Genomic DNA, 144179 nt, shown 5'->3' with positions numbered 1-144179 from the left:
TGTGGCTCTATGGAAGAGACACTGATAATGTTTAGCAAGAAGTAAATAAAGATTGGTGAGAGTACACGGAGAAGGCATACAAAAGGAAGGACATGATTCGGTAGAAGGAACAAGAAAAAATCAGAGTTAACTACAGGTAAGAAGATGAAGAGCTCGTCCTTTTTCAAGGGGACGTAATTGTGCGCCGCTCTGCTTCTGCGAAAAGACGGCAAATGTTTGTTCTGCACCTTTCCTTTCTTTGCCTGCAGATTGCTAAAATTGCAGCTTAAGTAGTTGACAGTGTGTGTGTCATGCTTGGCAATTACAGAAGCTGCTGTGAGTGAGTGAGTGTGTGCAGTTGTTTGTGTGCGTGTGTACCACCCCCATCAGACCCTCCAGGTGGTTTCCAGTTATTTTCTGACAGGCTGACAGTTTGGCATTTAGGCTATTTAATGCAAGGTGTGTATTTTGTCCTTACGCCATTTGGTGCATACATATTCATATGTTTATGGTGATGTGAGAGCGTATGTTTGTGTGTGTGGCTCTGTTGTTAATTATGGATTAAGTTTATTCTTTGCTCTGCATTCTGCTCTTCACCTGACAGCTGCGTGTTGCTCAGGTTGCTTCCATAGGTCTAACCCCGATGACAGGAAGAAACAATGGAGGCAGAAGAGAAGAGCTGAGGATGAAAAAGGCCTTAGAAAAAAAATTCAAGCGGGAAGAAGCGCACCTACAAACAACTCGGACTCAATACGTTTCATTAAAGAAAAATGAATATTGACAATTTAACTTGTGGAAGCATATTTTACTTTTCACTGAGTAATGCCAAAAAGAAAATCCAATGATGTTGAATTTTATGATGGCTGTGTATTTTTAGATATAAATCCATGTAGTCTAAATGTGACTGCAACTTAAGTCCAATTTGGAGACTCAAATTATAAAAGGGTAATAATTTAACTGTCAACTCAAGTTTACATCAAGATAATATATGTACACCAGAGAACAGGATAAATTGCAGATAAGGTTGTGAAGTTTTTGCATTAATAGTTGCATTATATCACAAACAAATACTAATACAGAACACAATAAAATTACTAATAGAATACAAATTGTTCTAAGCCTAATTAGGTCCGTCTGTAAACTGTCTGTTTATCTAAGAGTTTTGATAATTTAAGAATTTCTTTTAAATATTTTAAATGCAGGTTTGCTCCAGTGCACTTCTGCCACATTACCTAAAACGGTAACAAAGATCCTTCAATAAAAACAAAAATTCACAAGAAAAGACAAAAATAAAATCTGAAATAAAATATCACAGGTGTTTGCCTCCCCTTTATAATTGTTGTATTGAGGATTTACATTCACTCCCATTGCCACAGCTGTACAAAATCAAGCACATAGGCATGACTACAGCTTCTGCAAACATTTTGTAATTGCTCTCAGGAGCTCAGTAAGGCCCCGCCCACACAGAGACAGGGCACGGTATGTCCCTGAACGCATTTTCGTCATTTAGGCTGTGCGTCTAGCAGGGACCAGAAAGACCATTTAGAAAACAGGTCCCGGAGTGGATGCATTTCAAAACAGCGGCTTCACGTTTCAATGTTTACTTGCAATCTATATCTTTTTCTGAAAACCGTGCAACAAACATAGCGCAGTTCAATGTTTAGTGTGTTTTTTGCATCATTCACTGCCAGTGTTGATGCGACATCAATTGGCCCAGCCTGCCTACTAATGCAGCGTTTTTTTGTGGTGCTACATCCTGTCATGTGGGTGCACATTTTTTCTTAATTGTTATCAAAAATGTACAGAGCCCATGTCCATGTGGGCAGGGTCTGTTTCCAGCTGGTCGGATACCGCTTGTGCAGTAACTCCACTCCTAAAAGTTTTGTCTGGAATGTCAAAGGGGCAGAAGGAAAAAAAAAAAAAAAGGGAACCTTTCCAAATAAGGTCACTGACATAACAGGGTGAGAAGGCTAGAATGAGAGTGTGAAGACGGCATCCCAAGAGAAAGGGCTGCCAATTGTCTTTCACCTGACAGAGAATTTTAATCATAGTGGCAATTTTACAACACCCCATAAACTGCAGCAGCCAGGCCTCATTGTTAACCTCCAATTTCTTTCAGGGCTGTAAATATGGCCGCCTCGCATCGCTGTGGCCTTGCTGATAGTTTATGGGAGGATGCGCTAAATGTGTTGATGGCAGCGGGAGACTTCCCCTGGAAATAATGAGGAGCATGGAGCATGAAGTGACTAGTAAACAGACATATGTTTGCTCGTCGAGCACACTAAATGGCAATGCATACGCTGCCGCGTGATGATTGAGAGCTTTCTGTGCTGTCAGACTATTAAACTTCCTCACTTAATCTGTAAATGGAGCCACTGATATTAGTGTCGCAGCATAATTGCTGGACTTCACATTTAGATCTGAGCTGTGGCGTATCACAAATGTTGCCAAGCAGCCATTACATTTTGCCTTTCAGATGTTTTCAGCAGCTGAAAATGATACTTGATGGCCAGTTAATGGTGACTCGGTGGCTTTAACTCTGACATTTGATCAAGCTTTGTCCTGCAAGCTGATTGGATCTGCAGCTAGTCGGGTAGAAATTGATCTCCTACGAGGTAAGATGGGACTGAGTGTCCTTCGCCTGAATTTTGGTGCACTTGTTTTTGGCTTGTTTTCCCAAGGGATGTGTCAGTTCCTCTTACAAAAAAAAAAAAAAGAAAGAAAAGAAAAAAAAATCCAAAAATAACTAGCAAAGAGCTTCCTTATTAGATGTTATTTAACATGCATTCTATGACTGGACAATGAGAGACGACTATTGCCGCATAACTGGCTAACGTAAAGGTTTACATTTTTTAAATCTGTAGGTAAATTTTTGCCAACAGCTTGGCACTTTAAATATAAAGCAACCATACAAAATGGTTCACATTTAAACATTGTGGACATGAAGAAATCCATTAACAATTAATGTGTAAGGAAAGCATGCGGCATGCAGTGGAACAACTATTTATTCAGAAATATTACATGTTTTGCACACAAACATTTCTATCCACAAGAGTATTAAGAGTAACTTCTCAAAATGCATCCTGCCATCCTTTATACATAACCTGCATAAAAGGAGATTCAAGGAGTTTCTCTCTTTTTTTTTTTTTTTGAAGGAGACTTGACAAAAGCATGCGAGTGAAGAAAAACCCAAATTGATTTACTAAAAGCACGATGAAACAAGCTTTCAAGGTTCTGCCAATGTGAAGGTGACAATTCTACATTGAAAAATGAAGTTCTTGATTATGCTTTTTCACATGCTGCCTCAGAATGTCTTTCTGAATCCAGCTGTAGGCAGTAATGGCTGGCAGCCATCAATCTTCTGTCCAGATGACAGAACGTAGTGTGATGAATGTCTGATTTAAGTCCTAATGCAGGGTAGCCATGCCCTTTCCTTTGATAAGGAAATGGACGTAATTTTACATCACTTGACTTTAAATACATTTTTTTTCAGCCCAAAGCAGTTTGTAAGTGGCTGCAGCTCGACCCACGGTGAATCCTTGCCTGTTGTTTTAAAACCTCGCGGGTGTTGACAGCTCGGTTATAATGGGCTATTTAAGGATTCGGTCCAGAGTTATATTTCCTCAGGGTGTTACAGGGCTTTCACTCTTTGTCACCATCACCTCTCAGGCATGTTTTCCAGCTTTGTGTTGGTCCTCACAGGCCGCAGAGCAAAGCCCCGAGCCTCCAAATAAACTCTAAGGCAGGCTTCCGGGGTTCCAGCTGCTGCGTACTGTGCTGTTCACAATGAGATACCAACAAAGTGGAAGGCTGTTACTTAAGATCAACAGCATTTTGTGCCTGCGCTGTAAAAACACACAGGCAGACATGCTTAGCTCAACTGGTTTCCCACAGACTGAAACCCTTCATCCCGGATTTGAAGTCTCGGCCAATATTTGAGTTTATGAAGATGGTTAATTTGAAAGATCTACTTTTAAGGGTCTTTTTCTTGTCTCCTCGTTTAAGTATAATTGAACTAAAATTGTCTGTGATTTATTAAAATAAATTGAAATTGAAATTTAGTTGAAATTTTTCAAGTTTGCCCAAAATGTCTGCATCTATTGTCAGGATGGTAGCATCTTCCTGTATCTGTCATGGCTGAATCCCTTCCTGTATCCTGGCAACTGTGTTAATTTTCTCCCCGTCTGTATCTGTTAGATCTACTTACAAGTCCTCCTGCTATTCTGAATTGCCACCATATAGTCTTCCTCTCTTCCTTAACTAATGAAGTTCTAAACACCACAGAGTCATGAGATGGTTAGTCTGAATGCGTTAGGTGTTGTGTGAATGAACTTTTAGAGGAAACTCTTTTTTTTTTTTTTCTTTTTTTTTTAGCTGTTTGATTTTCAGAGTATGTTTAGAGGGCAGCTTTTTTGGACAAAAATGTGGCATGATAAAGGTGTGTAATCCAACAATACGTTTGTGTTTGCCAGATGAAACGAGCAATGTCGCGCCTATTTCTGTTTGACAATGGGAAATGAAAATCATTCACACCTCCTTTTTTCTCCTGCTCCATTTATATACAATGGCCTGATTAACAACAGAGAAGAGGAGGGGATGCTGGAAATCACTTCACAGAAATACCGAAGCCTCCTCCGGCTCTCCTCGTTTTTCATGCCAAATCTCCTTCTGCTTAGGAACCTCGGTTGACGTGCGACAGATAAGGAAGCAGCACCTCGAATGGATAGATGGATGGATGGATTGATTGATGAGAGTAATTGAAATAAAAATCACAATGTGGGCATGTTGTGTCTCCACGGGTCTCGGGGAAAGTTGGAGGCGCTTCCTCTGCGTTCCTGCGGGAACATTGCTTGCTTTCTTTCCTGCCCTGTTTGCCAGAGTTTGTGCAAGTGCCATATCTCTGAAGAATTGGAGTCGTTTTTGTGTCTTGCTTAATTTTTCAGTGTTGTCTTACAGTTTGTCATGGGTGCCAGCTTTTAAGTATTTCTCCATTTTAGTTTAATGAGAATGGCCTCAAAAATTAAGTGTAAAGGGAGTTCACTTACTCACTTCATTCACGATGAGGCACAGAGGTACAGAAAACAAAGAACATTTGGTTTTATTAATATTGCTTACTTTTACTCGTAGAGTATGTGTTACATTGTCTTGTCTGTTCCTGTAAAGCGGCCTGTGGGTCTTGCTTCTCATCGATTCTTGTTGCTCTCACACTTATGAGACAGAAACCAAGCACTTGGCGCCAGTTGATTGATTTTCTTGGGATATTTGATTGATTCAGCAACACCAGTGATCTTTGTGACCTCTTCAACAGCAATGATTTTAAATCCACCGTCAGCACTGCTTTGTCATATCCCTTTCCTAACAACCAAGGGTTGCATATTTGGGTTAACACTCGTGTGCTAAGCCCGCAACCAAATCAGAGCTGAGTTAGGCCTATCCTGAGTCAAATGTTTAAAAATGAAAATCATTTGAACAATCATAATAGCTTCTTGAAATAAGTGGCATAACGTGATGTGGCTGATGCAGAAATTGTATGGCATTCACAGCATGATTAGACTTAATGGAGAGCTGAGAAAGCCATACTTTGATTTTTTCTGCAGTCGTGGCTGATAGTTAAAAATGTAGATTAATTTAAATAGGTCCTTGAACATTTTGTGTTACATGTGATGATATGAAAGTGGATTCTGCAGGGTTCCTACACTGTCTGGTGGAATGTGAAATTAGAAACTTAAGTATGCATTTTTCCACCCCTGGTTTCAGATATTTTTATATCATCCTAAAAATAATCTAAACTTCAGATGTGTATATATTTATAGTTTTGTTTTTATGAGACTACCAAATAAAAACATATCCCTTCAAAAAAAAAAAAAAAGTTTCTTTTCTTGCATTTTTTGCCAAACTAGACTTATTGTTCTTGAACTATTTTCAGTTCACCATCGCTATTGCAAGTTTTTGGGAATTCTGTGACTAAAAATACAATGGATCAAAAACTGTTTTATATGTAAAAATGTTATGTAAAAAAAAAAAAAAAAAAATCACCCAGAGACGATATAACTGCTTTCTGCCCAGACTACATGACCATGCAGGGAGCCACAGTCTCCTCATCAGGCTTGTTTCCAAATGTCCACTCTCTATATCCGCTTCCTCCTGTTTAGAAAGGCTGAGCATTTGGGACCAGTCCCAGCTGTCGTTTGCCAAGAAGCGGTCCGTGAAAAGGTCCTCATTTTGTCACACAGCTACAACAATAGAAGGAAAAGCATGTTCACATTTAAACTTCTAGCCAATTTAGGATTATTATCCGCTTAACACTGCATATTCTACACTCTATTTTCCAGGTTAGAGGCTATAAAAAAATGGTTCTAGTTATTCTTACAAGAAATTCTTGTTTTAATCATTAAAAAATGGAAATAATATTGAAAAAGAATTTGCAGCAGACCTTTTTGCAAATACTACAGTTAAAAAGATAATTATCCCTCTGTAACCCCAGAAGGCAAAAGTTTACATATTTATGTGACTCTGCAAATCATATATGCTAAAATAGTAGCATATATGCAACAGTTCGATCTCGGTTACATTAAAGTGCTGCATCTCTAAGTTTTCTCTTCTAACTATCCTTTTATCTGCATAATCTCTTCGTAAGCTGAAAGGTTTTGAATATCTCATTATATTGACCTGTCATAATTTTAAAAAGCCTATAAATTAAATCATAAGACTTTAATGTCTTTCTAATTATAACCAGTTCAGTTACAGATCACATAGCTCAGATTACCCAAAATCTCAGTCTGAGCTTGACCTTTACAAGTTATTGCAAGATACTTAATGATTACAACCCGTTTAAGAGCTTTTTCAGGCATGTCACACACTGGATAATGTATTGCACCTTTTGTGCTGCAATGATGTGCTACATTGCGATTAAATAAGGGCTGTGAAGAAGCTGAGATAAAGCAAAGAAGGTAATTATTCTTCTCGTCTTGGGTTAATGGCCTAAATTGGCCAACCAAGCAGTGTATAAATCTGCTGACTCTGGTGGACAGTTTTGCTCTGTTATTGTCAGGTTATCAGCTTCTCCGAATGTCCCTCTGGATTTATTCTGTCATTAAACAACCAACTGCTTGGATTTTTCTCACTTAGGCAAGTAGAGGTTTACAGGTATATTGACAAGCGAGTCGATGCTTCTGGCTGGGAGGCCTGGTTGCGGCCAAAAGGGCTATTTTAAACTTCTGCGAGATGGCACCGGGCAGCGGAAAACCAATTCTCATCGGCTTTTTAAATTTGCTCCCAACTCAAAGAGCAACAACACAGTGTTAATTGCAACTACTAAATCAGTTGTTTTGCTTCAGTACGTTTCAGCCCTGTCTCTGTTTTTCACTTGTTGATGCTGAAAAAGCTGATTCATTTCTCAGGTATTACAGATGAATTAAAGGTTTTGTGTCTTAAACTGAACTGTATTCTCGGAGAACTGTATTTCTCTGAAATTCAGTTCAGAATTTCTCTGAGAAATTCTCAGAAATTTTCTGAGAATTCAGGCTTTTTCAGAGAAATTCTGAATTAATCAATTGTAATAGGTTAAACCTGATTTTTACTCAACTTCAGCTGATTAAAAAAAATACTGTGTAAAAGTGCAATATTTCTTTTCAATCATCTCAGAAAGTGAAGCTCGTATATCATATAGATTCATCATACATAGACTGATATATTCCAAGCCTTCTTATAACTTTGATGATGAAAACTCAAAATTCAGGGTCTCAGAAAATTACTGTGAAAAACGTCATCAATGAAAACTCACGGTCTCACACACCACTCCGCTAATTAACTCAGAACACCTGCAAATATTTCCTGAGTGTTTAAACGCTCTCTCACTCTGGGTCGTAGGCTACACAATCATGAGGAAGACTGCTGACCTGACAGATGTCTAGGAGACGGTCATCAACACACTTTACAAGGAGGGTAAGCGATAAAACGTTGTTGCTGAAGAAGCTGGTTGTCCACCGAGTTCAGTAGCCAAGCATATTAACAGAAAACCGAGTGGCAGGAAGAAATGTCCTGCCACATCAGCAACAGCAAGAACCACAGTCTTGAGAGGATTGTTGAGCAGAATTAATTTCTGAAGAGCCACGACACACAGATAAATACTAGATATGGGCTATATGAACCCCATAGAGCAGTGGTCCCCAACCCCCGGTGCAATTGGTACCGGGCGAATTGCACCGGTACCAATATTTCAGTTTTATGTATTATTTGAGTCTGGAGGATCTTTTATTTTGAAAGTCTTTTAACCGGATTCTCTCGGTTACTTGCGCGCCAACGCTGAGCCCACAAGCATCACAATGAGTAAGAAGCAGATCAGATGTCTTTTGAAAGTTTCTTTGCAAAGGGGAAAAGGCCCAGAGAAGAGACAGGAGGATGGATTTATCCCGGACCGGTAGGTGAATCCCACATTACAAGCCACTCTGCGGAACATGCGGCGACCGGCTGCTAATGAGGCAATGAAGCTTCAAGCTGCTTCACCACGTAGAGACCAAGCAGGCTGTGGATATAAGCAACACTTCGGGTGTCATTGTCTCCCATCACTCCCTGATGGGACCGTCTCGTTGCAGAGAAACAAGCTCAGGGCTCCCATTAGTCATTATCGTGAGTTAAAATTTTCATGAAAGTAAAATGTTCGTTTTTGTGGCGCATCTGTATCTTATTTTGAAGGGATATGTAAACATTACCATAGCGACCAGAGTCAGAGAGCGTTTGGGCAGTGGTCGAGAGGAGATGAGTAGAGCTTGTGAGTCTTAAGTCTGGTTTAGACAAGGCAAGATTTATGAATTGTCGGCCGATTCTCCAAACCTCTGTGACCACAGAGCTGATAAAAGTACAACAGGTTCGATCGGTTCGTGTCTCCAAGGCAGAAGCAACACGAACCGATTCCAATCACAAACATCGTGATTCCAGAAGAAAATCCACAAAACCCCCAACATAGCAGGAATTTAGAATAACCAAACACGGATGACGATGTAGAAACAATAGTGATAGTTTGTGGAGTCATTTTAAGAGATAAAAAGACGTAACAAAAAGAAAAGGCGGTGGATAAAAGATGACGGGAGCAGCCGCTCTATTTGCTGCACTATGATTTGGAGGCGACTGTTTTTTCATAGTTAACATTTTTAACTGAATAAACATAAACATATATAATAATGACCTTTACATATAATAATAAACATTTCCACATATCATCTCCGATATCCACTGGACTCTCAGTTGCGCGATATGTCAGCTGTTTGGGATTCCCCTCTGTTCTTACGTCACTGCGCTTTCTGATTGGCTACCTGACACATTCAGCAGGTTGTATTCTCGTTCCCAGTCAGGGAAAACCCCACTGGCTGCGATAAAAGGGCCAAGAAAACCCAAATTGGGCATATTCAGGTTTTAGCGGGAACACCAACATGCAGAAGCCTTATCCGACGGTCCTGTGGCACATCTAAAAACTGCAGGACAGCGGTCCTTGAGGACTGGAGTTTGACACCCCTGCGCATAGATAGTCAGTTGTCGAGAGGAAGATGACCATTTGACAGCAATGAATTTAAGCGTCTCGATGCGATACAGACGAGTTAAAAATCTCTAAATATTCTAGGAGTTGTAATAAGTGGAACATTTTGTAGTAATAATGAGACAATAACAGATTCATTTTATGTTATTCTAGGCTGATGAAAATTATCTCACCTCAGACTACCAAATACTGATATGGTAACGGCCATATATACTGTTCATACAGCATTTACAGTTTCAATCAAAGATTTTCAGATGATCTTTTGTTTTGGAAAGAACAAACAAAATAAAGTCAATATGCATGGGAAAAGTAATTAACTCTGCCCATAAGCAGTAGCAAATTATTTATGTAAAGATGCATTAAACAACCTCATAGACATATTTTATACGCGAGAAGACTTTTCCACAAGTTGTCACAATTCAAACTGAGTTGCAGAACTTGCCCTAAAGGCATAACACAACATAAACTTCAAACTAATATGATTCAACCATGAGCCTTCATTTTCTTTTTAACAAGCTTAAAGTGAAAATGTGCATCTTATAAATAATGGTTCCCCCAGAAGATGTGTATCCAGCCTGTATGTAAAAAAGCTAACGCCTAGATCCCACCACGGAGGAGGGAAATGTTTCCCTTTACATTTTATTAATGTGGTAAACAATATTTTATGGCGATGTCTCCAGTCAATATTCTTTTTGAACATATAGTTAACATGTCAACCTGTGTCACTTTGCAATGCAAACATGCACTCTTAAATGATTGTGCAAACTTATCATGACAAAAGATCTAGAGAGATCTAGAGGATTACCTTTTTCTTCTTGAAACCCAGTTAAGTTTATCCACAGAGTCAATACCATTCATACATCAGATGGTTTTCTCCTGATGATCTCCCCTTTTTCCAATTTCTTTCATGTTTCCGCATAAACATATTCTCTCCGTTGCTTAATTAGGACAAGCCATTCGTATTTTAGATGTATGGACACACACGGGTGTCACACACACACCGCCATCAGACAGTTTTTCTTACTTCTCTATCTGCTAGTTCTTTTACCTCCCTGTGTCTTGGTGCCTAAGGCAGCGGTGTGGAAGGCCGCTCACAGAATCAATGATTCATCATAAAATTGCATATATTTGCAAGTAAAGTAACCATATAAGCTTAAGAGGTCAATCTGAATGTTACAGTTGCTCTGACAAAGACAAAATTAGGGCACTGAATAAAAAAACAACTGTCTTATAAAAAGTAACAAGCAAAATGTTAAAGATAAGGCGAAACAAGATCAAAGGTTAAAATTGTATCTGCTAACCTTAAGACTTACTTTGTCTCTGCAGCATCTCCAAAGATGTCCTGCTTTTCTCCAAATTGGAAAACAAAAAGTGACATCTTGTGTCATTTCTTAATTCAGCGTAATAGACATGCCTTACTTAGTGTAACTGTAATTAGACAGATTATGTCACTGTGCATATTAAAAGTATATACTGTATATATTGCTACTACACCAAGAATCTAACTCCAGCTTGAGAGAACTTGACTGACACAAAAAAGGATGAAAACGATGACCTTGATGGGTGTGAGATTAGACAGGAAGTTGATGTGACAGACACTCAGAGAGAGATTAAAAGAGCTGACCCAGAGCAATCACTTTGTCATAGCCAATTTTTGTTCTCAGAAATAGACAAGTCTGCAATAAATCAATAAAAGTTCAAGATGCAATGATTTTATTACCTCTTCAACCAAAAAAACAAAAAAAAAAAAACATCTTGAACACTGGAGGACTGACTGCTCCTTATGGGGCCTGTAGACCAGGCCCTATGAGGAGAGGTGCTGTTTTTGTGTTGGAGGTTAGGTTTTGGTCTAGGATTGAGTTTAGGTTAGGTGTCAGTGTTAGGCTATAGAAATGAATGAAAAATGAACTGAAGTCGATGGAAAGTCCCTGTCAAGATAGAAAAACATATTACGTATGTGTGTGTGTGCCTGTGTGCTAAGATGTGTAAGAGCAAAAATCCTATAGTGTCTGGGTTTCTCTGCACAGTATAATAGGTGTTGAATTCTGTTGGCAAAAAAACAAAATCTACATCCATGATCTGACAACATGCTTGCAGGTCGATGGAATTACAACCCACACACCTGGTTCACATCGACGGGAGCTCCAGAGCAACGTGGGCGCGCTGTAACAACAAAAAGAGGCAGATGCAGTGTCCTGGAATGAGCTATAAATTACCTTCTCGCCTCCCTGCAGGTGTCCATGATTTGGTCAGTTGGTCGGCGTGCGGATGGCTAGATAAATGGATGTAAGGCATAAAGGAGAAGGGAGAAAGCACCAAGCAAGCATGACATTTGAGACGTACAAACAAAAGCCCGAAGACAAATGAGCAGCTTGGGACCGTGGGTGTGTATGGTGAGAGAGAAGCAGTGGCGGCCAATGATTAAGATTCATTGCTTTTCTCTTGCTGCTATCCATCTCTACTAAAATGTGCAGACATCACTGAATACCTGTGCCACCGAGTTGGTTATGAGTTTTTTTTTTTTGTGTGGGTGCAGATGTCAAGGGAGATCAATGATGGAAAGCCAAACTGAAGCAGAAAAAAAAAAAAAAAAAGAAAACTGGTAATCCAAGAAAACATTTGTGATAATTGCCTGTGTAGCATTTTAGTCGTAGGTGGAAAATGCCCGGTTCACACAGTGCACGGTGTCTGTGAAAGCAAATGAATAAGACAGCAGCTGGATCATTTGTATAAGGGCTATCTGTACGCATGCTTGATCCAAATCCCTGCAGCTAATGGAGATGGTTATTCAGCCTGAACTATGCAAGGTCAGATAATAAACCTTTGTAATTTGGATACATTTCTACTTAAACTTTCTAAATAAATGTGGCTTCATTTGCAGCAGCTGACAGAGTGACTCGATGTGAAAGCGCTGCGGGGCCAAGCGGTGGCACCCGATTGTTATGGAGTGACTGTAGGGCTACCGGGAGCCGACAACGAGATTAAACATAACACAGTGGGGGCAATTTTAATTACCCCTTTTTTCTTTTTTTTTTTTCATTTTTGCCATCTTGGTGACAGTGTGGCATGGGGGATATTTGCAGATAAATTCACGAGAAAAGAAACCAGAGTCTCTGCTCTCTGCTTGTTTTTGTTTTCATCTGAAACATTGAGACCAGATCAACAGGTGGACCTTAGACCTCCAAACTTGTGTGCAGCGAAAGAACGGATTAAGTAGACATTGGTTTTGACATTGTTTAATAAAAGGGGCTCTTTCTCCATGTTGCCCTGGGCTGTTCTTCAGCAGAGGCAGAGCAGGCAGGACTAAAGGGAGAGACGGGGACATCAGGGGCAGGGAAAAGGGTACAAGCGTTCCAGGCTTGTACTCTTAAATGTTCAAGTTTATAATGCTGAAAGGTAACTGTTAAAGATAACTGTCCTCCAAACCAACACAGGTCTGGGAGATAATCAAACAATATGTTATACGGATGTGGTGCAGCCAAAATGGGTCCAGCCTTTTCTGAAAGTGAACCAATTAGTCTGAATATTTCTCTTGCTGGGAGCTGCAGAGCAGCGCTACCGTGGGTTATGCAGACACATTTAAGCTTTGGTGCATTAAAAAACGGAACGCTGTGTGACTCCTTTATTTGTCAGCATCTCCTGTTTCATCGTCCCCACTGGCAACTTGAAATTACTCGGATAACGTAGCGGCAAAAACATTCCCAGATTTTCTTAATCTTCGCCTATGAACATACTGCATTGTTTTATTTTTTTTCTTCAGTGATACAGAAAGGTGTGCTCGGCATTTGCATTACTAGTACCTGCGAGTTAATGCTTATTTGCATAGATGTGTTTAATTCAGGCTGCCGCACAGTCCAACAGTCACTTGAACTTTCTCTTTCTTGTCATTTTAATAATAAACTGCTTTTCATTATGTTTAAAGTAACTGAAAACTGTGGCACAGCTGATTATTGTACACACTTTTGACTGGTTTAAAACGGGTAGATCTACAACATTTTGAGAGGTTTTGAACTAAGGATTAATAAACTTTTACTCTTAGTTGAATATGATTGATGATGAGGTTATATGCTGAAAATTTAGCATTACCAATAATTAAAAAAAAATGCTTCAAGATAAGAACACCCAGCATTTTAGGTTCATGAGCACATCAACCAAACTCCATGTACATTGATGTGGTTTTCTTCAAACTTAAATAATGTAGAGGACGTGTCCGAACTCATGAAGTGATATACTATTGTAATTCCTTTATTTTCTGTTGGGTTTATAACTCCTTACTCATTTCAAAGAGCCATCATCTTCCTTTTATGTAGTAGAGTTCTGTAAAAACAAAACGACAAAAAACAACAATCTAAATTTGAGTCACCAGGTAAGACCTCAAAGTAATTTGAAAATCAGTATTCAGGGATATCCTGATCTTTGCTTTTCTTGTTGTTTTCAACAACACAGAGTTTTCTCAGACTTCACTTTTAAGGGGCCAGACTTTCTTTTTGTCTCGTCGTTTCCAGTTCTACAGGCTTTCTGAAGACCATTCAGGTATTTACTGAGCACTTTGAATGCTTTTTCTGCCAGAGAGTTGATTATGAACACTTAAAAAAAATCACAGGCCTGGGAAACAAAATACAGACAAATGTGGGATGACTGGAGCTGTGGTATTTGTACTCTATGTAGATTGCACCAATTTACTGAGACATTGTTTGATGTCCAGTGTGCATGCTCAGTTTTGGGCCTGTTTTTTGGGACATTTGCACACAGACTCTTAGCTGTTTTTACTTGTATTGGTCACATCTGTATTTGTGATGACAAAACACCCTCTATTAAAGTAGCTGGGTTCGACTTATTTGTCACACCCAGTTAGCTTTGCACAGGTGCGAAAGGTAAGTTGTTGTAGAGAAAAGAAATATCAGTTTATTAAACGTAATGTATTGATGTGTTTATTTTCACCACATTCACAATAAAGCTAAGATAAAGGCACCTTATGGTCTCCAGGATCTTCAAGAATTTACAAACATTGATGAATTGCAACAAATTTGGAAAATTCAATGTGGTGCCATGCCTCACTAAACTAATAGGTTTTACTTCCTGCTTCAATGGCCACCCTGCCATGGGTAGCTATGAGATCTGAACCAGAATGTTTTCTCCCAATCTCTGGAATCTGCCTTCCTACTTGGAGCTTCAGTTTTAGCTTTCTTGTGAAACCTTTAGCTGGTTTCATAGATGATCAGCACACAGACAACCTTTTCGGGCACAGGTCTTCACATTTCTTTAATCCCAAAGAGAACGCTGTGCTCCGTTGTGAGCAGTGCAACGAAGTCAGTTTTCCATTGAGATCTTGAAGGGACTGTGCTGTTTTTCTTTTGATGCAGTTTTATTCTGGCTTATGTGCCAATGAAACGTCCCCGTTTTCCCCCAAAAACGTTTATAAGAACACAGCAATTCCCACGTGACATGGTTACCTCTTTACTGTTTGATATATGTCAAAATCTGTTTCATTAGTTATGGGGTAAGGTGCTCATGAATACCTATTAATTTTTAATTGTTCCTGAGGTTATGAAGGGTATCATCCAGATCAGCGATTACTCATCTGCCTTTAATCTTCTCATGGCTTCCATTTTTCATAATTCATTAAAAGCATTATGATGTGCTTCGCTTTAACTAGCTGGCTCTCCTGGATTGAGCTCAGCGTTTAGTATGCATGGAGACTTACCACTTGTTACATCCCGGGTTTTAGGTCAGGAGAACGGCTCAGTGTGAAGTGGGATTAGGGAGTATTTTAGTATCTTTATTCTTTGATGTCCTGCTAGCACGAGGCTAAAAAAAATTCTTCAATTCTCAGCATGCACAGACATGGGGAGAGGAAGCAAAGGAAATGGGAATGTGAGCATGAGTTTAGTCAATATATTTTTGGATGCTAGGCTCTACAGGAAATTGCCCTGCTTAACGGCTGTCAGAGCAGCTCTATGCCTATCGCCCCTTGCTCCTCGTAATAAAAGCATGTCACTATGGACCTTACCTTGTCATGGGGGGGGCATTGCAGAATTTGTGGACATGCAGTCAGTATATTACTTCAGATAATGTACATGTGCAAAAAGTAGATCAATATCATTTATCGTCACAACTTGTTGAGATTAAAAACAGATTGTATTATTTCACCTAAACGTTTATTTTTCTAATTTTGTTTTCTGAATTCCACGTTTTCTTAATGTTTCTTAATGTTTTTTGTATGCATCATATGTATCTTCTCACATTGCCTACGTAGACCATTTGTTATGGTTTTATTGAAATGCCTCAACCCACATGAACGATCAATCTCAGAAGAAAGTCTTAAAAGCTTTATTACAGAACAATGACAATGAACGTAATAATGGCCGGAATCTGGGCTCCTGGTAGTATTGAATGGTGCTGGGGAAGAGAGAGGGATGTGGACGGAAATATTGGTGGTGGAGATTTGTAGGTAGAAATGAGGAGACTTACTGAGTAGAGTGGAGGGTGAACGCCGGGGGGGATGCGAGGAGAGGTTTGGAGATTAGACCTGGTGGAGAAGACACGCCAATCTCACACAGCGCAGACTGAAAACTGTTGGAAGATTAAAATTCTGTGCTTAGCTCGCTATAAAGGATCCGAATCAGCAGGAAGTCCCAGAAGAAAGAGAACTTAGAAGAATTCTTGTTTTCCAGGAAGTTACACAAAACATACTGTCTGCCCAACAACTGCACTCCCAAGACAGTAAAACACCAAATATCTTTATTTTCAAATCAGTCCATGACATGAAGTAATTCTGCTAATCAGTTGTGGATGCTTTCTTTTGAGCACAAATCATTCTAAGAACTGAAACGGAGAAGACAACGTTAAATTGGGTTCAGTAGATCCTACTTTATGTCTGCCTTGCCTTGTTTGGTTTTATGTATTTTGTGATGTTGTTTAGAGCAGTACAAAAGTATTAAATAACGTTGATTGAATAGTTCTTTGTTGACATGTCTGCAGCAGTAAAATCAAAAGATCACAATGAAGCGTTCTTCCTTTGGCTTCCCCTTGTCTGTGTTTTATTCTCTTTTTTTAACAAATGAATAATGACACATTTACTCACTCTAATAAATTTCTTTAAAATTTTGTATTCAGGCTTTTTTTTTAGATGCAAATGCAACAAAGACATAATTATACCCTTTTTGCTGCCTTTTACTATAATTTAGTTGAGGCTTTCATTGCAAATATAGGATTTAGACCATAAATGTTACTCTTTTCTGTCCACCTGCAGGCTAAACCTATTCATAACGTGGCAGCTGAATTCCTTTATACTGTGCTGCTCAGACAATTGACTTATTAGCACTCCTTACACTTTTCACCAACAGTCAGAAGAAGTTTGTCTTATATTCGCCTGAAATACGAGTCCATGTTTTCTGTATTGCCAACGTTATTCCTGAACTACCCGATGTATTAAACCATTTTGTGTGAAACTCCAGCTTGTGGAAGTACTCTTACTAAAAATATAAGCAACAGTTTATCAGTTTGAGGAAAAGTGCTTATTTTCAACAAATGCACTGAGAGCGTTGATATGTCCTTTTTGTCTGGAGGTGTCGAAGTCTGTGTCCATGCCTGGCTGACACTGCCTTGTTTTCTCTGCAGCTGTCTCTGCGGATGATTAGGTCAGACTGAGCACCGCCAGGTCAGGGATGATTGGCACTTCACTGTTTGCCTCTTCCATTTGCCAGCTGCCCCATGTCACACCTAATCAGCTGTAATCAGCCTAGGTGGGAAAAGTCAGGTCTATTGTGAATTTATTTCTTCACCAAACTTTTCACATGTGATGTGACATCTTGTGTGTAGAAACCAGCACATAAATTAAGAAGCTGCATCTGTTCAGTTCCAAATATTTCTTTTTTTTTTTTTTTTTACACGTTGACATTGATGTTTCAGTGACGAGTAAAATGTCACTGAACACCTAGCATTTGTGAGCTTGTAATTATTTAATGCACTTGTATGAAAGAAGGCACCAGACATGTCGCATATAAAATTTCAGAACTTGAAAACAGATTTAAAGGGGCAGTACTACATAAAATGAACTTTTTTTTAAGCTTTACATCATGTTATAATATTACTCCCTCCTCAAGAACATAGTTGGAGGGTTGCCGTGATTCTTTCCTGCATGTTTGAGAAATCCTTTCATCTCCAATGACAACCATTGAGCTGTGCAAAAAGATCCATGCTGTCCTATTTTCTTCGGTACTAGAAAACAGCATTCACACGTGAACAAACATATTCATCACTACCGCTTTTTAGACCAGCAGTCTATAAATGTCCCTTTTAGATAAAAAAAAAAAATACCGCAGTAAAAGTTGCAGGCAGTTTTTCTTCTTCCCATCTGTCCATCTCTTCCTTTGCCTCTCCTCCCGTTCCTCCTTTGTCCGTTATTGTCTCTGCTGTAGTCATTCCTGCACCAATAATCTTCCAACCAATGAATTGAAGCTCCTGACTCTATCACTCCTATTATCGACTGCAGCCGTCTCTTATTTATGTTCCATTTTGTTCCCTCTTCCTCTCTCAGCCTTTTCCCCGTTATTTCATTGACCAGCATGTTATTTCTTACATGAATAATGCAAACGGGGGAACAAAAATAGTTCCACCCCCTTCTTCCTCCTTCCTGAGATTTGTTCTGTGGTAACTCAGCTGAATACATTGGTGCTGATTTCTATTTAGTAGGCCCAATTATCTAGTTTAAGGGAATAAGAATTTGGTCGTGCTTACTGAAATGGGGCAGAGCAGCTGATGGTGAGATCAGGATGCCAGTTCATTCAACCTCTCGGTGTTCATGTTCAGGATCTCAAAGGTGGTTCCCAGGACAATCCGTTTCATTAGCTAACACCCAGAGCAGCCGCTCCAACATATGGCAGCAGTCTGCAGGCAACAATTAAACTTCAGTTTCCTGCAGTGTTTGCTGACGTGCATTTGCTAGACTTGCTGTAATTACATTGGCTAGGTTTTGTGCCACAATTTTATGTGAAAACAAAGAACTAAATGCAAATTTCACCCAATTGTTGGGGGGGGGGGGTAGTTTTTGTAAATGTTCCTTTCTCTCTCTTCAAAGGGATCCTTTGACTTTTTTCTGTCAAAATGTGGTTGAGAAGTTATCAGGTGTCAGCATATGAATTGTTTTTTTTTTATCAGAGTGAAATAGTGACATTCGTGAGCAAACCGAATCTGTTCAGTGGATATTTATAATGGCAAAATGACTAATGGAGATGCATGTTTCTGTCGAGCAGCTATTTTGTGGTTGTTTTTCACACAGGTGCACATATTAGGTTCTCCTTGACGGTTCTTCTGAGTGAGACAACAAACTCAAGAGTTAAAAAAAACAACAACAAAAAAAACAAAACAAATGACATGTGTAAGGCAAAGCTGACTTAGCAGTTTCTTGCCGATGACAAAAAAATTGTAAAGCAAAGTATAAATTTGCCGGAAAAAAAATCTCTGAATTTCAATTTAACACTTGGAGATAACAAATATAAGTCGCTGTTCTTTTCAATGAGTCTTTGAAAGGGACAGATCTACAAGATTCAGCTCCGTTCAAATAGGCTTGAATCCCATCTCACCACCAGAGTGTCGAGCTAATTGTTTATCAAAGTCAGATTCACGTTTTCCTCTTGCTAGCCTGAAAATGGCTGTAGCAAATATAGAGCAGACCAAATAAAACCTGCGAGCAAAGGCGACTGATGCAGATTTTATTTCATCTTTTTGGGTGACATTTTTACAGACAAATACAATCTTTAAAAAAATAAAAAATGAGCTGCAACACAAATAATTACTTATTCATTCACCAGGTTTCTGCATTCATCCTAATTTTGTGGTGAGTAGATCTACAAAAGTTCAGCAGCTTGTACTCAGAAGGTTTGGACAGCACTCCTTCAGATGGTTCAGAGTTCTGGGCCACCTTTCATGCCCTTTTGTCTTAATCTGATTCCAAATGTCTCCTGTGAGATTTAGGTCTAGAATCTGAGGTGGCAATCAGAGCAGAGGGATTTGGTGTCAGTCCCCATGTTTTGGCTCATTACCCTCTAAAATGACTTAACGACAACCCGCTTTCCAGGAGTATTTTGCTTGCAGACCAGACTGATGGTCGAGTGAAAGAACTTAATATATGAACCTTTTAACAACAAAAAAGCTATTTATGATTAACTCATCTCGAAAATGGGAAATCTATTATTCCTTGAGTTTGCGTCCGCTGATGTTCTTGAACAGCAGCACCAATCTGAGCTACTTTGAGATCCCTCACAAGAATAATGACTGGAGTGTAGTAAAGATGAGGTTATCAGAAAAACTGAAATATATTTATGGATATGTATATACATTTAAAAATATGGATGCATACCACATTTTTATTGTTACATTGTTTTTTAGTTTAATTATTTTCTCTTGTGCATATGCTGCAAATTCAAGACTTGAAAATTACTTATAAGATAAAACTAAACACATCAAATTAAGATCATCTTTATGATTATCAACATACTCACTGCTGTTGGTGTCTCTGTTACATTTGCTGTTTGAACTATTTTCTAATTTCTTGCCAGATGTTCTAATCTGAGTTTGTGTTTCTGTTAGATCTGTTTCCATTGATTCAACACAACCAACACAATATGTACTTCATAGAGGACTGAACTGACTTTTTCATAAACGATTTCATTAGTCGATTAGAAATTCCAACAAATCTGAGTATACCAATTAAAAGAAAAACAAAAAAAAAACTTTAACCCCAGAAAATAAACTTTTTGAATTAATCACTTGAGTATTAACACCAAAAATTAATGTGCTTGTTTTGTTTTTCTGTAAAAAGGTGGTCAAGCCCAGTTCTAGACATTTTGCCCTATGTAAAAATAGTGCATTTAACACTTAGAATGAAATGACTTATGAAATCTGTTTTTTTTTTTTTTTGCGACAGAGAAGGTGATGCAACACTGCAGTGAACGTTATCATGGTTAAACCTTTTAGATTTAGCCATGATAACGGTTGAATCTAAAACCGTCATCATGGTTTTAGAGGAAAATTGAAGCAGCTTCAATTATCCTGCATAACATTGAAGCTGCTTCACATGAAAAGTCTCCCAGGACAGTTTATTTCACCACAACATCTTTAAGAAATTTTCTGAACTGATGTCACATTTCACATGTCTGCCGTCACAAAGAAGGTATTCATCCAGTGGGGGAGAGAGGAGGGGAGCATGTTTGAAAAACTCCTTTGCTGTCTACATAAAACACAAGTGCAAAGTCAGACTATCCCTGCTAGCAAACAGGCAAAGACCTGAGGCATGTTCTTATTTCCTGAGCTCATTTGTTGCACGTCGTGTCATTTTATGCAAGCATTTCCTTATAATTTCCTTTTTTTTTTTTCAGTTTTTTTTTTTCACAGCTCAACAAATAGAATTGCTTTCAGTCAAGTGTATATATTTTAATCTCTTGATTTCAAACATTTTAAGAATTATACCACCGTTTCAGGTGTTCTGAATAAACATAAGTCGGCTGCTTTGAAATTACCTTTTATTATTATTTTATTATTCTTTGAGGCTACAGTTTGCCTAGTTTTAATTAAAGAACATACCATTCTTCTTACAATGTTAGTCTAAAGGCATGCGTACATAAATAGCTCTCTAGCTTTTGATTTTTATTTAAATATACCAGTTTTGTTTGTGCAGCTGCCATTCAGAGAAATGGTACATTTCAATGTTTAACAACATATCTTGAAAACTGTTAAGTTCATCTTAGCAGGTGGTTTCTCATCCCACCTGGTGGGCTGCAGGGCTGGTAACACTTCAGACAGCTTTGTGGTCTCTGACCTTCAGCAGACTACGTTGTGTGTGACTGAGAAGTTGTAAAGAGTCCGACTCTCCAGTCGTTTTAGCCAGCAGAATTTCTTGCACAACATTCTTTGTGCTGCTATAAAACATCGCTGTCACTCTTTATGTTTTACGCTACTGCACCACTGGGCATATTTGGGGTCTTTTAAATTTGTCACTGCTCATTTGTCCTGTGCTATACATCTTCTGTACTTACTTTTGTGCTCATTTTCTCCTTCACTTTCCATCTTATCTCATTATCTCACCCGTCTTGAGTTGCTACATAGATAGATTATAAATTGTTCTCTAAAAGTGCATAGCCTGTTCTACAGTATCACATAGACTGAAGATGGTTAGCGTTAATGTACTGCTAAATTTAGTTTTAAAATTGCCTGATGCAAATTATGACCTGTATGTTTAAGTGTCGCAGTGTGAACATAATATGAGGGTGTAAATGGCTTTACAATAAATCTAAGGTAATACATTTTACATTAAAGGAATATTATGCATTTTTTTTATTAAATTAATCTAATATTAATATTTGGACTGCTTTTGTGCTTAAAAAGCTGAGTGTCTTTTCTAAAGTAGGCATGTCTTGACATAAGTTTAAAGAATTAAGCACAAATTCTGATAAAGATGGCTAATACAGAGTTATTTTCTGCCTTGTAAAACCTCTTACCAGGTTCGAATAAATATTCTTTCATTTATTATTTTAGTCTTTGTTGAATTTGCATCATACTCAGAACTGTTTAAACGTTTTCCAAAGTAAGTCTTTAACCACGCTTCTCACTTCCAAACGAGCAAAACTGCAGGTGTCGAATTCTGATGTAGAAACTTAAGTTGTCGGGTCAAAACGCCAGCTAGTCCGTTCGCCTTGTGCACTGTACAACCTGCTGCTTTGGGGAAGGTTCCATTACATTTACAGCAACAAAATAAAAGTTGAGTAAGTCATCTGAAAGGACAGCATCTTATTCTCACCTGTCCCCTTTTGGCTGTGTTTCACACTAGGGTGAGTGAAGAAAGCGCATATTAATTAAACACTGCCTTCTTCCTTACCCTTTTTTTTCTCTGTCTGACACTCCCCGCTTGTAAAGTTGGCTGTCTGTGCTTAATAGAACAGATTAATTAGGCTCATTGGTATTCTAAGACGCAACTTCTAGTTGTTTCTCGGGGCAAGGATCAGCAGTGTCATAAATTTGAACTGTAAACATGAGGAGTGTGGAAAGTAACTAATGAGCAGCCAGCTCCTGCTACAGTGAGGTGGTTGGCTGCGTGGATTGATGGATTCCCGTGACACGACGTCGCGTATTGGACAGAAGATCCATCGCTCAGTTCTTTGCAGCTGAACAACGCTCCCTGTGAGTGCTCGCATCTGAAACGGCTTATTTTAGTTAATTGTTCCAGTCCTTCACTTTTTATGGCTATGATGCACTGCTCGCTTAACAAATAAATGTTTACCGTGCAGCAACTAATTTGTCATTCCGCTTGAGTAAAAGTCAAAAAGGTAAATGGGACTGTAAACGCGTGGTAAAATAAGCGGTCTTATCAGTATGACTGATATTCCCTCTTTGCCTCGGTGCAGGGTTTCATTTATTATTCAGTCTGACGGGCCCCAGTTAGCATCAACTTTCATTATCAGTGAAACATGATTGCAAAGTTCTAGGCCTCGCGCCAGATAAATTAAGATTTTCTTTTGAAGAAGAGGAGATTGTAGCTTCAAAGTGTAATGACTCCTTTAAAAAAAAAAAAAATCTATGTGAAGTGTGCAATGTCAACATGTAGTCGAAGTTTTAAGTCAATGCACATTACACCGGAGAAAGAGATGCAGCTGATAAGGGATGAAGTGCAACCTTGGGTCAGTAAGCGAACTGTACCTTTAGAATTGCATTGATAAACAGACTTGAGTTGGATCAGGCTGAGGCAGCACTTCGAGGCCGCTGGCCCTAATAAACGAGTACTTGTTCTCTCTGGGTAACCTATTATTTCTAAAAGATTTTCTCCCTAAGCTGAAGTCGGTTTGCATAGACTGAGAAATCTATGTGGATAATGTGTAGCCATCATTCAGGCTGTCACGAACGTGTTCTGATTGTTAAAGTCGAAAACCGGGCTCTGCTACCCGAAGGTTTGTACCTTCCGGTTTGCTCACATTAGATGCTCTAATATAAGTGACAGAAAGCATTGCAGGACCAAAGGTTGTTAATTTTATGACAGTGAAATCCCACGTGTGTAATATTTTCCAATATACTGAGTAATGAACACAGTTTGGCTCATAATTACAACTCCTTTTAATGAAAGAAATATATATGTACTGCGGCTTGAAATTAGAAATGTAGTTTTTATTTTTCGCAAATATTGGTCAGAATATAAGGTGAGGTAGTTGTAGTTCCTAATGTCAGTGTCAGCCTGTCTGGTGATGCTGTGGCAGAGCTTGGCTGCAGCAGTGGTTGCCTATTCTTGACATGTGATCCACGGGCATCAGAGTAGATTGATCATCAGATCATTTGAAGGAGGAGTGACGATAACAAGCTGGCAGAGAAAGACAAGTTTTGCACCTGCTGTACAGCCTTTTCAAGCCAATGAAATAAAAAAAAAAATTAAAGATCTCTGAACTGGAATAGGGATCCCAGCAGCGAACAGTTTCACACATTTCTAAAATTGTTTGTATATTCTGGTTGACTTAAGAAAGTAATTTTATTTTTAGGCTGTAGTTCAGATGCAGAGGAAGAGAAAGGAGGGAAAGTTGCACACAGGTTTGTAAAACAAATACACTGGTTGCACCAAAATTCACAACTTTAGACTTCAGAGTCTCGGTGTGATTAACTAACAGGGGTCAGGAAAAAAAGCTGGTATTGTATTATTATGCAGGATGGCACACTCTGTGTTGCACTGCACTCTGTAAACCCTTTTCAAATGCATCCTTTCTTTCTGCCATGAGGCTTATATAAATACTGACGGTGTTTGTTTCCGCACAGCAGGGTTTCTCCACCACCAAAACTGGTCGTAGTTGTACAGAAACCTTTGGCATTTATTAGGGAATTTGCCAAATTGAAGAGAAAATCCATTATCGTAGCGTTGTGGTTGTGTGATTAGGAACGACGAAGCAAAAAAATGTGGCAAGACGTAAGAGTGTAGAAGCACCGTTAAAACTGGAACTAGGTTTTCCAGTTTCTCCCTCATCCAGCAACATTTTATTGGTCAAGTGAAATAATAAATATAATGGAAACCATGAAGCAACCTAAAAATAAATAATATTTAAAGTTGAGAATTAAATCTCGTGTTTTACTCAAAAAGATAGACTAGAACATGGACTTTTTGTAGGTGGTTGTCCAATTTGTTCAAGATGCTGTAGAGAGAACTGATATGTAAGGATGTGAAACTGCAGAAATATTTAGTGCAACATCATGTTGGCTTTTCTGCAAAATGTGTCAAAAAATAGAATTTTGCTGCAGGCATCGAGAGGCAGTCTCCCACTGTTCAAACGCCTTGTGATTCATCTCATCTTTGTTTTTTGTTCTTTTTACTGACCACTAAGTCCTGTTTTCTTCCGTCTTTATTCTTTGCCTCTCTTGATGTCATACGAAACACCCACTGATGCAATATAAAGTTTTAGCCTTTATCGAGTGGATGCGTGTGCGTTTGTGTGCCTTTTGGTGCTCACAAACATCAGGCGCTTTGCGCTCCTCTGGTGGCAGACAGGAAGGGAGCCTCTTGTCACATTTTTTCATCATTACCTCCGTTGCCCTCCTTCATGTTTCTCCCTTGGAAGTTAAAAAAAAAAAGTAATCAAAGGCTCGGAATCCGACAGCTCCTTTGCTTCCTCTCTGTCAAAATTTCCTTTTCCTCTCCTGAATTTATTGCAAACACTGGCACCTTCTGTACAAAAGCCGCTCTTTTTTCAGGGGTGCTAAAAAGCTCAGTTGCTGGTCTCGGTGGAGGTGTTCGCTTGCTTCTGTTGACGTCTCTGCTAAATGGAGGATGCTCTGCCACTCACTTAACAGCTCTGTGACTTTGTTCCTTCCTCTGCGAACCAGGCAGCCTTTTATCTTCCTGCAGCTGCCTAAGAACTTGCCCTCCTCCACCCTTCAACCCGCCTGTCGCATCATCCCGGCATTAACATGGACATGCTGCTTCGCAGACCACAGAGAAGGGAGCCCGGCAGCTCTCTGGCTGGAAAGTCGGACCAAATCCCGGATCAGGGGGAGAGCGCAGGCTTCTTGGAGAGCGAGTTCTTGGCTGGATGGGTGAAGAATGTTGGACATTAGAGCTTTGGCAAATCAAGTGCCGGATTATGTGTAAATGATGAAAAAGAAAAACTGCAGGGTGTTAATAGTTGCCTTCTGGGGATATAATCCCATGTTTTTTTTTTTTTCTTTTTTGGCTTGCTTTTTTGCTGCGTGTCTGTCTATATATGAGCGTGTGTGTGTTCACACGCTTCCATCATCATCACCACTTTACGTTGCTTGAATTGATTCTGGCTTTTTACTTAATGATGTTATTATCCTTCATGTATGAGTTATGTAGCGTATGTTGAGGTCGTAGCGGCGGTCGGACAGATCCATGCCTGCTTGCGTGAATCTGTGTGATTCATGCAAGCAGGCATGGACTTGGACTGCCCTGAGTTTAGACCCCTCAGAACGATTCAGTTTGTACTTAGTCTTTGCATAATGTTTTAACACAAAGTATAATGTGTTGTTGTTTCTCTCCTTGTTTCCGTAAAGGACGACGAGCCAATCATTGGAGGGGCTGACAGCAGAGATCAAACCCACATCCGAAAGTTTCTCAGTCAGAAGCAAAAGAAGTTACTATGGAAACCAGAGGTAACACCAGACTTACCTTCTTATTTTGCTTTTGGTATATTTTGTAATATCGTTAAAAAAAATTAATATTACTTTTAATGCAAAGTTGCGTTAAAACTTGCAATAAAAGTTTATTAAAATTCTCAACTTTGCACTAAAAGTGTCATTATTTACCGAATGACACGTCACGACAACAGTCGTAAACATTCATGAAGACTCTTTCATCTTCATGACAAACGTGCCAAGTCATTTTTATGTCAGTGTCATGTCAGTCTTATGCACACTCCATCAAGTAAAGTGTTATACATTGATCTAATGTGGTACGGGGGATACTAAAATGTATCTTAACTAAATGTGGGAAAGTTCACAGAGTGAAAGCAATTTTTTAAGCAACACCTCATAATACATCAGTCTCATAGATAATAAGCCATTTATAACTACAAACACAAGGACGGCAATCTTTTCTCAATGATTAATAATCATCAGGCAAGTTCTGGTATTGTTTCACATTATCATCGCAACAATAATTTAGCAGTTTTTTTTTTCTTCTGCTTATGAATCAGTCGATGTACGAGTAGAGACCGCAATCTAAATTGAAGATATACTTGTTCTGTTTTAATTGATAAATGATTGCACGATCATGATAATATTTAATCTAAACCTTAGACAGGCTATTTTTAAAAGCAATAACTTCATTTCAAGTCTGATGTGATTGGTGCATATATTTTGTTTCAGCTCACTTGCTAATGTAGTCTGCACACCTGCTGCAACAAAGGGAACAGGAGACAGGCCAATTAAGCAGCAGATTAGTAAGAAGAAAACCAGATCTTGATTTGTCACATGCTCAGCCAAGGTTAATTAAAGGCGTGAGGCACGTACTCTGTGCGTCTCAAAACCAGGTCTGTAAAATCTGATTCATGAAGCTCTTTGTACCTTATGCGAAGCTCAACAATCTGTGCAAAACACGTCTGTGTGTGGTTCTTGTGGTTCAGGGAAAGCAGAGGTCACACTTCATATAATATTGCTTAACACATGATTTTTTTTGTTGCCTGTTCTCTTCTCAGTGCAGTATTATCTTTTAAGACATTGTGATTTTTTCTGAACCCCACCCACAGCCACATTTTTGTTTTTTTTTTACTTTATGAAACTTGTATTACAAGGATAGGCCCAAACAGCATGAACTCAATAACTTAACACTAACCCATTTTCTCAGATGAACTTCTCACTGTTTTCTGAGATTAACCATTATGCCGTTTACATTTCATGCAACACGCCGGACACAAAATTACTGTTCTGCTTCACATCGCTGAAGTACATTCAAAAGCCTCGTTCCTATTGCTTCTAGATTGCTGCACATTGTTTTATGTCCTGTCTTTACTTCCATCCTACATGCAAAAAGAGAATTCACTTTGAAATACAACATCCAGAGTAGGATGAAAGTCAAACGTCTCTCTAAGCGTCGAGCATATCGAGTATAAAAACAGAGCAAATTAAACTCGATTTTAACGCTGAATCACAGCTTGCCTCTCTCATTTCCCATCTCCTTCTTTGTTCTCCCATTTAGTTTGCTTTAACCTCAGGAGACGCTTGTAGACAAAGAGTTGCATATGCTTTCGCTGACCAACACTATTGTCTTATTTATCATGTGCATTGTAAAAGCAAGGCAGTCTTCTAAGGGAAATAAATGCTGCAGCATATAAACTATCACATTTTATATAATGCAGGGCAGCTTTCTTTGTTGGAGTCAGCAGCAGTGCAGTGTTCTGTATAGTTCCAAGTCTACGGTCATGGAAAAAATAGTATAATTGCTAGTATAAAGCTGTATCTATCAGGAACTCAAATGAACAATTACACATGCTGTGCAAAGGCAAATCACCTCTAAGGTCTATGAACTTTAAATGCAATGAGCCACACTTTCTATTAAGCTTTAAAAGAAATCTTGATTATCAGTTCTTTAGGCTTTTTTTTTTTTTTTTTACTTGGCTGCATAACCTTTGTGAAAGTTAAAAGTTTAATTATTTTCAGGGTTGCAGTATTGTGTGTTAACACAGTCACAAGGATGAATTAAGCCATTCGGTTCAGGGTGCAGTCGTTGCTGCCATTCAATCTGCGATGTTTATTTAGCTTTGGACTGCGGACTAAGACATGTTTACCCCTTCTATTCCTCCTGCCAGCATAAATGTGGCATCTGATTTAACAACTCCAGGTTACTTCTCATCTATTGATCTGTTACTTTTCAACTGTACATTGCCAGGATGTGTAGTATTTACAAAAAATCACACTTAAAAGTGGGTCCTGTAGCTTCAGTTGGGTAAGGGGAATTCAATCAAACAAATACAAAATGAATCAAGATGTATTCTGGTAATAATTTATTTTAATAAACTGCCCTTACAGCATCAAAACCATTACCATTGGCATGCCAATGTTCTGCAGCCGCAAACAATAACTTTTAACTTTTCTCACAACGTCTGCATTCTGAAACTGATTCAAAATGTTTCCAAATTCAAAGAAAATGTGTAAAATTAACAAATGTTTAATCAGTTAGGTTGCACCGAGCGCCTCATTTCTTTGACAAATGTTCTTTCTCTGCCTTTACAAGTAGCTAAGGGCAAAAATCTATGAATTAAAAATGTTCCACATATTTAACAGGAACACAAAATATTAAATGTAGCAGAGATTAAATTAAGATGGGTAAGAAAAACATTAATCTTGAGAAATGTTCTCCAGTCAGAAGTGTTTATCACGTTTTCTTCTTCAAAGCTTCACCCCAATTGTTTTGGCTCGATTGAAAAGTACCAACTCCCAACTAGAGCTGCTTCCTGGAATAAAATTATTTTTACTGTTGCATATTGTGGAAACAGATGGGTTGGTTAAGAATAACACGAGAAAACAATGACATTTGTTAATGATGGTTATTGAGACCATATTTAGACCATGCATATTTAGACCATAGGGTCTATTGAAAAGAAGATAGCAGAGTGTCGTTTTCCTTTGTTCCATCTAAACTAACCACAGAACTTCTAGCAAAGTCCAAACTTTCTTCTAGTTCACTCTGATACAAAGTTAAACCAAGGCCAAGTATCTGTCCTGCTTACCAGTAATCCACATGTTTTGGTCCACAGTTGGGATGGAGGAGGGCTGATGGATCACTAAGCTGGCACCGTCAAAGACAAACACTCAGCCTGGCTGCAGTAAAACAGAGCTGCATGCCAGCTGTCAACGCCTAGGAGAGGCTGCATTGACATCCGACATTCTCAGTGAAACTCCGTTATTGCAAAAGGAAAATAAAAGTCAAGATGCTATTTATTTCTAGCTTACTTGAAGTCGGAATGAAATTTTGTCTTTTCTTTCTTTGATGACTTCATTAGAATGTCATCATTCTAATGAACCAAGCAGTGGACTCACTCAGAGGGGACAAAGGATTAGCGCTGATACTCTGCTTCGTGTCGTCGATCAAGGACACCAACATATCATGAGGACTGAGATGAGATGAAGACTAGAGTGGAAGCTGCTGACTGGCTTTTTAAACGGGCAAACAGTAGACGCAGACAAAGGTGAAACGGTGGTTTTTCTGTCATTCCAGACAGGGGTTTGCCAAATTCAACCAATTCATTTAGCAAGAAGCAGAGAAAAAGTGATGATGCTAAAAGGAAACCATAGCTTTCATTATAAGAGTAATGGTACATATTGAATAAAACCAAAGGGAACACAAGGAGAGATCAATAAATACGTTGCCAGACATACCAGGGCAAACATTTCTGTCCCGTAAGACCTAAAGGATGCAACTTTATTCAATCATTTTTCCTGGTGATGATTTGAACAACCGGTTTTTTTTTCCCTGTTAGGAGGGAAGTGAGGAGGAGTTTGAAGCTCAACGCAGACACATGACTCATATGGAAGCAACAGTCACTTTTGTCTCCTCATTCATTCAACCTGTGACGAGACTGGAGGTGGAATCTGATGTTTTTGTCTCTGATTCCCTTCTCATGCTAACTTAATGCGAGGTGTGAGGAGGTCTGATATTTTTATATCTTCACTGTTCTGCCTGTCCAACCAAAAGACTACATGTCCACGAAATGTAATGATTCATTCCCCTTTTCCTTCTCCGGAAAACACAAGAATGTGTCTCGTATTTCCCAGTGAGAGGAATCTAGTGCAACCATCCTCACCTCCTTTATGCTACATCCTTGGCACTACAGAAACAAGACCTACTTTATTCCAGAAAACTCTTTAAACTTGTTAAAAACATTTTTTCCTCTTGTCCGTGAACTTTTCATTTTATTTTCTTACCGAGTATGAATGCTCTCTATTCAAATGCACAGTTTGGTGCAAACATTTTAACCAAGTCTAAATATTTCTTTTTTTCTTCTTTTTTTTTCCAAAGAAGCCTCGCTCTGTTAAAACATTTTGGTAGGGTACGGTCTTGATTTTTTTTCCCTTGGATTTTGGGTGCTTTCCTGCTCATTCTCGGTGTGATCCAGCCCTCGCTACCATGACAGCAAATGTCCAAAGAGGTAGAAGGCAGACAAGCTGATGGATTCAGGACAGCACCTGCAAGTCTTCTCTTTTGGAAAATAATATTTTGTCAGATGATTACCAGTTGTATCCCAATTACGTCAGAAACATTTTCTCTGCTGTGTGCAGGGAACATTGGTTTCTTTAGCTTCATCGCATGGCTTAGTCTGGTTGACATTTGCATCTTTAACTTGCTTGGTTTCAGTCAACACGACATAAAATCAATAAGTAAACAAAAATTGGTCAATTGGTGAATTGCAAATAAGTGAAAATTCAACCAAAACCTTAAAAGAACATTGTGAAAGCCAGGAGAAAATATTGATCTAACGTCATTTACAAGATTACATGACATTTTTGGTGAAGTATGTTGTCCTTTCAAGATTTTGCACGTTCCTTCATTTAAGAAATGAGACTTTCTTCATTTTTAATAATGAAAAGTTTGCTAAAATGTAAACATTTTGAGTCAGCTGTCCAATTTTTCTTTCTTAAAACAGCTAAAGATCCATCATACCCTTGTAGCTATTGCCTGGAATGTCATCTTTTATGTTTCCTTTCCTACTGGGACTAACGGTGTCAGCTGGTGTGATGGCTCATCTGTGGATGCAACGTGCCGCCATTTGTCTGCGCCTCAGAGCCAGCAGGAGTGCAGCAGTCTGTGCCAGATTTTGAGAAAGAGAAACAGACTCCTGGAGGAAAGAGAAGGAGAAAATAAGAAAAATAAATGTTCTGTTTGCGTGCTGGTTAACGGTGAGACCAGATGGAGAGAGAGAGCGCATACTAGAGAGCTGTGGAGACGATGTCCTGAGATGAGCTCACACAAATTTGGAAGTGAGAAGGAAGATCATAGACACAAGCAGTTTGTGAGGCAGGTCTTTTTTTTTTTTTTTTTGTTTCAAAAACTCTGTGGTTTCTTTTGTCTCCTACTTGTCCAATATATGGATTTTTATAGCTGTATTTGACCACAGTCATATACAAGACAAGAGATGCAGTATACCTACTTTTAGTGACTGCATTTCCAAAAGGAAACAGCAGAAATATCGGAGGGCTAAACTTTGGATGCAGATTTTAAAATCTACTTTGTGTCTTCCATATAGATTGGTGCCCTAACACTTCACCCACATTTTCAAATTCGTCATTTTCCACAGACAAGCTGAAAGCTCAGGAGAGTAAACCAGAGCAACCTTGTTGTTTGTCGTTTTAGTGGTCTGGTGAAAGTCTCGCTCTCTCTTACTCCTGCACAGCCTGACAGGAGCGTGAATGAATCTGGACATTTTACAGAAAATACATCTGTCTTTTTTATAGCTCCTTACATCTCCAGTCTTTCTCAGACTACGATTCTGCTTTTGGCTCTTCTTCTCTTGGTGATGATATCCACAGATCACAGTGTCGGCAGCAGAGTTTCTGGTAGTTTTACGATCAGAGTGAAGATGGCTGTGTTGCTAACCAATCATGTAAAAATCTACCTATTGGGACCACCATTCAATTTCTTAGTACATGTCTCACTCAGACACAATCTTGAAAGCTACTCAAAAAAATTCAGTCAAATGCAGACTTACTATTTGTTGCAAGAATATTCTTATGCCCCTGTCCCATAAAAGGAATTGGGAGAATAACTTTATAAAAGCAGATGTGGTACACTGACAGCTGAGCAAAGGAAAACTAAAGATAGAAGAAACTGACAGCATTTGGCAGCTTACAAATAGAGAGATTAAAACAGAAAAATACAAGACGGTACAATACAATATTGGGGCTAGTGAGACTAAAGGCCTTCAGAGAGAGAGAAAACAATAATGAGAGAAAAAAAATCAAATATTATTCTTGGGGCAAAGCAAGGACAATTAAACAGTCAAGGAAGATGGTTAAGTTGCTATCACAGTGGTTGAGGGAAAAAATATTTCAGTATAACTCTCACTGATTTAGTTCACAAACAGAGACATCACTCTTGCCCTGCTGTTCCTGTAAAAATGAGTCCATTATACACAAGTGCCCCCCAGCAGGAAGCTCAATTTACAGCCAGTAGCTCCAGGACTACACTGATGTATGTTTAAATGAATCTTGGAGACTTTCAAGCTCCTCGTCTATTACTGTTTGGCAACAGGAGCAGCAAGAAGGGGCCAGGACATAAGAAGGTTTGATTTTAAAACCCACAGGAGGTCTATTAAAACATTTACATAAGCCATGCTTACATAAGGATTGCAAGCCAAATCTTCTCACATGCACATACACAGATATATGTGTGTGTGTGTGTGTATATATATATATATATATATATATATATATATATATATATATAGCTCTGGAAAAAAAATTAAGAGACCCCTGCAAAATGATCAGTTTTCTGATTTTACTTTTTTGTAGGTTCATGTTATGAATTCCAAACAAAAAAATTGTATTTATTTGCAGAAATGAGAAATGGTAAAAAAAAAAATAAAAAAAAAAAAGATACAGCGCTTTCAGACCTCAAACAATGCAAAGAAAACATGTTTATATGCATTTAGAAACAACAATACTAATGTTTTAACTCGGGAAGATTTCAGAAATCAGAATACATGCATTCACATATTGGTCAAAGTTTAGTTCTTCAGTTCACAGGATTGTTTTTCTTTGGATTGCTTTTAGATTAATGCCTCTTCCTCTTTGAGTGATAAATTGTGTTAAAATGGTTTATGACCCATTGCTACTTTTTTTTTTTTTTTTACATTTGTTTTGCAGTTGAGGCATACATTTCAATCTAGACATGTTTATTTCTGGGCACAGAATCCTTTCTGAACAGTCAGGTGGCTGTTCAGTTCCATGTTGTTTGTAATGCCCCATAATAGTTTGAACAGATAAATGTGGTGCCCTCATGCATATTATGATGTCACACATGGAACTATGTATGTATGAAGTATGTATGTTTATTATCTTTTTTTCTTTGTGCTGGGTTGTCTTTTCCCTTCTCCAGACTGATTGATTTGACAGCCTCACACTTGTTGACTCTCCAGCCATCGGCACAAACAAAAAGACTACTTTCAGCAATTGAAATGGTGCCAAACTAGGGAAGCCAGCTTTAGCTTTGATCCGCCGGAGCACCTTTCTGTGCCGCTCTATTGTCGTTTCAGTGAGAGCCAGTTTTCTGTTCAGGCTCTGTGTGATGTTCTAAATGTCTGTGGCAGCATTATAGAGGCAGCCCACTGAGTCTGTTGTCCCACATTAACATGATGCCATATGTGCAGATGTGTGTTGTGATTGTCAAGTTAAAAAAAAAAAAAAAATGCAGTTTGTTAAATCACATCCGCCACGTCTTACAGCGTTACGTAAAACCGCACATTGGTTGAACTAAGCATGTTGCCTAAAGTGTAATAAGGCGTAAAAAGTACATTATTTCCAAATCTTTTCGTTTTTGAGCATGACCAGACGTTTGTGCGCGCCGGAGGAAACTGTACCCCAAAGCAGACTGTTTTCACCATCTGTCCTTGCCGTGTCTTCTGATTTCCCTCCATAATTCAGACAAATGTCAGACTGCAGGCTGGGGATGACCTTTGACAAACTGCTCCAGACTCTCTCAGATCACATTCCCTCCTGTTGTGCTTTATGGGCCCTTTTTGTTATTCAGGACAGCTTTAACACTGGAACTTAACACTGCAAAGATATATTAATTTCAAGTGTTTGAGTATTCATACTCCTTGAATTGTCTTTTTTTTTTCTCATAGCCACAAACCGCAGTGTGTTTTACCTCATATTTTATTTGAGAGAGCAGCACAGAATAGCCCATGATCGTAAAATTGACAGAAAATTATTAACAGTTTTTTTGTTTTCTTTTACAATCAATTCTGAAAACTGTGGCGTACATTAGTACTTGGCTCCAATCAGTCAATGCAGTGCAGAACCGCTTTCTACTGCAGTTACAGCTGCAAGTCTTTTGTAAACATCTTTCAGCCTTACGCATATAACTACCTTCATTTTTTGCAATTTCTTCTCATTTTTGGTCCTTCTTTCTCAAGCTCTGTCAGATTGGAAAGTGTCTTTGAACAACAGCTAACACATGCTGGCACAGATTCTTTACTGCATGAACAGATTTGTGACCGTTACTACAATGTTTTGGCTCTCGGTTTTTTAGTATTGTTGTCTTGGTGAAAGGGGAAACTTTGCCCCTTTTCAAGTCTCTTTCAGTGCCTACCAGGTTTTCTTCAAGGATTGCCCTACTTTCACTTTAGCCCTCTTCCTATCTACTCTGATCAACTTCCCTATCCCTATTATGTTGGGATAGGGATCCCAACTCTGATCAACTTCCCTATCCCACCTAAAGAAAATTACCTCCCAGGATGATGCTGCCACTATCTTCCACTGTGGTGATGTCATAATCAACATAATGCAGTTAATTTTCATCCACACATTGCATTTTGAGTCTAGGTTACCAGGTATTTATCTACAGAAGCTGAAAGATTTGACCACCTCAGCTGTTGATCTGTAGCTCTTCCTGTTTTTCTTGAACCTTCTTGGCTCTTTTGCTGATTAGTGCTTTCCTTGCCTGTCAGTTTAGGTAGACGTTGATGTCTTTATTGGTTTGCAGCTCTGCCATACTCCGTCTTTTGATTATGGTGATGCTTTTTGTTCACATTGAAATCCTCTGAGGCCTTTTGCAGATGAGCTGTTTATCCTGGGAATGAATTTCAAGAGTGAATCCAGTTTACAAATTATGTACATTCTGATGGCTATTTGTTGCACTTAATTTAATTTAGCCATTTTACAGTACTTAGTGCTGGTCTGCCAACAAAATGTGAACTAGTTCGAGGGTCCTGGACAATTTTGCAAGGTGCTGAGCTGCACTGGGCAAAACGCAACAACCTAAGCAACAATCGCAAAGCGGATATACCAAAGCAAATCTCTTGTTTTATATGATGCAATGCTGTTGCTGCAGCATGTAGTAATCTGTTTGCTCTTTGTGTGTTTGCAGTATAAGGGCCAGGCCAACCTGCATGTGTTTGAGGACTGGTGCGGCTCCTCTGTAGCCCAGCTCAGAAAGAACCTGCACTTCCCTCTTTATCCTCATGTAAGTATTAATATTTGAGCCTGTAAAATCAAAGGGCGTGTCCATCTCAAGAGGGACGGATGGAGTTTACAGCATTACTGTACCCTACTCGCTAGAACTGATCAGGGTTGATTTCTTAATATGTAAATCTTAGTTTTCAGAATGTATTTGTATATGCATTATTTGAAAGATAAATTTTGGAAATTCTGAAAAGTAGAGGGATTTTATTGGATGACTTGAGTACCTTTTGAGCGCACCTGAATATAATGAAAAGGGAAAAGGTGTACATATAAAGACCATACTTGTCTATAGGCTACAGGTATCCATATTGTATCATGAGCCGTTTACACATACAGATTTTTTTTTTATTATTTACAATGAAATATGTACTGAAAACACAAATATGTGTCATAAATGCTTTTTCCAACGGTTTCTGTAACACGACTACTTAGAAAAGAAAAAAAAAGAAAAGAAAATATAGTAGCTTGCCAGGAAAAGTCATTGATCACATCTTCCTCCTGTGGACTTATACCACCAAAGTCATCTTCTTCAGTGTCAGAACTGGACACCCTGACACTTCTTCAGTCCCTCTGAAGAAAAAGCAGAAGGTGTATATTAGCCACAACTGTGCATTCAAAGGGTGTAAAAAAAACAGTAATATCTTATGGGCCTCATTGCTTTTTACTGCTTTTAAACTGGATTTCTGGTTCTTAGATACTGAATAAGAGTATGGAGAAATACTTTTCTTTCCAGGCTTTTAATTCCGATCCCGTTGACTGAATATTGTGTCCTTCTGCTTGTCTTTCCTTTCTTCATTTTATCCTTCCCTCCTCTCCTATCTCCATTATCCACCCTTCCTTTGTGTTCTTCTTCTGTTCCTTCCTTGTGTCCATTAAAGTTTTTTCCTACAGTCCTATATCCCGTCTGTTCTTTCTTTCTTTGTTGCATCATTAGTTTTGCCTTCCTTCTAACACAGGCGCTCATCTCCATAGACTCAAAAAGAAAAAAAGAAAAAAAAAGATCAAAGTAAAGGATTGTGTGTATTCTGTATATGTTATTTTCTCTTAAGACAACAGCAACACTTAGAAGCAAGACCAGAGTTAAAGCTGTCAGATTATTGTTCAGTGCACAGTTCTGAATATCTGCATTAGTTTATTTTTAAATGTCTCTTTTTCTTGCAGACAAGAACCACAGTAAAGAAGCTGGCCGTGGCTCCAAAGTGGAAAAACTACGGCTTGAGAATATTTGGTTTCCTTCACCCATACAAAGATGGTAACTAGCTCTTTTCTTTCTCAATCCCTGATATGAGGCTGAGAGCCTTGGAGCTTGTGTCCTTTATCAGAGCAGGCAATTTCCTCAGCCCTCTTAATCCAAACGCCTCCAAGCCACTAATGTAGTGGATATTCACATTTTCATCTTGGCTCAATGCCGAAATCTCACTGCTAAATCTCGTTGCGGTTCCCTCATGGTTCTGCCCTGAAACCCAGTTGCTATGGGAACTGAAAACCCCAAATGTCCAAGTGCCCTTACACAAATTGCCGAACTGAAGCTATTAATTAGATTACCATTCATTTTAGACTCTCATACTGCTTTCACTAGTAGTATGGCTCTATTGAGCCGATGCTGTAAAGGTCACGCTGTTTTCAGCAGCAAAGTTTGAGCTCTAACAAAGGCCCCTCACCTTCGTCATTTACGTCTTGCCTGAGACGCGTGCAAACTAAGTAGATTTGAACAGGCAACATTTGCTGTGAACTTTAATCTAAATCTATTTGGAGAATTCTTTCTGCTTAAATGATACATTAAACACACAAAAATTAATAACCTTGTGTTTACAAAATATTGATGTTTTCTCTGCAAGAACACTACAGTACTGATATTTCCATTACAAAAGATCTCATTTTATACTGTATAAGCACATAATAAATATAGAAAAATAAATAAATCCCGTCTCCAACACAACTGAATACTGTCATCTTAATACATGTTAGTCATTTTAGCTCATTTGAAAAAACGGTTCACAGAAGTTCATCTAGATATACTGATCTAGTTTAGCTGTGTGTTTATTTGAAACTACAGCAGAGGAGTCAAACATATTTTTTGTTGAACTTGGAAAAAGAATCATTAAGTTAATGTAAAGCTGTGCAACAGTGGTTGATAAACTGGCTGAACTTGACAATAGTTCCTCAAGGAGAGATTCTTTCTCCTCGTTTTGGTAAACTCTGCACGTGGATTTGAAATATATCTTTGGTGTTATACGTAGCACTTGTGACGCTTAGCCTTAGTTTTAGTCCCGAGCTAAAAGGAAGAATAGAGGAACGGTGCTGCCAGAGCGCCCCGGAGATTTAGGCAAAAGATTGACGTTTGCAGCAGCAAACTTTAATCTTCAGATCTGTGTCCTTTCTTTCAATATCGCACCTGAAAGTCCAGCTTCAGTAAAAACTTTATGTGGAATTTTATTCGAATGTGACATCTCTGTCGAAGGCAACAGGCAGTGGAAGCGCCATACTTTTTGATGTGCTCTTACACCTGAAGCGAGTTAAAAGTGCAGCATTTGTCTGACTCTGTTATGTACTAATCGAGGGCCATCCAGATCTTTTCCCGCTATGAACCTCTTTGATCATGTCTTTCGCCCTGCAGGTGATTTCCAGTTCTCCGTATCGTCTGATGATAACTCAGAGTTCTGGTTGAGCCCCGATGAGTGTCCTCTCAATGCCAGACTGCTAGTTTATGTAGGACAGGTAAGCATACAATTGTGCTGCAGTGCTGTATAATATCTCAACCCTCCCCTCTTACCCCACTCACACGGCCCTCCCCCTTTCCTCTCCGTCCCCCACACAACACACACAATAACCAACAATAAATGTGTGGAGTGTGACTGGGAAAATACTGTTTTTGTCTTACCTAAACATTTCAGATTCTCAAGTAAAATTGGATTTGAGACAAAGATAGTATGAGTTGAAATATAAAAGATCGCAAACGATGACTTTGTTTATTTAGGGGAAGAAACCTAACCAAGCCAACCTGGTCCTATGTAAAAACACATTTGCTTGTCAAAATGAATAACTGAATGTATCATCCTTGGTGGCAACAGCTCCTAGTAAGAGTTTGTGATCTGTCCCAGGAAAACTGGAAAATAATTCTCTTTTTGGGCTCATTTTGTCTGCTTTGTGAAACCAAAATATGGCTGCTCTCAGTTAATTAATGATATCACAAAGGAGGGACTTTCACATTTGGCTCAGCCAGTTAGGAAAACTTTTTTCTTTTCCATAACTGAAATCCTAATTTGAAAACTTTATCTGACATTAATATTTGTCTCGTGTATAATTTAAGTTTAGCAACAAAAACAGAGCATATTTGTAAAAGGGGAAATACAGATTTTTACTGTGCTTTAGGGTCCAACTATTGTGTGGATGTTTTTTTCTTACTTCTAATTAACAACGTACCTTCTTGCAATCCTTGCTTTACCGTGCGTGGTTAGCTTTGCTCGCGGAGAGGCTTTTACTACAAAACACCTAATGAATTTCTTGAACTTCTAAATGTTGAGAGGTAAAACATTTTTTTCTGTGTATACCTTTGTAACAGCACTAGCAGTACAACATTTCAGGCAAGCTCATCATGATAAGAGTCATTATTACCAGATCTATTATTCAGGTGGAGAGTGACTCATGCCTTTCAGTTGTGTGCAATTGATTCTGCTGTATAGAAAATAGCAGCTCAGACTTAGACAAGTGTTCTACAGTTGTAGTTTCAGTGCTCAATCCTGACCAGTCATGAGCATACATCATTCAGGAACTGATGTATAACGAGAGGCGTGACCTTTTTAGTAATCTTACGCCCACTTCATCAAAACTGTGGCTATTACTTACCACCAACACGCTGCTCAGAACACAAGAGGCCTAAATCGTGTTTTCCTTTTCCATCTGTCCTTAAATTGTGCTGTGACTGCAACTGAATGAATGCCAGACTGTTCTGCCTTTGCCTTTTCTAATTAGTTTTTTTTTTTTTTTTTTTATCGAATGCCCCAGAAAGATTTAAGAAGGCGAGGCTGCATGAGGTTGCACAAAGTTCAAACCGCATAACACGAGTGTGTGTTTTAAGAGCAGAGATCCTGCTACAGTGCCATCTGTATTCCAACAGGATGTGAGATGTCAGTGAGTTCCATGGGAGCTGAGATTAATTAGCTGGCAGTGAATATTGATGTGACATTTAGCAGCGGAGAAATCATCTATCTGGTGGCAGATGAGCAGTGGTGTGGCCAGGAATCATTCATTTTGCCCGCTGGCTGACTGACAGACGTCAGCGCCGTCACTGTCTGTGGAGACATACTGCGTTTCACGGGTGAAAATCTAAATGTCCACTCCTTCCCTCGATATGCGACATGAATGAATGTTTGAGCTCTTGGGGGTGGGGGGGGGGAGGCTTTCTACTAAGGTTGGAGGATATTGTCACAGACTAGACTTTAAATCCTTCTGCTAGTTTACAAATCGCTCAACGGCTTTGCACCGAAATACATTTAAGACTTGTTATTGTTGTATCGACCTTCCAGACCACTCGGGTCTTCTGGTTCTAGGCTGTGCTGGATGCCCAGGACCTGAACCAAACCTGGAGAAGCATTTCCTTTAAGTTCCTTTTAATAAGGTCTAAACCTCACCTGTTTAGAGTGGCCTTTGATTAGTAGTAAATACATTGATCAACATATTTGATGTGTATTACTGATGATTTTGATGACGTCATTTGACAAAATGTGATGTTTATTGCTTGCTTCACAATTGCTGACTGTTTTTTTTTATGATATAAAACACTTTGAACTACCTCCTTGCTGAAATGTGCTACACAAATAAACTTGACTTGATGTGACTTCACTTATATATTATCCTAAAGCCTAATAATAGTAATAAAACCAGTCATGGAGAAGCAATGTTTGGTTGAAGAAAGAGCTTCATGCACATTATTAAGTTGTGTCTTTGAACATTAACACACTTGGAAAGAAGAGATTCAGTTATTTAAAAGGCAAGTTTAGTGCCAACCTAATTAAATTTTTTTTTAAATTCTGCTAAGGTATGTAAACGTATGCACATAACTGTGTTTGTGCATCTATCTATCGACTGATCAATAGATACACACACACAGATATGTATATATTTATATATATATTTACATATATATACATGATTTATTGCAACCGTAGTGTCCTCTATTTCAGTTGTCACAGCAGTGCCATTCTCGATACTGAACTTGCTATAAATGGAATGTGCTGCTATGAGATATTTATCTGTGACAGGGCGAAAAGATGGGGAGCTGAAAGAGTTTCTGTGGCGTTTCCATGGAGACCTCTGTCAGCATTTTGTATTGAGCTTACGTATCGTCTGGCGAAGATGACTGATCTCCCAGTGGGGGCCCCTAAACACAAGCAGGAAAAGCTGAATTTAACTCATGGTTACAATTGATTTGATTTTAAACAGAAATAAAAGAGACTGTGCATGGGCACGAAAAGGAATGTTTTGTTTTTTGTTTTTTTAAGAATATCTGTAAGTGTACCATGGCCAGATCGTTGGAACCGAGTTCTGCATATTGGGACACTCTATGTAACCATTTTCAGATGTTATCTGTTCACACTCAAATGAGCGGAGATGTACTAAAGCTTTACATTAGTCATAATGTGTAGCCAGATCCTACAGAGCTGCACACAGATTCAGATCCAGGCTTAAGTGAAATGAAAAGATTTTTACTACATGTGAAAAGGCTATCACAGTGATTCAGCAGCTGAATAGGCTTTTCTGTGCATGTTCTGCCTGTGTTTGCAATGCAGCGTATTTTCACCTGTATTGTAAGCAAAGGATGAAACAGTCTATTATGTTGTTTCATCACCTTTCAGCGATGAATCAACTCCACTTCCAGTTGAAAGCAAGACATTTACCACTAAAACCTTCAAAATGTTTTATTTGTGCTTAGCAGTTGGCTGCACAAATAATCGAGGGCATAAGTGAAAGTACATTTCTGTTGTTTCTTGAAAGGAACTAGAAATCAATTGAGTCAGCCAGAAAGGACGGTCTGAGCCCGGGCCATTACACGGAAATTTGTGGCAGCTTTATTGTCCGTCTTCGTATTTGATAATCTCACGTTGCGGTCTGTCCAGTCTGTCTGGACTGTCGGAAGGCTCTGCTGAAATGGTAACACTATCTGGTTCTATCTTCTTTCGGTGCTTCAGGCAAGAGGCTCCGATCGTTAGATCTGTGAGAATGGTTCTAAAAACTGCTTTGCGTGACACCGTGTTACTTGCTGGTGTTAAATCTGACATCTGCTGCACTGCCGCTATACTGGTTACACATTTTAGACTGGATTTTCTTCATGAGGCCAGTTATGTGATCTGGCTCCTGTCTCTTGGTTTATCAGTGAATAGGCTGTGATTGATTGATCGCCACAGTGACTGCATTACATTGGCTGGATGGTGTTGAAAAAACATTTTTGTTTATCTGCTTATGTGGACCAGTTTCTGTACATATCCTGGAAGTATTTAATACAGTGAAATGTTATCCGTCTTGCTAAATTCTGTCAGAAAAACGACACAGTAAACTGGGTCAGTAAGATGTGATCAAAATAGTATAGTTACAAAAGTTTCAGGCGCAACTTCATCGACTCCCAAGGTGCATTAAGTTGTTTGTTTGTGAATGTGGGATTGGTTCCTTTTTAATTTATTCTGTATTATGCTTTTCTTGTTTTTTTAAACACAAACTGCTTGATGATTTGCATTGACCCTGATGAAGTCGTTTCCCAGTACTTCAAGTGTAGTTAGACTCTTCACTTAATCAAAACAGGATAAAACAGCAAATATAAAAAGTCGGTCTCAGAATATTCACAGTGACATTTAAAGCATCGTTCAGTCTTAGCTTAGGTCTGCATATTAAGGTAAAATAAGAAGGGACTCTCTCCACTTCTGTGTTTGTTTACATTTACAGAGTTTCATAGCTGAATGATATGCTTTCATTGGGCAAATTGTTCTCGAAAACAATAGTTTCTCTACTCCTTCACCTCAGATCCACTGTTTCAGTTTTATGCTTATCGTCATTGCTCAGGGGTTTCTTTCATGTCTTTAAGGAAATCTACATTCGAAATGTCTTAGCTCCCACATTATATTTTTATCCCTATAGGGAAAAACATTGTTGGGGAAAACAGTAGATGCTCAAAAGATTAAAACTTTAAACATCCATAAGACGAACAATCCATCTCAGGGAGTTTTTTTTTCTGTTTCTGCTTGTATTCTTCCTGAATTACTGTGGCCACCACATTCCATTCGAATTAGAAAAATACGAGCGCCTATTGGTAATGTAACTTTGACTACAATAAAAACAGGCAAGAAGACAGTTGTGATGGATTACCGGCCTGCGTTCTGTTTAAGGTGTCTGCTGGATGATTTCTCGAAAATCTAAAATAAATGAAAATGTTGGCTTAATGGAGGGGGTCGCAAAATAGTCTAAACTTCACACTTCATGGTCTTACATAAAAGCAATATAACAAGTAGAGCAAGTGTTGTATCTTTAGCAGACTTGTAAGGATTTTCGACCACCCACAACATGCATGACATTAAAAAAAGGTTCCAAAATCTCCAAAGGCCACTGCAGGGGTTTATAAACAAACGGTGCTTTGGGAAGCCTGCCTATACGATGCCTCTTCTGTCCTGAAATCACAAAGATGAATGATGAACTTTAACCCTACTGGGAATTTAATGTAGCTTAATTTAGCTTGAGTTAGATGAAACTAACATTGAGCTTTTATGAATAAGTAAGTAAGACAAAGGAGGAATATGGGGCAAAACATCTAATGTGCACTGCTAAGTTAGCAAGAGATTTGTAAGAACCCTGTTGAGTTCCTATTAAGATTAATACTTTCTATTATCAGAGCATTTTGATCCTGAAAAATGTGGCATCTGCCACAAAACCGTAATGGGTCTCTCAGCAGGGTGACCAAATCAGACCAAATCGGCAAAGACACGGTTAACCAGAGATTAAATCAGCCGTCGGTGTCAGTTTTGTTCTCTAGACCTAAATCTTCTGGAAAACTTGTATTGTGAGGCAAACGGAGAAGAGCATCAAATAACATAGGACCCAAAACTATGGATAATTAAAGAGAGAAAGATTGTCTTTTACAAAGTTGAGTATTGCACATAAAAGCTAAGCTGTTAATCTTTTATTTAATCTGTGAAACTGGTTTATTAAGCTGTCTCTAAAAGTAGTTCAAATTTGACACGCATGCCAAGCTTTAGCTTAATATTATTATTTTCTTTTAACATTTGGTAAAAAAAAAAAAAAAACCAACAACTTCTTGACTGTTTCTGAAAGTACTAAAATTAAACTGCGCCCTTTTGCTTTCATCCCTACAGATGTGAGTGCTGAAGCGATGCTTTCATTAGGCAGTCACCACCACACACTGACTTGACCTTTATGTAGTATGTGTGCAAAAAGACAGTTTTTTTCAGAGCTTGCATAACGGGAATGTCATCATGGTTAAACCTTGGAAACCCCAGACTGAGGAAGAATCACAAAATAAAAAATAAAAAAACTTGAACTTAATATATTCTGCTCACTTGCTCCAGACAAGAACTATATTTTTAAAGTTTGAATGAGACAAACTAAGCTAAATGTGGAATTATGTACTGCTTTTCAAGATCAAACCATCACAATATCTGTCATTGTTTTCTTCTTCAACCTCCTACGTATAAATAGGTGAAAAGAAAAATCAAGATCTACTTCAAGATACTTTTGCAACTCTTACTGGCAATATAAACTAGTTTTTTTTTGTTGTTTTTTTTTTGCATTACTGACAAACATTATAATTGAACATTTTTTAAATTTTATATTTCAAGTGGCCTCATAGAGTGACTTTAATGTCCTGCCATTTTTTTCTGCCTTTGTGTTCAGTCTGGAATATTTTTGGCCACTGTTGGTATTGAAATGTGCCAAAGCAGCAGCAGCAGCAGCAGCAGCAGCAGCAGCAGCAGCAGCAGCAGCAGCAGCAGCAGCAGCAGCAGGGTTTTGACTGAAAGCACACTGGTGTATATTGTATCTGCCTTCTCTCCAGCCAGCTGCCTCAGAGACAGTCTCAGAGGCTTTAAAAACCGCAAGGGGCCTGGTTAGTTCTGGACAGGCACTGATGTCTGTTTTTTTTTTCTTTTCCGTGGTGACTCTATTCTCATGCCAGCAAAACACACTGAAACATGCCGCTGTATTAACGCCAGCGAGTTGTAGGTGTGACTGACTGTGTGTGTGCTCCTCTCTGTTAAATCTCAGTGGAGCTCAGCTCGCGGATAAGCAGCTATTTACAATCTGAGAGACTGCTGTGATCTGTCCCCACTGCCGGCCACACTGTCCTTTTGACCAGTTTTAGACACAGAAGTGTGTCCAGCTCAGACAATTGAAAACATGCCCGCTGTGATCTTAGCTGCATTCTTCCATTATGGATCAGAAGTAGCAAGGGCCCTAATTAGTCATGTTGGCTTGCCGAGGAAACGAATGGGCACTGATTTGACTCCAGGGCCATGAAGGGATTCCCAGCTACTCTGATGAGCTCGCTTCTTAAGAGTCAGTATTGGCAGGGAATCCCTCTTCCTCATCTTCTCTAGCCATTAGTTTTTATATACCAGCATGTTTCAGAACTTTCCTCCTAATTAACTCCTCTTGATATTCCTGAGTTTTGCACGATGTCGAAAGTAAAGGAGAGCAATCTGGCTCTTACAGTCTTGTTTTCAGTTCTGTTGTGAACTTAAAAAAGGCTTCAAGGGATTGCAATTATATCATGTTATATCTTTTTTTGGAGATTTGTTCTTCAGGTTTAAGTTTCTGCTTGCAAAGTTTTAGACTAAAATTCCACTTAATCTCCTTGAAACACATTTTTTTACCAATTCAGCTGGCATGAAGCTCTCACTGGCATTCACCAAGCAATAAAAAAAATCCTAAGTTGAAACCCTCACATTGTAATATTTCTGTCCCTACAGACTAGTGAGTGAGTTAGGGTTATTTTTGTTTTTGCTATTTTGTCAACAGTTTGTGCACACGCAATGTAATTTGCAAAGTGAAATGTTATCCAAGGCAAAAGGAAAAACCCTCCGGTCGAGATAGAGAAAGAGGGGGAGGTGGGTCTACATGATGCTGGCAAAAGAGTCAAAATGTCTATGTAGAATTTTTGATGCTCAAGTGTTAGAATGTAAAAATGAATGAAAAATCAGTTAATTTTCTTCTTGAATTAATTAGAACCCACTAAACGAATAAGAAAAACACAAACACATCCGACTTTGAACTTTCCAGGCACAATGAATGGAAAGCTTCAAGATCACTTTGATTAGAAATGAAGACAGGAAGACTCTGAGTTTGGTCAGTGACTTACCACTCCAATAGAAATCTGGAAGTATTACTTGGTAGAATATCTTCAATCTCTGAGGTTCCTAATAAAATGCCTCACTCTAACCCTGTCAGGGTTAGCAATTTTAAACATCAAAATATCTACTCAAAAAAAGCACAATGCAATTTTTTTTTATCCTTACAGGTTCTTGAACACCTTTGCAAACTGCTCTCTAACATTTTAATGCTGTTTTAAAACCCAGCTTTCGCCCTCCCTCCTTCTTTTTCCCTCACACTCTGACCTCTGTTCTCTCTCTTGTTTGTTGCAGCTGGGTACAGAGTGGACTGCTCCAGGCGAGTTCACCAAGTTCAGGTCCCAATCCTCCAAATCTGTGCAGTAAGTACCTGTGACAACTCCCACATATCCTAATAGCACATTTATTTCTCTCCAGTACAGAGACCAAAAGACCAAAAGTGGATACGAATACAGTTCTGCACTGGTGCATCTCCTAGAAGAGCTTTGTAGAGTCTCTCTAGCACTCTGTACTAAAGATAATCTGTTTTCATTCAGTCTGCTTTTTCTTTTAGACAAGTCAAGTTTGTTGCCTGTGGAGGCTTTTACTGCCCACATACATGAGTAAATGGATGGCTCAAGTGTCCACTAAACACTTGAAATCAGGCCTCTTTCTGTGCACATGTAATCTGATGCACCAGATGGGTTGTTATTCAGAACCATCCAGAAAGTGATCCTTTAGAAATGTTCAGAACAGCATAAATTTTAAAATAATACTTAGAATATTATTGAAGGAGCTATTCTACAGCACAGGGTGATTCTAGCTCATTTTAAATCTAATAAAAACCTCTTCTAAGTCACAAACTTGTGCTTTAACCACTGGGCAGATGCAAAATCATGTTTTTCAAAAACATTTGAATCCATCAAATACATTCCAGAATTTTATTGTCAACAATCAAATTCACATACCTTGACCACAGACTGGCTTGCAAATCCTGAAATGGAGCCAGCAGACGTTGTCAAATTGTACCTTCACAGGTGATGCGTCTACTTAGGCTGACAAAGAAAACAGCCCAGTGTGGGCCAGTTTTGATAAAAACACAGAAAGTTCAGGAACAGGCAGAAAACCTGAAGACAGGATAATTAATAGTCTACTGTGTTTATCCTTAAAGAAAACCATTGAAAGAAGGGGGTAAGGAGAGCTCTTTAAGGATGCCCAGAGTGTTTTGACTCAGGTGAGCTAGCTAGCTAGCTAGCTAGGTGAGCTAGCTAGGTTGGTCTCAGACTAAGCACATTGTTCACTCTAACTCAAGTGGTTGAGTTTGCATAAAACTCGCATCATAATCTGACTGCTACTCTTCTGCCATTGTCTGTTATGGAGGACTGATCCTGACATAAATGGCATTAAACATAGGAATAAGTAAATGGCTTTGTAAAGTAATTCATATGCCAAATATTGCATCCAAGAAATAAAAAAGGAACTTTACCAACTGATTATACAGATAAACATAAATTAATACTTGTTTTCATTTTCAACAGTGTAAATTTAACATTATCACTATTATTTAATTTTCAATTTTATTTTTCTTATTTCTTTTTTCAATTTTTATTGTCATTTCATATATTTTTTATTGTACCAACACATTTTATATCAATTTTTTCCATACTCAGAAGATCTTACATTTTTTCTGTCACTTTTTATCATACATTTATGATTTATGTTCCTCCTCCTAATATTTCCTCTTTTTGATTTTTCAACCTTCTTGTTATTTTTCCTTTATCCGTTTATTTGCATATTTCTGTTTTATTTCCCTTGTGTTCTCATTTCTTTTCCTTCTGACTCTTTGTGACACTGTAAATTGAAAAGGGGGAAAGGGAGAAGGGGGATGTGTGGAGATTCGGAATCAGCTTCATTCTTATCAGTCACCTTCAAGATCTGAGCTCTGTGTGCTAACTCTGATTATCAACTGCAGGACGTGAGATTTATGAGTTCACAAAACTAACTTTAGTCTTCCAAGTTATCGGCGGTTTCTTCTAACAGTTTTGACACGGACTGCTGTGCCATGCTGATGCCTGCTTTGAAAACTTTGGGAACCGGTCTTCTGCAGGAAACAAAGCCCGCCTTCCCTGAGCTCAACATACAGAAATGCCTCTATTTGAAATGCCTCAGTTAAACTGTTTACCAGCTTGAACTATTAGCATATTAGCCAAGCTTCTGCTAATAGCTGACAGGACAGCCAAAAATAATCAAACAAGTCTGCCAGAGATTGTCAAGTCAGCAATTTTAGATTGGCAAGTCAGCAATAAACTGACTATTGTCAGGGCCAGCCACAAAGAGGACCAAAGACTGGACTACAAATGGAGAATAAAAGAGACTGGCTAAAAACTTTGAACACACAGCTGTCCCCCGTTTTGACAGCTGCCAGGAAACACAAGTGTGGTGTGTTCTGTCAGTGTTGTCAAGATGCTCGTGTGGTGATGCTTCAGGAATAAGGCTCTGCAGGCTGGACTTTGGTTGAACAGCAAAGATTGTATTACAGCTGCAGCCTGAGTGAGCACAACTGAATTACGATATGAACATATGTTTTCATATTTTACGACATTCACATGTTCCACATTGACAACTTGTTTGAGTTCTGGGCCATTTTGTCGTCTTGTTCTTTTGAATGTTCCTCGTGCTTCTTGTTTTCCAAACTCAATGTCTTTTGACCTTTGACTTGTTATCCTGAGCACTGCAGAAAGTCCTTCTGTGTGCACTAGTTTCACAACTAGAGCACTAGTTTGAGAGCTAGAGCAACAGAAATCTTGTGTGATTTTCCTCTTTGCTCACAGCTCTCCACAGATTGCTCTGGGTGGACATGTGCATGCTTGTCTCACTGACCGAGTGAACGACTGCGCCTTCAAAGAAACCTTGAACACAAAGTAAAGTACTGTCTGAAACGAGATACTTGAGAGAAACTAAAGAGGACATAATAACTAAGTTGAGGAAACTAAATAGAAATGCACAAAGAATGAAACACAAGAAGAAAAAAATCTAATTCATTAAAAGGTACAAACAGGTATGGCAAGACCTTTTGAGCAACAATTAATTCAGGGGATGAATAGCATATGCCAAAACCTGAACTTGAAAACTTGAAAAATATAGCAGATCATGATAGGAAATAGGTGAGCACAACAATAAACTATGAAAATGTACTAGATGGAAAAAAAAAAAAAAAACCCGAATACTTGGCTTTGCCCCCAGTGCTGTATGTGATGTCATCACACCTGGTGTCTGTCCGACCAAATGTAAAAAATAAATAAATAAAAAAGCTGTACATTATAAACCACGCAAAATTTGATTTTTGGTTCTGGAAATTGAAATCTAGAAAAGCACATAATTTGATTTAATAACTAAGTACTTTGTGCTGCGGATTAAATTAAACACAACATTATATACGGAGCAGATATTGTAATCTTCTATTTTACCTTAGCTTCAGTTATAAAGTTATTTCTTGTTATGGGTTTAAGTTATTATATCTCACTGTCGCTTTCCTTTGTGGAACTTGTGCCTGCGATGACATGAAAGAATAATTGGAAAAGACTGGTTTGATGGTAATGTGTGCAGGCATGTGGGAAAGAATGCATTTATAATTTTAAACACAACTAAGTGCATGTCTCTTCACATTATTGTGAAGATGTTAAGGACAAAGCCATTTAAGATTTTTCTTTTTCTAATGAGTTTCCAAGTCACTGCACACATGTACTGTAAGTTATGCTGAACTGTGCAGCATCCTTTTACTTGCTTTGTTTTTGTAAAGGGACGTACCTAAAATGACAAATGTTTGGGTTAATTGCTAAAGAAAAAAGCTCTGCTTTAATCTACATGGGATATAATTAAAATCAGCAACTTAGGAGAGCAGAACAAAGGAAGAGGTGATCAGATAATAATGCATCTCAGGTTGTTTGCAGCCAAAATAATAAGTGATTACTCGCATTGTGTTACCTGGTAATCTCAAAAATTTGTAAATCAAATATATAAAAGAAGCATTTGCCCAACCTGTAATGATGTTGGTCTTTCTAGAATATCATAGGCTATTTTGTGGTAGGAAACCATGGTGAAAATTATTAGTCACAAGGGTGCTGGTAGCCCTTATCAACATGAGGCTCTGGTGTAATTTGCTAGTAGAGGATAAGTTTTAGGGCTTTTTGAGGCTATTTACAGACTCCCCAGTTCTGTTCTTCACAAAGCCTTAATCAAATCTACAATTTAAAACAGTGCTCACACGGTGCATAGTTATTACCATACTGAGCCGTTTCTGGATAAAATGAAATAAAGGCACGGTCTTCGAAGATATAAATGAACAAAAATATGAATGAACCCAAATGTAGGAAGGGGTTATTAATAAGTTTAAAAAAGGGCTGAAAACCAAAGAAAAATGCAGGGTGCTGGTCGATGGCATAAATCCCACAATAAACATGTACTTGGTTGCAAAGAGTGGCAACAGTCAATCAAGCCAATCAAAAATATAATTTATATAGCACAAATTCCGCTGAATAGATGACAAACCATAAGGATCTGTCAATAAACTGAAGAAGCTAGGAAGCATATGGGAGAGTGAATACTTTCTGGAAACCAGGTGTGTGTTGTGATGAGCAACTGAATGAGTTGAATCAGTAACTTACCATGAATTTAAAATAAGTCTGGGGATCCACCATTCGCATCCCAGTTTTTGGGGGCATTGAGATAAAATACTTTACAAACTCCCATGGACAATTTATCCTGTCCACAACTGAAGGCAACAATGAAACAAGGAGAGCACAGAGGCAAGTAAAACCAAAAACACTAAAAACAAGAAAAATAAAGCTATGAATAATGACAACACTTCTCACACAGTCGTCTTCTAAAGAACAAACCATGGCCGCTGAAAGACCTGCACATTTGTTCTTCGGTCTAAATTGTCCAAACACACACAGAAAATCCAAAATAAGCTGCTGTACCCGAATTCAAAGATTTTTTCCATCTGCATTCACTATATTTTCACCTACTGTATCCACCTCTCTCTTTTTCTACTAACTAGATTTAGGATTATTTAAAAAAAAAATGGAATCTGAACTTTTGATTCCCACTCATAACCAAAAGACTTGGAAAGAATGAGAGGAAAAGTGGGGGTGGTAAATCTTCCTGTGTGATTGTGCTGCTATGCATCCTCTACACGTGATGTTCATTAACGAGCAGGCGCTGTAGTCTACTTTTATCATGTTAGTTGTATCATTCTTGTGGAGCGTGAAGTTTTTTTTTGTTTTTTTTTCTATGCGGCTGTTTTAATAGATGGAAAGGACAGGAGATTCAGTTCGATACGCGTGTTAGTGAGATCTGGTGGCCGTCCACACCACCTGGCTGTCACCACCTGGAGGTAATGACTCACACTATTAGAGTCTGTGTGTCTGTGAAGGGGGTAATGGTGCTGTCTCTGCACTGAATCTAAATTTTTGTCATTACACTTGATGGATCGAAGGTACTTGCACACATTCCTCCAATCAGTCGATCTCCATTAGGTTATCCTGTTTGCGTAGAAGTACATATCCATTACTTGACTAGTTTATGTTGAAGAAATTGAACGTATGTGAAGGTTTATGAGAAGACATTTCCCAGATTTTTTGAGAATCATAGCAATCTGGTAAACGTATTAAATTATAGGCAACAATAAGTCGGACAAGTCTTACTTCATTTTCATGTATTAATCACAATTCAAATCTGCGGTTGGATCCAATTCACTAAATATGTGAAGTGGTTCCTTTATTTTTATGTCACTGTTCATACATCAGTATGGAGAAAGATATTTCTCTATTTCCAGGCTCTTCCTGGGAGCCCCTGCAGGCTTCCCATACCGGAGGGATCCCTGCAGGAAGTTCTTGGTTTGTCCTGGTGTCCCATTCCAGCTGGACTTAAAATTCCTGCAGAAGGAGACGAGCCGTTATTCTAATCCGATGCTTCAATCACTGCAGCCGACTTCTTGCAAAAGCTAAAATTTTAAATTATTCATATTTTTCAAATTATCATTGAAATTATTAATAGATTTTTTAATAGAAAAGCAATTTCATTGGATAATGAAATGTTAATGACTCTCATTCCGAAGGTTATAACTCTCCATTCCTTGGCCATACGAGTTTCGAGAGAATTATACCGACCTGAATCGAAGCAAAAACATTAAAAAAGCTGTTTGTTTTTGAAGCCCCTAAATTCTCCGGTGATGACTTTTATAAATGCATCACTTTCAAAGTGCGCTGCTTTGTCACCGCCTGTGCTCATATCTGTGACGTGATAGGTTGGCAGTGCCTGCTAGGTGCTGTCACAACAACCTGATGAGTGACAGTAATGTTGTCAGGTGAGGAACCCAGATAACCCCCGTCAACCGTATCTCCTCTTTCCGAAACAGCTAACAGCGCCTCTGGCTGTGTAGACAACACTGGGAGATTGACATTTGCTTAGGTTCTACAAACTCAAACGCTCCGAGCTGCATGCCGAGCTGGTCCGGAGCTGCGCTTGATGTGACGTGTCGTAGAAGTTCCAGAACAACTTATAAGCTGTGATTTGACTGACGAGAAGTGGAAGATTACTGTGAAAGTGAAACTGTTTGAACAATATGAAAAACTAATGAGCAGCACACGCTTCATGACATGCTTCGTAACATGGCAACATGGTTCAAAAGTAGTTCAGAGTTAAAAAGTTTATTTAGGAGAACAAAGCGGATTGTGCTCCTAAAAATGTAAATTTAAGGAGTACCAATGTCAACTGATGAGAAATGTACATACACTCACCGTGGGCATGCATTGTTAGAATCGGTAGACCTTATTTATATGATATAGTAGACCTTTTAACTTAAAAGATAAACACCAAGGGTGAGCGTTAAGGTTTGGGATAGAGTCTACTGAGATGGCAATTTATTGTATCAAAATACACAGCATAGACTCGTATAACATTCTAACAAATTCTGCATCCGAACAGTCTTTTGTGATTGCAATAGCGCTACATTGAAATCACAACGTTGACTTCTACTCAACATGTTGTGCGGCTATCGCCCAAATCAAGGAACCATTTTCCACTAAGAGAAGTGGACAACACGCATCCATAACACATCCATAAGTGTGGTTTCTTTGCAGATTGCTGAAGGACATTTAAACTGTTTTAAGGCTCTGCGTTTGTATCAGAGCTTGTGTACTTTGCAATAAATTTAGACTTGTGCACCCAATTCAGAAATAATTTAAATGGTGTGTTGCTTGATCAGTCTATCCTAAAAAAAACAACAAAAAAAAAAACAGTTCAAACTTCCCACTGGCTCTGTATGTCCATTTTAATACACACTCAAATATCACTTTATGTTATCCAGCAATTAGCAAGAAGATTTATTATATAAGCTACTTAAAATGTCTTTTGGCATTTCATCTCACGGAGTGCAGAGGATGACGTTCACTTCCAATCCTTTACAGCTTTTTTAAATGTGATGCAAGCTCTTCATTTTATGTGCAGACTTATAGGGAATATGTGGGGTTGTTTTTCCCTTTTCCTAGTGATTATTACTGTTGCTCCTTTCCAGGCAACAGTGAGGGAAGCCTTATGGAGAATGTCCAGTTATTTCACTGTGGGATCTCTATATCTATAATTGAATCACTTTAACACTCCTGGCCATTATAGGTGGTGAGGAGCAAAAGGAAAGGATCGTGTTTTTCCAGCTGACATCATAGGCATCCATATTTAGCATGGAGACGAGCTGAATGTTGCACCTGCTCTCAGCACCTGCACTATCTGATTGGATCCACTTTAGTGTGGGTGCATGTGTGTGTGTGTGTGTGTGTGTGTGTGTGTGTGTGTGTTCTTTGTTTGTTTCTGTGTGCATAAAGTTCCTTGATTGCATTTGAGTACGAGTACCACTCTGGGTGTTAACTTCTTCCCTCACAAGATACTTAGAAGATCTTAGAATAAAGCTTCTCTTTTTTTTGCCAGCTAGCTGCAATGACTCCTGTGTCCTTTTTTTTCTTCCCTAAGGCTTTCGGTCCACCATCTGTTTGTTTGAGTGATGGGAGCCTGCAAGTATACATATCTTTGACTCTGTGTGTGTGTGTGTGTGTGTGTGTGTGTGTGTGTGTGTGTGTGCGTTGGTATATGTGGTTTAGCAGGACATTTCGTCAGAATACACGCAACACTAGCAGGACATTTTGAATTAACGGGACAGGGGCGGTGTCCTGCTAATTTTGACAAAAATCTAAAAGCGTAGAAAGGTTTCTATTGGTCCAATAACCCCAAAAATGCAAAAAAAACGAGATGTCCGTTTAATACACATAAACCAGATTTTGTGTATAATTTGTGTATCGCCACAGTGCCCCCGGTGGCAACTCTGTGTAATAGCAGGACCTTATGAATATTCACACAAGCTCTTGTTCTGATTGGTTGTCTGCCGGAAGGTCCCGCTAATTACTACAGTGTCTTTCTAATTCACGTCGCTGTTTACACACATGAATTGTGTGTAAATTGCCAACTCTTACACTGGGGATGAGTTGGAAATATGATTACTCTGTGCTATAAGACTGAATATTTTATAAAGGTTAGTTGGATGCCTAAACCCAACCTTTTGTCCAACCTTACATTGGACAAAAGGTGTATGTGGCACCTAAAAATATACAGAAATTAATATATATTTTTGATCAAATATTTTTTATTTAAAATATTATGAATAATACGTGTGTGGAATAAGTGTGTGGATTAAAATAAATATAAACCATAAGAGAGCCATTTTTTTCACCAAACTACTGCTAACAGTTTGTTGATTCTGGTCTGCTCTGCATCCTCAGAACCAGAACCAAGCATTTTGAAGCAGAACTTAGCTTCAGTGCACCATAAATCTTGAATAAACTTACAGAAAACTGCAACACAGCTGAATTCCTTTAAATCAAGGCAACACCCCCCCACCCCCACCCCCAAAAAAACAACAATTTACAGTTGTTTCTAAATCTTAATCATTGGTACATGTATCAATATAATTAATGTATATGATTTTAATTTTGATTTTACTTTGAATTTAATTTCTATGTTTTTCTTTTTTTACGGTAAATGTATGTTAATTTTATCACTTTTTAGTCCTTTGATGTAAAGCACTTTGAACTGCCTTGCAGCTGAAATGTGCTATACAAATAAAATTGACTTGACAGCAGTTTTCAGATCTTGCCAAAGATTCTCCACTGAGTTTATGTCTAGACTTTGACTTTGCCATTCTAACACAGAAATATGTTTTTATTTATACCATTCCATTGTAGATCTGGCTTTATGTTTAGGGTAATTGTCCTGCTGGAAGGTGAACCTCTGCCCCAGCCTCAAGTCTTTTGCAGACTCCAGGTTCAGGAGTGTTCAGGTTTTCTTCCAAGATTTCCCTGTATTTGGCTCAATCCATCTTACAATCAACTCTAACAATCTTCCCTGTCCCTGAAGAAAAGAAGCACCCTCAGAGCATGATGCTGCCACCACCATTTTTGTCAGTGGGGAAGGTGTGTTCAGAGTTATGTGCAGTGTTTGTTCTCCACTACAAATAGTGCTCTGCATTTTTCCCAGAAAGTTAAATTTTGCTCTTGTCTTATCGTTTTTGCTGTATCCCAATATGGCTTCTGGCAAACTGCAAATGGGACTTCTTATAGTTTTCTTTATACAATGGCTTTTCTATTGCCACTCTTCCATAAAACCACATTTTTGCAGTGCATGACTAATAGTTATACTATACTGCATTTCAGAAATATCTCTGCATTTCATCCAGAGCCACCATGAACCTCTTGGCTGTATCTCTGATCAGTGCTCTTCTTGTTCAGCCTGTAAGTTTAGGTGGATGGCCTTTTCTTGGTAGGTTCACAGCTGTGTGATTTGCTCTTTCCATTTCCAGATGATTCGTGGAACAGTACTCTGTGAGATGGCCTAAGCCTGCTTTAAGCTTCTCCACAACTTTATCCCTGACCTGTCTGGTGTGTTCCGTGGACTTCATGATGCTGTTTGTTCCCCAATATTCTCTTAGCCAACTTTTGAGGCAGTCATAGAGGAGTTGAATTTTTTTACCATTTGCAGTCATCAGGCAACTTCTGAAGGCAATTGGCTGCATTCAGGGAAAGGGGGCTGAACACTTTTGCACACCGCACTTTTTAGCTTTTATTTGTAAAAACTGTTATGAATCATGTTTAGTTTTGTTTCTACTTCACAAGTATATACCACTTTGTGTTTGTCTTTCCCATAAAATTCTGTGAAAATATATTTCCAGTTGTGACAAAACTGGAAATTCAAGTTCAAGGGCTATGGATACTTTAGAAAGCCACTGTACAAATAGTAAGGCAAGTCCAATGACAGAACCACAACCGCCACAACCAAGTACCCAGTATAGTGTGAAGAAACATCTGAAGGGAATATAACCTTGAACACACCTCGTTAAAATGGGAAATGCCACACAAAGTGGTAGAAAACGAACAAGCTAAGATCCTGTGGGCCTTCCATATACAGGAAGACAAAATGGGAAAAGCAAACCAACTGAACATGGTGATCATTGAGCAGCAGAGCAAAGCAGTTGTTATGATGTAGCTATCCTGAATGAACAGAAGGTACAGAAAAAAACTAGAGAAATACCAAAGGCTAAAAAACCCCATCATCCTCCTAGAACTTGAGTGGTTGACTTATTTTGGGCTGTCTAGTCCACAATACTAAATTTTGCTCTAGATGGGGTCTGGTGTCCACATGTTAGGCCATTATTTTATGACTTGGTGGTGGTGGAAGATTATAACACATTACAGGTTAGACTCAAGATGTTCAGTGTTTCTTTTGTTGTGTAAGTTTACAAAAGTTAGCAACTGCATATATTTACCATGGTGCTAAACATGGTGATTTAAAATGAATAAGTATTTTTCTGAGAAAAATGTTGTCCACATATCATGTAAAACAATAATTCTTTGTTTTTGGAATCATTAGGTCCCAATCAGCCCATAGATGAATTAATAATGCACTCCATGTGAGAGTTTGGGTCTTAGGAGATTACAAAAAATGTGGAAGGTGAAAGCAACAGTAGTGCTTGTGGTCACTGAAACCCTTGGGGTAATGACCCCTAAACTGGAAGACTGGCTCAAACAAATACCTGGAGATAGATCAGACCTCTTGATACAGAGAAGCACACCTTTGGGAACTGCTAATATACTGTGAAGACCAAGGATCAATGAAGTATTTTTGAATTTGAAAGAAGGGATAACCAGTCATGGAGTAATACAGAATTAGAAATATAAAAATAAAAATCGTTTATTTAAAAAATATTTAAAGTGCCAAAAATATCATGATTATTTATGTTACTGTTAAGACAAAAATTTAAAGATTGATATTTTGTCGTTATCTCAATGTCTCTACTCTGCATACATGCAGATTGTCTAGGTAGTCTAAATTGTCTATTGGCAGGTACATCAGCCAATCTTTTTCTGCAGGTGTTGTGTCTGCCATTAGACAACAGTTTTTGTTTTTATGATATAAAGTGTTTTGAACTGCCCTGCTGCTGAAATGTGCTATACAAATAAACATGATTAATTGATTGAACAGAAATGATTAAAGGAAGTGACAACATTGCTGGTGGGAGATACCATCTAACTGTTGCCTCTTAATTAAAGAAAAATGTATGATAAACTATTTAACTTTGAAATATTGAATGAAAGTTACAAAATATTACTCAAAATTTTCTTGTTCCTGAAAAAAATCAGACCTTGTGTGCTTCAGAAACAAAATGGAATAATCCTTTTGTTGTACCCCTCCTCCTCTGTCAACGTGGTACAATCCGTCAAGTCCAGGTGCAAGCCATTAGTATTAATTGAACTTGTTTCATTTGTTTTGCGTGGAGAAAGAGGTAAGACTCATACAGAATCTCTTAAGACATTTAAGTACATATAGTTTTGTAATTTTGCTGAATGTTGTAGGTTACTTGATGCTTGGATACACCAAAGCATTTGATTTGCAGCATTTTAGCTAGTAATTACCAACCATGTTAGTCAGTGTACCAGAGTTTAAAGGGAAGGTGGCTCACTCCAGAATTAGATAAAACTGTGTTTGGTCATTTTCTGTATATCAGTGAGTGATATTATTTCACAGGCACAAATGATCCTAGGTAATAATCATTAGTATTAAGATAATGTTTTAATATTTGAAGATTTTGAGAATCTGTCAATAGAAAGTCAATTATGTAGTACTGTGTACTTCAGTACATTTTCACATACAATAACATCAAATCATATTGTGTACAGCAGGGGTGTCAAACTCAAGGTCTTAAGGGCTGGTGTCCAGCAACTTTTAGATGTGTTTCTGATGCCACATGGCTGGATAAAATGGGGTGGTCATCAACTTGATTGCACTGAGAAGCTAATTCAGTCATATACTTAAGGTGTTTTAGACCAGACAAACATCTAAAAGTTGCAGTACCCTGGCCCTCGAGGCCTGGAGTTTGACACCCTTGGTGTACAGTATCATGTTGTATTCTCTGATCTTTGCAGGAGATGTCAACAACAAGGTCTCAGAGAGCAAACATGATTCCAGTTATTGCTCCTTAGGTGAAGATGAAGGATTTGATGTAAAATACCTCAATTCATTTAAAGGTGAGTTGTGACTATATTATGCACAGGATTCCAGAGTTTATTAAATGATCATTTTTTTTCTTTTGTTTTACTTTTTCACTTTTAAACTATTTTTATACTGCACATTATTAGCATAGATCATGATCGATGATCATTATAATCAGAACATCTTTCTTATTCCGAAGGAGACAAGCAACTGCTCAAAATACAATAGAAGCGTATGTATATAAAATTTAAAAAAAAAATTCCCTTCTCACCCTCTCTTTCATCCTCTGAGCTTGGGTCCTCTACCAGAGGCCTGGGAGCTTGAGGGTTCTGCGCAGTATCTTGGCTGTGCCTAGAACTGCACATTTCTGGACTGAGATGTCTGATGTTGTTCCTGGGATCTGTTTTAGCCACTGCTCCAGTTTGGGGGTGACTGCCCCGAGGGCCCCGATGACCACTGGCACCACTGTGGTCTTCACCTTCCAGGTCTTTTCCAGTTCCTCTCTGAGGCCCTGGTATTTCTCCAGTTTCTCATGCTCCTTTTTCCTGATGTTGTAGTCACTTGGTATTGCTACATCCACCACAACGGCTTTCCTCTGTTCTTTATCCACCGCTACAATGTCCGGTTGGTTCGCCATTACCATCTTGTCTGTCTGGATCTGGAAGTCCCACAGGATCTTAGCTCGGTCATTCTCCACCACCTTTGGGGGTGTTCCACACTTCGATCTCGGGGCTTCCAGTCTGAACAGATGTTTCTGTACACTATGCCCGCCACTTGGTTATGTCGTTCCATGTATGCTTTCCCTGCCAGCATCTTGCACCCTGCTGTTATGTGCTGGACTGTCTCAGAGGCCTCCTTGCACAACCTACACCTTGGGTCTTGTCTGGTGTGGTAGATCTGAGCCTCTATTGCCCTGGTGTTTAGGGCCTGTTCCTGGGCAGCCAGGATGAGGGCCTCTGTGCTGTCCTTGAGTCCAGCTTTTTCCAGCCATTGGTAGGATTTCCTGATATCAGCCACTTCAGTTATTTGTCGGTGGTACATCCCATGTAGGGGCCTGTCCTCCCATGATGGTTCCTCCAGCACCTCGTCCTCTGTTCCCCATTGCCTGAGACATTCGCTGAGCACATCGTCCGTTGAGGCTTTTTCCCTGATGTATTTATGGATCTTGGATGTTTCATCCTGGACAGTGGTTCTCACACTCACTAGTCCTCTGCCTCCTTCCTTACGGCTTGTGTACAGTCTCAGGGTGCTGGATTTGGGGTGGAACCCTCCATGCATGGTTAGTAGCTTCCAAGTCTTAACATCCGTGGTCTTTATCTCTTCCATTGGCCAGCTAATTATTCCGGCAGGGTATCTGATTACTGGTAAGGCACATATATCCATATATATATCCATATATCCATGAAAACATGGATATATATATATATATATATATATATATATATATATATATATATATATATATATATATATATATATATATATATATCCTTCTCATCGTCCGTGGGTGGTCTCTTTCATCCTCTGAGCTTGGGTCCTCTACCAGAGACCTGGGAGCTTGAGGGTTCTGCGCAGTATCTTGGCTGTGCCTAGAACTGGACATTTCTGGACTGAGCTGTCTGATGTTGTTCCTGGGATCTGTTTTAGCCACTGCTCCAGTTTGGGGGTGACTGCCCCGAGGGCCCCGATGACCACAGGCACCACTGTGGTCTTCACCTTCCAGGTCTTTTCCAGTTCCTCTCTGAGGCCCTGGTATTTCTCCAGTTTCTCATGCTCCCTTTTCCTGATGTTGTAGTCACTTGGTATTGCTACATCCACCACAACAACTTTCCTCTGTTCTTTATCCACCACCACAATGTCCGGTTGGTTCTCCATTACCATCTTGTCTATCTGGTTCTGGAAGTCCCGCAAGATCTTAGCTCGGTCATTCTCCACCACCTTTGGGGGTGTTCCCCACTTCGATCTTGGGGCTTCCAGTCCATATTCTGCACAGATGTTTCTGTACACTATGCTCGCCACTTGGTTATGTCGTTACATGTATGCTTTCCCTGCCAGCATCTTGCACCCTGCTGTTATGTCCTGGACTGTCTCAGGGGCCTCCTTGCACAACCTACACCTTGGGTCTTGTCTGGTGTGGTAGATCTGAGCCTCTATTGCTCTGGTGTTTAGGGCCTGTTCCTGGGCAGCCAGGATGAGGGCCTCTGTGCTGTCCTTGAGTCCAGCTTTTTCCAGCCATTGGTAGGATTTCCTGATATCAGCCACTTCAGTTATTTGTCGGTGGTACATCCCATGTAGGGGCTTGTCCTCCCATGATGGTACCTCTAGCACCTCGTCCTCTGTTCCCCATTGCCTGAGACATTCGCTGAGCACATCGTCTGTTGAGGCTTTGTCCTTGATGTATTTATGGATCTTGGATGTTTCATCCTGGACAGTGGCTCTCACACTTGCTAGTCCTCTGCCTCCTTCCTTACGGCTTGTGTACAGTCTCAGGGTGCTTGATTTGGGGTGGAACCCTCCATGCATGGTTAGTAGCTTCCAAGTCTTAATATCCATGGCCTTTATCTCTTCCATTGGCCAGCTAATTATTCCAGCAGGGTATCTGATTACTGGTAAGGCATAGGTGTTTATTGCATGGATCTTGTTCTTGCCATTGAGCTGGCTTCTCAGGACTTGCCTTATTCATTGGAGGTATTTGACTGTGGCTCCTTTCCTTGTGACCTCATCGAGGTTGCCATTTGCTTGTGTTATTCCCAGGTACTTGTAACTGTCCTCAACAAATATATGGAGGACTGAGTTTTGAAATTACAAGTACAAAATAATGAGTTGCATTCAGTTGACAAAAAATGTTTAAGTAACCACAGAAAGACATCCAATTAGATCAATTAACTGATTTTGAAAAATGTTAATTTCAATTGCTACTATTTGATATATCTGCATTGTTTAAAGTTTATCCTACTTATTATGTGTACCTACAGGTTGGGGTGTGTTCAAAAAGCAGATTTCCTTATTGAGTACAGAGAAGTCATAAATAGAAAGGAACAAGAAAACCGACTGAAAGTTTACCATGATACACTCGAGGTTCTTATGTTTGATTTCAACTTCAATGGACAAAAGCTTTGGTATGCGACTGTTTCAAGGTTGTTGTGTTTTTATTTTACATCTAAATACAGTGATGTAAACATTTTCAGCTTCATCAGTAAAAGTAGTTTTAGTTGGTAGAGGAATATCCTTCTGACATGCAAACATCAAATATGCAAAATCCTTTCCCTTGCATGGTATAATTATTCTTATTTTCATACTTAATATTTTAGTGTTGATGTTGCCAGAGAGGATGGATGATTGGGGAGGCTGGTAAATGATCAGATGAACCCAAACAGCAAAATGAAAGTTAAAAGAGTGGATGGAAGACCTCATCTGTTTATTTGCACTCAAATATATTGGTCCAGGGGAAGAAATCACTTATAATTATGGTGATTTTGACTGGCCATGGAGAAGAAAGGTGCTTATAAGTGTGAAAATACTATCAAAAATCATTCAAGTAGCACTGAAGACATATTTGAAGGATATGTCAAGTTGTAGTACAGGGTTTCATTATAGTTGAAAACAAGAAGTGGACAAGCACATACAGTAGGTGGACTTCATTTTTCTATTGAGAAGTATGGACTCATTCAGTGTACATCCCTTCATTTCAGATTTCCAAAGATGAACTGTCAGGTTGGTGATGTGGACGCATGCGGATCCTGTTCAACCAACCCTCCAGAGGTAATTTTGGTCTCCAATGACCAACTTACTCTCTAAAATAAAGTAATTGAAATGATATTAAGTATTGTTCAAACACACATGTGTTGTGTAATATTAGATATGTTAGCTGCATAAAAAGGGAGGACTGCGTTTTGAAATTACAAGTACAGAAGAATGAAAGTTACATTGAGAAGCACGCATACACACAGGTTCTGTGTAATACTCAAAATGTAAGGTGCAGGAATAGGGAGGACTGTTTTCTATATTGGGAACAAACATTTAGTGAGTGTTCTTTACATTTCAGATTTCCAAAGATGAACTGTGTCAGGCTGGTGACATGGATGCATGTGGATTCTGTTCAACCAACCCTCCTGAGGTAATTTTGGTCTCCAATGACCAACTTATTCTCTAAATTAAAGTAATTGAAATGACATTACGTAGAGTACAAACACATAGGTGTTGTGTAGTACTAGATTTGTTGGTTGCATAAAAAGGGAGGACTGAGTTTTCAAATTACAAGTATAGAAGAATGAAAATTACATTTAGAAGTGCACATTTTGGTCTCTAACGACCAACTTTTTCTCTAAAATAAAGTAATTGAAATGATATGAAGTACTGTTCAAACACACATGTGTTGTATAATCCTACATATGTTGGCTGCATAAAAGTGGAGGACTGGCTTTTGAAATTACAAGTATAGAAGAATGAAAGTTACATTGAGAAGCACGCATACACACAGGTTCTGTGTAATACTCAAAATGTAAGGTGCAGGAATAAGGAGGACTGAGTTTTGAAATTACAAGTACAGATGAATGAAAGTTACATTGAGAAGCACGCATACACACAGGTCCTGTGTAATACTCAAAATGTAAGGTGCAGGAATAGGGAGGACTGAGTTTTGAAATTACAAGTACAGCAGAATGAAAGTTACATTGAAAAGCATGCATACACACAGGTCCTGTGTAATACTCAAAATGTAAGGTGCAGGAATAGGGAGGACTGAGTTTTGAAATTACAAGTACAGCAGAATGAAAGTTACATTGAAAAGCATGCATACACACAGGTCCTGTGTAATACTCAAAATGTAATGTGCAGGAATAGGGAGGACTGAGTTTTGAAATTACAAGTACAGAAGAATGAAAGTTACATTGAGAAGCACGCATACACACAGGTCCTGTGTAATACTCAATATGTAAGCTGCAGGAATAGGGAGGACTGCTTTCTACATTGGGAACAAACTCACATTTAGTGAGTGTTCTTTACATTTCAGATTTCAACCAACCCTCCAGAGGTAATTTTGGTCTCCAACGACCAACTTATTTTCTAAGATAAAGTCTTTGAAATTATATTGAGTACCAGTGGTCCCCAACCTTTTTATCACCGCGGACCGGTCAAGACTTGGCAATTTTTCTGAGGCTCGGGTTCTTTTTTTACCCTTAATTTCCCCTTACAGCAATCTTAGAACGTTGCTCACGATAATTGTAACTGTTCATCCTGCCATCTGTGGCATGATCGCATCCAGTCGTTGGAACATCGGGACTGCTCTGATCTAAAATCAGGCATATTCTAGCAACTTGTAGGGTTTTTACTTGATTGGGAGCTAGAACTCAACCTGTTGAACTTGACAGGTAGCCAATCAGAAAGCGCGGTGACGTAGCTCATGGAGGGGAATCCCAAAGAGCTGAGCAGACATGCACAAATGAGTCCGGTGGACATCGAAGATATGTGGAAATGGCATGAATGTTTATTCAGCATTTCGTACAAAGAATATCCATAGAAATGATGAGGAGTGGAGTTGGAGCAAAATTGCTACCACAGTTGATAAACCCGATAACTTTTCAGCTATCCATTAAATTAACGTGACATTATTTTGTACTAAAGCCTGCTCACATGGCAAGATTTGCTCCTGTTATGTGGCTGGACACACGAACCTGTTGTACTTTTATCAGCTCTGTGGTCACAGAAGTTTGGAAAATCGTCTGAATCCTAAAATCATGCCGTGTGAACCAGACTTAAGACTTACAAGCTCTATGTCTCTCGTCTCGATAACTGCCATAATGCTCTCAGACTCTGGTCGCTCTGGCAACGTTCACACATCCCTTCAAAATAAGATTTGAATATGCCACAAAAACGAACATTTATTTTCATGAAAATTTTAACTCACAACTATAAATTAATGGGAGTCCTGAGCTTGTTTCTCTGCAATGAGATGATCCCACCTGGGAAACGATGACACCCAATGCAGAGGGTGCTTGGTGTGTAATGGCAAAGCAGTTTGAAGCTTCATTGCCTCATTAGTAAGCCAGTGCATATTATGCAGAGTGGGCTTGGAACATGGGAGTCACCTACAGGTTCAGGATAAATCCACTCTCCTGTCTGTGGTCTTTCTCCGCTTTTCCAAAGAAACTTTCCAAAGACATCGCTTTCTTACTCATTGTGGGCTCAATGTTGCCGCACAAGACGTAACCGAGAGAATCCAGTTAAAGGGTTTTCAAAATAATGGATCCTCCAGACTCAGACAATACGTAACATGTAAATATTTTTCTTGTGCGACCCAGTACCAATTGGTCCACAGACTCGTACTACTCCGCGGTCCTGTGGTTGGGGATGACTGTTAAGTACGGTTCAAACACACAGGTCTTGTGTAATACTTGATATGTAAGCCACATAAAAAGGGAGGACTGAGTTTTGAAATTACATGTACAAAAGAATGAAAGTTACATTTAGAAGCGCTCATACACACAGGTCCTGTGTAATACTCAAAATGTAAGGGGAAAGAATAAGGAGGACTACGTTTTGAAATTACAAGTACAGAAGAATGAAAGTTGCATAAAGAAGCGCTCATACACACAGGTCCTGTGTAATACTCAAAATGTAATGGGCAGGAATAGGGAGGACTGTTTTCTAAATTGGGAACAAACTCATATTCAGTAAGTGTTCTTTACATTTCAGATTTCCAAAGATGAACCGTGTCAGGTTGGTGACGTGAATTCATGCAGATCCTGTTCAACCAACCCTCATGAGGTAATTTTGGTCTCCAACGACCAACTTATTTTCTAAAATAGAGTTTTTGATATGATATTAAGTACTGTTCAAACACACAAGTCTTGTGTAACACTTGATATGTAAGCTGCATAAAAGGGGGGAACTGAGGTTTGAAATTACACATATAAAAGAATGAAAGCTACATTTAGAAGCGCACATACACACAGGTCCTGTGTAATACTCAAAATGTAAGGTGCAGGAATAAGGAGGACTGAGTTTTGAAATTACTAGTACAGAAGAATGAAAGGTACATTGAGAAGCATGCATACAAAAAGGTCTTGTGTAATGCTCATCAGGTATGTTGCAGAAATTTCAAAAACTGAGTTTTGAAATTACAGGTAGAAAAGAATGAAAATTACTTTTAGAAGCGCACATACACACAAGTCCTGTGTAATACTCAAAATGTAAGGTGCAGGAATAAGGAGGACTGAGTTTTGAAATTACTAGTACAGAAGAATGAAAGGTACATTGAGAAGCATGCATACAAAAAGGTCTTGTGTAATGCTCATCAGGTATGTTGCAGAAATTTCAAAAACTGAGTTTTGAAATTACAGGTAGAAAAGAATGAAAATTACTTTTAGAAGCACACATACACACAAGTCCTGTGTAATACTCAAAATGTAAGGTGCAGGAATAGGGAGGACTGAGTATTGAAATTACAAGTAAAGAAGAATGAAAGTCACATTTAGGAGGGCACATACACACAGGTCTTTTGTAATGCTGATCATGTAAGTTGCAGAAATTTGGAAAACTGAGTTTTGACATTACTAGTAGAAAAGATAGAAAATTACACTTAGAAACGCACATACACACAGGTCCTGTGTAATACTCAAAATGTAAGGTGCAGAAATAGGGAGGACTGTTTTCTACATTTTCAACAAACTCACATTTATTGAGTGTTCTTTACATTTCAAATTTCCAAAGATGAACTGTGTCAGGTTGGTGACATGGATGTATGCGGATCCTGTTCAACCAACCCTCCTGAGGTAATTTTGCTCTCCAACAACCAACTTAGATTCTTATATAAAGTCACTAAAATAATATGAAGTACTCTTCAAACACACAGGTCTTGTATAATACTTATCATGTAAGATGTAGAAATGTGGAAGACTGAGTTTTGAAATTAGAGGTAGAAAAGAATGAAAGTTAAATTTAGATGCACACAGACACATGGATCCTGTGTAATACTCAACTTGACAGGTTCATACATTAGGTAGACATTGTTTATTTTAATTTTTTTTTAGAAACAATCATTCAGTATTCATATACTGATATAAATTTGTTATCAAAGAATTACTGATTACACTTTAAAAATTAGGTATCTTCATGTTATTAAAGGTAAGTTTAAACAGTAATGATTTCTTAGTTGATGTCAAGTTGTCATAACAAAGACATTTTGAATAATGTCAACTTTGTATTAAAAGTGTCATAATTTACCGAATGACGCTTTATGACAACAGTCATAAATATTCATGAAGGCTTATTCATGTTCATGACATGTGTTGTCATGTTTATGACAGTGTCATGACAGTCTTATTCACCCCCCTTCAAATAAAGTGTTACCGAAATATTCTTGCTGAAATGCTTTCAATGTATACAAAATATGTTTTTAATCAACAGGTCTGTCCAGAACAAAGTTCAAGTGAGGTGACATCATCAGAAGAGGAGTATGTTCCTGATTCCCTAGATGATTCAGACATCTCATGGGATGACAGATGCACTGCACAGAAATATGGACCAGTTATAGTCCATATTTCCATGTTTGGACTTCTTAATGCACATAAATTGTATGTTTTTTGTATGTGTATGCTGTGGTCCTGATAAATAAAATTGGCCCTGATAATTACTGTTGGTGTCATGGGCGGAGCCAAGCACCTCATTATCTTTTGTCCTTTTAATACAGCATTGCATCAGGTTCTCATATTTTGAGTTCTGATGTGTGTATCTAAATTTTTAAGTGAGATCTATGTTGTGTAGCTCAAACAAGATTTTTGACAACTTACTACGTCTTTCTAGCATAAGTGGAAAGGGGTGTCCGTTTAATGTTGCAAAAAACTGGTTTGAAAAAATTGTCCTGCTAATACATATAAACCCGTATAGGTGTGTGTGTGTGTGTGTGTGTGCGTGTGTGTGTGCGTGTGCGCATCTGTGTTGGAGTGTGACGTATGTCTAATCGGAAAGCCTTTGGGGTTTAAATGCACATCTTTGGAGCTGTGGAAAACCGTGATTTCACAGCAGACATCTGATTGGCAGTAATGCCTGAGTGTAACCAAACTGCAACACAGTGCCGGTTGCAGCCAAACATGATTAGAGACAGTAATGATGACAAGGGGTCAGGTTAGTCTGACGCAGAGCAGAAATTATGTTGTGAGTGACTTGGGAATGGATACATAAGCCTTTTTGAAGGGGATCAAGTAAATATCCAGGATATTCTTATTGGTCTGCAGTAAGACAAGATTAACAGCTAAAGACTCTTGCAGACAAATAATGGTTGCTTTAAAAGACCACACGTGCACAGCAGTGGATTTCCTTTTGCGAAGCATTTGAATCTCAACTTTTATGTAATATACTTTCTTTGGGAATCTTATCACGACAACAAGGCAAATTGCACTTGTCAGATGCTCCGAGTTGAACCAGCACAGCTTTCTAGCATCAGCAGTGTGGGGGCAAAAATCATGCAAAAATCACAGTCATTGTCTCTGTAAATGTCAGACTGTCACTTTCTAAAAGTGACATTTATAACTCTGTTACAATCGGACGGGCATGCACAGGTCAGACAGTAATCAGGTTTCTATCTTCTCCCACACTGTTTCTGTCTGAAACTATAAGTACAGCGTCATAAATTCTTCCCAGGAGCTTAAACCCATTTGAACCATTCAGTTCTGTGAACAGTCAGTATTATGATGGCGATGTGAGTGGGTTTAAAGAGATGAGAAGCTCTGACAGGGACTAAAAATTAGGATTATGCGTTTGGATTACAACATTTAGTGGGGGGAAAAAAAAGTTGCTTCTTTTTAGATTGTGACACAAACAGCTTGTTTAAAAGGGAGGGGGGGAGGAAATCTGAATTTTCCGGGCAAATAGTGCCATTTTATAACACAGTCAAGTAACTATGTTACCTTCATTTGTTATAAAAATGCTGTATATGTTAAATGTGACATGGCAATTTGATGGCTTGAAAATGCCCTCTGTCTCTTTAAGAAGCTCCTATCTTTCCAACACTCCAGCACGTCATCACAACTGTGCTCCTCCATGATGCCCTTTACATCTATTCTTAGGAGCACTGGACTGAGAAGTAGATTATTTGATAACCTCAGCCAAACATCTAAGAAGTTAAGTAAGAAAACAAAGCAGAGATGTGTAAGACCAACAGTACGGACACTCTTCTTTTTCAAAATAAATAAATAAATAAATAAATAAATAAATCAATGCAAAAACAACCAAAAAAAGAAGAATGCTTCTTGCTTATCCCGACAATGCAACTGAAGTGCCTTTCAAAGCACATTAATCCTTCACATGTTGTCACTTTACAATTACTAATTATAATGTATTATAGAACCACTTTCATACAACCAACACAAAGTATTGCTTAATTGTGCGTCCATCCATCGTCCCATCAGCTTTGACCAGGAAAATCTTTAAAAAGAAAAATCATCTTCTCAACATGATGCTTCCGCCACCATGCGGATGGCTTGGTCAAAATTAAATGCAGTGTTGGTTTTCCACCTCGCATAGCCTTTTGTAGAGAGGCCAAAAAGTACAGTTTGGTCACATCTAAACAGAGCATTTTCTCACAGGTTGTGTGTCCCTGTCATGGCTTGTGTCGATCTGCAAACCAGGCTTTTTATGGCTTCCAACAACGGCTTTCCACTTCCTTTGAACCGTGTAGACAATAGCTGGATCTCTACAGAGTTATGGTGGGCCATTTGGCTGTTTCTCCTATGTAATTTTTTGTACTTTATTTCTGTTATGCTTGACGTGTTTCTTGGTCTTTATGATGCTGCTTGTTGACTAATATTTTCTAATAACCCTTTGAGATCTTCTAAAGACCAGCTATTCGAGGAAGGTTACAGTGAACACTGATGTACTCTTTGTAGTAATTAGGGGACTTCTGAAGACAACTGCTTGAACTGGATTTTATCGAGGGGTGTTAGGGCAGAGGGGGCTGAAAACAAACTGTGTGAAACTTGACCTCCTGGTGTTGCATTGAGAAAAGCAAGAACTTTGTAAAATCTAGTAATACCAGACAAGCAAAGAAAAGTGAACACGAACTGTCCCCCCCAATTCACAATAAGAGTGATGTGGGGAAAAGGATAGAAATATAAGCAAAGAAAAAAAGAACTGAGCTCAGTAATTCTTCAACATTTACATGACATGCTTGCATATAAGGGAATTGGATGCGGTCAATTCAGAAAAGGTAGACCTGTGTGAGAAGTGCGGGAAAGAAATGGCCGACTTGACACAGAAGAACAGTGGGAGAGAGCAGGGGATGACAGAGCCGGATGGAGAAAATGGAAGAAAGAGGATTTATTGAGGCTGCAGGGAAGAGCGTTGGGATCGCTCTCTGATGGATTAGAGAAATGCATGGGAAATGGAGGAAAAAAGGGAGGAGAGAGTGTGAAGGGAAAAAAGCTTTTTGTCCTCCTCCGGGCAGCTCCAGACTCTAGTATCATTAATGTAGTTGAGAGAAACGTTTTTGCTGAGAACAAGCTTTTACTTAAAGGACACCTGTGGGCATTGCAGATAAAGAAATCAGGCAAGAGAAAAAAAAAAAAGGGACGGGGACAGGGTGACACTCGGGATAAAGGACAGACTTTAAAGTTGGACTGTGGACTCTTAAAGTCATCAGTGGGCCGAGAGAGTGCAATAGCATGAGAGGATAATAGCAAAGACAGGAAGTTTACCCTCTTTTACTTCACTTCCAGGTTTTTAGAGAGGGGCGAGATACGGGGGTTGTGGGTCAATACGTTCAATACGTTTTTGGATAAAAACGGCCTCACTTTGCTTCATTGGGTTTGTTTTTTTTGTTTGTTTGTTTGTTTGTTTGTTTTCTAGATGTTTGTCAAAGAGTGTGTATATCAACATGAGGAAGGTTCCTTCATCCATTTTGAATACAAAATAAAAATGTAATGCCTTAGCCAAAGCCAGACTTCGGGTTGTGATGATATTCTCCGGTATATTGGTCGGCTCCCACAGAGCCTTCTCATGTTATCCATCCTATTCAGATTCCTTTGTTCATCTCTATCTTTTCAGCACACAGTGAGCGGAGACGGGAAACAAAGACTCTAATTAGTCAAGCAATTAGACTCTTGTTTTGTGTCCTTCCTTCATCCTTTGAATCACATGCTAATAGCTGCCTTCTTCTCTTTCATGGCTCATTTGCCCTTCACTTGCTCTTTCATCTTTTTTGCCTCTTTTCATGAAGGAAAGTCTGTATAAAACTTGTTTTTTAGGTTTATTTGCTATAATCCCATCTTCATTTTTGTAAGAAAGCAGTTCATTTACCATTTACCACTCCTTCTTCTTTCTTTTGACCATTTTTTATCTATCTCTTTCATCCCTCTAATCATCCAACACACACAAACAAGCTCATTTAGTCTCACCGAATTATGAAGGATGAAACAATATGTCCAATCCCGCAATATAACGTGTGGCGATTTTGCTTTAATTCTTAAAATTTCTGGTGTGTCATTTGTAAAAAATAAATAAATAAATAAATAAATAAAATAAATCCATCAAACTGATGCTGACATTTCTCTACATTTCCTGCACGACAAGCTGTGGCAGCTGTAAATTGTCTCCTTTGTAGCACAAACTAGAAACGAGGTATTAAGTTAGTTAATTTTTTTTTTTTTTTGAGTCTAATAGAAATAAAAAGTCACATAAGCTGCACATTTTTTTTCCCCTCACTGTCTGAAATTGAATCAGACTAAACTTGTCCTGTTTTAGGTCAGTAAGAATGACCAACATTATTTATATTTGCTGAACGTCAGACAATTTAGCAAAAACATTTTTTTAGAGATTGTAACTTTTTTTTTTTGAATGAGGCACATCCAACATGATGATATCATGGCTCTGGAAGCCCATAATAGGTTTATTACATTTAACATTTTATTTTAATGTTATTATATTTTTCACAAAGTATCTGATATTGTACATAGACTCCAGGTATTCTGCCAGTTCTGGGAGTGACTTAAAGGGGGATTATTACATATGTTTTTAAATTTGAGGGCGAATGTTGAGAGTCTTGTTCAGATGAAGCATAAACTGTTTTGTGTCTGTTTTTGGTGCAACTCTGAGACAGTGTGGCGGCAGACAGAGGCCTCTCAACTCTACCATTAGATTATCCCCCTGATTAAGTCAAATTATGGTCAGACATCCCAAGTGTAATGAAGGGTCAGGAAATCTAATGATGTTTCCTAAAAGCATTAATGTGGTCTGGTCGGGGGTGAAAGCTCCATAAAGTCAAACTATAAAACAAGCGTCACTCAATTTTAGATTATTATAGAAAGAAAGACGTAATAAATTAACTTGCTTTAACACAGATTTGTTTGTGCTTTGCCTTTGGAGAACGTAAAATGCCTTGTTCATCTGTTTTTTTTTTTGTTTTGTTTTTTTTTGTTGTTGTTTTTACTCCTTCAGTGATGGATCGTCTAAACGTCATGGTTGTAGGAATTGTGTTTGTATCTTTTTTGGGAAGGGCAAGTGAGGCAGCCAGGAACTCCAAGTGACACTTGGGTTTGCTGGGTGCAATTTCAACAGCTACACAGACATCCCCTACTTATGAAAGAGTGACCTTTATAGCATACTGTCACTGCTCTCCTGCACCTGCAATGATTTATTGGCTATACAGAAAGCTTGTCAGTGGGATGATACAGCGGAGCTTATGCCCGGTGCAGCACATGACTGCCCCCCCGCGCCCCCCTCCTTAGGCCTGTGTCCTTCAGTTTCAACTCAGCCAGCAACATCAAAAAGTAGAAAAGAAAACACACACATCAAAATGTTTATATATATATATATATATATATATATATATATATATATATATATATATATATATATATATATAGTGCTTTTTTATCTTCAGCAAAGTTAGAAGAAGATGGGTGAATGTACTGCCTCAAATCCGAACAGAAGGACATAATTTCATTGCTGAAAATTATTTTCTGAAGCAAACGAAATGTTTGTCGGACATATTTTCTCCTTTCTCCAGTTAAAGTGCTGTTTTATTGTTCAGAAGATAGTCTGCACATAAAGGCCGAACACTCTACCAAATGTTGTTTGCTGGAGCATTTGATGTGCTCATAGGGCTACGCACGGAAGTCAAGCAGTCGGTTAGGGCTTACATTTACGTCTGTTTTGGGAGTTAATGTTGTGTGAAGAAATGCTCTGTCCTTCATTCCACAGCCAAAGTGTGGCCAACTGCATCAAAAATTGTTTTATATGAATAAACCATTGTTTGTTTTATGTGCATATTAAATTGATTTGGGGGAAATGGCGTACGTGGAGAACCTTCAAATTATTTTCACACAAACAGCTGTGAACTGGATGAGTGGAACATTCTGATTTATTTTCAACATCGATTTTCTTCATCAGGCTCTAAAGGAGTGTTTTTTTATTTTTTTATTTTTTTATTCAGGCTTCAATAAAGCTGCTACTCACTGTCATCTTTTACCGTTTTGCCCCTGGCATAAAATTATTTCCTAGGCACATCTTCCTCCATTCCACTGAAGCATAATTTTTTTTGTTGTGGTTTTAAAGTTAAATTATTTGGTTCAAGGATTTTAAAGTCTGATAAAACTTCTCTGCGGGGCTTTCAGGGCCGAGAGTTACAGGTTGTATAATATCAAAATAAACACTCACTAATGACTCACTGGTGTGTCAATAAAAATCACAGCTGAAGAAATATAAAAAAAGCTTATAGTTATCATTAAACAGCAGGTTACATTAAAAACAAAATTCAATAAAAGCAGAATATGATGACCATGATCTTTTAAAATATTAGAATGTTCCTTTTGCTTGAGAGAAAAAAAAACAATCTAATGAGGTAATAGGAACTGGGGTCATCGGGATCCCTTAGGAAGTGTCTATTGGTTATAAGTACAGGTAAGTTTATGTGCTACTATTTAAAAAATAATCAAAATCACAAGAAAAAAAACGTTTTGTTGTGAAAGATTTTAGTAAATCTGAAGGAAATCTCTAATCGAGGAGGAAGTTGCAGAAAACCAATCTTCATTGAACTTTATCTTGTACTCGTCACATTTTCTTGCATTTAAAATCAGATCTTACTGTAGAGTGTATTCTGATTATAATCTAACTGCAGCTTTTCCTGTTTTCCCTGTAGCCTGATATCATCCAGGCGATACTATTTTGAGATTCTTCACAAGCAAGATGACAAGGGATCCGACCACGTGGAGGTTGGGGTAAGTTAGCACAAAGTTTCTTCTATTTCTTTTTTTTATTAGAACTATTATTCCTCACAGCTGTTGTTAGTCAGAGTTCATGGCTTTCAGTGTAGACACACACTTATGCTAATCTAGAAGTTCATCTAAAAGTTTCCATTTAATTTCAACTTTGTACTCTATGGTTTAAATCCATGTAACTATGTATGTATTTTCTTGTGCAAAATGAGTGCGAAGTGGTGTGAACATATTGGTCTGTATGTGATGATGACACTTGCACACATTCAAAATAAGGCCTGATTGACCCATTTAAAAACAATGTCACATTGTTAAAGGACAGCACTGATTCGAAACACATATTGATTGAAACAAATACCAAATGCTGAAGTTGGTCATTTTGAAGCAAAAGAAGTAAACTGCTTATTTTGCGCCAAAATAAGCAGTTTACTTATATGGAAAATAAGCAAACTGCTGCCTTATTAGCGTTGTAGAAAATCAGACATGTGTGGCACAGATGCATAATTAAACGTTTCATTAATTACAAACATTAAAACTGTGGAATAGTCCAACAGATGCTGCATATGATAGTTTATAAACAGCAGTCAAATTCAGTAGTTTTGTAAACAAAACCTGTGCTGTGTCGTTGGAGGAGACCCAACTGCACCAGCAGGGAGAGGCGAGCAAATAGAAATCAACCCGTTTATGCAAAAGCAAAGACTGAGCTGGTGAGAGCTGGCTCATGTTACTCATTAGGTCGTTTGATCACAGCTATTCAAATACTCAAGCCATTGGTTTGCCTACCAAAGAATGCAGAGTGCAGCATTTTTAACACACCTCTTTCTCTTTCCGTTATTTTTGTTGTCAGTCTTGCACAAGACCTTAACATTTTGCCCTGTCTTCTGTTTGTGGCAACTCTCCAATGCACCATTTTCTCCGCAGAGTGGTGTCTCCACCTCAGGCAAGGCTCCAACTGGAACTTAAATTCGAGATGAAGTGTCAAACAAAAGCCCACATCCCTTATATAACCTTTTGTTCTGAGTATGTAGGCAGGTGGCGAGAGGAGATCACTTAGGTGTGGATGTAGGATATATCTTTTAACTAGCTTTGAGTTATAATCCTTGTCAGCAGTTGGTATAACACCAACGGTGTCAGAGTGATAGATCTTCTCCCACTGTAGTTTTTTTTCATGTTTTGTCATCCTGAAAATTAGACATATTTTCCTCACTTGGATTTTTATGTATTTTACTGCTTACACTCCTTTTGTGACATTTTTCAGGCGTATACTCGTTCCCGAATTGTTTATAAAGGCTAAGACTCAGAAAGTTCTTTTATTTCTATTTTTTTTCTCTCTGTATTTCTTTTCTCATATTGATCGGGGTGATGCAAAGCTCTGTGATGACAGACGGATCATACAGGAAACTGGTTTGTAATAAGATGATACAGCAGCCAAAGGAGAACAGAAAGTTGCTTAGGTGTTCGTAAACCCTTTGGGATTTTTGTGTGTGTGTGTGTTCTGTGAAGTATAGTTTAGATTGGGCTTAAAAATCCAACCTGACGCCGTGGATCCCGTCCACATTGTGTCTGAACTCGATCCAGTCCGACTAACTAACTCTAGTTAGAGCTCAGAGCCTGAAATAAACCCAACACAATATTTTAAACTGTTAACAATTTCAAATACTTCTAGGCCTTCATTGAATGAAAGATCACCACATTAGGAAGCTTGTAATAAACTGGTGATTTGAGGTCACATTTCAACTCTTAATATCATCTAAAAAAGTACAAGCCTCCCTCCACCACTGGCTAGTACATTTACTGTCAAGAGAACAGAGAAGTATGTTGTTGTGCATGTCAGTACTGCAAAATAAAAAAAAGTTGCAGCCTTTGGTAAATGTTCCTCCGTATTGCAGCAAGGTGTATCAAATAACAACCGTCTTTCTGTGGTTTTCCCACAGCGACTAGTACGTTCTTCTTTACAAAGGTGTTTCATCACTGTATCTTGCTCTGCTTCGTCTACATTTCACAGCATTGTCCCAAGATAAGTTTGACTCACGTTGCATCTTTGTGGTGCTGTCAGCAAGACAGTCTGACGGACCACATTGAGAGCAGTACATGTTGTCTAATGTGGCGAACAAGAGAACAGACAAATGGTGTGTGTAACAAATCAGTTGCATTTTGTAGGAACAATTCAGCAGAGTTTAAGGAATGAGTTGGGAATCGGTGATCTAGAGTATATGTCTCATCTGTTTTGAGGCAGATTCTAAGGATGCATCAGAATAATTGTAATAAAACTTAAGACCATTCATCTCATCTCAGCTTGGTCAGCTTAACGTTAACGGTCCAGGTCAACTAATAAATGGCAAGCAAAATATCTGGACCGAATAATGCATGGTATGAAATAAATTTTACAATTCAGTCCATACCATCATTTCAGGGTCATATTTTTCAGCAAAAGCTGATCTATCATTTACAGCTTTTTAAAATATCAGTTATTCTTGGGGTTATGTCTGAGCAACAGGCACTTCATTGTAGGAATCTTTAAAAAGTTGTGTGCATATATATATAGCAGTTCCTATTTATTTGGCTTTAAAAAATGGTTTAAAAGTGCTTGCTTTAAATCCTTGCTCTAAGCATAAATTTCATTCACTCTGATATCTTAACCAGAATGCTTTATTTGGCCTACCCTTGGCAGACTTTGGTTTAAAGAAACCAGGTGAATATGTTTTGTCTGACTGGAACGTAGTAACGTTTTGAAGCGGCCCGGTCAGAGTCCAGACGTCAGTCTGATAAAAGAGTGAGCAGAAAATATGTGTGCCAGGTTACAAATTTGTAGCACCTGTAAACCAGCCCCAAATATTTAGATTTTTGGCTTTAAAACACTAAATGATTTGCTTTTTCCTAACATTTTAATGGCTTCATAGAAAATTAAAGAGCAAACGGAGCCAAGAAAATGTAGAAAAAGAATAAATATTCAGAAGTCATAATTTTCAAGTAGAAATGCACAAGTTTCAGTTTTTTGCTTCTATTCTCTTAAGCGAAAATGCTCATGGTGTTTTCAAAATAGATTGGTCCAACAAGATAAAGTGTAATGAATATAAAAGTCAGCAAGTTGAAATTATATGCTTGGTTGTGTGTGTGTACGAATGCGCCGTCTGAGTAAGGCTTTCGCACGTGATTTAACGGTGGAATACATTTTATACCGCGACAAAAATAGCAGATTTACTGTGACCAGCCCACAACAGCATAAGCCCAGGGCTCACATAAATCTGCAGATATCCAGGCCTTCATTTGTTAAAGAGCAGATGGTGGGAATTCATTGCTTCTTTCCCCCTCTGTACGACGTGTTCTCCGTAAAGCTGTGATTGTACAGTCAAAGGCAGGCCTATTGTCAAGGAATGTATTTGTTAAGCAGCTCTTCCTGTGAACGCTTGAAACATGCCGTACTAAAAGATATTCTGAAGAGTTTTGGCTTGAAAATGAGAAGGAAACATTCCTGCTATGATGGGCTTCTTTTCTGTTTTGTTGCACTTAGTATTTAAGAAGGCTAGTTGCTGGAAGGTGGGACATAAATAATGAATCAAAAAGGGAGCATTTTAAAATGACTCAAATGCATATTTTGTAGGCGCAGCGGGGATTCTGCGCTTTGGCTGTATCTATCCAGTGCAGTCACCTGCCTTCAACCCTTTCCCCAATTATCTTCAAATAAAGTAGTAGTTTTTTTTTTTTTTTTTTTAGTTATAGGTAGCTGCTTAACATGATAAATCATTCCATGAGCTGCAGTTTCATTAACTTTCTTAATTACCATCTGGATCTTTGTCAGTGAAACACAGGACCTTCCCCACCAGCCTAATGGAAAACATCTACTGATCGCAGCCTGACAGGACGACGGAAAGTGTTGCCCATTAAACAGAATGATTGAGGAGATGACAGAGGAGAAGAAAGCAACACTTTAATTAGCAATGGCAACTTTATGGACGGGCAGTGGTGTGAGGTTTAGCTGCGGGATTTTAATGGCCCTGTTTTAGGACTCCTACTGGGCCAAATCCCAGACTGATGACCAAGTATTACTCTCCTTCCACCGCTGCACTTGCACAGGCTCAGCTACACAGTCATGGCCACAAAGACCTTTCAGTATCTAATAAATTTCCCTCAGTATAAATCAGCAGTGCTAAAAGTGATCTGCAGCCAGGTGTTTAAATACAATGAGCATCTCTGTGATATATCCCAGGCTAACTATGTCATTACCATTTTTCTTCCTTTTAATTTAAGTTTTTTTTTTTCCTTTGGTTGGATCAAGGTTTTCAGATCTGAAATTTGTTCAAATGCATTTTACATAACCCTTTTTATGCAATTTCTTTTACATTAATACATAACACATTTCAATACTCCACCAAAAGAAAACTTTTGTTTTGTGTTGCTAAATTACTGATCTTTCTATTTAAGCCACCTCATGATAATGAGATGACTACATTTATTTACCCTACATATGAATTTACAGCTATTATTTGTCTTCAGCACGGTCTACATGTACAACATTGACCCGATGGTGACTAAAGTTGCTGTAGGTTGTATGTATTCCAAAAGTCCAGTAACAAATTCTTAATCTCTAAACATTTGTGGAATTTGACTTTCTAGGCATTTTTCCAGCTCTAGGTAAGTGTGGGGAAATATTTTAGATATTATTTCCTGCCTTAATATATTTCTGGATTAAAAAATATGTATACATATATATAAAAGATCTAGATGTTCATGAGCAAAGTTTTGAGTTGCTTTGGTTCATTCTTTTTGTCTGTGTGCTATTCTTGCCATCCACCCGTTCTACCATTCATCCATCCATCTGTTCGTCCATCCACTTCAATCATGTGTACATTCATCTCCCTTTCAATACATTCTGGTGTAGGTGCAGATTTGGAAAATTAAAACTTACTATTGACTACTTTCGAGATGTCAGCCACATTAGGCTTGCTATAGACTTTTGCATTTGCTAAATGTGCCAAAAAAGATTAAAAGCAGATGTGCTGTCACAAACAGCACACGCACTTCCACACTCCACCAAAAGGAGGCAGGTGGCCTGCCACAACAATAACCATGCACTGCAGGACTCCTTTCCTGGCTCATTTATTTCATAGCACCAAGGTGATGTTTCATCCAACAGGTGCAGTGTGCAAGTCCTAACAGTGGAATCCTACACCCCACACATGCGTAAGTGTTCTTAGCCTGGGCACTTAACCCCAGGCTTTCTGTCAATCCACAGCATCTGTTTACTGATTTGGGTGTATTTGTGTATTGAAATGGGTGAAAATGGTGCTAAAGCATATTAAGGGGTCGGTAAGAGTAGAAATGAATTTGTAAGTGCCGTCCATTTAACGCTGGAAGGTGTTTATGAGCCCTGACTCCAGTCATACACCCATTTAAATCTAGAATTCACTTTTCCCCCACACCAGTATTGGCTCATATAATGAAATCCTCCCTCAGAACATAGCATTACTCAGGTTTCTGTCATGAGCAGCTGCTTTTGTCATTGTTCAGGACAGTGAACTTGTTTGGGTTATGTCATTCAGTAACTAATCATTTATGTTTATGTTTTCAGTGTATTTCAACAATGACCTCCATTGGGAGGGCCATACAGATTATTTTTTATTTTATCTCCATTTCTATTTCCATTTTACTCTCAGCTGCTTTTACAGCGTTCATGTCCGTGTCCTGCATACCATGCAGGCCTTGTACAGTATGTTCACTCCTTGGACAGACTTGGATAGAGTTTTAATCTACTGCTGTTTATCTGTTTCTCTTCTTGTTGGTGCCGAATGAACTAAAAACCTTTTCCAGAGAAAGACATTTTTGCTCCAGAATTAACCAAAAGACTATTTTCCATCTGTTGTTCTTGGACAACGCTCAATTTGTCCTGCTAAAAACAAGGCTATTTTTCCCAGTAGTTTTGTTGTTTAATAAAGAGGCGGTAAAATATAAGTATTAAAAAAAAAATCTTCTGACTGGCATAAACGTTATTTCACAGTGCTGTCTTCTCCTGATTACTTGACAGTAGTTAAAATGAAGCTCGACTCCAAACTACTGAAGTAAGCAGGGAGTGAGATAAATGCTTTGCTATGCTAATTGTTCTTTCATTAGCTTGTTAATTGTCACTTTGCTTTCTTTGCACCACAGCTGCAAGATGTAATTCTTGGCTTGTTAGCAGCATGTCATTCCCAGCCAAGAACTGTTTCTCAGTTCTTTGTCTGAAACATGGTGGACACTCACATGTGATCCTCTTTCTTCTGTCTACCCATAAGTTATATGAAAACAGATTACTTAAAAAAAAATCTGATTATTGGTTGACAGTCCTCTATTCTTTTCTTTGCACACACATCTCTACGTGTTTCTAAGCTTTAAGATCAAAGATTATAAGTTAAGTGCATCTCTACCTGCTGAAAAATATATTAGATGGATTCCAAATGACTGAGGTAGGATATGTCCTTTTTACAACAAAAATGATACAAAAGGAAATAAATTAATCTCTAAATACTTTACAGCTTTCTATTCATCAGCCATTTCTCCAGAGATTAGCCTCTAATGATTTTCATTGTAATAGCCTGTATGCTAGTTAAGTGACTTGTCTGCTTTGCTTTTACTACTTCGAAAGAAATCTTTGTCATGACATTTTAATAATAGGCTAACCAGATTTATCGTAAGATATAATGTCTTACTTATAGTCAAAACTTCTATTATAAATAAAGGTTAAAGAAAATGGATGGATATCTTGTTTACGTTTATACTTTCTCCTGGACCTGTGCCATCAGGTTTGTTAAAGTCTTACTCTGCTCACTCCCACAGTTATTTTATTTTATTTCATTTTTGTGTTTACGCTCTGTTGCTTCGGGCCCAACGCCAGCTGTCTGTGGGTAAGGCAGCGTTTAGGCGATAATTGGTATACCTCGCGGTGTACCTCCCTGCCCTTTGTGGAGCATGCAGACATTACCAAGAATTACACAGTTATTATTAAAGCTTGTTCTGGACGTCGGATGTTCCTGGCAAACATTTGGTTTTTCAAATCCGTCAGATATCTTTACTTCCTGTGAATTTTGATTTCAAGTGAATCTTAGCCAAACATGTAAGATCAAGATTTGCTTTAGCAGTTATTTTCCATGCGCTATATTAAGAAATCAACTTCAGCTCCTCAGGCTTGTGAGGAGTTTAATTAAAGGAAACGTGAACTTCAGTCAGTTCTGTCAGAGATTAAAAGTTCTGATTGTTAAAATGTAATAACCCATCTGAGAGTGTCTGTAAAAAGGAAGAAAAATAAATTATATATATATATATATATATATATATATATATATATATATATATATATATATATATATATATATATATATATATAATGTATTTATTTTCCTTTTGGGTATTTAAACTATTTTTTTTATTTAATTGGATTTAAATAAGATGAGAAGAGGGAGGAATACTCTGGCTTCTTTCACCACTCTGTGACGACGACCAGCATAAACTCTTTAGCCGACTTTTCTAGTAATAGCCGACCTTCGTGTCAGCGCAGTATCTTGGCTAAGCGAGACAACCCTGAGGCTAAATTGTGCCATTTCTTTCAACATTTGGTGCTCTTTAATATTTCCCCGTTGATAGTGGTTCTCTTTTCTCTCTGTTGAACTTTAAGAGTCACTTAGATTTCTTCCTCTTGCTGCTTCCCCTCAAACACATAAAAATACATACACAAACGAGTTAATACATGCATCATATGAAAAACATATTCGTTTCTTGTTTGACATTAAAGCAGCTAAGATTTGAATTTATTTTCACTAGCAAATTCTGGATTCTACATGTATTCTCTTATTATGAAGTACAAATACATTTGAAACTGTGTAACTTGGGTCAAACCTTCTGGGTGTTCTTCCACAAGCATTTCACATTGTTTTCCGTTTCCAGTAGCAGTCAGGTTCTTACTGACAGAATTGGTTTAAGTGAGTCAGTTTGCAGGTCATTTTTCTTGTCCACACCTTTTCAGCTCTCCCCACACATTTTCTATGTGAATAAACCCCAAGTTTTTTGATTCATTCCCAATTACCAGAACACACTTGATGGCAGTTATTTCAGCTAGGAGTGTGACGAGATGCTTCTGTTGAGGACCAGAGAAACATTTAAAACATGCACATATTGGTTAGGATAGTTTTTGGTTTTTTCCCCTCTGATCATCTAAATTCCGATTTGAATTTTGTATTTTCTCGGATTATCTTTGTGTGATAGTTGTTTGACAATCTGAAAAGTGGGTAACAAAAAAGCAAAAACAAAAAATATGTAAGGAGGCAAATACTTTTTTCACTGCACTGTACACACTTGAGATAACTCTGTAATTGACAAGGTATTTCCATTACACAGAGTTGGGCCTCCACTTACTCAAGCTGATCGGACTGTATCTCCCCGCATTCATTGCTTTGGAGACCGTCATTGGCTGATATCACCCCCGCAGTAAAACTCTGCGCTGGAAAGATAAGATTTGTCTTTGGAGTGTAACCTCTGACGGAGGCACACATGCGTGAACTGTTCTTTGAAACCTTCGAAGTGTAACCTGAAGAACTATTAAGAATTGCTGTCCATGCATCCAGCTTTTCTAAAGCTCTGTAAGGTTGAAGCTGAGAATTGGGAAACCCTGCGGCAGAAGCTCGTTGGGAGCATCAGGACCGAGTCGACTTGCAGTTTCCTTCTTTGTGCGTCCAAATCAGCAAACAAACCAACTCCATTCCCCCAAAGACTCTTATAGCTGTTCTAGCTATTGAACTGTTCCTTTGAACTGGATTTTGGAGATTGTTTCAATCTACCTGAGGTTGATCACCTCAAAATAATAATAATAATAATAAATTCAAGTGTCTGGGCTTTGACAAATTAGTTAAATAAGATGATTTAGCCATCTTTTTTTATGTTGGCTTAATGCTTCTTATTGAAGACTTGCTGTTAAAATGCTTTGTGAAAACTGCCACGTGTTCAAACTTTTGTATCCAAGTTAGAGTTTGAATAACGTGCATTGAGTGATTGATTGATTTCAGTGTTTCATTTTGTTCATCATAAGCCATTAGGGATTTGATCCTTTACTCTTTACTCATTTTTCTTCCCCTCAGTAGTTTGAGGCATGCTGGTGGTTTAAGAGTAGAGTTATTGACAGGATGTTTTGACTGTAAGGTTGAGCTAGTTTGTTAATAAATATTCAGACTTCAACTTTATTAATAATTTCATCAATATTAAATTATGAATCATACATATTAAAAATGACATAGGTCAAACGTTGCCACAATTCTCGTTTCCCCAACAATACGCAGTTATGGGAGATGAAAGACCTTAAAAATCAACAAATGATGAGAATACATGCCATACATGTAACATAAAGAGAAGGCAGGAGCTTTTTGTGCATTAAATTAAATTAAATCAAACAGTATCAGCAGCTGTTAATGTTTTGTCCAGTTTCTCCTTAATGATTGTAAGTAGCTGTTTCTGCCTGTGTGCTGCAACCCCTGAGGTTGTACAAAAACAGTTACAGCACTCTGCAAATGTTGTCGTATTGTCGTGTCAGTTGGGTGAAGGCAAACCTTTTCAGAAATCGTATGTTGCCTTAACTTTTTTTTTGTCTTCTTTTGACTTTCCCAGCTCACTTTTCAAGACGGAAATAATGACAAAATGGCGAAGCGTTTTGTGGCCGGCTGAGCCGCGCCCCGCTGCGACTCAGCGTGGCGTTGTCGCTGTGCCCTTGTTTGATGTTCCTATGTTTGTGTCCTTCTGTGGGCACCGTATGGGTCCCTCAGTGTCACCGCATCAACATGGCTGCGAACTGCTGATATGAGCTTTAGATTCAGTACGGGAGAACATAACCTGTTGCTGATGAAATGCCCCTTCATCTAAGTGGGAGGGTGTTGTGTGTACAAACACTATTGTGGGAGTATTTGCATTGGGCCTGAGGTGGGTGTTTATATTTATATTCTCTAAGGAAAGGTTGGAAAATGACCTGTCTCCCATGATTACATCCTTGGTAAGTGGAAGTGACGAGGTAATTGTGAAATCTATTTAGGAGAATTGTTGCCTGTCTCTCTTCCTTCCTCTCGATGCTCCTCTGGTTCAGGTCATTAGTTGATTCCTGTCTATTTTTTCCCTTCCTCTCCACTCTTTGTCATCTTTTTTCGTGTTCTTGTTTTGTTCACAGTCTGTTTTCATTTTTCTCTTGTTTACTCCATTCCCTGGCTCTTTACAGCGCCGGATTTCATACTCTTGCTGGAAAATGTTTCACTCTGCTGTCTTTGCTGTCGCAGAATAAGTGAGTTTGTAGGGAAAAAAAACAAACAAACAAAAAAAATTCAGCATCAGCCAAATCCTGTGATTTTGAGATGCCTAGTAACAGAGAGAATGTCACTTAGCTGACAATCAGCCATGAGGGATTCCTGTTCATGTTCAGGTCGTGTTCTTACGCAGGTGCCTTTCTTGTGTGTCTCATTCAGTGGCGGCCGTTCCTCCCAGGTCTGAAGTATGAAGTGATAGACTCAGCTTACATCTCCCTCTACACAGGTAAGGACATTATATATATATATATATATATATATATATATATATATATATATATATATATATATATATATATATATGCAACCCAACCCTACTCAAAAAAATAAAGGGAACACTCACATAACACATCCTAGATCAGAATGAATGAAATATTCTCATTGAATACTTTGTTCTGTACAAAGTTGAATGTGCTGAAAACAAAATCACACAAAAATCATCAATGGAAATCAAATTTATTAACCAATGGAGGCCTGGATTTGGAGCCACACACATAATTAAAGTGAAATGTTCCCTTTATTTTTTTGAGCAGTATATATATATATAATATACACAAAAACCTTTCATATCAGTTTATTTACGACCAATTTTTATAAAAAAAAAAAATTTGGTTCTGGGTTGTTTTTTTGTTTGTTTGTTTTTTACTTTTAAACAACAATGGGCTTGCTTACCATTATTATATTTTGAAATATTCTTTGTTATACTTGGTCTTTGTTTTGCTTGCATGTAATCTTATCACATACAGAAACAATTTGAAATGTAGGACTGAGCATTGACATTTCAACAGAACTAGGCTGGTTTATTGTCTGTCTTCCATTAAATGTTGATTTGATCATATATTTTGGATCATTGTTCTGTTGAATAGTTAAAGACTCAATTTCAGTGTTCTGGCAGCGTTCGGCAGATGATAAAATATATATATATCTTCAAAGCTATAAATATAGGATTATACTCTGTCTATAAAAACATCTACAGCGGGGGGGACAGGGTTTACACACAATACATAATCCAGAGATGTCATTGGATGTGGCCGACACCGCACATGCTCTGTGTCACGGTATTTGCAGCAAAGCTAAGAACTCTGCACTCTGAGTAGGTGCTTAACCTCTGCAGCACCAAGAATAGCAATGTGTCACAAGGCATCAGTTACACTGAAAGCGGAAAATGCCTGCTGCTCCAGAAATGATGCGCAGAGTTGTCAACTTGAGCAAAACCGCAGTGTTGCTTGGCTGTGAGCCAAACCCCGCGGCCTTGTTTATGACGAGCTGCGACAGAGAAGAATGGGGCCTCGTACATCCCAAGAGGTCACTCGCTGGATTCGGGCATTACCTTCTCATCATCTCCCAGCAGCCATCCATCCTGTCCTCCTGTGTCACACCCTCCCTCCTCACTAGTTCACGTTACGTACACAGGCCAGAAAGCGTTTGAGATTCATTCATGTTTGTGAAATTATGCCACCGTGTGTGGGGTTCGCATGTGTGCTTGGCGCAATTTAAGAACAAGAGAGGGGAAGTTGTATCAAAGTAATTCTATTACATTTTCATTTTTAATAAAACCTTAAGAAATATCCTTTTTAAAAGGACAGCCTATTAAAGATTCACATTATGTCTCATGGATGCAAGTCAAATTGGTTTCCTTTGAATCTAAAAACTGATTTTTCTCGTTTTATCTTGGAAAATTAAACCTGATAGTGCAAAACAGTAGAAAGCTTTCCGTGAACTTGAAGAGCACTTTAAATAAGAAAATTCTATCATTTCCTATAATTATTTTTTCTGATCTAGCCAGAAATAGTAGAGCTGATTTAAACTGGATGCTTTTGCAGCATGCAGATGTTATGCTTATCCCCTAAATTGTCAATTAGATTGATGTTTTCCACTTTATAAACTTTGTGTTAGCTAATCCACATTTTTGATCTGTGTTTGGGATTATCATCTTGTTGTACCACTCAAAACTGTCCACGTTTTAACCATCTCATTGTCAGTTTGAGGTGAAACTTGAAGAATGTCATTGTTTTACCCAGTTTGTGGAATCTAAGAGTACCACTGGAAGCCCACAGCATGATGCCACAGCTACCATGCCTGACAGTTTACACAAAGTTCTTCAAATGTAATTCCTCACATTGACATCGCCAAACCTTAAAAAGTGCCAATTTACGAGATGTTTGTTTTGTTGTTGTTACTCCGATGAAAAAAGAAATCCCCAACAAAATCTGAAGTTTCCTACTTCAAGACATACGCAGCGGAGTGATCAAAAAGTCTTATTGTCAAACAAAAAGAAGCTTACAAAGGCTTACTTTGTGTACCATATGCACATATAGACTCAGGGTGTTGCACAGTTGACCCTTGTGAGAATGGCAATGGTGCTGACCACCCTGTTAATTACAAATCATGTCTTCCATAAGCCCTTGCTCCCGATTTGCCATTAATCACACATTCTCTCTCCTCCCTCCCTGCTATCGATTGCTGTTATTATGGCCGCTCTGCTCTGGATTTCTTTTGACCTCCAGATTATTTTTCAATGTTTCTCTTTTTGTTTTTGCTACTGTTGCTCTTTATTCATCAGATTACTTTTTTTTTCTTCTCACCTTCCTCCTGCTAGCTTTTTGACCTTATGCACCCTGTCAATAACTGTGACATTGACAGGATTTATTGATTAGAAGGAAACTTTGTAACAGACAAAATCACATTGATAAGAAAACCGCCATGGTTTCTTTGTCCCCAGATGAGTCCAGTCTGAAGATGAACAGCGTGGATCACATCCCTCAGACTTTGGCCAGTCACATCCATCTCCCAGCAGAATTTCAGCCACAGGGTCTGGAAGGAGACATGATCACACCGCATGGAGCTGATATGCTGAGGCCAGACCCCAGGGATACTTTCTACAGCAGTATGTCTGCCATTCAGAATTTTACCCTGTTTGCCTTTTCCACAACGTTTCATCCTGAATTTCTGGCTTCTCGTTTCCTCTTCCTGTCTAATTAACTGCACGGTTCCCAGCGGACTCCTTCTTGCTGCATTCAGCATTGCTGTAATTTAATCAAACTGCTGGCATTTCTTTTTATGTTTCCTGCTTTTGATATTTTCCACTTTTGACCCTCTTGACTGTTAATGTCTTTATGTAAATTTCAAGTCATAATTCTTTCGCAAACTGTCGAGTCATTTCTGTCTCTCTCTTCAGCCCCAGTGATTGACCCCTCTCGGCTGCAAAACGTTCTTCCAGCCTGTCTCTACTCTCCAACCTACGTAGTCAAAGATTTTCCCATCGCCCGATACCAAGGCCTTCAGTTTGTAAGTCAAAAAGAAGTGTTATGTGCTTTTGTTTTAATACCACTGGTGTTTACAGATGACATTGTGGACTCTATTGCAGATAAATGTGGCCAGAGTTAAAGTTTGATTGTGGGATCTGAGAAGATTTTGGACAGGTCTGGATGTTTTATTTGGAAGGAAATGCTTGTGGTCCATACATATTAGTCACATGCAGTAACAAGGCAGGGAGACCTTTCTGCAGCACCCTCAGTTTTACTGTCAGGAATTTTAGCAGCCCTCAGTTTCAGTATTGTTTTTCATCTTGTTGCAGTTGACTGGGCTTCATTTGATTGATACATTTTTACCAACTTCCTTTATGAACTGAATTTGATTGCACATTATATCAAATAAGACCAAATCAAAAATGTAATTGCGTTTTAATTTATCTTTATGATTGGATTAAATTGATTTAGTCATATATTTCCATATATGAGTTAAACCTGTTAGTCTTGTAAAGTGGTCTTAGATTAAATTTGATTAAAACTGAATCAATATTATTATTATTTTTTTTAAATAATGCTGGTCTTATGTAAAAGTCCAACTATGTCTGGGAAGGACTTAACCACTGTTTCAGCATTCTAAGTATGCCTTTATTTGGGAGTTCTGAAATTGAATCTAAACCAAAGGGCACAAAACAGAAAGAAATAGGAGCACAAAAATGATGTAGGTGTGAGCATAAACACAGAATCAACAAACTCTTTGTGTCAATAGGTAAAAGTGGCAATTGTTGGGCTCTACTCCCCTCTGTGGGAGTACAGATGTTACTGCAACAGATATAAACATGGGAAGTGTTCAACCAAATCTCCTCACTGTAAATTAGGCTTACTGGTTAAATTAATAAATGTGTATTTGCAAGAAAAACTGTTTAAATCTCTCTCTCTCTTTTTTTTTTTTTTAAAAAGTCGCAACTAATTTGAAGTTTGAAGATTTAAAGTGAAAAGAACAGTGGCTTCCCTGCTTGGGCATGTTAGAAAGAGGAAGCTATCAACTCCCAACATTAGATATCTGAGGAGACAAGTGGTTTAAAATCCTGAAAGGGCTTCAGACTTCACAACTGTGTCCTGGCACAAAAAAGTCAGCTCCACTCTGCCCGCTGCTTATTAAACAAGTCAAGGGGCTTTTGGGATTCTGTTCTGGGTTCGCATAAATTAAAACTGGAATGTTTCGATTCAGTGGATCAGTGGCAAGCCCCGCAGGGGGAAGAATGAAGCTTCCCCCGGAAAGAACGCCATGCCTACAGAGATGCTTTGCAGTGGCTTAGAGAAGCTCTGGGGCTGCTTTGTTTCCTTTAGTGCTGAAAACCTACATGGTGAGGATTCAGTCAAATATCAGGAAATCCTATGAGAAAATGCCATGCCGTCTGTGAGGAAGGTGAAGCTTACACCATCAAATAGGACGATGATTTCAGTCGTATTTCAAATTCCACCAATGCATGATTTCAGAAGAAATCCTGAAAGACACGAGAGTATTCATTGCAGTGGTCTGACTTGAAACATATTCAAAATCTCTGATGAGATTTAAAAAAAAAGATGGTTGCAGGATACAAAGCCAATAATATTAGTGAATTTCAACAAAAAAAAATTTAAGGCCTTTGTCTTAAATTCACTAAAAATTCTTCATGAATTATTCCAGAAGCTGTTCTGTAGCTTTAAATCGGTGGTTGGTTACTTGTAGATTAGATGTGATGCCAAAACGGTTGATAGCTAATCATTAACACTCATCTTTTAATTAAATGTGAAACAGCTAAAATTTCAAACCATCTCCTTGCACAAGCATGTATTCAATAATAGAGTTGTGTATGACAGTCTGGACTGAGATGCGACTCTTTTTCAGGTCTACCTATCTTTTGTCTACCCTAACGACTTCACACGTCTCACCCATATGGAACGGGAAAACAAATGTTTCTACAGAGAGTCTCCTATCTACTTGGAGAAGTAAGCACATTTAGCTTTATCTGTTTGAGAGACAAACAAACATTTGTCTATGTCTTGAATAAACAAACAGCTACGCAGAAAAGTGTCCTAGCGACCTTCATGGTACAAGCTTAGGCAAACTCTCTTACTTACGGCCTCCACTTATAAACCTACGAGTAACCTTCAGTTAATGTACGTGGTCATTTGTGGGTGCTTCTTCTTCCTTTGTCTGCCAGATTTGGTTTCTATAAATATATGAAGATGGATGAGGAGGAAGATGACAGACTGTTCTTTTTCCCCAACCCAGATGGTAAGTTATAATGAGCAAACACATACTCCTTACAATAATCCCTGCACACACACACAAAAAAAAAACACACAAACCTGCAGCTTGTATTTGAACAAATGTTCGCACTGTATCAACTTTGAATCTCCTTCATTTGACAACAGACTTTCTTGAAGAAGAGGAGGTCGTGGATGCAGAGGACGAGGCAGAGATTGTTGGCACGCATTTGCCCAGAAAACCTTCTCATCCAAGCCAGTCCAGTCATATGCATAATTCTTCCCATCAGCACTCAAAAACTGGGGCCACACCTGCAGGCAGAGAGGAAGAGGAAGGTAAAGAAGATCTAAAAGAAGAAGAAGAGGAGGAGGTGGGAGAGGTCAACAGTATCATACGTCACAGAAAAAGAAAACAGTCTTTTCACAGGGATAGACAGAATGATGAGAGGGTTCTGGACAGAGACTGGGGAAGGGATCATACTCGTGGAAATATGAGACAAGATACAAGGAAAGGACTTGAGGAAGACCAACCCATAGCTCTGTTACCAGATGTGGACAGTGTGGTCAGGGGTCGCACTTTGTCCTGGGTCTATACTGGTCCTGCAGACCAAGACCTGAACAAGAAAGCCAAAGCACAAGGTGGGAGAGGTGATCTTGAGGTACCTCCTAAAATTAGCAAGTCTTCGCTCCTTTTTCCCCAAAAAACCTCCCTATCTGCACTCACCAGCAGAACGAAGCAGATCCTCAGCAACTCTGCCCATAGCAACTACCCCCATACTAACAGTAACAAGCCTGTTGGGAGCAAGAAGGAGAAGAGAGAGGAGAGCAAGATCTACATTACCAGGCCTCGTCCTGCGAAGGAGAGAGAAAAAGAAAGGGAACAGCGACGGGAGAGGAGGGAAGAGAGGGCATCTCGACATCCTAGAGAAGTTTTCCCTGGAGTATTTTTGTACCAAACTGGGAAGACCACAAGGCTGGTAAACCTGGGTCAAAGAAGACATGGTGGAAGGGGTGGGTCAGTTGTTAGGCACCTTATTGGTGCCCCTCAACTTTGGCACAGCCCTCCTACTAAGGACAGTAAGGCATCAGCACATAACAAAAGTGTCAACATTCAGAGTGAAACTGCAGAAAAGACTTTTAACAAAGCAGCAATGACAAAACAGCTAGAAAAAATCAAGAGGAAAGGGGAATCTCGAGATTTAAGGACTGCTGTCACAGCTGACCTGCCCAGTAAAAGAGATATCCAGATCCCTTTGTCCTACCACCAAGAGCCTCCTCCGACCCCGGCCTCTGAAACAAGGTTAAGCTATACAGAAAACACAGTCCACAGTCAGTTACGGGTCACTTCTTACCTTAGGACCTCAGAGATTACCGAATCTCAGCATCAGCTAAACCCAGACTCCCACCTCACTGACATCGATCAAGATACAAACCGCTCTAATCCTGATCCCAACCCCAATCCAGAGCAAGAGCTGGAACCAGAGGAGGGAGAAATGTCAGATTACAGCTACGAGGAGGTCGAAGTCCGGCCAGGTTGGGCAGAGGAAAGCATCAATTGGCAGAGGACGTTCTCAGTTAATCCGATGGACTTCGAGCTACTGCGATCGGACTGGAATGACCTGCGCTGCAATGTGTCCGGCAACCTCCAGCTGGCGGAAAGCGAAGTGGTGGACGTGCTGGCACAGTACATGGAAAAACTCAATGAACGCAATGGAGGGTAAGGGTGAAGGTCCAGATCATGACTTCCCAACTCTTCTCAAGTGCTTCTACCATGCATGTCTTAGACGCATCCCTTTTCCAACATGCTTGAATTACTGAATGAATGGTTGACCCAGGCTTCTGCAGTGTCGAATGGTATATTAATGAGATAATTCAACTATAATATTAGTGTGTTGGAGGAGGGATTTCGGAAATTTTACAAGTTTAAACAAACCACTTTTGTTCCAGTTTCTATTTCAGACAGATTGTTTTTGCAACAACCATCCTGGGTTTTTCTTAAGGTTTTTTTTTCGTGTGTTCTCCAGAATCTACACCCTGCTAAGAATCATCAATGTTGAGAAGCGCCGCGATTCGGCAAGGGGAAACCGATACCTGGTAGAGCTGGAGTTGATGGAGAGAGGACGCAGCGTGGTACGGCTTTCAGAGTACATTTACCTGCTGCTGCACCGTGGAAGGCAAGGAGAGGAAAGCGTGGAGAACACAGACTCCGCTCCGGCCTCTGCGCCGCCCCCGCTTCCCTCTGCGTCTGCAACCAGCTTCACCACCCAGCATCCGTCTCCTTCCACCAGGTCCTCGGTGCGGCCCGGCGCGACACCGTGGAGCACTGCTTACGCTAAGCCTCTTCTCTGCCAGCCTGTCATGCTGCAATGGAGGCGAGATGTCATGGTGCACTTCGTGGTGCCGGGTCAGTCAAAAGTGTTTCTTGCTCAAAAAAAATTTAAGTGCATCATGAAAGAGACTGTTTAAAATATGCTCTTTATATCTAAAAGTCACATTTTTTTGTATGCATTTTTGTCCTGTAGTGAAAAACCAGGCTCGCTGGGTGCAGCAGTTTATTTCTGACATGGAAAATCTTCACCAGCAAACAAAGGACGACAACTTCAGCATCATTATTGTCGATTTTGAGAGTGAGGACATGGACGTGGAGCAGGCTCTCAGAGAGAGCAGAGTGCCAAAGTGAGTGTTGGGAGATGTTTTGTAACATGACACAAAAGAAAAGAAAAAAAAAGAAAACCCTTAGAGCTGTTCAGAAGTTTTAAAAGTTCCATAATGGTTACAGAGATTTTGAGATTTATTTTATATTTTATTTTTTTTACAATGTAACGCTGCATTAACAAGCTTTCTGAAGGTTGTGGTATTGTAATGGGCTGGCTGCTGTAGCTTTCACATAGTGTTTTTATACAAGGCAGTCATTCTGGTTTTTCAGGTCAGTTAGTAAAAAAAAAAACCTTCTCTTTCGACTTCTAACTTGGAAATTTCATTTTTTAGCAAATTGGAATTATATCACAACCAACCAATGCCAATGGAAAACTTTTTTTTCTTCTTTTTTAATCTTTTAAGATTAACACAAGAAACAGAAAAACTCCGTATCTGTTTATTCTGCTTTAAAAAATATATATATATATACCAAGGTGGGGATGCTTGGGAAAACATGGTATTTACTGAGGTGGTACTTGTTATAAATTGTTAGAGGACCACTGCCTTAAGGCTCCCTTCAGGGGGGTTCATTTGATGTTTTTATATGGATTTGTTTTGGCAGATATGAGTACCTCAGAAGAGAGGGAAACTTTGAGCGCTCGGCAGGGCTGCAGATCGGCGTGGACACCATTAAGGTTAGAGAAACAAACACACCGAGGGAAGACACGCTGTGTGAGCTGGCAGGGTAAAACCCCCTTGCCCAAGGTCAGGCAGTGACCACTCGACCTTTTATGGCTGACAGGCAGATGGAAGGAACATTCATGCATAATGAATCTATCACTGCCGGGCCGGTCTGTCACGCTTTGCGGATCGCCCACGTCTCTGAGCCCCCTCCTGCTTCCTTTGACCATCTCCCACTGAGCCAAGCCTGGGATGGCAGGGAATTGCTTAGACGGGAAGCGTCATCCCCTCTGCTTTGTGTATGTCAAAGCTGTCACATCCATTTCTTTTTATGGCTTATTTGTGTGCATACGGCCCTGCTGCATTCTCCGTTGGTTTCTCGATCACACATCCGTGCACACCGATCCAGACAGGGCTGAGAGCTGCCCAAAATCTGGATAGACGTTGATCCGCCATTTGGGTGTCAGGTCCGTCAGTATGAGATGACAGAGTTGTCACTCACGTCTAAGTGACCTCTGGGATGTTTACGTTAAGACGAGCTACTGATGCCAAGCTCACACTTCTCCCCTGTTTCAATCTTAAAATACCAAATTAGACACAAGTGACCAATCACTCACATTTACATCCTTTCAGCACTTCCTTAGAGCAGTGTTATCCTATGGGGGGGATACAAATAATTAAACCTAATGATGCTTAGATTGATGGAATATTTTTATTTTTCTACTGCAGGACAGTCACAGTATAGTGTTTCTTTGTGATCTGCACATTCACTTCCCTCTGAACATCTTGGAAAGCATCAGGAAGCACTGCGTGGAAGGACGCCTGGCGTTTGCTCCCATCGTCATGAGGCTGAGCTGTGGTAGTTCACCTCTGGAGCCTAATGGTAAGACACAACTGCAAAAAAAAAAAAAAATGAAACATCTTTGCACATCTAAAAGATTTTTTATGAATTCTTGATTTGACAATCTCTTCTTCACATGGCAATCTTGATTCTTTCACCAATTTGGACTGCTATTCAGTGGGAGCCTGGCTGCTTTTGTCTCACAGGTTATTGGGAGGTTAATGGCTTTGGGCTGTTTGGAATATACAAGTCAGATTTTGACAAGATTGGAGGAATGAACACCGAGGAGTTCAAAGACCGCTGGGGTGGAGAGGACTGGGAACTTCTCGATAGGTATATTAATTAAATGAAATTGTACATAAATAATTCCCTTTCAAAAATTACGTCCCTTTCTTGTGACCTTTTTTCTTTCTTTCCATGCGTTCCTTCCTTTACTCTTCCTTGTTTTTGTCGTGCCCTGCTCATATTACTTGCATCTTGCTTACTTTCGTTCATTTCTTTTATTCTTTATATTCCGAATGAATCTTTACATGTCAAGAAAGCTTCACTGTATTAGATTCTCACACATAAATGGTAGTTTCCGAGGTATTAAATGTCATGTAGAGAGGAAACATTGTTATGAAAGATGAGAAAAGGAGTAGTGTATTTATTGCAGCCAATGTCATAATAACGTTGCCACTGCATGATTTTTTTATTTTTATTGTGTGCAATCCTGTCTCTAACCTTTTTTCGGAGACCCTAAAAAGCACGCCACAGCATCAAGCTCACGTGGGATCCTCATAATTCCATGTGCATGAACATAACCATGTATAACTCCAAATGTTTTTAGGTCTTAAAAAATATAATACATCTACATTATTCACATATCCTTCATTGTGACTGTGAATTGGCCAACATAGATTTTCTTCTTTTGACTTTTTATCCCGACTTGTTTGCTTCTTGATATTACATTTTCCCCTTGTTCTTGTAAAGACGTTATAATGCTACAATATTTTTTAAGTCATTCTAATTCCATAAAGCACATTCAGAAAAGATAAATAAATGTGCAGAAGCACTTTTTAAAGCAAACCTTTCTTTATCTTTACATCGTTATTTAGTTGTTTTCAATATACGCAAATATATATATATATATATATATATATATATATATATATATATATATATATATATATATATATATATTTTTTTAGTTCTTCTCCTCAGCCTTAGAATATTATCAGAATATTTAATCAGTCTAATTAAATAAACCCCCACAAAAAACTAAAATCTCAGCAAAAACAAGCAGAATTTATTTTTCAAAGTGTTTCAGTATTTTGTAATAATTAAACACTGAGCTCAAATTGGATTAAATGAAAACTATTTTACATCTTAGTCTGTCAGATTTTGATATAATTCTGGCCTTAACTATGTAAGGCAACTTATTGAATGCGAGTTTACTTACCTGAATGTTTCCTCATCTCTTCCTACAGAGTGCTGCAGAACGGTTTGGAAGTTGAAAGACTACGTTTAAGGAACTTCTTCCACTACTATCACTCTAAAAGAGGCATGTGGAATTCTCAGAACAAGAAAACTTCAAAAGGATAGCTCTTTATTTTGGCCAGAGCATCCTAAACCCGATCTGCGAGACCCACTGTGTGTTACAGAGAGACCAGTAAGAGCTCACTCACTGCCTGAACTCTGCCCGTTTTTTTTTAAAACTGGCTCCAATGAGAGACTCGTCTGTTTCGCCACTGGGTTCTGTTGCAAATTTTGTCTGGGTGAGGAAACTGAGTCCAAATGGGAAATTTGGAGGCATCGCTCTCTCTCTCTCTCTCTCTCTCTCCGCAGACAGACCTGAGTCATCACTTCGCCTCACTGACGGATTTACTGTACAGAGAAAAGTTATTTTTGTCTTCTTTCTCTGTCCTAATTGGTGCAATTTTTTTTTTTCAAACAGAATGGAAAGCAGCTGTTTTGTGTGGACACGTGCGTGCAAGCAAGTGTGTGTGTGTGTGCGTGCGTGTGAGTGAGTGAGTGAGTGAGTGACTGAGTGCTGGTTATGTGCTATAATTACAGGAAGCACCTTTTTTTTCTAACAAGATGTAAAAAAAAAAACAACCTAAGACCTTTTTCTAACTCGCTCTTACAGTAGAGCTAAATAGAATGTGCATCAAAATGTTATCTCAGTATGATTCACGTACAGTAGCTCGAGTAGAGGAGCTGTGTTTGGTTGCGCAGTATTTCTAAATGCATTGACTACTATTTGCTGGGTGACGGAGGTGCTGAAATTCTTCTTGCAATGGCAAATGTCACAAAATGGGTGGAGGAATATTTTTTCCAAGAAATATTGAGATACATCATCTTTATATCTCTTTCTTACCTAGTGAATCTCTTCATTCTCCGTTACTTTCGCTCTCTGTCGTTTTTTTGATGTCAAGGTATTTTTAAATGCTCCTAAATGTTGCTTTCTAATGTAGGAATAAGATGCAAATGGCTATCAGTGAGAACTCGGTTTGAGTTTATTTGCGTTTTATGCTGCTGTTATTTAAATGCAAGGTTAATTTATCCTGATTTAGTGATGATGCAGTAACATGCGTGGGTGCTCCTCTTTGGTTTCTTTGAGTACACTTGAAGTTATCATCTTTAACCTCTACAGACAGGAAACTTTATGCCCTCCCTACCCCTAGCCTCTGTCTGATCTGGAGAAAGGAGCAGTAAATGCAGCGTAAAAATAAATGAATAAATCTTTTGCAGTGTTTGAGCTAATGTACTGACAGCTGAGCATTTATGGCATTACAGTGTTTGCTAAATATTTAGCAACCCTGATAAAGATGCGGATAAAGCCTTAAAATAAATTTGTCTTTTAATTTATTTAATCTATTTTTTTTTTTCCTAGAAAAAAATCTGCCTTAATTTGAGTACATTTACTCATTGGCAAAAAAAAAAAAAAGAAAAGTGTAAAAAAACAAATGTTTTCTTTAAAGTTTTCACAACTTTAAAATTAATAAACATGAAATAATCTTTAATTTATTTATTGCGTGTTTAACTTGAACAGAGATTTTATGATTTTTTACACTACCTGTTGTTTTCCAGAGGTATACCCATATATATTATGCCCTTATTTTATGCCCAGTGTTTTAAAGAGGGCCATTGTGTGCTCAAAACTCTCAACATGAAATTTGCAATTAAATGTTTGGTGGGGGTTTTTTTGTTTGTTTTTTTTTAGTTGTATATTTTTCAAAGCGAGCTAATGCAACTGAATTGGGAGATGAATTTATTTTAAAGATTTTATGCATCTTTACACGGACTACCAAGAATTGTGATTTGAAGAGATTAAAACTACTTTTACGAGAATGTCTACGAAACGCATCAGCCGTCTTTCGGTTGAAGAGAGCAGCTTACGTGCTTGTGTGTTGATACTCGGCTGTTTCACAAATGTGTGCCTTTATCAGGGTTTGGCTGCAGGCAGTTTCATTTTTTTTTTTTTTACTATTACTCTAAACTCCATAGAAGGCAGGGACAGACTAAAATACAAAATTATTTATCAACAAACTGTATTGTCACTGTAAGCTCGGTTACACTGTAATATGAGGATTTTCTATGTTTTATTTGATGGCTTATTGACATGTCGGTGTATTTTCGTGTGTCACGCTAAATGAGAAAGGGTAGACGTAAACACTGAAAACAACTGAGTAGGAGCAGACGGGGTGATTGAGATTGGGGAGCAGCTGCAGTCTAACAGGATCCCACCCGCTCCCATTATTTTGTCTGGAGGCTGTCCTTTTAATGGTTGTTATACTAAATGGCATCATCTGGGGAGTTTGAGATCGGACATATACAGTATAAGAGCTAACGATCTGATATTGACTTCTTGATTGTCAGAATTTCCTCTAAGAACCTTTTTATCTGCTACAGGAAAAAAAAGGCCTATGCTGTACATTATTTAACAGTGACATGTGACTATTTAAAAATAAAAGAAACAAGCAAAGTACAATACAGTATATATATAATAAAACTTTAAATAGGAAAATACATTCTGAGGTAATTTCTGTGAAATTGTTTTGTAGAGAAAAGGTTTTAAGAATGTATTGTATCTTTATTTTGATTTGTCATTTTTTGCAAATAAAATTTTATGCCTATGTCTGGAAATATATTTTACATTTGTTTGGTCTACTTTGGGGAGTGGATTGGTTATTTCAGGTTATGTTTGACAGTCTGAAATGAAGATAAAGTGACATACACGTTTGTGCCTCATCTCGCCACATGGTGGTGCTCAAACTACATACACTAACACACAAAAGAGTTTGGAACGCATAAACTAGCGAAAATGTCCGTGAAAGATTTTCTTAAAGGTGGGGTTATTTAGTTGTGAGAGGGGGAAAAAATGATCAAATTAATTAAAATCCACTAACTACAGATGTTCATAGGCTACTCCTGAGACTAGTATGGAAAAAAAGTACAAAACCCTACATTCACCACACAGCAAATATGTTTTCACTATAGCAGTCAGATGAATGTTAAATCAATTTATCATAAGACCAGTGCAGTGGAAAATAATTAAACATGTTGTGTGTTTATTCAGAGTTTACATGATTTTGGACTTCACTTAACGTTTGTGGATTTGCTCACACTCCCTGAGTTTGCAGATTTGTTTTGTGTGGCGTGGAGAGACCATGAGGTAAGACTTATTAGTCATTGTGCCTGCAGGCTGGTTGAGACAGGAGTTAACCTCTTCTGATCAACTCTCACGAGAGGTTTTAATTAACAGCACAGTACGGGCTGGTGTTATCATGACTGAACAGCTTACATCTCCCAGTTCCCCCGAATGAATGACTCACAGACTGTATAGTTCGTAGATATGTAATGTGTGTAAATCATTTCAAATACAGTGTTCATACCTCTGGAAACTTTTCACATGTTACAACAAGCTTGAGATTGAACCCGTGCCTCAATCTCAAGTCTTTTGCAGCCTCTGATGGGTTTTCTTTCAGGGTTTCTTGATATTAAGCTCTAACCAATTTTTCCATCAACTCTTGGCATTTTTTCTGTCTTTGCTGAAGAAAAGGCATCCCCACAGCAAGATGCTGCCAGCAACATGTTTCACTGTGGTGGGATGGTGTTTTCTGATTGATGTGGAGTGTCAGTTACTGCTGTACTGACCAGTGTTCTGTGAGTTGTTTCAGTCATAGAACAATAAGAGATATTATTTTAAAACCTAGCTTTGTTTTAAACCTCAGAGTAACTTGTTCCAACACTTGGTGTGCTCCTTGATGCAGTTTGTTCACTAACGTTCCCTAATACATCTCCGTGGTCTGTGTAGAAAATCTGTTTGAAAGGGGAAATTTCTGAAAGCAGTTATCTGCATTTTATTTGAGGGTGTCAGAGTAAAGGAAGCAGGTTATAACGTGAGGTTAAACGTTTCCTTCCACTTCACATTTATGCACTATGTTGCGTAGATGTTTCTAATAAAATTCCCCAACATACATTAAAGTTTATAGTTTTAACATGACAAGATATGAGAAGAAGCAAGAGGCATAAATATTTCCCTACGACACTGTGCAGCGATGCTATTTCCCAGTATATTTAAGCTTGTATATTTGTAAGAAATACAACCCCTGATTTAGACATCTCTGACATAAACCCATTATGTAACACAGTTGGACCTTGTCCCGGTGGTGACACACCCTGCTTTGCTGTGTGACTGGGTGCAGTGTGATTAGAAACGGTTCATCTTAACTTTCATCAACATGTTTTCTTCATTTCACTTAAGCATTTCAAACTGTTTAACCAATTCTAGATTAGTTTTCATAAGAGATTTTCACAATTTTTGTCGCTAAAAAAAAAAGGTTTAAGGGGTATTGCCTCCGACGAGCTGATAAAGAAGACGTACTATGTCAAGAATAAATGCAGACTTTATTAGGGGAAACAGAAAGAGAAGCATTTACCTATGTGTGTTTAAGTTATTAAAACCCCTTCCCATTGAGTATAAGCGTTTAAATGCTCTTTCAGTGAAAATCCTAAGCCTCTATAAATCAGAGTAAACAAATAACCAACTTTTCATATCCCCAGGCTTTACATAGGCAGTTTCTACCACAGTCTGGACAGATGTTAGATGTATCAGTTTCAAGTGACTAAACAGCAGAATCCCCTCCAGACACACAATATGGTACAAGTACAAACCACTGATTTATTGATGCCAACAGAAATGTTTAGAGCTCAAACAAATTTATTTATTCATAAGACAAATATATGAGAAAAATAAAAGTTATTTGTTTTTACAAATGACTCCACAACTCTCCATCATTAGCCTGGTGTCCCTAAGAAAAGTTACATTTGTAGCAGACATGTTGATACATACAAGTTGTAAAAGTTATGGAAAACCTGAATACATTTATTAACATATGAAATGTATATGAATAGAGTCACAATATTAAGCTCATTTAAATAGTTGAGTTGATCTCTGAGGCTGGAAGACATTTTAGACACCATAACTCTTTGTACATAAACCAGCGAGGGACAGCACTTTTTTTTTTCCTCCATGGCTTTCAAACTTGGTTCGGATTTCTGGTTAATATCTTGAGCACATGCTTGTCACTTTTGTTATAATTTCTAACATACTACAGTGCAATATAGTACAGATTGAAATGCAATAGAAAAGTAAGTTGTTGTTGTTGAGATTCACAACATAAGATTCATAAGTTATTTTTCCACTGTTGTGCATTTTTTATACTTCTGCCTCACCAGTCGTGTGGACAACTAGTCCAAATTCTCTGAATTTATGTATTATTTAAATGAGGAAACAGCAGGACATGTAAATAATATTTTACAGATAATTTGAAATAAAACACATAATGCAAGGCTTTTTAAAAAAAAAATTGTCATTGTTTTAAGTCTATTTTAGTGACAACATGCAACATTGCAAAAAACTAGCATGTGCACAATAAGAAAGGGACGTGGTCCTCTACCTTTAAACCTTTTAAACTTCTACTGTGATTGCAGCATTATAGACGTCTCTAATTATGGGAATTAATGCATTTACAGTACAGGTACGTTCAGTCATTAGTATAGTCAAATTTGGAGTTGTTTGGTTGGCTGTTTGGTTGGTTAGCCATGTCCTGATTGGTAGATAATGTCCTACTGTGTTGTCACTCAGCTGCAGCCCCGCCCTCCGACACATCTGTAGTTAGTTGTTGAGCCTCCTGGCGATGATTGTGCGTGAGGCGCCGATGTGGAAGGAGAGAGGACCAGTTAACCGGCTTTTTAAATGGTCTTTTACAATCATTTTCAGACTGCCGAGCAGCTATACCGAACTTTTTTAAATCTATGAAACCGAGTCTGGCAATATTAACAGCGGTAGCACGGTCTGTCGAGTTTCAAAAGACTGTTCTGCTTTGGGGAAAGTTTAAAGCCCCCACAGACAGAGTTCGGCGGAAAGGTAAGACGGGTTCTCTTCAACTTTTCCCAGCTGGTTGTAATTGTGACTGTTTGATAGAGTTCGTAGCAACACATTTTCTCTTCTGCTCCTTACAGTCAGCATGTCAGGGATGCATTGCGTTGTGTAAACCAGTTTAACCAGCTTTGCGGGAAGTTTCGACGGCCGCTGTGATTAACTTCAGAGGTTTCTTCACTCCTACGAAGTGACATTCGATTCCCAACAATGGCAGGTCTGAGCAAGGTCCACATGAAAACCCTAGAGGACCTGACGCTAGACTCGGGATATGGGGCGGGGGACTCCTGCAAGTCCCTCAGCCTGTCCTCCTCCAAGTCAAATTCCCAGGCCTTTATGACGACCCCTCACCGGGGGAACTGGTGGTATTACTCTGGCTCTATGAACAGCAGGAACAACAGCTGGGACACTGTCAATACTGTCCTCCCCGAAGACCCGGAGGACATCTTCTCCAAGTGCCACCGCTTACCTGAGCTGGAGGAGTTCCCTTGGACCGAGGAGGAAGTGGCCAGGATACTGCGCAAAGTGGCCGAGAGTGGTGGGAGTGCCAAGTCGGGGTCTGCCTCTGTTTTCTCCCAGGAAGCGGTGCGACGCCTGTCCGCTCTCCTCCGTAGGGCTCTCATCCGCATCTCCAGAGAGGCCCAGCGGCTCAGCGTCATGCACTGTCGGTGTACGCGTTTCGAGGTGCAAAGCGCCATGAGGCTGGTGCTCAGCTGGGCCCTGGCGGATCATTGCGTCTCCGCCACCGTCAAGGCCATCTCCATGTACTGCATGAGCGCAGGTGAACTGCTGAGGAAGGGCAAGTCTGCCCGCTGCGGCCTCTCCTTCTCCGTGGGGCGGTTCTTCCGTTGGATGGTGGACACTCGCATCTCCGTCCGCATCCACGAGTACGCGGCAATCAGCCTGACTGCGTGCATGGAGGCTCTGGTGGAGGAGATAGGGCTCCGGGTGCTGATGGCCGAAAGAGGTCATTCGGGCGCGGATTCGGGGTCAGGATGTGCCCCAGTGACTGCAGAGGCCTTGGAGGCGGTTGTGAACAATGATGCCGAGCTGTGGGGAGTCCTGCAACATTATGAGCACCTGATCTGCGGAAAGAATGCCAACGGTAAGCAAATTTTAAACTACATTGTTTGTGTTTTACACCCAGAGCAGGTCTGAAGTTTGCTGCCTTCAAAAGCACATCTCAAAATATTTATATATGTAACATAATCAACAAGGGAATTTATTTCAGTAATTCAATCCAAAATGTAAATCTAATTAATTTTACTTTTTTTTGTTTGTTTTTAAAAAAAATTAAGTTTTCAAAAAGAAATCTGAATACTATGTAAGGCCAATGAAAACAGACTTTGATTCTCAAAAATGTTTTATGATGCCCTTATTAAGGACATCCACAGTACTTATCAACTTATCAATAGGGTTATAAATTCTGTCTGAAGTGGGGATACATTTTCACTCTGTTTTTAAGTAAACAGGTGTTAACTTTTCACCATATGGCTACAAACAATACTATTAAACTTTAACACTTTCTTAACATCAAAAAGTCTGGTTTACTTGTAATGGGCTTGTCTGGAATTGAGCCCAAAATAGTTACTTGTACAACCCTGAGCTCATTATGTTTACATATTCCTCTGACTTGTTTTGCTGTGTGTTCATGCATGAGAAAACTTCATCAGAAAGTTTTTGCTCTGCCATAAAGTCTCCCTCCTGTGTGCTGGTTACAGCTCTCCACTCTGGCACAGCCCTTGTGTGGAAAAGGTGAAGTGTAACCTCCTGCTGCATACAATAGCTGCTCTTTGTGAATGAACGCCTGATGGATTTGTTCCTAATTTGACTTGTCAGAATAGGAAAACAACGGTTCAGGCATATGTGAGGAACAAAGAAAGTATTTTCCTTCTCAGCAGCTTCCCATAGAGAAAAGACAACTGTATTCTGCTTTAGGCAGCCAAATTTGCCCCTAATTAATTTCAGAAATGGAGAAGTCACAAGTCATCTGAAACCCAGGCAAGATACTGGTTTGTTGCCACAGCCTCGGGTTTACTTCTCTATCCTTAACTGACAGTGTTCACATCACTGTTTCAAAGTTTAAAGTTTCATCCTGTGCATCTTTCCTTCACTTGCATTAATTGGTGTCCACCCTCACAGATCTTATATTTTTCTTATACCTCTTTATTCCAGCTCCAGCTGTGCATCCTGCTTTCTGGTCATCAATTTCCTGCACCCTCCCATCGAAATCCTTTCCTCAAAAATCCAAATGTTCCAATTCAAGAATCCACAGAGCACAATTTCCATGACTGTGTTGGTAGTCCAGCGATGAGTTGATTCATGAGCTAGCGCTGGGACAATGTAACAACCCTTTGTTTGTGGCCTACTACCAGCTCCCTGGAGCAGAGCTCTTTATTGTGGTACAATGGTCTTTTTGTTGTGAGATCATGCAGCTTAACCCAATACAGAGGGATTGAAAACAAATGCTGGGGAGGCGCATCCCCCAGTGTGCATTATAGACAAATGAGAGGGAGAAACTGAGGGGTACATATAGCAGTCAAAAGTTCTGCTTTGAGGAAAGTTTTTATTATGAAGTAGCATCATTTAATGCAAATATAGTGCACATATGAAGCAAAGACTTGCATCGACTTCCAGCTGAATTCAGCCAGCATTTAACTAAATATACATGCTTGCACAGTTCTTCACTGGTTTCTTAAATTTCCGATCCTGTTCAGCTTCCAGTGGCTTTAACTACCCCATTAGGTATTCATCTGCAATGTACTGGACTTGACGGTTGCCACATGCTCAAGTTGGCGCTACATCATTGAAAAAAACAGATGTCTTTTGCTTGAGTTTTCTAAGTGAACTATTTTGGTGAGTTCAGGTTTTTGAGGGGGGGGGGAAGAACATCTGTGTGCATGTGTGAGTAATAACAACACACTATTCTTCTGACCACCCTGGCTATTTATAGAATCGATACTGACCGTGAAAGCCACATACCACTCCACCACCTTACCACCTGTAACTCCACACAACTGAAAGTACATACAGTTGGTGACCCTACTCGCCTCCCCACAACTACCACCACCAAAAAAGTAAAGACCCATTCAATGCAGATTAGAAGAAATAGAATACAGCTCCATCTATTAAATCTCCTCGATTTCACTTAATTTCTTTTTGTCTGTCTTTTTTTTAATTTTTTTTATTTAATGCTGGCCCTACATCTGGAAGTGTTTAAGTCAGAAATGACTTCAACGGCTCCAAAAACAAAACTTTCTCCTTTCCTCTCTCCCCTCCCCTTGTCTTGCCCTCTCAGACTAAGTCCCACTTATTTCTCTCACCTCTGGCACCATCCCCCCCACCCCACCCCACTCTTTTTCTTTTTTTCCCCCCTTTACCATTGAATTTACATTTGCTTCATCTTTATCTGTTTACTTCTTCTGGTCTACTGAGAGTGCATTAGAAGAACTCTGTTGCGATGTGCCAGGATCTCATTCATTACTCGTGCACATACTCATCCGCCCATGAGCTTTCACATGCACGTACATGCTCCTGAAACCAATTTAGCCTTGATTTGCATGTGTTCAAATGGCTCCAAAGTACTCGTTGGATCCTCTAAACAATACCACTATAAAGAAAATCTGTTCCATCACTCTTTTATTCACACAAGAAAACGAGTAAACTCTTCCCTGTACAATTTGTTCTGTTTGTACTGTGGAACATTTTTAAGTGCAGAGTAGAAGCTTTGCTAATGGACAGTGGAAGTAGTTATTCAATCATTCATTCTTTATGAATGTCACGCAGATGTCTTTCAAGCTCTGGTCTGGATGTTTGCACAATTTTCCAGTTGTAGTCTTGTTTGAGTACTCGTCAGCTCATATTAAAATTCACTCCGACCATTTTCCATCCTTCTTTTGAGACTAGTAAAGTAATCGGAAAGAATTTTGATATGTAAACTATCACATATGAGCCCATTGGCCACCAACAGCTATGGTACTTTTAACTTGCATTTATCCAACTTTTGCTTTTTGCTCTCACTTTTTTTTTTTTTGTCATGGATGACCATGGTGTTATGCTTGAGCTTAGCATTCCAGATGAGTACTCTTCAGCTGAATTTAGCTATGTTGTCAGCTTGTACTTCTTTTTTTGCTATGTAGCTTTTTTATGTACATGTGCACTAGGTTGGAAATTAATACAGCTGCTGTAAGCAACTAAACTTGAGACAATTGAAAATAGGATGTTATTAAAATAGTTGTGTTCTTTAAATGTAATTATGCAACTACATAGTTAGATTCATGTAGCTCGAGTTTAAAACGTAAGTAAATTTTGTAAGAACTTGAGTTTTTAGCTCCAAAATGCAATTTTCAGTTGCTTTTTTAAAGGTGGCTTAGAGTGCACTGAAAACGGGGGAAAAAACATATGATTTGCTGCTCAGTATTTCCCTAAATATGTAGTTAGTCCAGAAAGGGGCGTGGGAACCGTGGGCAGAAGGATGCAATGAAAGCAGCCCAGAACTGTGGTCACACAGATGGGGAAAGCAGCACTCTGAAAATACACTCCCTGTTTCACAAACCTGGAGGCTGATCAAATTCAGATTGGGGGTAATGTATGTGGAAATTACTTTTAATGGAGAAATCTTGAGAATATACACCGTGTAAATCTTCATAGATTTTACCAACTCAGCATTTTGCCTGATTTACAATGACGCGGAGTAAACTCCCTGTACGGGACAGTGTTCAAAGCCAAAAACGTGTCCGGCTTTAGTGAATAATAAAGGATAATCCGTCGCTAGACAGTACAATTTGTTTGTGGTTGAACGTGTGTCAGCTTTATGTTAGGGTGGCTGGTTCACCCCAGGCTATTCCCATTCATAGAGATGGTCCATGTCACTGTTTTCACTGGGTTCTTGCCTGGTGCCAGCTGTAAAAACACTGCCCCATTAGGTCAGTGGTGTGCACGTGTGTTTGAATGCACTCGTCTTTGTGAGCTTAGGTTTGTTTTTGTGGGCACCAGTCATTCTTGTAAAACCATGAGTAATAGTTTCACAGATATGACACCACAAAGTATTTGTCTGGTTTTTACCCACTAATACAGGTTGCAAAGGCTGTGACATTTAAAAATACCAAACCTATATTCATTTTAACTTTTCCCATCTGTAGACGTTTTCATATTTGATTCAGTTTTGATATATAAGATATAGTTTTAACTTTCAGCAAAGCCGGTTGTATCATTACACCACCATGAGTCATGCTGCTTAAGAATAATCCACTGATGTGGAGGAACACAGCTGAGAGTAACAGATGTTCAAGAAAAAGACGTATTGAACAGAGATCAGGACATGAAGTAAACCTTACACATGCACATTTAAAGTCACTGGCCAGTGGGTACAAAATCTGTGTCCACAGAAAACTGAAGAAGCCTGATTGACTTCAAACTTCCCTGCTTGTTTTCCCTAGAAAATGTTTCTTAGGTGTGGCACGTTGATTACTACAGAGCTGTGATTGTTGTTTAAGGAAATCTGATTGACATGGTGGGTTGCGGCCCAATTAGCTAATGTGGGAAGCAAAAGGCCTGACTGAAGGATGGCTGAGTGCATTGCTTTAATGATTGCGGTAATTTAAAGGAGTCACAGCAAACCCCACCATCCAAGGATGTTTAGAGACCAAACTGTCTACTGTTATCAGATGTCATATGATCAATGATTGACACTCTAGCTATCGGACTAACTTACTACTCTTTATAGAAAGGGTTATACTAATTTCTATTCTATAGTTATATAATTATAGTTGTATAACTATAGAATACATATATAGAACTATATATTATAACACATGTATATTTGTTGCATATGATAAACATTATGTACTTGTACACACAGTTGAGGTGACCATGATCCTAGTATTTTTAGATAGTTCCAATTTAAAATGGAAAGGGTGAAATCAGAATAGTTGTTGACTTTAGAGATGGAAAATGTTGTCTAAACTAGGTAACCTGGATATATTTTCTTTAAAGCTATGGATCATAAGTTGTACAAGAAGTACCATTAGTGGTAAACATTTAGTATTCATCATATAAAGAAGCAAATTTGAATAAATTAACTGGAGAGCTGGTAAGCATGTACATCGCAAAAAATGAGTCATCCATGCACATGCATTTTTCTTTTATTAGGAAGTTATCAAAAGATTAAAAATATATATATATCTGTTTCTCATATGGATAAGTCAAATAGCACTTGGAAATCAGGTTTTAGCGTTTTTGCAGAAGTTGTTCTTGTTAAACAGAATTTGAAAATCCTCATTGGATGAATAAAGGCAACCCTGAGTATCTACAAGCCAAAGCATAGTCATTATATTCTGAGAGTCTTAAATGTGTCATTCAGAAAATCTCTGCACCCAGACTAATGAAGCATTGTTAACTTACATTTTCCAGGATCTTTTAGATATCCAAACATAACCCTTCAAATGTGCTAATTCTGACAAGGATGTCTCTTTTTTTTTTCCACCAAGTAGGCCTTTATCTCATTAACAGTACTTTTTTCTGATTATTTTAATTTATTTCTATTTTCTGTCAATAGACCCTGTGTTCTTAGTTGCAGTTTTAAATCTGCGGTGTAATGGCTATAACACATTACAGCTAATTACTATTCTATTTCAATGCTTGAAACATCATGAGCTATAAAACAAAGATGTTATCCTGAGGAAGTTGTGAAAACCTTTATGATGGCACAATAAACTGAAATAATGTAATTACTGATCTGCAGAGCCAAAGCTGAGAAAACATTTTACTTTAGAATGAGCCAAACACACCTTTATTAACATCTTGCTACAATTACCTTAGTTTGTATGTTAATATTTTAAATATAAAGGAAAAATAGGGGAGCATCATGGCTAGCTGTGACCTGGTTTTATATTTAACAAGCAAGATTTTGTCCTTTAGAACCTATAAATGCTTAACAGGTGTTTATTAAAAGGTGATTGAGTCTCAGTTTTCTCTTTCACATAGTTTAACAAAGACCCTGGTTATACATTTGGACTGGGCATTCATCACTTTTAACATCTACCCCCTAATTACCATATTGGAGGCAGCATGCGCTACAGAAAACAATAAATGTTCTCAACATGCCCTACAATGGCTGCAGTTTTTGTAAGAAAACATCTGGCAACGGCCTGAACCCTCTCAAAGTTTATTTAGAGATGGTTAGATAAAGTTGCATGATTTGACAAAAAGGAGAAACAAACAATGCTGCATTTAGTCTTTTCTTCTAAAGAGCTCACTGATCTCATGAATGGTAAACTGAGGTCTTTGTAATGTGGTCTTCATAACCCGCCAAAATAAATTTGTTCCCTGGTGTGTTTTATGAGGATAAAATATACCAATCATCACTGTTTGGAGTATTTAAAGAATTATACATCTTACTTGCACTGCTTTCACTAACTTAAGAAACCTGTTTTTGCTAGTTTTGAAGCATTTTCTGGGTGATTTGGAGGTAAAGTTGAATTGCTGATTATTTCAGACAACGAGGTGCTGCTGGATGTCTGTGATAAGGAGAGAAAGCTCAGATGAGTGTCAGGGATTGTGTGGAACCAGATTGTGTAACTAAGGATTGGACATAATAACCCCTTGCTGTGCTCTTTGGAGAAATTTATTTGAGTCTGACTCAGGTCAGTCTGAGCCAAATCTTTGCAGCTGAAGAGGAGCCTCTCGATGGAGAATTGCTGCACTAAATGCATATGTAGCAAAAGAAGTGCTTCAATTGCTTTAGTGTGCATCAGAGGAAAAACAAATGCACCTTCTGAATGTTTTAGTCAAACTAGAAAAGTATATTTACTCCCTACTTTTTAAAAGGCAGAAATGTTATAAGCTCACACATTTAATGTACACAACTAACTGAGCTTTGCTAAAGTTGATGTGGAGTATTTGGTCGCGCTAACAAGTCTGGATTTTCTGTGACTTTCTTAGTCTCACTCACTGAAAGACAAACTATTTTGACTGTTATACGCTTCTTTATATTTTACTTTCCTCTGGAATTTAAGGTTTGCTTGTTAAATAAATAACTTTACATTGTTAAATGCAAAGCACCAAGTGCATTCAGTTTATTTTTGTTTACATATTCTAAATTACAACTTTAAAATGCCTTTGCATGTCTAAATGCAAATCTGCTGATACCTTGTGGACACGCATACACCTCTCTTCAGACTATTTTATCTTAAGGACTGTGTTCTAATGGAGATGGTTTTCACAGAAGCTTAATAAGATACTATAATACACTGGATTATGTATTATTAGAGGGAATTAATAAATAAATATAAAGAAAATAGTGTTTTCCCTATCAGTAAAAAAAAAATTGTATTGTTTTGTTTGAAAGAAGTATCCACGCTGTGGACATCGGCAAAACAAGCTTTTTTTGTTGTTTGTTCTTCTGAGTGTACAAAGACCTCTTAGTTTATCTTTTGTTTTCTATGTCTGCTGTGTGTTTACCAGTGAAAGGGTGGCAGCAATGTTTTGCTGAAGGCAAGCACAGTGCGAGTAGTCTCAATAATCTGGGATTTTAATGTGCACACAGAGTCTCAGTGAACCCGAATGTGCAGGTACAAATGATAACGTCACACAGCCTTGTGGTCAGCAAACAGCTGAGCTGACTGGGACTCATGAATTAGGACTTAAAGTGATACTGCGACTAACTGCTGTGCATTTTAATATTGTTGGCGGATTGATAGAAAAACACAGTTCACTTCATGTTTTCAGGAATAATTTATATCTCACCTTACTTTTCAAGGAGTTTAAAAAAAAAAAACTCAAAAAGCCCTTTTATTCTTCAGATAGAGGGTTGGTTGAGGAGTAAAAGTGTTGCAAAGTAAAATGTGCAAGAAAGCTCATGAAAAACTGTTGCTAGAATTAAACATGCGTGTCATTGGCCATCAGCCACCATGCCAAGTTCTGTCAGCGGCTAGCCCATAATGAATGGGTTTGGCTAAATTATGCTCCTGTCATAAGTAGGTCATTGCTGTCTGATATTTTTACTCCAAAGTTTTTGCTTTGATTTCCATTCTGTAATCTTATTGTGACGGTGTCTGCACTTCATAAGGGGTCTGCTTTGTGTTTGCATGTGTTGCTCTAGGGTTTTTGAATGCTGACTAATGTAGGCATACAGTCTGCGTGACAATTAGTGACTGGTTCTGTCTGAACCTGTTTGACTCAAGCCAAGAAAATGCAGATCAGTGTGGAAGAAAAACCCAAATTGAAAGAGTTTAGCTTTTCTTTTCTTTAAAAATTCCATTGATAATTACATGAATGCAGTGTTAATTCCTCTCTCTATTTTTTTTGTTTGTTTTGTTTTGTTCTTTGCACCACCCACTGCTCTTTCTGTAATCCTGTATCTGCTCACTGTGGAATGCGTTTGTTGGGTCACCAAGCTTTGAGCTTCATCAGCAACAACACACATGTAAACATACCTTGCTTGAACCACTTTCTGTCCACATCACAGTGCATTCCCCTCCCTCCCAGACTTTTGCTGATAACTACACCAGTGTGGTTTTAAACCAATTTAAACTGTGATCTGAGAATGGTGTTGTCTGTGTGCTGTCAAGTATTGTCTGATCTTCACTAAGACCTCACCCAACATCCAATTTTTGGATTTTTAAAATCATTGTTACACTCTTAATTCATATTGATTGCAATCATTTTTTCCCAGTCATTTTATTATCTGTCACTTTTGCATTGCACTACTTATTTTTTTGTAGTTCCCTGTTAGGAGTACACAATATGCTAAAATCATTTTACATATGAACCCCTGTTTGTAGTGTCATCTCCTAAAATACATCACCTGCTGGGTCAAGGTCATCTTGGAGAGCATATGGTTCGATTAACAGAGCCACAGTGGTGCACACACACACTGCATATTTGGAGCAAACCTCAGAGTAAGGCTTCCTGGAATTCTCTTGTGGTTGGTGGAGGGAAGGAGCACATTTAGCGGGCCATTTGGAGAGCACATGTGGGCACAGGAAAAGCAGACGCCATCAAGTAGGACACACTCTTCTACAGTGTTCAGTTGCCTTTCTTTCGACAGTATATCTGCATCTTGTGTCCACCATGTGTGGACCTCCTTTCAGGAAGTAAAATAAACAGTTCAGTTCCCAGAGGGAACTAAAGGAAAACGTCTGCTTTTCAGTGCAGTCAGTTAGAAAACATGTCACAATTTTTGCTGAGGAGTGAAATACAAATCTTTTGGTGGAACTGTTCATTTATTTTTTTGTAGACCTAAAACACTTTTTTTTATATACATAATCATAATAATCTGATTTGGGCTTTAAGTGAAATCCCTGACTGCCTGTTTATTCTTTTTGCAATAACACTCCAACCAGATGCTTTTACTTTTCCATTCTAGGGCGATGGTGGTCCTTATATGATATGATATGGTCTCTTGGGATGTCATCCAACTAATTTGGGAACATCTGTAATGAGTGACTCTTGTCAGAGTTAGTTTGTGTTTGGATGGGTTGTGTGAGTTAGTGGCCTCTGTCTATTCAGTGACATCTGTTCTGTCGCTTTCTGTTGGCCAGGCTGTTACTGTGCAGTGTTTGCCATCTGTGTGTCACCACAGGTCACAGACAGTGCTGGACAAAATACACCCCAGCAGTGGTGGCCAGGTTTTCCCCTCAGTGGCCGTATGATCGGCTTATAAAGGATGTAAATGGTTGGAGGTGGAAGATCGGTCATGTGATGTGAGATGGAATTTCGCACCAACTGGATACCTTCTTATGATCCCTGTATGTTCTCTTCTTCCTCAGTGTCATACTTTGTGATGCATGGTTTGGGCTTTGTGACAAAGCAGGTTGGCTGGGTTCTTCAAATCTTGAATTTATCCATTTCCATCTTTTTTTTTTCTTTTGCACCAGTTTCTCCAAAGCACATTCCACTCAAGCGACCATTTCCAGAGTACCTTTGCTATGTTACGATTTGGCACAGTTTTTTTCCCCATTTTTTTTCATTCTCTGCACATGGAGGCTGCAGAGGAAGTCAGTCAGACAGAAACTTAACAGACCACAACTTTGGTCTGAGAGCACTTCTGAATTTTAGCCGCTTTAGAATTGAGGTGTTGGGTATGACATTGACATGGTCTAATAACCTCCAGTAAAAACTTGCTGATAGTAACTGTTGTTTTAAAACTACTCTCAATATGTGATTTTTCTGTTTTGTTTGCAGTCAAACATATTTCTAAGCCAAATTTGTCTTTCTTATAAGCAAGAAATGACCAGCTATCAGCTATCCGACTGGAAGTGTGAAACAGCCTGCTCAGGAGGGTTAAAGCTGCATTGTTCTTTACACCTGGAAAAACTCCTGTCACTCCAGCTTGTTCTCTGACCTTTCGTTAAAGGACTTTTAACTGCAAGTTTTAAACAAATGCTTTTCACATGACTCCACTTCTAACCAAAATAATAGTTCAAAAAAACATTGTGTATTTTATTAATTTCGACTAGATGCTACAGTAAAAAATGGCATGAACCAACTCCTTTTCCCTGATCTGTAGTTACAAGCATACATTTTTGTATTGTTTTTTTATTATTATTATTATTGTTTTTTTGGGTTAAGTTTTAAGTTACAATACATAGGCTGTATGCATGCGTCAACACCCCGTGTTTCTTTATACATCTGTTAAATGGTGTAATAAAAGTATCGTAAAGGCACACTGACAGCAATTATAATGTGCTGTGCCATAAATTCACTAACAGGGGTCAAGAAGAAGTTGTTAACGGGGATAAGTGGAGCAGTGTTCTATTAGGCAACTCCACCAATAATTAGACGCTTTGTTCCATAATTGTCTCCCTTTCGAAGCTTTCTGTCCCCTAAATAAGGACCCCTTTTTGAAAGTTCAGTCTTCCACGAATACAGGGATTGTATAGCTCAACAATGGAGGTGTAGGAGGCAGATGTGTTAGTGGTTTAGAGTTTTCAATGGGGAGGTATTAAGCCTTAGGAGCAGTGCGTCATAAAACAAGCGACACACACCCATTTGGTCAGCTGTATCCCAGAGAGGTCCAGTTTGAGCTGCCCAGACTAATCCAAGTTCTTTCATGCTAACATTTAAACAAAGTGGTTTTATTCTCCTATGTTTAAAGGTTTCTGTTTTCACCTGAGAAGCACAGAGTAATGAGAAGTGCAGGCAATGATCTGACTTTAAGGAAATGATGGATTTAAAACTCATGACATCTGACTGGAATTCAAACGTATATGTGTGTACTTAGTGGGAGGAGATGTCTTGGAGATTCTTTGTCACTCTGATAACATTGTGGCTCTGTCCTCCTGCCGGAATAGACATAGATAACAAAATGAACACAACTGCATACTCACTCAGCTAAACTTAAAATAGTTTAGATGGAGACACAAACAGATGGGGAATTTTTTTTTTTTTTTTTTTTTTTTTTTTTTACATGTATATGGAATTTATAGACTTTATTTGATATCTGTGATATCTAGCTTATTTTCAGGAGAGAGGAGGTGTGGCTAAGGGACTTATCTTTTTGGTGTCATCTTTGCTTTCTAATATTAATCTGAAATGTAAAGAACTGCACGACACAACATACTCCTTTGTTTTTTGTTTTTTTTTTAGAAATAAATCGGTAAAGTACTCCCAAATTTCTTAGTTAAACACAAACTTAGAAAAAACCTTTTAATATAAGTGGATTTACTTTTTCATTTGCTTTTTGTCTTACTATTACTGACACGTTTGAATGGATTACTGTGGCCTTTAGCTCCATGCAGGGAAAAAAAAACTTTGGCTGAGTCCTGCCTTGACCCAGTGGAAGGCTGGAAGTTTCCCCAAAGCTCCTCATCTCTCAGTTTTTCTACTCCTTTGACCTTCCTCTGTTGGTTTTTGCTCCACATGCAGCTGCTGATCCATGTGTTCTGCAGTGGAGTCTTGAAATGCAATTATTCTATTTTGTCAAAGGGAAGTAATAGAAAACTAGTAGCAGACCGTGTATTCAGTGAGGCTTTGGTTTTAATGAGCCTTTAAGTGAAAAGCATTATGAACTTTTATAAGGGTGCACAAGTAGAAAAGTGTTAAATGTGGGATTTGGGGAGTGGTTCACAAGTTCAAGCATAGAGATGCATTAATAAGGCAGTGATTCTCTATTGTTTTATTTTTCAAAGTACCACTATATGGACAGATTTTACAAATAGGACTTATGGTTTGACAGTTTGTTGTGTAATGTCATAAAACCAGAAAAGGAAAAACTAGTGTATTTATTGGTACCATGTGATTGCAAAATGCCATTTAACAATGGATAACTTTTTTATACAGATGCTGACATTTCCAGATTTCAAAAGGAGAAAATTAGCCAACACATCCCTGTGTTGTCAGGACTACTAGTGGAAAAATGTAGTTTCCCAACAAGCCTGACCTCAAAATCTAGGTTAGCAGCTTATCTTGTATCCATCCACCCACCCACCCATCCATTACCTTCTGCTTATCCAGGGTCTGGTAGAAGCCTAAGCAGAGAGCCTTAGACTTTTGGGCCAGCTCCATCGGGCAAAACGCCTAAGTAACCTTTTGCATCCAGCTTGTCCACGATGCAAAACGTCATCAAATCTCTCAAAAAGGTTATTCCATCCTGTGGTGAGCATGTTGGGACAATGTCTGAAACACATTAGCTTTTGTTGGTAATATCTATTGGCATATCTGTTAGAAATTCCCACTGGTTTTTGACTTGTCTCTTCCCCATTTCCTCCCCCTGAACTTCTTCTTTTTTAGACATTTGAGGAAGGAAAAATCATGTTTGAACTCTCAGATCTTTTTTGCCATGAGTGCTTCATAGCTGTATATCACAGTTAAAAGGTATTTACTTTGTGGTTGCTTGTGCCAAATATTCAGAGCATCACCAAAGGTCACTCTAAGTTTGAAATTAAGCACAGAGGAGCTGCAGTCAAGCTACAAGGGAGATTTTTTTGCTTCTTTTCACTTCTATATGAGTCTATGGACCTGAATTTTCCGTGAAACAAAATGTTTAGGTATTGGTAGCGAAATGAGGTTTACTGCTAACTGAAAAGCACAGGATGGTCAAATATGTGTTTTGCATTTTAATGTGATACTCTTGAGCATTTTCTCTTTTCTTTGTGGCCTTTGCTTACCATTGTCTGCGGTCTGAGAAATAAATCAGATAAATATTCAAGCTTCTTTGGTCACTTATCTTGTAACTATTTTTCTCCTTATTCTGGTTCTCCTACGTTTTGGCTCTCAGCTGCGGTCTGTTTTTGCCAGGTCCCTCCTGGCTGAAGGTGAGCCAATGATTTCCTTCACAGACCTTCTGATGCCTTTAGACTCCTGGGAACCTGCTGCTGAGAGAGGACTCCTTCAGAAAGCCTTTCTACATTTAGAACACCTAATCTTAAATGTTTTTATTAGTTTTATTACAAAGTGGGATTTTTTTAGCAGCTAGGCGTGACCTCACTTTTTAGGCAGAAGATTTTTTTTTTTGTATTTCTATTTCAAACACCATTAAGAATATCTTATCATGTCCCCAGCTTGTTCTTATCATGTTGTGGTGTCTCCAGTGGCAAAAGGTAAAATGTAAGTAATTATCACCCTGCTGTTTCTGAAAGTCCACTGGAGACATCAGGGACTGAAATTGGAGAATGGGAGTTGTCAAGTGTGGGGAAACCAATTCATGCATTTTTCCTGCTTATTGCTTTGCGTCGTCCAAACCCCAACCCTGAACGGTTGGCGAGCAGCTGGACGAAATGTGCCAACAGCCTCCTCCCCTGTCTGTCTGCCTATTTGTGGTTATTGGCTTAGAACAGGGCAGGAAGTTCAAAGATGTAATGGTGGCTTTAAGAAATGGATAAGATGACACGTAAGTTGGAAGTTAAAGATGCAGCTTATATAAAATCTGACATAACATTCATATACAAAATTAAGACATGAGGGTCTTGTGGGAATTTTCAGCTGCTATCATTGCCTTCAAAAAGACTATGTGGGGGGAAAATGGAAGGAAAACGGGCTTGACGCTGTTTGTTTGTGTAAGAACTTTGTCAGTGTGCACAAGAATAGCTCTCATCTCCCAGTAGGTTACACACAAACATTACCCCTAAAATGTTCACACACACGCCACCTCCTTTAAAATGTCTTTAGCTTTTGGGCAATGTGCTCTGTCTGGGAAGGCTAGAGGGGTTTGTGTGTTTTTAGTGTGTGGTCAGGATGTGGCTTGCACCTCTCACTCATCATGATTTACTAACAATACCATGGTGGTTAGACTCGGATACTCAGCACATATCACAACTCTGAGTTGGTTTACTGTGGTTTACTGTGAAAGGTGCTTGGAAACTATTCACTCTTTTTGTTCACATTATGAGCAAGATTTAATCAGTCTACATGTCATTCATAGTGATTTATCTTTTTGTTTGAGGGATTTGCCAAAACAAAACCACACTTGGTTTTGCCAACATCTAAGTTTCAGTGCTTGGGTTCATTAATATTCAGTAAAAATCTGTCGGTCATCATTCAGCCTGTTTGGTTTGCACCATAGAAATGTAAGTTGAATCTAATTTTTTCTACTTGGGAAGAATTGCATTGGCACACATATGCTCATATACACACAGACTCTTGTGAGAATTACCCAGCTTCCTAAACTCACAAAAGGCAAATTGACCCTGGCTTTTATATTGTTTGTTCTGTCTTAAAACATTATGTGTGCTCTGGTTTTGTGGTATAAATAAATGTGACAAGTTAAGAAATACACAAGGATTTGAAAAAGGTTATCTTTCTTTAACAATGTCTGTTTTTTCTCTTTTTCTTTTTCCTTCTCCTGTTTCCTTTAGTCTGAGCTTTAGTGGGTGGTCCATGTAGAACAATGGAACAGAATCCTCCTGTATCTTTAGTACATCTTCATACACACAGCAATACATTTATGAAGACAGTTTCATTAAAACAGTTTACTGGGATTAGGCATTTTAAGTGCTGCTCAGATGTCTGTTTAAAAGATATAATTGGGGCAAAGTCAGGCTTGTCTCTGAGACCCGAAATAGTAACAGCTGGGAATGCATCACAATACAACCTCATCTACATATGTGCACACATTCTCACCTCCTGTAACTTTGTTTGAGTTGCTGCCAAGCTCGTGACTAAGAAATGTGTGAGTAAATGACCATTGTAGCAACTTAACATCAAATTCTTCTCAGACTGAGGATCACACTAGATTGCAGAAAGCGTCCTTTGAGCAACTCGGGTTTATTTCGTCTGAGTCTGAAATTGCTTCTGTTTAACATTTTCTGGGGCGGGGACCTGCATACTTTGGACTTGGTGTCATAGATAACTTTGAAGCATTTGAAGTTCTCAAACACTGAGACTTCGATTGTTATCTGAAATATTGGTTATTGCATTCTTGGTTTGATGGATTAATATGAGTGATAAGTGTTGAACAGGCGCTCTAAATTTAGATGATATATTTTTCACGTTTTTCTCCTTAACTCCAGGAGTTTGAATTATTTAATCAGGCTGGCTGCTCTGGTGTCCAGCCTGCAGTCAGCATTGTACCAGACATGATTACTTGTAGCTATCCGGCTTTAGTTTTAAGTGTTTTTCAAGAAGAGTAATGGGTTACTTACTGTATTTTATGGCTGGAATTAGTTTTTTTTTTGAGACTTTTTTTTTCTATCTTAAGCAAAAAAACTGTAGGGGCCTTCTTTCAGGTAGCTTACTGAAATTGCCCAGCAACAGGTGGGGGAGGACTATTGTCATTCTTGAACTTCTTCTGACAACCCATAAAGACCTAAAACTATTGGGACTGTGTGGCAGGGCCATTGTAGCTAACGTGTTAAATACGTGATACATATAACAGTATCTTCCTGTTATCAAGTTGCAGCATCTCATCATTTCCTACAAATAAGCTAAAATAAACATACCCTAAGGAGAAAAAGACTAATCAAGTTATTAAATGTACTCATGTTTCCATAATTTTATTTGCAACCCAATTTGTCAAACCACACTTTAAGAAAATTGGAGCCATAAATATCAGTAATTTTGTACCGACAAAATTACCACAATAAACCTTTGTCTAACATTTCAGGGTCTTCTATATAGCGGACCACCATGTGGACACTTGTAGGCTCACTGACACGCTAAAGAGGATGCCCTGAATGTGTGTCTTTGTGTGTTGAAGTCTGACTTTGGGGTCAAGAGATGCCATAACTACATAACAGGAAGGTCATTTTTAGCAGGACCTATTGAGATAAAGGCCCTCCCTCTGTGTTCAGTGTGAGTGTGGGGGTGGACCACAAGAGTCAGGGGTTAGCTATAAACCTACTTGGGTGTCAGATGGGTCCTAAAGCCTCTTGAATAAGCTGACTGGTGTAGTGAAAGGTATTTTACGACCTCCTGCTAAAGAGGTGACCCTTGAGGTCCCTGACACACCCAGGTCATTATCGTCCTGATGTGCTCTCCTGCAGTCGTCTGTGAGCCTGACACATGGCCCAATGATTTTTGCTTTGGATGATATCTGAACACTTGACAGGTCATGTTATTTAAGGTTGTTCTAGAGAGTGTGTGTGTGTGTGTGTGTGTGTGCGTGTGCGTGTGTGTGTGTGTGTGTCCAAACTTAACACACATAGCTTATCAGAAAACCTTTGTTGATCAGAAGTTGGGTGGTCCATTGATTTAATTTTTTTATTATGCTGCTTGAAAACAAGTTCCATCCATGGCATTGATTTCCTGACTAATTACACAAGGTGATCTTCCCACTCCCAACATCTAGCATTATGACCATAATGCATCTCCTCCCAGTATTGAACTCTTTTAGTCTTCTGCATAGAGGGCGATTCTTCTCAACAATGACTCTTGACTTTAGAGTCAGGCAGATGTGAGTCAAGCAACCCTTCTCATTACTGCTCTTAGAGTGCTGCAGGCCTTCAGAACCAAGCCCTGCTCACTTCACTTTACTGTAGCAAAATGATGTTGAGTTGCAATAATGTCCAATGATATTTATCTTACCCCCATCAAGTATTAATGGGATGAGATGAATGTTCAGGGTATTCTCTCTTAATGCGAGTTTGATTGGAATTTTATAGTAGTAGAAAGGTTAATGCAGCACTCCTGTACAAGTAGGTTTCTGTCTTTAAAAAGACAGAATGGGCTCCAGTGTGTAGGGAGCTGACTGTGCAGATTTGGATTACCTAAGGATGTAGGTGGGATGAAAAGTGAATTTATTCATGGTGTCTGCTTTACTTGAACAATAATTGTAGTCAATTTTCAGTCATCTATGTCAATTAAGTTCGCACTATTTCTCTAAAAACTTTTTTTAAACGGCCGTTTGTCATTATAGAGCATTGATGTAATAATTTCATGAATTCATCTCAGTGTAAAAATATGGGGCTGAAGTTCATTATTCACCCTTGCTTTTGGAAGTTTAAATATGTACTAACTAACACGTTGCCTTATGGGACTTTTGTTTTTTATGTGAAGCTGAATTGAAATATTTAGATTGGATGACATAAAAAAGAGGGTAGATGCACATTGGGATAAAATGAAATGCTTCACTAATCCTGATAATCATCCCTTTGCCACCACCCTTATTTTTTTCCTTACAGTTTGACTCACTGCATAAGCTTACTCGTTTCCCAGCCCAACCCAGAATGTTAGTCAGCAGAAAGCAGCTTTAGATTTACAAGGGGGGATTTTTGGATCCAGTTCTTTGAAACGTCAGACTCCTAAGTCCCTCTGTCAAACTCGCCCATTGCTCTGTGAGAACCAAGCACCAGTTGAGGGTTTCCCTCATATATTAAGATGTTAGGATTTTTTAGTGTGATACTAATTCTGCATTCCTGTCTGTCTCCTTCCTCCATAATAAGCTGACGAAGAAGCACCATTTACAATAAGTCATTCTTATCTCCATTAGGGAAAAAAAACATGAAAATAAGAAGCACATGGACTCAAAAACGCATTGTTTCTCCAGAGTGACTGAGGACATTGCAAACATGTTCACAACGGTTCTTTAACTTGGAGTTTGAGATATTTTATAGCCCGCTCTTAAAGAAGTCTGCAAATAAAGAATATTGCAAGTTTTGAAAATTCTCCACAGAGAAAACAGTAGGGTTTATAGTTCATTAAGTGTTATATGTAGGGCAGCCATATTTGATAAATTCAGGTTTGCTCAGCAAAGGTGCTCTTATGTTTTTCCGTTTAGGAACCCATAAAAAAACTTGAAAATATTAAGAGTAGTGTAGTGCCACTACAAGGTTATTAGACTAACAGAATTGTTCTAAAATCAAACATTTTGGGACAACTAGTTCATTCAAAGAAAAAAAAAGGCATCTAGTTGTTATGTAAAAGTATTTTACTCAATTTATATAAACTGACCCTTGAACACTATTCGGTCAGTTACTTGTATTTGTGTGTGTTACTAAAATGTGAGTCAGTCTTGGGTTCAGCTAAAGACCTTTTGCTCAATGGGCATGTTGTCTGCCATCTAAACTGACTGGTTCTCTGTTTTCACTCCCAGGATCCTGCTGAGAGCAAACTGGCTGATCACACATGTACAGAAAGAGAGCAATTAATGTGAACACACACTCTTATAAATGCACATGCACAATTTTTAGCTCTGGTCCAAATGCCGTAGTAGTATTAGCTCAGAGCTAAATAGAGGTTTGCTTGTTCTTTATAGGGGTTAACTGTTCCTTTTTGAAATGGGCAAATAAAACATCCACTCTTGATCTGTTATATTCATTTAAACTTAATCATATGTAGCTCATAGATCTGTGACAGCATTTTTCATTTTGCTCTTGTCAAGCTCTTCTCCTCCTGAGACTGGTTCTTGATGGTGACTTCATCGTTGTAAAAGTTGATTGCATTAGGAGTAAGCGGGTTTGAGGTTAGATGTTTATGTGAATCTGTTATTGCTGTGTGTGTGCGTGTGTGTGTGTGTGTGTGTGTGTGTCTGTAATAACAGTCATTCTGTGTCATTAGAGGGACAGACCCAACCTCCATTTACCATATAGCATATTTCCAGTCCTTTACAGTATGGAGAGCCATGGACCAATAAAAACTAGTCATTCAGTAATATTGTCCCTTTGCTGAACAGTATGTGATGTGGCGGCACATATGGAAATTGAGATTCTTGAATGTGACTGGATTGCCACAGGCACCACTTTCACAGCCTGGAATGTAAAATGTAAAACAAGACTGGAAGATCAGCGAGTAAAAGACGGAGAGGATGAGGAGGAGGAAAAAAGCTGAAGTCATGTTGAGGATTAGGGTTAGTTTTGTAGATTTTGTGGGGATATTTTTCTGCGGTCTGTGGGAATCTAAAACTCATCGTTCTGAATCCTACCTCTCCTAATTTGTGTGATTTGTTTGAAGGTGGTTGGTAGGTATGTTGCTGCATACCACATTTACAACCTCACAGTCATGTCTTTGCAAGGTTGGTATTTCTTAAGTGGTTTATTTTCACAAAATTGAGATTTTTTACTTTACTCAACTTGTACGTTTATTCATCTTGACGTTTTTACTGTAAAAACGTGATCAGAAAATGGCTTTTCATGTCATTCACAATAAGGTTTATGACGAGCAGAGTGGGCACTTTTACACTTAGCCTGTTATTGCAGATTTATATCTAGTCTGTATCTAGGGTTGTGGAAAAACTACTTCACGCTACTATAGTTGCCTGTTTGTAACTGCAGTAGTAGTAGTGTTTTTTTTTCTTTTTTTTTAAATACTGGCTTGAAAAAACTCCCAAAATCCCTCCATAGGAAACAAGGTTTAAGAATCTGATTTATTTTTAAAAGACCTTACTCATTCGAGAATAACAGCGTTTTTCACACTGCAAAAAACTTCCAAACCAAATAAATGTTGTTACCACAGCATTAGAAATGGTGTCCAAACTGATGAGGGGGAAAACATTGGACTTAAAACTTACTACTTCATGGTCAGTCCTAATTAAGTTAATGAGAGTTTTTCTGTTCTTTGTTTCTCTCTAGTACTCATCTGTCTAGCAGCAGGTTTTCCCTCAAATGTTTCCACTTGGTTAGGACAAAATGTTCCATTTCAGTGATTAATGATGTATGTGGACATTCAGACACCGACTTGAAGTCCTCCTCCATACAGCTGATAAGGTTACTTCCACTCTAGGCCCCAGCTGTGCTCCACCTCTGACTCCTTGAAGCCAGGGTCGACGGAGGTGTCAGGAGGATGCTGACCAGACCCCATTTTGCTTGTCTGTCACTACCTGTGATTTATCAAACTCTGACACAAAAGTGTCACTGTGCATATAGTAGATCACAACTTCTTAAGCACTTGAATCAGTGCCATTACCTATTTGAGCTCAAGTATTCCAGTGAATTGGCACTTCAGTCAAATCTGAGATTAAACATGAGCCGTTTTGGGTTATGAATATGTCTGTCCGCTGTTCACGTAGTTTCTATTTTGAAAGACACACTTGTAGGTCAACATGTCAGATGATGATTTTTCTAACCCAAATGGTAATACACCGCACTAAGTTTCTAAATGCCCCTCTGTCTTGCTAAGAGTTTGTTTAGATAAGTATCAGAAGGAGGGTTAGCAGAACAAGCAAGCACATTTTTAACCTCAAACACTGCAGTTAGTGTAGCTGAATAAAGACTTTCAGAGGCATACATGTGCCTTTATAGTATTAGTCTTCAGTCAGCGGTTTTTTTTTTTTTGCTGTGAACCTCATGCTCATTGCTTCTGACAAAAGACCTATGTATTGCACTTGATGTAAAAACAGGGAGAAGGAATGTGGTGATGTGTGAAAAACAGGTGTTTTGGAGCATTTACATGTGGAAAACAAGAGGTTGGTCCTTTGAGTGAGGGATCACATCTGGCGTATGGATTCCACAGAGGAGAAATGAAGCACAACTGTTTCTTTTCTTGTGTGGAAAAAGACACTCTCACTGAAAGACGGGGGATCAGGAGGTGGTGGGAGTGACACACACACACCCCACTGCACCCTTGTCAAACACTGTACTGTTGTGTGCAGTGGAAGAAGTGTACAACTCCCTGGACCAGAATCAGAACTTCTTTTTTTCAGCAGGGGAAGTGACTTTGAAGTCCTCTCTTCCTGAATGCTTTGATCTGTCCACTCTGTAATGAATGAGGTGGCTGTTAAAGAAGAAATGGTGATGCATTTTTTTTGTTTGTTTTTATGTTGTCCTCTGTCACAGTTTGAATTGAGTGACAGTTTCCTGAGCAAGCTAGCATGAGTGTATCATTTTGTCCTAGACATACTCATCCGTTGGTAGACAAAACAAAGTAAGTATGGCTTGTTGGGTGGGAAAAGAATTTGGCAACAAAAACGGCAAACATAAAACTTGAGATATGTTGCTGAAAAGCAGCAACAGGATACCTACACAGTCTGGAACAATATGCCATTTGCTCTTTACTTTTTTCTACTGTTTCACGTTTTTTATCTTAAGTATTCCCAGCATTTATACAGAGCTTTTTTTAGTCTTAGTTACTAGTATATACTTAAGGTGTCAGTAAAGGGCTCTTTATTGACAAGCAGTGTTACTGAATGTCTCCTGGGATATGATAGCCTAACAAATATTTTATCCAAGCGGTATTTCCCACAGTGATGCCGAGATGAGGATTATGATTTATTTTGTACTATTTCAGCACACATTAAAGAAAACTTTGTGTATTGATTAGTGTCCTTTTCAAAATGAGACCAGTGTGTGGTTCTCTGAAAAAAAAAAAAGGTGAAAACAACCCAAATAACTGATATGAGAAGCGTAAACATTCCCGAAAGTCTAGCTATCTAATCTAACAATACTCCCGCCGCGCATGAGTCGCGTTAGACAAAAGGTGACTTGAGAGATAACATAAGATAATTCACTAGCAACAAAGTGATACAGCATGGTGATGTGGTGGAAAAGCAGTGGGACATCGCCTCATGAAGAATTAACTTTTTAAAAATGTTTTGTTTCTGTTTTTTAGAAGAGATAAAGAAAGTTGCATTTTTAGGACAAACTTGTAAGCTACAGTTTATTCTAGTTTTAGTGTGTAAGAAACTTGATCTGTTTAACAATTTTATTTAAAAAAAAAAACAAAAAAAAAAAACGCTTTCCTGTGCTCATGACCAGTAACTCAAAGGAAAAGGTAACCATTTCCCACTTATGTTGTTGGTAGATATGTATTATTTGTTGCATGGAAAAATTGTGTGAAGACAAATACATTGGAAATGTATAGTAACCAGTTGGGCTAAGTTGAGATAAAATGGCTTGAGGGAGAAAAGTTTGGATGGGTGTGTAAAACTGCCACAGGCTTTGTGGTGAGTTTCAGCTGTGATTTGCAGCTGAGATTCCCACATGACATGTGCAGGGTCAACCTCAGAAATGGAATCATAATAGCCTCAGAAGAATGAATCCCTCGTGTCACTTGTCTCGAGGCTCTGCCTTACACAGCCCAGTCCAATATTATTTTTTCTCCAAGTTCCCCCTTAGTTGGATGACTCATTCCATTTCCAAAAAAGCTCTACATGCTCACCACCTCCCAGATCCAATACTCACTCCCTTCTCTTCCTCGTATGCTCAGAAGTGCCAAAAAATGATGTGCAGATTGGAGGAGCTGCTAGTATTAGTGGTGGTGGGGACAGGCCCGGGTTGGCTTGCAGACCAAAATAAGGTCCAAATGACGCAGACTGGGGTTCAGTGGTGAAGCAACTAGAGGGTTGGGACTGTGGGAAAAACTGACATTTACCCGTAGGTTTTAAAAGAATCAATTGGAGTTGGATTTACATTAGCACAGGTTTTGCTTTGGTGCCGCATCAGTGATGATTTGTATTAAGTATTTTCCTCAAATTTCTTAGTCCTTTTGTTCTGAATGCCAGTAGAGGGAATGTGTGTGTGTGTTCACTGCTGACTGCATGTTGGCATTCTCAGCTGCTTCACTTGAAGTGACCTTAAACATGCAGCCAAAGCAACAATGGGAATGCTGTGGAATCAAAACGAATTAAATATGGCCCAGTCAAAGACTAAATGCAATTGAGGATTGGTGGAAAAGCTTAAAAAAATGCAGTCAAATGCTATAAATCCAATCTGAATGAGCTTTAGCCAATTTGAGATTTCTACTTAATTTTTGAAAAACTATGCATGTATTGTGTGGTTAAACGGGTACTAGCACATTATAGAAATCAGGTGGTTGCAATGAAAATGCATGTATGCAAAAATAGATGAGACTGAAGAGTCTTTGACAGCAGATCAATGCTGCAGAGGATATTGTAATTGAGTTACTTTGATTTAATCACTTTTGAAGTTTCTCATCTAATCTGCTACTGTTGATTTTATAAAAGCATACGGTACATCGTTTTCTTGTTTACTTTCTCATCATCAGCGTTTTGAAACAATGTCTCCTTTATGGGGAGTAATATCATACCATTGACCAGAAAAACATGAGAATATCATTTTAGGGACAATATCCAGGGGCAGAAGTTAAAAATGATGCAGCTCTTTTTTTGTGCATCATAAATACACCAGAAACCTTTTTTTCTTCTTCTCTTTATTATCCCCAGCTCTATCCCCCCTCATTTTGTTCTCCATGGCATTAAGCACACTAAACGGTTTGATCTACTTCAGATTACAACACAGCCTGGTTTATACATGCACTGTGCAGAAAAGCTAACAAAAAGGAGGCAGAGGAATACAAAGAGGCAAAAAAAAAAAAAAAAATAGAAGTCTGTCTTCTTGTCATTGGTTGCTACTTTTATCTTGTATCAGGAAGACAATTACAGCAGTGAAAGAACAAGATGCCATCTTCAAGTTATGTAAAAAGGATCTTATCTCTTTGCCTGAGTGTAAACTCACAGTAGGCGGTCACGTAGGGCAAATCTGATCTGACTGATTGCAACATATTACTTTTAAGAAAAAGTTATTTTAAGTATAGTTCTGGTGTTTACTGTAGAAATGTTTACTTAAAAAAGTAAGTTGAAAGATGGGTTGGGCTCCTGAACCCTCAGGGGTTCAATTCAAATAGGAAATGCCACAACTGACCAGGATAAAGCTTATTATGTTTTCCTGGTTTATTTAACCTGCTGGACAAGCTTGTTTTGGCCATGCATCCATTTTGTCTTGAAAGCACAAGAGTAGGTTAAAAAAATAAAAAAAAGACATGCAGTGTACAGTGTTATCTCTACAATGTGAAATATTGTAGAGATGGTAGCATTGGATTCTTTTCAGAGAACTGTTTGTTTCATTCTGTCCTCAATGCTACTATGCATATTTCATATTTGCACCATGAACATGAAAGAAAGCACGTCCTTAGTTTTTTTCCTCTTGTTTTTGCTATGTGGGTCACATGTTAGTAAGATTGCAAATGCAGCATTTTGTCATGTTACTAACATTAAAGATGGACACTATTTATCTAAATGTTTTACTTATTGTGAACATTTAATTGCACCAAAGTAAAATGGTTTAAATATAAGTTTCAGATTTCTGTTTAAATTTTGAAAATGTTTTTCCTTCCACTTGGAAATAATCTGCTACTCTGTGAGGTCTATCACATGAAATTACATGAACGTTTTTGTCTTTGCATCTGTAGGTGTTTTGTCACTCCCAGCCCATTTCAGTCCATACACAGAGAACCAGCAGGCTGTGGACAGCAGAGAGGATGCTTACGCCCAGCTGGAGCTGAGAACACTGGAACAATCTCTTCTGGCCACTTGTGTGGGCAGCATCTCAGAGCTCAGTGAGTAAAAATAATCACTTTTACACCTGTCAGACTTTCTACAGATTTTTTATTTTACTTTGCAGTTAGCATTTAAGTTGAACAAAATTCTGGAAGTTGTTTAGGTAACGACACAAAAAAGAACAAATTTCCTTTAATAAAAACATATATTATTAAAACCCTTTACAAATTCTCAGTCTTGAATTGTTGTACTATGGTGTTCATAATTGACTTTCAGAATTCATCAATTTAAGCAAATCAAAAATCAAAAGTAAAAAAAAAAACATTATAAATACTGTTGCTACGGCATAATGTATTACATAAATATTTTTGAATCAAGCTCGAGTTTCTCCTCTGAGACTAACTTGCCAAATAAACTGTTCCCATATTTGGTCCTTCTTGGGTCATGGTTTATTTTGGACGCCTTTATTGAGATTTTATAAATCCTATTTAAGCACTTTTACTCAAAAAGAGCAATACAATGAGATACTTGTTTATCTGACCTATCTTAAACAAAATCTTTGTAGCCCATTTCCATGCGAGTAAAGACTATGAAGGCCTAAGCAAATTAAGCGCTCATAGTGATGGTGGAGGGGGGTAAACTGTAGGTTGCAAAGGATTTGGCTGTGATAAAGAACAGAAATATGGTTTATTAATAATTGAGAGGGAATTATGATGTTTGGGGGTGTAGCTTGAAGCAGTAGAAAAGATTTATAGGAGAGGGTTTAGTTATATGGAGGGTAAAGGTTCTACGGGAAAATGATTGAAAGGTAGAAAGGTGAAAACTGATGTTGTTAGGGGAGGGAGTGAGGAAAAGAAATGGAGGATAGTTTTGGTCAAGGATAAGTTTCCTACTCCAAATGAACCAACACTCTGTCATTTGTTCCTGCAGCACAAGGCTACGTTCATACGTTGCCGCCGTTATAGTGAGGCATTAAGAAAGTACAGACACGCTCTTTCTCTCACTTCTGCTCAGTGGCCTCTTTGTGCCACTTCTCTCTGGTGGGGTGAAACGGGGTAAATCTGGGTAGGGCTGGCATCTACACATATTCACGCCTAAAAAACATAAACACACACATGCACACACACGTGTCCACTGATTCGCATACATACAACAGAAATACAGCAGGTTTGGCACTTTGCCTGTCTGATCTCTTTGGCTCCAATCAGAGAAACGTCTGTAGAGATGGATTTCTGCAATAGACATTATCATAGATACAAATACTCTGCATACATCAAAAATATTCTAGAGATGACGTATATCAATGTGCATTTAAACCCCCCCCCAAAAAAAAAAACGACTTTGATTATTACAAGACTTTGGGTGAAATCTATAATTCAAGAATTGGCATTTCATGTCCATCTGGAGCCAAGTTTAGGTTGAGGGGGAAAATGTAGACTGGAAACTAAGAGAGAAGCTCTCAATGTAGTGCAGGAATTCCACTGAGCCCTCCTGGAGGGATATTTGGTGCTGGTTAGCACAAAGGGGGCCCTTCAGCTTTACATGGGGTCTGTTTTGGTCAGTCTAACCCAGCCTTACCCCCATGGTGGAAACCAGAAGAACTTCTATAGACTAACACACACTCACACAGCTAAACTAGACACAGAGCTTTGTTATGCCTTTGAAAATGTGCCTAATAATTTTAAATGAATGCAACTCTGTCCCAAGTTTAACCTGTGTAATGCTGATGTGTGATTAGTGTTTTTCTTACAGCGGCTGTGGTCTCCCAACAGTATCTAGAAGGTTTATCACATTTTCCTGTTCTTTTTTTCTGATTGTTTTGGGGGTTTTTTCCCCTTCTGTTATCTAAGCAAGCCTTCCTAAATGCTGACAGTTCCCCACTAAGTTTATATAGTGGAGCTTTTTTTTCTTTAATGTTTTTATAAAGACTAGTTGAGATAAGATTGTAGATTTCATATAACAAATCTGTTTTTGTATGACCGAAACTGAGATCTATATGCTGACTCCAGTGATCTAATTGTTCTTGCAGTAAACAGTTGAACAGTTCATTAGAGCCAGTGATCAGCTGTCTGTACTCCCATTAACCCCCTCGGTGATTAAAGATGAATTACTGTTTTAGACTGGCTGTCTGGCTTTGCTTACTGATAATGACGCTACTAATGGCAGAGTTCATTTGAGACATGGAGGAAAGTTGTTGAGGAAAGGAGGAAATCCGGTCTGACTGGAAGACCACAGAGTCTAAACACATAACTCCAATTATACGTTTTTTTTTTTTTTATCTACTACTCAACAGTTTTGCACATCCATCTCCTGGGAATTGAGGAACTAGATCAAATGTTTTAGCTGATGCTCAGTGTCGTTATATTTGCTCTGTTCCAGGTGACTTGGTGTCCCGTGCCATGCACCACATGCAGCGTCTCAGCTCAATGCGTCCAGGACAGAGCCCTGCCCGTCACGCCCGTGCCCAGCAGCCTGTGTCCTGGTTGCCTGACGCCCTCCACACCCTTTACTACTTCCTGCGCTGCCCGCAAATGGAGTCCATGGAGAATCCCAACCTGGATCCCCCACGCATGGCTCTGAGCAAAGAGAGGTAGGAATCATGGCTGACTGAACTCTGCCAGGATGTAACAAGCTATTAAATAACTAAATTAAACTTGGGGTTTGACTGAAATGTAAGTTTTACACACATACATTTCCTTTCAAAAGCACTAAGAACCCTTGAGTATTGTAACATTTTATCATTCTATGTATTTTTTTAGTTTTATTTTATCTGAAAGAGTAAGAAAAAGGATTATTGGACCCGTTTCCAGTTTCAAAAGGAATATTTAGAGAACTTGGCAAACATGTGAGATGAAGTCCTGATCAGATAATTCTGAAGCTAAGCTTTTTGGCCTACATCAAAGCTCTGTGCGTAGAGAAAACCGAATGGTGTGCTGAGTGCAGTGTATGCTATGTGAAACATGGTGGTGGCAGCATAATGCTATGGGATGCTTTTATTCAGCAAGGAAAGGAAAGCTGGAAAGAACTAGTGGGCAGATGGATAGAAATACAGGACAATTATGGAAGACAACCAGCTAGTCTGCAAAAAACTTCAGATTATTTGAAAGAAGCCATATATAAGAGCATCAATGGGAAAAATATTTTGCTTTGTACCAGACCTTAGCTCTTCAATCTAATTTCCATCTGCAGTCTCTCTATTCAATCTGACTACACTTGGGCTATTTTACAAAGAATAATCTAAAAAAAAAAATACATTGAGGTTTGTACGTAAAGTGCTACAATGTGGAAAAAAAAGGTTTAAGAGGTTTAAATGTTATTTCAAGATTTTTCTTTTCATGCGTTTACTTAGTGGAATTAGAGATTAGAGGTTTTGTAATGAGTTTACCAGAGATCTAACTAAAGCCACAGCTTTATCCACAGCAAATAGAAAAACCCTTAAACCTCTGAAATTACCGCTTTAGTTCTAAAATTAAATCAGTAGCTTTTCCAGTGGCAACTCGTATTTTTTTTAATGTTTTTTTTTATTTATTTTTTTATCTGTCTAATCATCTTGCCCTCTGGTCGGTCATTTAAGTGTTATTTTTTATTGCGTTAATTACTAGGAGAAAATGGTCCCAGGTGTTAAGTTGGGTTGAAAGAAGACTTAAAAGCACCTTGAGGTGTAAATTAGGTAGAACAGTGGTGATTTAATGGGTTTAAAGAAGCACGGGTGCTCTGTAATTCTGTCTCTCTAATTCCGCTCCAAGTTAGGTTTAGTTAAACAGCTCTAAGTACAGAGTGTCTAGAAAAGCAGTTGGAAAATATTTGCACACTCTGGATATTTGCACATAATTTTTGCAATTAAGCCTCTTCTGTTTGCAAATGACTTTCATATTTAGACAGAGGCTTTAATATCGAAGAAATTATATTTTCTGCTGTTTGATTTCAACAGGCAGTAGGGAGTATAAACTTACCAAAAAGTCCTCTGTTTTAAAATGTGTTGAAATGCTGATTGGAAGGAACAGATTCATTTTTGCCAACGTGTAAATCTCTCAGAAAGTTAATAAATGTAAACGATCTGGGAAAAGATGTACGGTTTTTCCTCTCTGTGTAAAGGTTAATTAATTGACACTATATGCATGTGTTTAAGGGGCAAGAGATGAGGCCATCTATCTCTGATACATTTAATAGTGAACATACACAGTATAAGTGTGCTAAGGTGGACTTCTCAATAGCGTCAAAGGAAACCGACCCGTAAAATCCCCCCTCTCTTTTCCTAGCTAAGGATTTCTTCAAAACCCTTAGATGTTTTTAATGTTGGATTTATATCCCACTGGTTTATGTGAGCAGAATAAAACTATAGCCCTCTTTCTAAACATTCGAACACTCTGTTTTTCTTTAAAAGCATCTGCTTCTTCATCACTGCACACATTCTGAAAATGTTATGGAGCCAACTCAGGTGGTAGGCTATGGAAGTGCAAACCTGGTAGTGATTACAATGGTAAAGTCTGTTCATGCTGCAGAGTTCTCTGCTACAGAGGGCCTCTTCATCTCTGTGACCCACCCTCTATTGGAAGCTTTCTAAAATCTTTGGCAGAAACTCAAAACTGCCAGAATCTGTGTGGGCCACATCATCAAATGTTATAGGGAGCCTGGTGAGAGACTAACAGCAGATTCTCTTTTACTACAAGAGCCGAGACTCGTTTTGGTCCCAAATAAAGCTGCTGTATGTGATAATTATTAAACTGCATGAAACGTAGAAGGGCAAACACTTTGGTCTGAGCATATGCTTGATTTTGCACAATGTTGGAATAGAAATCATTAATCATCCTGTGTTCAAATGACTAAAGACACTCCTTTACTATGAAAAGATAGATTAGAGCACTAATAAAATGTAATTGATAAGCTATAGTTTATGATTCTTGTTTTCAAATATAGATTAAAAAAAGATCTTCATCTTCTAGATGAGTGATTAAACTTGTCTGTCACATTGCTACTAATTTGATTAAGACAAGATAGCTTTTAAATATATAAATTAATAAGCTTTAAGCTTTAGTCCCTACTGGACATAGCAACAAATGTATGAACTCTAATCTGTCCTGCATGAAAAGTAAACACACCTGAGCATTACTTATTAAGCTCATCGTTCTTTTATGGTTGAAGAAGTGCAATAATTCAAAGCCAATGTTTATATTTGCAGGTGTGGGAAAGTCTGTACATGGTAGTCTATGTAAATTCATCGTCTGCATCTCTGAGCGTGGCTCTCAGCATGTCGGGTCACAAGGCTATCTGGTTTCAGTGTTAACTGCCATCAAGGCTTTGATGTTAATCTAATCTCTGACGAAGCTGCAGTTTTTGTTTCAGGTTTAAGGGCACAACTTAGCGCAGCAGTCATATGAGGAGTTTAATGAGAGGAAGAGGAAAGAAAGATGGGGGTAATTATGAGAGAACATGCTGAACATGCACTTCTACATAGATACATTAAGGTCTTACTGGTAAAGGTCTTTCAGAGCTCTAAGACTTCTTCCAACACATCCCAGTTATGGGTGATGGGGTTTCGGTCAGTCGCAGGTTGCTAATCCACATATGGGAGTAAAAGGACATCTGTGAAGCTTTACCTGAATAACTTGGCCTTTGTCAAGTCTTGCTCTGGTATCTTGGAATTAACCAATTTTGTTAGACAAATTTGTCAGTAAAACTTGATTTTTATACATTTTATAAACATATACACCCAAACATATACACCCCTATCCAATTCAATGTACATTCTCTATCACTGTAGAACATCAATTCTGTCTCATCAGGTCTGTAAACCTTTCACCGTTCCAACCTTATGCTATATGAGCTTTAGAAATCCACTCATCACAGAGGCTGTAAAGTTCTCTGTAAGTTGTACATCTGGAAGTCGTGTTACTTCTATTATTTATCACTCACAGTATTAATATCGTACTACATGCTTCATTGATCTTTTTTATTTTGCCTATTCAATCAAATCTCACTGCACTAGTTGCTCGTAGCTGACATAGATGGTGATGCTCAAGAAAATGTAAGTCAGACTATGCAGGACTATGGTGCGGTCTCTTAAAACTCCCTTACTTGTTAAACAGACTGACAGATTGATAAGGTTTTAGATTAATCCTCTAATGGAGCAGTGGGTGTAAAGTGCAAATAGCCAAATATGTTAAATTGGAGATGGTTCAGTTTTGTTTTAGTTGACTTGCTTAGAATGTGCCTGGAAAGAGCCACACAATAAACAATCTGCACTGCAAGTGCTGTGTTTTTAAAAGAAAAAAAATAAATAAATGTAGAAATGAATGAATACATCCACCTGCAAAATCCAATTTGTGTTAAGTGGAGCACATTAAGAGAGCTATAAGCATTGATTCCCAGACCTACAGGGCCTTCTCTCCTCAGAAACATGGCGTTCTTATCACTCTGTGCCTGCAGCACTATCTAAAAAGTGGCAGACTGCCTCCCAACCCCCCCTGCCTCACGTTGACATATCCCACCTGCTTCCTAGCTGTTTCCCAAACACTTAGACCTTAATTATATGCACCCAGCAGCTACACTTCACACCCCCTCCCTCCTTCTTGAGCTCATCAGTTCCCAGTCTGCTTGTTCACAGTCACGCCTGGCTGACGGTGAGACCCCTCCTGACTGATCTGCTACTGACAAAACAGCATTTGACAGAAAATCTAAAAAAAAAAGACTTCAGTGCTCGTGTCAGACTAACTGCAGGTATTTAAATGCATTTTGATCTGTTGGATATTTTAGGAAAAAAGCTGCCAAAGGTCAGTTAAAACCAAAATATTACACTTTGCTCAGCAGTCGTATCAGAATTAATAATACTGCAAGACTCAGTCCTTGTTAACTACAGCTGCACAGTGCAGGGTTTGATGCAGTTCATGAATACAAATGGAGGCGTATTCATGAATTGCATTGAACCCTGGATCACATCAGAACAGATGTAAGCTCACCGAGAACAAACATCACAGCAGGAGTAAGACAGTCGCCAGTAACTTAATATAGCACAATGGCAGTGTTCATGCAGCCATTAACAGAATGTCGCTGAGGCTCCAAAGGACCAAAAGCAAACAATCCCATTCACAGTAAAACACTGTTGTTCACAAGCTTACTCTATGCACATATGGTCAGAGCAAGGTGGAGACAAAAAGGCTTAACACTAGATAACTGACTAGATATTACATTACTAAGAACCGCATCATCTCTTGCTGATTCAGATGGAGGAGGAGGATGAAGACAAACAGACAAAGCAAAAGGGTGTGTTTAATCCAGATGTATTTAAGAATGTCAGACATGGCTACAACAATACAATCATCCTTACTTCTGCAAAATCTGTGTAATCTTCTCCAAAATCTTCAAACTCAAAATCTTTTTTATCTTTCGGTTCAGTGGACGCTCTTGTTTTTTTTATGGTTAATATTTTAGGAACGCCTGGTTGGTGCACATCTAAGCTTTTGACTTTGAAATCAAACATGGCTTTGAAGACTACTCATCATTATTTCAAGATCAACAAACAATGGTGAATGATCTTTTCTTTTAGGCCATTTATGCTGTTGCCGCCTCTGATGGAGTGGATGAGAGTGGCCATAGTTCACGCCGAGCATCGCAAGAGTCTGTTGGTGGACAGTGATGATGTCAGACAGACCGCCAGGCTCCTCCTTCCAGGACTTGACTGTGAACCAAGACAACTGAAGTAAATCGACACATACGAATTGAATTATTGTTGAGTCAGTTAATATTTCATGTATACATTTCAATTTGTCTGACCTACAAAAAAAAAAAAAGCAGAAAAAACCTTAAAGCTATGTTGACTTTTACCTTTGCACTTTTAAACTGATTCAGCTTTATGTTTAAAAAGCAGAGGCTGTGAGAAGCAGACCAGTAACTACACACGGGCAGAATAGTGATATTGTACAGTTTTATTTCTGTAGAAAAACATTTCATGTTAACATATGGTCAGCATGAGCCACTTGGTGGTTATAAAAGGTTTTTAATAGGGTGTTTAAATCTTGATTCCTTTTAAGGCCGGAGTGTTGCTTTAGCTCCTTCAAGCGTCTGGACTCCAAAGCTGCCATAGATAAATTCAACCTGGACTTGGGTTTTCGGATGCTCAATTGTGGACGCACTGATCTCATTGGTCAAGCTATTGACCTGCTCAGGCCAGATGGGGTCAACAGCATGGACGACCAGGTATGAGCACTATTAGAACAAATGCAGTAATTACGATTTATATACAAGTGCATGCAGATGCACTGATTTAAATGTCAACTTTTTGTGGATAAGTTTAGAACAAATCAGCTGTGGATCAGGGGTTCTTCATAAAAGTACACCAGGTTTCATCAAATTCAAAGTAATCTCACCTGAAGGCAGGAAAGCTTGCATGCATGATGAATGGGCTTCTTTCTTGCCTAATCTTGCGCTTTTCCTCTTCGTCATTCAGGGTATGACCCCTCTGATGTATGCCTGTGCAGCTGGAGATGAGGCCCTTGTCCAGATGCTGATTGATGCTGGAGCCAACCTTGATGTGGCGGTAAATAAAGAACAGATGTCCTCAACCTTTACAATGTATTTGTAAACAATTTGTCAACGGATATATTTGCAAAAATGGCATCCAAAGTCCACTATGGTTATCCGTGTAAACATTTCCAGTCTTTGCCTTGAGAGAATTAATTTTTTTCTAATCTGTTCTGCATATGCAGGTTCCATTGTACTCCCCAAAGTATCCTTCTGTACATCCTGACAGTCGACACTGGACAGCTCTCACCTTTGCGGTGTTGCATGGACACATCCCTGTAGTGCAGGTACAACATATACACATATTAGTATCCTTACTGTTATATTAAAATTCCACTGAATGGTGTTTTTTTTTTTTTTAGCGTATTCTAATTTCCACTTTTACCATTTGCTGTAGACCTATCTAACCATAGACCTGACAAAACAGTGTTAAATACCTGTTAATGTGTTCCCTCTTGCTATAAAAGAAAACCTAACCCTAATGAACTGTAAATTCAACCTTAAAAAATACCCCAAACTTTTTCACAATTTTTGTTTTTTATACTTTTGGTGAACAAAAACGTCTTTTCACATGTGCCGTTTATCAGCATAATTAACCACTTTGATGTACTTCATTTATAAGCTAGTGTCCTTTTAATCTACTTTCAAGACATGCTTAATAAATGGATGTGATGTTTATCTGCAGCTTCTGTTGGATGCGGGAGCCAATGTGGAGGGGGCAGCAATCCGAAATGGTCAGGAGACCACAGCAGACACTCCGCTGCAGCTGGCGTCTGCAGCAGGTGGGTAAACGCAGACACTTCAGCTCAAAGCATAGCTCATGTTAGAGTGCTGCTTATGTACAGAGGGTTTGTGTTCTCATTTGATTCATTGCCAGTAAAGTTTTGATACACTTGCATGCAAAAACAGCTGTAAGACAGAAAGGTAAATTAATGAGAGGTTGTCGTCTTTCTGTGAAACGTCTAATAACTCATTGGCATTCAATATGCCAATGAGTTATTGGCATACTTTTCCCATAGATCATGAAGTTGTGAATGTGCAGGAGTAGTGGGAGGGGAGAGGGGGGATTAGTGGAATTAGAGTGTAAAATGAAAGTGTGGTGAAAAAAGAAATGCTGCCTGCAGTAGTTTAGTCCCTTCTGGCCCACATTCCTCCACAGGATCATCTGAAAGCCATACAGTGTAGCAAAAGACACATGGTCCACACATAGCTGCAGTGACAGTGAGCAAAACGCCTTAATGTCAATGTGCTGCTGGTTTATGAATCTAATGTAAACTGCAATACACTGATCTCAAGAAAGTAATCTTTGAGTACATAAAAAAAGCAATTGGAGAAAAACTAAAAGTTTTTAGTTGATTTTAATAAAATGTGTTTAGAAGTTGATAGGTGCTTATGTGTTTCTCAGGTAACTATGAGATGGTGACTTTGCTCCTGGCACGTGGCGCTGACCCCTTATCAAGGAGCCATGATGGAAATGCTCTTACGTCGTCTCTTTATGAAAACATGAACTGCTTCAGTCATGCTGCTGCACATGGACACAGGTTTGTCGGATTTCATTTTGAGACATTACTTTTTTTCAGTGCTTCAATTCAAAACAAACTAAAAATTCATGTATTTTTATATTTTATCCTACCACACTGTTTTCGTCCACTCAACTTACAGTACTCTCTGATCAGCCAATGTCTTTAGTAATGACTTATTGTGGCTTACACTCCTTGTGAAGGCCATAAGTCATAACATTTCTGTAATAACTGTCGTTTTTTAATTTTACATATAATATTGTTTAACTGAAACTTTATTTTTAAGTTAATTCTGAGTGGAGATGCAATGTATCTAGTGTGCAAAGTGAGCAGGGCGTTGTGTTGTCCATTTGTTTTTTAAAAACCAACTGGTAGAGTGATCCTCTCCACCTGTTTGCTGTGTGTTCATGTGAACTCCGTGTAGACTCAACACTTCACATTCCACACTAAGAGTGATGGATTATCTAATCACATAGATCACAGGGTCACAGAAATGTAAGTATGTTTTACCATTTGAGCACAGATAACCGATTTAATGCTTGTTGTTTCCTTCCTCCATCAGAAACGTGCTGAGAAAGCTACTGACTCAACCCCAGCAGATCAAAGAGGATGTCCTGTCTCTGGAGGAGATCCTAGCAGAAGGAGTGGAGAATGAAATTCCAGGGATGTGTCCTTATCTTCCAACACCTTCCAATGGCACTCCGGCACTGCAGGATGCAGACATACCCAATCTCTGCAAGGCCAGGATGAAGGCTCTTCAAGAAGCTAGCTACTACAGTGCCGAGCACGGATATCTTGATGTCACCATGGAGCTTCATGCAATGGGTACCTTTCAGATAGCCATAAGACAACAGGACTTTTGTTTATTTGTGCTTCTAAAACCAAACTTATGTGTAATTAGGTGTGCCGTGGAAACTGCATGTGTGGCTGGAATCTCTTCGTTGTGCCCATCAGCAGTCCAAGACGGGGGCCATCCTCTCTCTTCTCAGAGAGTTTACCACAGTCCGAGAAGAGGACTACTGTGATGAACTTGTCACCACAGGCCTGCCCCTCATGTTCACTATCCTGCGTACCACCAAGGTATTGTCAAACATGAAGCCTGTGACGTTTACTACTTTTCAGTCTCCGGAATAAGAAATAATCCTGACCTTCTGTTCTTTCTTTCAGAACGATGCCATTATACAGCAGCTGGCAGCTATTTTTAGTCACTGTTTTGGCTCAGCACCACTTCCAGCCATCCCTGAGATGAAGGCGTCTCTTTCAGCTCAGTTGGGTGAGAAAGCTTTGATTGACTGTATGAATAAATGTAGTTCACTGTCCTACAGAGGGAATTTTAAACAAAGCTGCCAAAAATTATAAGCTTATTATTACACTGAAAGTAGGATGTGATGGGCTGAAATCTGAGTCATTTACATATTGTTAATCTGATCTTTACAGATCCACTCTTTCTGAACAACCCAGACATGTCAGATGTGACATTTTTGGTGGAGGGAAAACCATTTTATGGACACAAAGTCCTTCTGATAACTTCTTCTGACAAGTAAGTGCAACCACTCTTCATTTTGCAGATGTGTATTAATTTTAGACACACAAATCAGAATTTTGTGTTTGAGTTTTCATCTGCCAAAATGTATTCAGATTTCTTTTTTTCTTGCCTTCTTGACTGACATGTAACACATTTTACCACATTGGTGAAAGGAGTCACTGTAAAAGTTATTTTTAAGTGAACAAAATGATTAAAGAGCTCAGTTTGAAGCTGCCCTTAGAATAACCTTTTAGTACTTTTCTAAAACTGTAGCCTCTGTATGTCTTCCCTTGAGCAGAGATTCCCAACCATGGCCCTCAGGACATAATGTACTGCATGTTTTAGATGCGTCCCCACTCCTGTACAATTGATTGAAATTATCAAAGGGTTAGGGTTAGCAAAGTCTTAAAAATCAGCCACTGTCCTCTTCTGTTCTCCAGTGAGAGAGGTTTGACCAACAGACAGACCTACCAGGTCATGTCTGCACATTTACAGTTAACTCTAGCTACCCCACTGTTGCCATCTCACCAACCTTCTTGCTATATTTAACAACATTTCAGACAAGAGAAAAATGGTATCGGCCAAAATCGAAATCAGCAGGTCAGGCTTTTTAAAAGATTAGAACCCAGTTTATCACCCATTCATTTAAGCCATGTGTGCAGCAGCAGGGAAACAAAATATGCAGGACAGTTGTGACCGAGAACCACGACTGGGAACCTACGCTTTAGTGGTTAAAGACTTCCAATAATTGAGATTTCCAAATCGGACATATTCTGTAATGGAGAATTTCTGACTTTTCTCGACACTGTAGGGAAAAGTCAGTCAACGTATAATAGAGCTATTATACGTTGTAACTTGAAAGAATGCAGACATATCCCAACATGTCAAAAACGACTTTCTTTTGAATCCGTTTTTATAGTTGTACTCCATTTATTGTTGATTAACTCAGTTACAGCATCCACACCAAAGAGTAGTCAACGATATTAGCTGGTTGAGTTTATGTTTTTTAGGTTTCTGGCCAGTTGGTACTTTTGAGGGCCAATCAAGCTAAAAGCAATCGATTTCTCAGAGCATTTAATTTACTTGAGGTTTTTAGAGGAAAACCTAATTGAACATTGATGAAACTACTTTTTTTCCTTTTAGATTCAAATCTCTGCTGGCATCCTCTGGATCAGATGGAAGCCCCAGCAAAGAAATTGAGATCAGTGATGTCAAGTACCATATTTTCCAGGTATGAAAAAAATCTAGCATACAATAATATGAAAAATAGATTAGGGTACCCTATGAGTTTTAATTTCTAGCACTGAAAAAAAAATCATAAAAACTGTAAATATATACTTTGACCCATGTTAATTCCCGTATGTCCATAAATATTGCATAGCCACTGATGTGAGCTTCATTATACCGGAAAGTCAGAGATTATTTTCTGTTGTGAAAATCACATCAGCAGTACATTTCCATTGAATTGACAAAGTTGGTGAATTATTTGACAAAATAATAGTTTTAGAAAAAACAAAACTGCAAAGTAAACACTTTATGCTTTACACGAATCACACGATCAACAACTGGATGTTTCCACTGGTGCATGAAAAAAACAGGAAGTAATTGGAGGATCATCGTCCAGAATGTTTTTGATGACTTACTGAGTGAACCGAGATTCACATTTGATTTTCTTGCTGTTCTTTTTAATGGAAACGCATTAAATCAGAAATAAAGCATTCCAGGAAAATAATCGCATACCAACTTTTAAGAAGAGCTGGAAGTGACGGGGCTTGGAGATGCATTGCTAGAGCAAGAGCTAGCCAGCTCATTATCATAGGTTCATTAATTCTACCATAAACCAGAGGACATTGAAGGAAAATAACACTATTTGTAACCTGGAACACAATAATAACCCTCAGAATTACAAAAAATATCCCATGAGAAATAAATTCCTAGATCCAGTTAAAGACCAGACCTAGATGTAATTCAGTTGCTTTGATGCGACTCTACTGCACATGTAGTAAACCCCAGATTGACGTCCAATGGCTCCAAGAAGTGTCTTATTGACATTCCTTCAGCCTAAGGGTCACAGGGTGTCCTAATGTTTACTTTAGCAAAAAAAAAATGAAAGAAATACATTTTTACAGTGTAGTCTCTTTTTTCCTGCACATGCCAAAAACAATTAGATAAACTGATGCTGAAATGTTGCTAAACTAGACATTTGACCTCTCTACAGATGATGATGTCTTACCTGTACTGTGGAGGAACAGAATCACTGAAAACGAATGTGATGGACTTACTGGAGGTGAGAACACTGAAGGTTCAGATCATGCTAATTAGACTGACTTGAACTGCACAGACAGTTAAAGATGTTCACACATTTTTACTACACAGTCATTGTGAGATCACAGAACAGTATGTTATGATATATTGGGTGAACAGGCACCTGGTCATTAGCACATGTGGATCATATTAATCTGTTTTCTAAAGGTACGTGATCAAACTTGTTTTTACTCCTCCAATTTTCCATGAAATTGGGCTCATTTGCCAAAATTAATACAGGAAATGTGAATTCATGGCCTGTACTCTTTCACCATTCAACCCGTTTAGTGCAAATTAAGCTGTACATTAGTTTTACTTGAAAATTAGTTCATTTGTACACTCATTGACTAAATGTTTTCATTCAGTATTACCTTACTGAAAGAAGAGAACAAATACCAAATAATCTGTAGGCTAAGTAGACGTTTTGTTTTTTGTTTTTTTCCATCAACTACTATCAAAATGCCGCCTCGTTAGGAGGAACCGAACTTGGATCCAGACTTGAAGAATTGATATCACCGAAACCTGATCTAGTCATGGCAGATCATCAAAAAGCATTCAGTTATGTAGTTTATACTTTTAGGAACTGAAATTAGTGAGATATGTATTCCAAAGAACAGGAGAACTCAAAAACATTTACAAGTTCAAAACAAGTGTGATCTAAATCTCTGCTGAGGCACATTCATCAGCCGGAGGCAGCAACAGCTCTGTGTATTCCTGCTTCTGGGGGACATGCAAACACATGCAGCTTTGTGAAACTGATCCAGTTCCTTATAATTTTTTGTTCTACAACCGGATACCACGGCCAAAATAAATAAATCTAAGCTTATGACTACAGACACAACCAGGTGGGTTTATGAACTAAAAGATTATAACAAGTGTATAAAATTTTGGTAATTTTTTTTTCCCCTACAGCTTTTGTCGGCTGCTAATCAGTTCAAGCTGGGGGCACTACAACGACATTGTGAGCTCATCTGCTCCAAGCACATAAACCTCGACAATGCAGTCAGCATCTACAAGACAGCCAAGGTAATGTCTGTTTTGAGAAGGCTGTGCTACTCTGTTGTAATCTGGTCTACATTTTGTAAGCAGCTAAAACATGATTGTTTTTTTCCTTGAACAGGCAAATGGTTCGGTGGATTTGAGTTCATGTTGCGAAAGTTTCTTCCTGCAGCAGATGCCGGCACTGCTGGAAAAAGACGGCTTCAGGACCCTGTTACTAGGAACCAACTGCACTCGACAGGGGAATAACTGCACTTCTCTGGCTCACAGCCGCAGTGACTCACCTCTGGAAGAGCTGGAGGCCATCCTGGCTCAGCGTATACGCTCGCTTTACATTTCATCTCAAGTCTGAAGACGTGAGCCGCTGCAATGAGACAAGATGAAAAGCAACAAGTGTGTGAAAGTTGCAGAAGAAGGCTTTGTGTAAATACAGGTGGCTTGGTTCTGTAGGAACCACATTCCAGAGAAAATGCTGCAGAACTGTGTGCAGTGTGGCACAGTGACTGACTTGGCAGTTGTTGACTCTGAACAGTGTTATTTTGTGCCAAGCACTACATGATGGCGGTTACTGTGACGAACAGTAAGTTTTTCAAAAAGGGTGGTTTGTGTTTTGTTTTTTTCCTCCAAGGCTCAGGAAGCCTAAATGGAGAGGAAAGTTTCAAAAACAAAATACTGCTGCCATCTAGTGGAAATCATGAAAGGACTGGAATTTGCAGCAACTCCTGGGTTTTGACTGAAGACGTAGAGTGGGAGGAAAGCTCAGTCCAGTCTGTAGTGATGCAAATGTTTATTAAAAAAAACAAGTACTCTTTTTATATAGTTGTTTTTTTTTTTAACTAAAGTATGACCAGAATGACATTTACTGCTAAGTGGGATGGACATTTTCTATTTAATGAGAACAAAAGATGTGAAAGTATTTAATGAGGCGTGCCCTTTTATTTCATTTTTAATCCAAGCTAATTAATATTTTAAAAATGCTTCAGTTGTTTATGCAGGCATACTAATAGGTAATTAAGCTTATCTTGATGTTTACCATATTTACACAGCCACAACAGAAGGATTTGAAAAATATGTTTTGCGTGAAATAAACCTTGTGACTTTGACTGGAACTTTTTATTTTTTTGTATGGTGTTGAATGGACTCACCTGAAAGCAGCAGCAACCTGTAAGAGGAATGCAAATGCATATTCAAACAAATACTTTCTCACAAGAAAAACAGTAAGAGGGGGAAAAAAAATCTTAATTTTGAATCAATGAGCTCTTATTTCTACAAGGCTGTGTTAGGCTAAATCAGCACATCTAAACCTTAAACTTAATATCCCCCCACATCTGTCAAGAAACACACAGTGGACAAATACTGCACCAAGGACATTCTTTCCTACAGGGCAGTTTACAAACCAATTAACGTTAAGTCATGTTTTTGTATTGTGGAAGAAAGCCATAGTAACTGAGAACACACACATGAACAAGGAGAACATAAAAACTACTCGGGGCATAATTAAACCAAGCTGAGCAAATGCACCATCTCCTTAGCACCCAAAATTCTGGATTTTCCTCAACTATAAACCATAAATAACATGAATTGAAACAAAAGGTTGAAATTTGTTGATTTACCAATTTGCTTACATTCAGAATGTCACTTTTTATCAGATATGAATCATAAGTTGAGGGGGGAACAAGTCTGGAAGCAGAGTGTTGCACTTGAAGAAGAATCCACTTTTAAAGGAGTCTGATAAAGTGGTCCGGGTCTCTGATCAGGTTCCTCATGGATATAATCTACTGAGATGATACCTTGGGCATATGCAGGAAGGTACAAAAACTGTTACCCATAATGATCTGCAGAGGCACATCAAGGTTCGACTCCTGCTTCACTTTGTCAACCTGTATGTGGCTTTGTGGGCTTACCTGAAAACATGCACCAACCTTTAAGAGTACAAATAAAATATACCCTATAAAAAAGCCAGAAAGGAAAGGTTATGGAAAAAAAAGAAAAAAGATACACAGCTCAAAATTAAAGGGAACACTAAAATAACACATTCTAGATCCCATTGAATGGAACATTTCAGTTGAAAGCATTGAGAACAAAATAGCAAAAATTATCAATGTAAATCTAAATTACACTCAAAAGAAAGTGGAAAATCCCATCACAAGCCGAGCCAGCTTCTGTGTAAATTCCTCAAGTAAAGTCCAAATGAGGCTTAGTAGTGTGTGTTCTCCTGAGGGATCTCTTCCCAGATGTGGATTAAAGCAGTGTTTTTCAACCTTTTTTGAGCCAAGGTACACTGATTTAATTGAAAAAATCTCGAGGCACACCACCAACCAAAAATGTAAACAAAAATAGTCTGTAGTCGCCTAGTCATTCTTATCAAAGTGTCTTGAATAGGAATCAAACACAAAAATGTATTTTTATCACATTTTACATTTCTTATTTCAAATTGCACGTAACATCTCCACTTCAAAAATACACCTGAACACCTGAACAGTGCCACGACACTGTGGTCTTAGATTTAAAGAAGTTGTAGAAAA

General features: G+C 38.7%; 2 protein-coding genes and 2 long non-coding RNA genes across 4 annotated transcripts; all 4 read left to right on the top strand.

The window, feature by feature from the left end:
• The first annotated feature begins 55604 nt into the window (after positions 1–55604).
• LOC148158686 (uncharacterized) lies at positions 55605–65578 on the top strand. Its single transcript, XR_015763053.1, has 4 exons — positions 55605–58622; positions 62280–62349; positions 62633–62704; positions 65281–65578. It is a non-coding gene; the product is annotated as an uncharacterized LOC148158686 (long non-coding RNA).
• Positions 65579–66104: 526 nt separating this feature from the next.
• LOC148158685 (uncharacterized) lies at positions 66105–67247 on the top strand. Its single transcript, XR_015763054.1, has 2 exons — positions 66105–66359; positions 66994–67247. It is a non-coding gene; the product is annotated as an uncharacterized LOC148158685 (long non-coding RNA).
• Positions 67248–83781: 16534 nt separating this feature from the next.
• On the top strand, positions 83782–97890 carry LOC106933230 (N-acetyl-beta-glucosaminyl-glycoprotein 4-beta-N-acetylgalactosaminyltransferase 1-like). Its single transcript, XM_088006731.1, has 13 exons — positions 83782–83796; positions 84260–84326; positions 86823–86987; positions 87279–87388; positions 89240–89340; positions 89556–89629; positions 89770–91318; positions 91626–92005; positions 92124–92277; positions 92861–92933; positions 93649–93802; positions 93967–94093; positions 95230–97890. Exons 1-13 carry the CDS (start codon positions 83782–83784, stop codon positions 95342–95344), a joined length of 3084 nt encoding a protein of 1027 aa, XP_087862857.1. The 3' UTR covers positions 95345–97890.
• Positions 97891–100908: 3018 nt separating this feature from the next.
• abtb2b (ankyrin repeat and BTB domain containing 2b) lies at positions 100909–142757 on the top strand. The gene is made up of 18 exons (XM_088006350.1): positions 100909–101174; positions 101270–102291; positions 126702–126848; positions 129169–129379; positions 134333–134485; positions 134817–134982; positions 135233–135322; positions 135492–135593; positions 135992–136088; positions 136712–136847; positions 137389–137651; positions 137728–137906; positions 137994–138099; positions 138264–138366; positions 139495–139582; positions 140570–140638; positions 141568–141681; positions 141776–142757. Exons 2-18 carry the CDS (start codon positions 101397–101399, stop codon positions 142004–142006), a joined length of 3150 nt encoding a protein of 1049 aa, XP_087862476.1. The 5' UTR covers positions 100909–101174; positions 101270–101396; the 3' UTR covers positions 142007–142757.
• The last annotated feature ends 1422 nt before the right edge of the window (positions 142758–144179 follow it).

Source organism: Poecilia mexicana, unplaced genomic scaffold (assembly GCF_051168715.1).
Source record: "Poecilia mexicana isolate PSO_F unplaced genomic scaffold, ASM5116871v1 scaffold_6, whole genome shotgun sequence".
NCBI classification, from domain to species: domain Eukaryota; kingdom Metazoa; phylum Chordata; class Actinopteri; order Cyprinodontiformes; family Poeciliidae; genus Poecilia; species Poecilia mexicana.
Note: the sequence above shows the minus strand (reverse complement) of the source record. Positions and strands in the feature narration are given on the sequence as shown.

What these genes read in the sequence shown, in the direction of transcription:
- LOC106933230 (XM_088006731.1), top strand. An exon ending in TTACATCTCCCTCTACACAG is followed by an intron (nt 84,327 to 86,822) that starts GTAAGGACATTA and finishes CTTTGTCCCCAG; the next exon opens with ATGAGTCCAGTCTGAAGATG. An exon ending in GACTGGGAACTTCTCGATAG is followed by an intron (nt 94,094 to 95,229) that starts GTATATTAATTA and finishes CTCTTCCTACAG; the next exon opens with AGTGCTGCAGAACGGTTTGG.
- abtb2b (XM_088006350.1), top strand. Translation starts at nt 101,397, where the DNA reads ATGGCAGGTCTGAGCAAGGTCCACATGAAAACCCTAGAGGACCTGACG. An exon ending in ATGGCTCTGAGCAAAGAGAG is followed by an intron (nt 129,380 to 134,332) that starts GTAGGAATCATG and finishes CTTTTCTTTTAG; the next exon opens with GCCATTTATGCTGTTGCCGC. An exon ending in GCATCTACAAGACAGCCAAG is followed by an intron (nt 141,682 to 141,775) that starts GTAATGTCTGTT and finishes TTCCTTGAACAG; the next exon opens with GCAAATGGTTCGGTGGATTT.